The 143,691-nt window shown below is 39.9% G+C and overlaps 1 protein-coding gene across 1 annotated transcript; it reads left to right on the forward strand.

Annotated features, from left to right (window-relative positions):
* Positions 1-453: 453 nt before the first annotated feature.
* Positions 454-83,352, forward strand: LOC124140808 (uncharacterized protein DDB_G0290685-like). Its single transcript, XM_046508583.1, has 3 exons — positions 454-544; positions 8,320-8,670; positions 82,979-83,352. Exons 1-3 carry the CDS (start codon positions 454-456, stop codon positions 83,350-83,352), a joined length of 816 nt encoding a protein of 271 aa, XP_046364539.1.
* Positions 83,353-143,691: the final 60,339 nt, after the last annotated feature.

Consider the following 143,691-nt stretch of genomic DNA (forward strand, 5'->3'; position numbering starts at 1 on the left):
GATATCATGAGCATCGGTCCACGCAATGGGGATCGATGACATGCATCAACAAAGTCAGCGAGCCTGGCTATCATAATGGAAAAACATTGATTCATATTCTATATCCAAATATGATAATAATATTCTGTTCAGCCATTTCGCGGATAACTCACATACATGAGAGTAACTCACTCAGGTTGCAAAATGTCGACAGGTATAATATAGACAAAAGATGCCTGTTTGTATTACAGTCCCCGGCAGCGTGTCAAGGTGGAAGTGTGAAAAACCTGTTGTCCAGCCGTCGAAGGAAATCCGCTGAAGTCGTATCCTCGCACTCTTTTGACTGTGAGTCAAAAACACACGTGAATAGAGAAGGAGTTCTGATTGAGGTCATCAATGTGTAAGTCTTAGTTATTGCCTCATGCAACATTACTTTAAAACGTTCTCCAGAACTACCAGAAAACTCAGGAAGCAATGTCCAAGGCGTCAATGCCTGTCAAGGTCATACAGAAAAAGTCTACGAGCTTTCCCAGCGGTTTCCAATCCATCTTTTGGCAATGCCAAAGTGAGTTATAACAGTGAAGCCTACCATCCCCTGGTGGCTCTTCTTCCAGACTTTCACAGATAGTAATTACCTTTCATACAAACTCATACTCCCAAACACGTCTCAAATGGAGGTTGAAATCGATGAAAGTTCTTCTGTGTACACTGAAACAGCAGCAATTACGTCACGATTTTTCGGTTTGTTGTTTAACGCCGCACCCAGCAATATTCAAGCTACATGACGGCGGTCTGTAAATAATCGAGTCTGGTCCAGACAATGAGCATCGATCCAAGCAATAGGGATACAATTACATGCATCAACCAAGTCAGCGAGCCTGGCCACCCCGATGCCGTTGGTCACCTCTTTCGACAAGCACAGTCGCTATTTACGAGACGCATTGGTTCTTGAAGACCTATTCTAACCCCGAATTTTCCACGGGGCACATCGTAAGTAATATTTAGCATCATAACTTAAGAGTAAAAGTAGGAAAACCCTAACATGATGTTTTTCCGTCCACACATTGCACACAGGTAATTAATGTCATTCATACAAAGTCATCCAATGAAGGTTCTGCATTGAGTTTTAGTACATTATGTTAATCCAAGGTTGTTCGTTCTCGTTAATAAAGAGGTACCTCTTTCAAATATGTGTATGAATAGCAGCATTTTCATCGCATAATATTACATACTTGTTTAAGTCCAGAAGCAGAAACACACATTCTTTTTAAGAACCGCAAAATAAAATGGATTTTTTGTGTCCCCATGTGTGTAAATTTCACCCTCAGAATCCTTTGCTTGAATAATAATGAGCTGGAGCACAAAATGGCCCCAGCTGTATCCATCTATCTGCCTTGTGTTGTTACCTTGTCCGATCAATTTCTGGAAATAAAATAGTACAAAATGTCCGTCATCTTTTATAAATGCATTTACACGTCGTCTTGTACATCTGTATACTGGCCTGCTGATCCCAATTGCCTGGATCGATGCTCATGGTATTAACCACTGGATTGTCTGGTCCAGACTGGATTATTTACAGACCGCCGCCATATAGCTGGAATATTTCTGATTGAGTCGTAAAACAACCAACCAACTAACTGATAATGTACGATGTGAAGAACGTCCTTCTTCTGTAATAGGCAGGGAGGGAGACAACAGAAAATAATTAAACTGAGGTTCAAAATTTGGCACCACGTGAACTTTACTCTACCTTGCGAAGACAGGTTACTTGCACAGAGAGTTCTTTGTGATAGGATACTTGTCAAATAAGGAAACAGTCACATATGCTATCTTCAACTTTACCTCATTAAACCGATGAATCCAGCTGGAAACAGTCACACATTGGCTCGAAATACACTCACACAGACGGATATAAAGGACAAATTGGAGTTTTATGCTAGGTAATTCCCGCTTCATCCAATTAGTTGGATTTATCGAATTCTTCAACTTCGTTAAATGAAGCTACTAGAAGTTTTCCAATTATTACGGCAATATTTTTATACTTGGTTGGACTTTATTACTCAACTGTCATTGGATGCAGATCTTGCAAGCTTGCAGTGTATGAAGCAATCAAACCACATCTGTTTCAGTCTGGAATATTATAACGTGCACTACGTTATCAGTGTGTGAATTGACTTTAATACTGCTATCAATTGTATTTCAGTTGAATAGTGGCGTCAGATTATGTTTGAACGGCCATGTTTACACATTTGTGTAGCATCACCCGGGTTTTGAACTCTGTTTTAATGAAAAAATAATATGAATATCCGTGGGAATTGGCAGTTTTAATTATATACCCTTAAGGTCAGGGTGATGCTATATTTGGCTCAAGATTGATTATTTACACACTGCAATAACATACCTGGAATATTTGTTTTTCGAGTTGACTTACGCTTACACAAGAGAAAATACTATGAATATGCTTCGGAACACAAATAATAATCATCGATTCAATCTCAATTAAAACGTTCATACAATCAGATTACAGCATACATTTCCGGGCAATCAGGCTCAATGTAAGTTGACATGTCTCATTGTAAGTTGACATCGTGGATCATCGCTCACTGGTTTGTATTGTCCAGACTTGATTATTTACAGGCCGCTGTCAGAAAGATGGAATAATGCTGAGTACGGCATTAAACAATACATATAAAGATTGCTACACCTCATGATTTGCCGGAGCTTACTGTCAGATGTTCGAGGAAAATCCTCAGTGTTTCTTCTCATCAGATAAGCTTCTCCTACATGTTACTGTGATGATGTGGATTGAAAACATCGCTCTGCCAAGACAAGGCTTTCACTTCACAGAGTGATTACCTTTTTTGACTAGTTTGCAAAACAGTTTGCTAAATGAAAGCATAATAAGTCATGGCAGACTAAGATCTGTAAAGAGTGACTTTATTATACATCTGGTTTGCATATTTACATTGAGGGCTGTTTACAAGATTATCTTGTGAAGGATTGATAAATGGAGAGTCAGCCGTCAAGAGTACCAAGAAAAAGTACCAGGACGGGGAAGACACCTTTAAGCTCTGGACCTTCCTGCCATGACAACATAAATCTGCCTTTTCCACATTCAGGTAACATGTTGATGGAAAGAACAGAGAGTTAGCCTTCAAAACAGGACAAGATATCTATTAACATTGTTTTGGTTTGGTTTCCTGTTCAACGCCGCACTCCGCAATATTCCAGCTATATGACGGAGGTCTGTAAATAAACGATTCTGGACCAGAAAATTCAGTGATTGACATCATGAGCATCAATCCATGCAATTGGGATCGATGACATGCATCAACCAAGTCAGCGAGCCTGAACACCCGATCCCGTTAGTTGCCTTTTACGACAAGCATAGTCGCCTTTTACAGCAAGCATGGGTTGCTGAAGACCTGTTCTACCCGGATCTTCACGGGTCTGGACCTTCCTGCAATGACAAACTTAACAAAACATAACTCCACCTTTTCCAAATTTAGGTTACATGTTGATGGAAAGATCAGAGAGTTTGCCTACAAAACAGGACCAGATATCTGTTAACATTGTTTATAATTGGATGTGATAATGGTGATGTGTAAATGCCATAACTTGCTATAGGGCTGCAATCATTCCAATGTGGCCTAAAACATCAACTCACTTTCAAAATAACTTTCGACCCGTGAAGGTCCAGGTAGAGAATTGGTCTTCAGTAACCCATGCTTGCCGTAAGAGGCAAATAACGGTATCGAGTGGTCAAGCGCGCTGACTTGGCTGATACATGTCATCGTATCCCAATTGTTTACATCGATACTATCATTGGATTGACTGGTCTAGACTAGATCATTTACAGGCCGCTATCGTGTATCTTGGAAATTGCCAAGTGCGGCGTTGAGAGTGAGTGAGTGAGTGAGTTGGGTTTAACGCCGCTTTAACATTATTCCACTTATATCATGGCGTGTCAGCTTAATGTGGGATGAAAGCCCGAAGTGATGCAGGTCTCAGACGTTTACCACTTCGGTGAAACCCACGAGCACGGGTATGGTGCTGACAAACCTAGAAACATAATCGGGGTGAACCGGGATTTGAGCCCACAATCATAGGTTTCTGGCGTGTCATGGGAGACGCAACTCTACACAGCGAATCGCGGCGCCTTAGACGACTGGGCCACCGGAGCCCCCTGCGGTGTTAAGAAAGCTTCACACAACAAACTCAAGTTTGACGATTTGTGTTTACAAACATGAGTTTGTGTGTGAACATTACAAAAAAAGTTTGCCAACTAGTTTGTTCCCGTTATATAGCTGGAATATTGCTGAGTGTGGCGTTTGAGACCGAACCCAAAAAAATACTTTCGCATTTTAATTTTGGATTCAACACGTAATAATGCATCTTCAAAACAGTTGACTTTATTGGTTTGCACTTTATTGCCAATGTATGTGATTAAGAGGTATTGTTAGTAATAGAATATACATTTAGAAGAGCAACTATTCATACACGTTTTGTCAAATCCCTTTCCAATCTGGTACAGTACAAATGTTACTTGAAATTTCAGTCGTGGATTGGCAAAACAACACCAGCAGTTTCTTGTGGAAGTAACTTTACTCATAGTAAACCACAGGTAAAGTAAATGGCCAGGTTGTCGCAGTGAATGTTGCAGTCGAAGTCGGGGGTATTAATGAGTCCTGCTCACATTTTGCCATGTTTTTGTTATGAAAAAATAAATCTTTATTGGGAGAAGGATGGTTATGGTAGACATTACATGAGCATCTATGCACCTGGATCTATGATATTTTCACATTTCGAAGACTTAATAGAATACATGTACCATGATCGACACAATGAGGGAATATGACCAATGACGCACTATATCCTGATAGGGAAACCAACCATACCGGTGCTCGTGGGTTTCACCAAAGTGGTAAACGTCCTGGACCTGCATCACTCCAGACTTTCTTCTACTGTACTGACACGCAGTGATATAACTGGAATACTGTCAACATCATCAGTTGTAAACCCAACTCCCTCACTCGACAGGAAAACCCAAGTACGAACCAATAAACTTTCTTCGGATTTTAGGAACTCTTCTGTTTTTGCCCTGGACCAAATTGGTAAGTAGTCGCAGTGAGCAAAGTAAACATTGCTTGAACATCATTCTGTCTTGCCACTCATTTTGTGAGACATATTTGGTGAATATTTCACTTGTTGAAATAAGTGTGGCCAGACTTCACTCAAACCATTTCAATGAACAAAAAACCTGCCGTTGTATTCACCAGTTTCCCCAATAAAGTCTGTAAGCATAGTACTCTCTTTCATTGTACTGACAGACCGTAGTTCCTAATTTGGCTTCCATCAAATGTCTAGTCAATAAGTGGGTGTTTTCCATTGAATGTTATCAGACACTCAAAGCCATGTTTTCACCTCTTTCGCACGGAGTAATTACCTCCGAGTTTCGCATGTTAGTTCCAAGCACGTTTGGAGAGCCATTTCAGATTAATGGAGCATCACTTCGGAGAACTGAGCTATTGAAGGATAAACAGATGATAGCCATGTCTGGGAAAACAACGAGATTATTATTTGCTTTATTGTATATGTACTCAGGGCACAGTCGCACGAATTCATGCTTCGATAACCAATGCTGGTGTAATGTGATTGTCTTGACACACAGGTCCATAGCTGTCAAAGATGATTCGCAAAAAAATTTCTCAGCCATTCGCGATTTGCTTAATGAATGTAAAATGTGAGTATTTGATTTCTTGTCTGAAAATTCATTACCACATGGAAACCCCTCAAGTGTTGTTATTTAAATTTAGTAAATTAATAATGGAGTGGAAACTATATTTGTTTGTTTGGCAATATACCAGCTAATTGCATCCAGCCTCTAAATAATCGAAGAAACATCATGATGTGGAAATTAACAGAAGGAGTATTTCAATCGTACAAAGATATCATCCTCCTCGGTTTTTGTCTGTGATTGGTCATTCTCAGGGCAATAGTTATGAAATTTAATATTTGCCTTCAGCAACAGATAACCTATTGAGAACGGACCACACTACGATTGCTAAGTTGGTAGCTACTTCCTGCTTACAAAGACATGTCAGTAAACTGTGAGAAAACCCGTGTGTGTTGTTATCGGTTGTGTGAAGAAGGCTACAACAGCTTGATGTGTCAAATGTCTTGAGGCCTGTTTGCCGTACCAATGTTGAATGCACTTGTTTCATCGATTATTCCACTGTGGGATGCTGAGCCTCTGAGGGACATATTCGTTAAGCTTTTTAATACAAGATGCATGGACTGAACTTCTCGTACGATACATGGTAAGCTTTTTAAGCGTTGTTTTTTTTTTTGGGAACAGCTGTCGGAAATGCTTTAAAAGTTTACTTCCGAACTCCGACCATACCGTCAACACTATCGATCTAATAACAGCATTACAGCTCGGCATTAAGCGGTTTAAACAAGGACTGGTCGGCTCGGAGTCAGTATACTGTGTCTGAGTGGGGTATTCATGTTAAACTGTGGCATGGTATCTCATTTGGCTAGCACTATAAATCGGCATCAGCCGGACTAGTACAAGCAGCATGGAGTGACATGGAGCTGTGTGATGAATGTACCTGATTACCAAAATGAAGTGAGTTTGTTTTTACAGAAAACGTTTAAAATAATATAACACATGTAAAAATTATACTGACATCAGTGTTGTATTACAATCACATGGACGTGATATAAAGACATAAAATGGTACAAAATGTCAAATATCTCGTGTTTTACAACCGGTGTCACTTTGTACAAATACAATCATTCAACAGATACAGATTCTGCTTGTTTGATTTATTTTTCAAAACTGAACATCACTCAAAATATCAAACTAATAGTTCTTGTCAAGAACACGATTCAGTCAAGTAACGTTTCGTGTACAACAATAAATACCCGCACACGGAAATAGATTATGAAGACGTGAAAGTAAAAGTATGGTTGTATTTACTCCTTAATTTCTTTAACACAAACCTGTTTTTGAGAACGTTGAATAATGATATGTGTCTTCTTACAAATTCTAGAAATATGCATCTGCCGCCTGAACGTATCTTTAAATCATATGACTACATGACGATACAATGCATGGTATATGAGTGTGATTAAATTATTTTGTGAAATGCCACGATAATTGTCAGTGACGCATCACTTCTAAAGCTGATCCGGGGTAACATCGGTCTTCAGCAATCCATGCTTGCCGTAAAAGGTGACTATTCTTGTCGTAAGAGGCGACTAACGGGATCGGGTGGCCAGGCTAGCGCTCGCTAACTTGTTTGATGCATACACAATACCAGCAGTGTCTGATGACAGTTAATTTTCAGAAAGTAAACAACAGGCAACGAAAATAGCCACGTCGACTTATGGTAGACACTGCTGACATTTAGCTGAATATCTGACGAAATACCTTTATGTTTATTTTCATGAAAATTAAAGGTCTACTAGTTGTCTTCCACACAGAGGGAAAAAATTGGCAGGTTTAACAAATATTCTTGGGTCATAGGGTGACCTTCATCTCTGATGGTTCTGGAAGACATCACATGCTTATCCATTTTAGGGCACCTGTTCTCTGACACTTTGTGACATTCTATAGACTTAATGAAACACGTTTTAATGCATATATGTGTGTGTGTGTGTGTGTGTGTGTGTGTGTGTGTGTGTGTGATTGGATACACTTGTTCGGTTTCGTGACTTAATTCTTTGCGTGTCATTCAACAGTGTGTCTCTGAACAGTACTTTTGCGGCAAGGCATGGCAACTTGATGTAAGATGAAATCCCGAAGTCATACATGTGTTAAATGCTAACCACTTTTTGTGAAACCAGAACGAGTTCGTCCGGGCCAATGCACCCCTGAAAACACGCTATAATAGCTTACTGTTTTACTTCAACAAAGAAAAATAATATAAAAGTGACACTTGAAACGATCGTGATTTGTTTATTTTCGCAAGGGCTACTTGTTGCGGACAAGACTATTCACAAGGATTCGCTGAAACCAATTCAATGTAAGAATGAAACGCTGCAAATCTCTTCACCTACTTCCCCAATAGAGAAGAAACGCAAAGAACTCTCTCACATCCATACATTGCACTGACAGATCTACCTTCCTAACTGGATTTCGATCATGTGACAAGCTGGATGTAGAAGATAGAAAGTCCAACGTAGAAGATAAAAAGTCCAACGTAGAAGATAGAAAGTCGAACGTAGAAGATAGGAAGTCCAACGTAGAAGATAGAAAGTCCAACATAGAAGATAGAAAGTCCAACGTAGAAGAAAGAAAGTCCTAAGTAGAAGATAGAAAGTCCAACGTAGAAGAAAGAAAGTCCAACGTAGAAGATAGAGAGTGCTACGTAGAAGATAGAAATTCCTACATAGAAGATGGAAATTCCAACGTAGAAGATAGAAAGTCCTACGTAGAAGATGGAAAGTCCAACATAGAAGATAGAAAGTCCTACGTAGAAGATGGAAAGTCCAACGTAGAAGATAGAGAGTGCTACGTAGATGATAGAAAGTCCTACGTAGAAGATGGAAAGTCCAACGTAGAAGATAGAAAGTCCTACGTAGAAGATGGAAAGTCCAACGTAGAAGATAGAAAGTCCTACGTAGAAGATGGAAAGTCCAACATAGAAGATAGAAACTCATACAAGAACTGGCCGCCTCATAGTCAATATAATGTGTCTGGGTGAGGTAAAAAAAAAACGGGCATAACGTTACATTGAACAACCATGCCTTATTCAACATCAGATCTGTAATTTGTAACAAATCAAACAAGGTGATCAGTCTGTGACAATCAGATTATATGATTAATTTTTTTAAAGTTTTACCATGCACAAATACATTAACCGAATGCGCAGTGGGTGTGACACAGCTAACATATTGTGTCTCATTGTATCCTGCTTGCACAGTTTGTTCATGTTTACATCATTCATGCAGCTGAATATCATTGAATGTGGAAACAGTCACTCACGAATAAGTGACAGAGCTGTGACAGTGAAACAGTTGAGGCAGAAAACAATACTCACTCACACATGGTATTTAATATACCTCACAATTTAAAAATGCTATATTGTGACACGTCGCACGTTAGTCAAACAGTCAGTCAGCTGAACTAAAAAGAGGGAGTGAGCAGTTACCGTTGTTTCTAACAATTTTTCAGTGGATTTTATGATAGGACAAAAGTAAAAGAAATTCATGCCAGATATTTACGGAACGGAAAAAGGTGATGACAATCAATAACACCAAACATAATACACGTCGTGAGGGATTCGGCTCTCTTGAATTTTCAAAATTCATATTGACCAATAAATTTAATACAGATGAATTCTTCGGAGCCTCCTGTAATCGCTGTTTGATTGCATGATTTGAACCCCTGAACTTAAGAATGTATTACTTTAAAAGTTGTCACCGCATGGGGAAAACAGTGTGTCTTTTGAAGACAGTAAACATTGTTTTTGCGCAATAGGAGCGCAATATGATACTTGTCAAATACGTGTACAGTCACATACATGTATGTATACTAAAACGATGAATCCGGCACGAAATACAATCGAAACTGAGGTTCAAAATTTGGCACCACGTGAACTTTACTCGATCTTGTGAAGACAGGTAACTTGCACATTGAGTTCTTTGTGATAGGATACTTGTCAAATAAGGAAACAGTCACATATGCTATCTTCAACTTTACCTCATTAAAACGATGAATCCAGCTGGAAACAGTCACACATCGGCTCGAAATACACTCACACAGACGGATATAAAGGACAAATTGGAGTTTTATGCTAGGTAATTCCCGCTTCATCCAATTAGTTGGATTTATCGAATTCTTCAACTTCGTTAAATGAAGCTACTAGAAATTTTCCAATTATTACAGCAGGATATGTTTGTACTTGGTTGGACTTTATTACTCAACTGTCATTGGATGCAGATCTTGCAAGCTTGCAGTGTATGAAGCAATCAAACCACATTTGTTTCAGTCTGGAATGTTATAACGTGCACTACGTTATCCGTGTGTGAATTGACTTTAATACTGCTATCTATTGTATTTCAGTTGAATAGTGGCGTCAGATAATGTTTGAAGGGCCATGTTTACACATTTGTGTAGCATCACCCGGGTTTTGAACTCTGTTTTAATGAGAAAATAATATGAATATCCGTGGGAATTGGCAGTTTTAATTATATACCCTTAAGGTCAAGGTGATTGCTATATTTGGCTCAAGATTGATTATTTACACACTGCAATAATATACCTGGAATATTTGTTTTTCGAGTTGACTTACGCTTACACAAGGGAAAATAATATGAATATCCATGGGAAAACACATAATAATCATCGATTCAATCTTAATTAAAACGTTTCATACAATCAGATTACAGCATACATTTCCGGGCAATCAGACTCGATGATTTGGTTGACTGTCTCATTGTAAGTTGGCATCGTGGATCATCGCTCACTGGTTTGTATGGTCCAGACTTGATTATTTACAGGCCGCTGTCAGAAAGATGAAATATTGCTGAGTACGGCATTAAACCATACATATAAAGATGGCTAAGTGTTCAACACCTACACCTCATATTTAGTCGGAGCTTTCTGTCAGATGTTCGAGGAAAATCCTCAGTGTTTCTTCTTATCAGAAAAGCTTCTCCTACATCTTACAGTGATGATGTAGATTGAAAACATCGCTCTGACAAAACACGGCTTTCACTTCACAGAGTGATTACCTTTTTTGACTAGTTTGCAAAAGAGTTTGCTCAATGAAAGCACAATAAGTCATGGCAGACTAAGAGCTGTAGAGAGTGACTTTATTATACATCTGGTTTGCATATTTACGAGGAGATTATCTTGTGAAGGATTGATAAATGGAGAGTCAGCCTTCAAGAGTATCAAGAAAAAGTACCAGGACGGGGCAGACACCTTTAAGCTCTGGACCTTCCTGCCATGACAAACTCAGCAAATCATAACTCCTCCTTTTCCAAATTTGGTATACATGTTGATGGAATGAAAAGAGAGTTCGCCTACAAAACAGGACCCGATATCTATAAACATTGTTTATAACTTGGATGTGATAATGATAATGTGTAAATGCCATAACTTGCTATAGGGCTGCAATCATTCCAATGTGGCCTTCAACTAGAGAATAGGTCTTCATTAACCCATGCTCGCCGTAAGAGGCAAATAACGGTATCGAGTGGTCGAGCTCGCTGACTTGGCTCATGCATGTCATCGTATCCCAATTGCTTACATCGATGCTATCATTGGATTGACTGGTCTAGACTAGATCATTTACAGACTGCTATCGTGTATCTTGAAAATTGCCAAGTGCGGCGTTAAGAAAGCTTCACACGAGAAACTCATGTTTGACGATTTGTGTTTACAAACATGAGTTTGTGTGTGTGAACATTGGTAAAACAGTTTGCCAACTAGTTTGTTCCCGTTATATAGCTGGAATATTGCTGATTTTGGCGTTTGAGACCGAACAAAACAAATACTTTCGCATTTTAATTTTGGATTCAACACGGAATAATGCATTTTCAAACAGTTGACTTTATTGTTAGGCACTTTATTGCCGATGTATGTGATAAAGAGGTATCGCTAGTAAAAGAATATACATCGCTAGTAGCAACTATTCATATAGATGTTTTGTCAAATTCCTCTTCCAATCAGGTACAGTACAAATCTTACTTGAAATTTCAGTCGTGGATTGGCAAAACAACACCAGCAGTTTCTTGTGAAGGTAACTTTACTCATAGTAAACCACAGGTAAAGTAAATGGCCAGGTTGTCGCTGTGAATGTTTCAGTCTAAGTCGGGGGTATTAATGAGTCCTGCTCACATTTTCCATGTTTTTGTTATGAAAAAATAAATGTATACTGGGAGAGGGATGGTTATGGTAGACATTACATGAGCATCTATGCACCTGACCTATGACATTTTAACATTTCACAGACTTAATAGAATACATGTACCATGATCGACACAATGAGGGAATATGACCAATGATGCACTATATCCTGGTAGGGAAACCAACCATACCGGTGCTCGTGGGTTTCACCAAAGTGGTAAACGTCCTGGAACTGCATCACTCCGGACTTTCTTCCACAGTACATTGACACGCAGTGATATAACTGGAATACTGTCAAAATCATCAGCTGTAAACCCAACTCCCTCACACGACAGGAAAACCCAAGTACGAACAAATAAACCTCCTTCGGATTTTAGGAACTCTTCTGTTCCTCCTGGACCAAATTGGTAAGTAGTCGCAGTGAGCAACGTCAACATTGCTTAAACATCATTCCGTCTTGCCACTCATTTTGTGAGACATATTTGGTGAATATTTTACTTCTGGAAATAAGTGTGGCCAGACTTCACTCAAACCATTTCAATGAACTAAAAACCTGCCGTTGTATTCACAAGTTTCCTCAATAAAGACTGTAAGCATAGTACTCTCTTTCATTGTACTGACAGACCGTGGTTCCTAATTTGGCTTCCATCAAATGTCTCGTCAATAACTTGGTGTTTTCCATTGAATGTTATCAGACACTCAAAGCCATGTTTTCACCCCTTTCGCAGGGAGTAATTACCTCCGAGTTTCGCATGTTAGTTCCAAGCACGTTTGGAGAGCCATTTCAGACTAATGGAGCATCACTTCGGAGAACTGAGCTATTGAAGGATAAACAGATGATAGAAATGTCTGGGAAAACAACGAGATTATTATTTGCTTTATTGTATATGTACTCAGGGCACAGTCGCACGAATTCATGCTTCGATAACCAATGCTGGTGTAATGTGATTGTCTTGACACACAAGGTCCATAGCTGTCAAAGATGATTCGCAAACAAATTTCTCAGCCTCTCGCGATTTCCTTAATGAATGTAAAGTGTGAGTATTTGAATTCTTGTCTGAAAATGCATTACCACACGGAAACCACTTAAGGGTCGTTATTAAAATTTAGTAAATTAATAATAGAGTGGAAACTATTTTTGTTTGTTTGGCAATATACCAGCTAATTGCACCCAGCCTCTAAATAATCGACGAAACATCATGGTGTGGAAATTAATGGAAGGAGCATTTGAATTGTACGAAGATATCATCCTCGGTTTTTGTCTGTGATTGGTCATTCTCAGGGCAATAGTTAAGAAATTGAATATTTTCCTTCAGCAACAGTTAACCTAGTGAGAACGAACCACACTACCATTGCTAAGTTTGTAGCTACTTCTTGCTTACAAAGACATGTCAGTAAACTGTGAAAAAACCCGTTTGTGTTGTTATCGATTGTGTGAAGAAGGCTACAACAGCTTGATGTGTCAAATGTCTTGAGGCCTGTTTGCGGTACCAATGTTGAATGCACCTGTTTCATCGATTATTCCACTGTGGGATGCTGAGCCTCTGAGGGACATATTCGTTTAGCTTTTTAATACAAGATGCATGGACTGAACTTCTCGTACGATACATGGTCAGCTTTTTAAGCGTTTTTTTTGTTTTGTTTGGAGAACAGCTGTCGGAAATGCTTTAAAAGTTTACTTCCGAACTCCGACCATACCGTCAACACTATCGATCGAATTACAGCCATAGCTATTTACTCAGCTCAAATGGGGCAAAAGAATTCGTTGCTTGGTTTGTTGTTTAAAGCTACAAACTATATGAAGGCGGTCTGTAAATAATCGACTCTGGACCAGACAATCCAGTGATTGATATCATGAGCATCAATCCACGCAATTGGGATCGATGACATGCATCAACAAAGGCAGCGAGCCTGACCACCCGATCCCGTTAGTCGCCTCTTACGACAATCATACAGCAAATAAGTAATGAAAGCACAAACTGACATTTGGTTAAACAAGATAGTTTGAATTTACATGAAAAACAGATGTTGAAAACAAAAGTTTGTTGTCATGCTGTGCCTGAGGGAACATTAAAATGCTATGAATAATGAATGTGCTGTCTCTCTTTTCGTTTTTGCCACAGCACCAACGTTTCATGTTGGCATAAGTTGCACACAGTGTATACATCTGTTTATTTCTGATAAAGTATTCAAGGAACACTGATGAATATCTCCAATATCAAAGTCTTCACTTCAATTTGTTCAATGTTAACAACTTCGGACTAATGTTATCTTTCTGTCCACTCTCTCTCTGTTTCCTTTTTAACTGCTGACACGCGATACGATGAAGCTTTTCCTAACAGACAGACAGCTCCATTCTCAGTGTCTGGCAGTAAATTGTTCTGCAGTATATAGTATTTCTTCCCAGAGGAATCTCATAGTTCAAAAGTTATCAGATGTGTGTTGAAGATACGTCAATAGACTTCACATACCCTACACTCTGATGAATGTGTCTACAGGCTGTCCGTAGACCCATGACACTGTGGCTATGTGATAGATGTGTGGGTTCAGATACGTCACACATTCCCCATTATTTCAGCTGCGACTGTTTGCCAGCTTTCTTGTAAAGCCGGGAGGTCGGATAGCCTGGTGGTTAAAGCGTTCGCTCGTCACGCCGGAGACCCGAGTTCGATTCTCGACATGGGTACAATGTGTGAAGCCCATTTCTGGTGTCCCTCGCCGTGATATTGGAATATTGGAATATTGCGGCGTAAAACCATACTCACTCACTCACTCTTGTAAAGCTATTGCCATTAAGACATAGGTTTGTGAATTGTTTCTATCGTATTTCATGTAGTATCCCTGATTGACCTGATGTCCACAGAAGTCTTTGTAGCTTGCTTTATACCATCAACACATCATGAGCATTGTCATTCCTGAAGACATTCGAAATATAAAATACAGATGAATTCTTCAGAGCCTCCTGTAACCGCTGTCTGATTGCATGATTTGAACCACTGAACTTAAGAATTTATTACTTCAAAAGTTGTCACCGCATGGGGAAAACAGTGTGTCTTTTGAAGACAGTAAACATTGTATTTGCGTAATAGGATACTTGTCAAATACGTGTACAGTCACATATATGTATGTTTAGTAAAACGATGAATCCGGCACGAAATACAATCAAAACTGAGGTTCAAAATTTGGCACCATGTGAACTTGACTCTACCTTGTGAAGACAGGTAACTTGCACATTGAGTTCTTTGTGATGGGATACTTATCAAATAAGGAAACAGTCACATATGCTATCTTCAACTTTACCTCATTAAACCGATGAATCCAGCTGGAAACAGTCACACATCGGCTCGAAATACACTCACACAGACGGATATAAAGGACAAATTGGAGTTTTATGCTAGGTAATTCCCGCATTATCCAATTAGTTGGATTTATCGAATTCTTAAACTTTGTTAAATGAAACTACTTGAAAGTTTTCAAATTATTACGTAGGATATTTTTGTACTTGGTTGGACTTTATTACTTAACTTCATTGGATGCAGATCTTGCAAGCTTGCAGTGTATGAAGCAATCAAACCGCATTGGTTTCAGTCTGGAATGTTATAACGTGCACTACGTTATCAGTGTGTGAATTGACTTTAATACTGCTATCTATTGTATTTCAGTTGAATAGTGGCGTCAGATTATGTTTAAAGGGCCATGTTTACACATTTGTGTAGCATCACCCGGGTTTTGAACTCTGTTTTAATGAGAAAATAATATGAATATCCATTGGAATTGGCAGTTTTAATTATATACCCTTAAGGTCAAGGTGATGCTATATTTGGCTCAAGATTGGTTATTTACACACTGCAATAACATACCTGGAATATTTGTTTTTCGAGTTGACTTACGCTTACAAAAGAGAAAATAATATGAATATGCTTCGGAAAACAAATAATAATCATCGATTCAATCTCAATTAAAACGTTCATACAATCAGATTACAGCATACATTTCCGGGCAATCAGGCTCAATGTAAGTTGACATGTCTCATTGTAAGTTGACATCGTGGATCATTGCTCACTGGTTTGTATTGTCCAGACTTGATTATTTACAGGCAGCTGTCAGAAAGATGAAATAATGCTGAGTACGGCATTAAACAATACATATAAAGATGGCTACACCTCATGATTTGCCGGAGCTTACTGTCAGATGTTCGAGGAAAATCCTCAGTGTTTCTTCTCATCAGATAAGCTTCTCCTACATCTTACTGTGATGATGTGGATTGAAAACATCGCTCTGCCAAGACAAGGCTTTCACTTCACAGAGTGTTTACCTTTTTTGACTAGTTTGCAAAACAGTTTCCTCAATGAAAGCATAATAAGTCATGGCAGACTAAGAGCTGTAGAGAGTGACTTTATTATACATCTGGTTTGCATATTTACATGGAGGGCTGTTTACAAGATTATCTTGTGAAGGATTGATAAATGGAGAGTCAGCCGTCAAGAGTACCAAGAAAAAGTACCAGGATGGGGAAGACACCTTTAAGCTCTGGACCTTCCTGCCATGACAAACTTAACAAAACATAAATTCGCCTTTTCCACATTCAGGTAACATGTTGATGGAAAGAACAGAGAGTTAGCCTCCAAAACAGGACAAGCTATCTATTAACATTGTTTTGGTTTGGTTTGTTGTTTAACGCCGCACTCTGCAATATTCCAGCTATATGGCGGCGGTCAGTAAATAAACGAGTCTGGACCAGAGAATCCAGTGATTGACATCATGAGCATCAATCCACGCAATTGGGATCGATGACATGCATCAACCAAGTCAGCGAGCCTGAACACCCGATCTCGTTAGTCGCCTTTTACGACAAGCATAGTCGCCTTTTACGGCAAGCATGGGTTGCTGAAGACCTGTTCTACCCGGATCTTCACGGGTCTGGACCTTCCTGCCATGACAAACTTAACAAAACATAACTCCACCTTTTCCAAATTTAGGTTACATGTTGATGGAAAGATCAGAGAGTTCGCCTACAAAACAGGACAAGATATCTGTTAACATTGTTTATAACTTGGATGTGATAATGATGATGTGTAAATGCCATAACTTGCTACAGGGCTGCAATCATTCCAATGTGGCCTTAAACTTCAACTCACTTTCAAAATAACTTTCGACCCGTGAAGGTCCGGGTAGAGAATAGGTCTTCAGTAACCCATGTTTGCCGCAAGAGGCAAATAACGGTATCGAGTGGTGAAGCTCGCTGACTTGGCTGATACATGTCATCGTATCCCAATTGCTTACATCGATCCTATCATTGGATTGACTGGTCTAGACTAGATCATTTACAGGCCGCTATTGTGTACCTTGAAAATTGCCAAGTGCGGCGTTGAAAGTGAGTGAGTTGGGTTTAAAGCCGCTTTCACATTATTCCACTTATATCACGGCGTGTCATCTTAATGTGGGAGGAAAGCCCGAAGTGATGCAGGTCTCAGACGATTACCACTTCGGTGAAACCCACATGAGTTTGTGTGTGAACATTACAAAAACAGTTTGCCAACTAGTTTGTTCCCGTTATATAGCTGGAATATTGCTGAGTGTGGCGTTTGAGACCAACCAAAAAAAATACTTTCGTATTTTAATTTTGGATTCAACACGTAATAATACATCTTCAAAACAGTTTACTTTATTGTTTTGCACTTTATTGCCAATGTATGTGATAAAGAGGTATTGTTAGTAATAGAATATACATTTCGAGGAGCAACTATTCATACACGTTTTGTCAAATCCCTTTCCAATCTGGTACAGTACAAATGTTACCTGAAATTTCAGTCGTGGATTGGCAAAACAACACCAGCAGTTTCTTGTGGAAGTAACTTTACTCATAGTAAACCACAGGTAAAGTAAATGGCCAGGTTGTCGCAGTGAATGTTTCAGTCGAAAACGGCGGTGTTAATGAGTCCTGCTCACATTTTTCCATGTTTTTGTTATGAAAAAATATATGTATACTGGGAGAAGGACGGTTATGGTAGACATTACATGAGCATCTATGCACCTGGACCTATCATATTTTCACATTTCGAAGACTTAATAGAATACCAGTACCATGATCGACACAATGAGGGAATATGACCAATGATGCACTATATCCTGGTAAGGAAACCAACCATACCGGTGCTCGTGGGTTTCACCAAAATGGTAAACGTCCTGGACCTGCATCACTCCGGACTTTCTTCCACAGTACACTGACACGCAGTGCTATAACTGGTATACTGTCAACATCATCAGTTGTAAACCCAACTCCCTCACTCGACAGGAAAACCCAAGTACGAACCAATAAACTTTCTTCGGATTTTAGGAACTCTTCTGTTTTTGCCCTGGACCAAATTGGTAAGTAGTTGCAGTGAGCAAAGTAAACATTGCTTGAACATCATTCTGTCTTGCCACTCATTTTGTGAGACATATTTGGTGAATATTTTACTTGTTGAAATAAGTGTGGCCAGACTTCACTCAAACCATTTCAATGAACAAAAAACCTGCCGTTGTATTCACAAGTTTCCCCAATAAAGACTGTAAGCATAGTACTCTCTTTCATTGTACTGACAGACCGTGGTTCCTAATTTGGTTTCCATCAAATGTCTCGTCAATAACTTGGTGTTTTCCATTGAATGTTATCAGACACTCAAAGCCATGTTTTCACCTCTTTCGCAGGGAGTAATTACCTCCGAGTTTCGCATGTTAGTTCCAAGCACGTTTGGAGAGCCATTTCAGACTAATGGAGCATCACTTCGGAGAACTGAGCTATTGAAGGATAAACAGATGATAGCCATGTCTGGGAAAACAACGAGATTATTATTTGCTTTATTGTATATGTACTCAGGGCACAGTCGCACGAATTCATGCTTCGATAACCAATGCTGGTGTAATGTGATTGTCTTGACACACAGGTCCATAGCTGTCAAAGATGATTCGCAAACAAATTTCTCAGCCTCTCGCGATTTGCTTAATGAATGTAAAGTGTGAGTATTTTAATTCTTGTCTGAAAATGCATTACCACACGGAAACCACTTAAGGGTTGTTATTAAAATTTAAGAAATTAATAATAGAGTGGAAAGAATTTATTTTTTTTGGGGGGGGGGGTGCAATATGCCAGATAATTGCTTGCAGCCTCTAAATAATCGACGAAACATCATGGTGGGTAAAATAACAGAAGGAGTATTTCAATCGTACAAAGAAGTCATCCTCGTATTTTGTCTGTGATTGGTCATTCTCCGGGAAATAGTAATGAAATTTCATATTTACCTTCAGCAACAGATAACCTTGTGAGAAAGAACCACACAACTATTGTCAAGTTGGTAGCTACTTCTTGCTTACAAAGACATGTCAGTAAACTGTGAAAAAACCCGTTTCTGTTGTTATCGATTGTGTGAAGAAGGCTACAACAGCTTGATGTGTCAGATGTCTTGAGGCCTGTTTGCGGTACCAATGTTGAATGCACCTGTTTCATCGATTATTCCACTGTGGGATGCTGAGCCTCTGAGGGACATATTCGTTTAACTTTTTAATACAAGATGCATGGACTGAACTTCTCGTACGATACATGGTAAGGTTTTTAAGCGGGTTTTTTTGGAGAACAGCTGTCGGAAATGCTTTAAAAGTTTACTTCCGAACTCCGACCATACCGTCAACACTATCGATCTAATTACAGCATTACAGCTCGGCATTAGGGGGCTAAAACAAGGACTGGTCGGCTCGGAGTCAGTATACTGTGTCTTAGTTGGGTATTCATGTTAAACTGTGGCATGGTATCTCAGTGGGCTAGCACTATAAATCGGCATCAATCCGGACTAGTACAAGCAGCCACACACACACACACACACACACACACACATACACATGCATGCACGTCGCTAAATAAGTGCAATAATCTTGGACGCGGCGTTAAACCCCATTTCACCTCACCTCTAATTACAGCCATAGCTATTTACTCAGCTCAAATGGGGCAAAAAAATTCGTTGCTTGATTTGTTGTTTAAAGTCGCACTCAGCAATATTCCAGCTATATGACGACGGTCTGTAAATAATCGAGTCTGGACCAGAGAATCCAGTGATTGACATCATGAGCATCAATCCACGCAATTTGGATACCATGACATGCATCAACCAAGTCAGCGAGCCTGAACACCCGATCCCGTTAGTCGCCTCTTACGACAATCATAGAGCAAATAAGTATTGAAAGCACAAACTGACATTCGGTTAAAGAAGATAGTTATAATTTACATGAAAAACTGATGTTGAAAACAAAAGTTTGTTGTCATGCTGTGCCTGAGGGAACATTAAAATACTATGAATAATGAATGTGCTGTCTCTCTTTTCGTTTTTGCCACAGCATCAACGTTTCATGTTGTCATAAGTTGCACACAGTGTATACATCTGTTTATTTCTGTCTGATTAAGTATTCAAGGAACACTGATGTATATCTCCAATATCAAAGTCTTCACTTCAGTTTGTTCAATGTTAACAACTTCGGACTAATGTTATCTTTCAGATCCACTCTCTCTGTTTCCTTTTTAACTGCTGACACGCGATACGATGAAGCTTTTCCTAACAGACAGACAGCTCCATTATCAGTGTCTGGCAGTAAATTGTCCTGCAGTATATAGTATTTCTTCCCAGAGGAATCTCATAGTTCAAAAGTTATCAGATGTGTGTTGAAGGTACGTCAATAGACTTCACATACCCTACACTCTGATGAATGTGTCTACAGGCTGTCCGTATACCCATGACACTGTGGCTATGTGATGGATGTGTGGGTTCCGAGACGTCACACATTCCCCATTATTTCAGCTGCGACTGTTTGCCAGCTTTCTTGTAAAGCCGGGAGGTCGTATAGCCTGGTGGTTAAAGCGTTCGCTCGTCACGCCGAAGACCCGAGTTCGATTCTCAACATGGGTACAATGTGTGAAGCCCATTTCTGGTGTCCCCCGCCGTGATATTGGAATATTGGAATACTGCGGCGTAAAACCATACTCAATCACTCACTCTTGTAAAGCTATTGCCATTTAGACATAGGTTTTTGAATTGGTTCTATCGTATTTCATGTAGTATCCCTGAGTGACCTGATGTCCGCAGTTGTCTTTGTAACTTGCTTTATGCCATCAACACATCATGAACATTGTCATTCCTGAAGACATTCATTTCTTTAACCCGTGAAGATCCGGGGTAGAATAGGTCTTCAGCAACCCATGCTTGCCGTAAAAGGTGTCTAAGCTTGTTGTAAAAGGCGACTAACGGGATGGGGTGGTCAGGCTCGCTGAATTTGTTGATACATGTCATCTATCCCAAGTGCGTGGATCGATGCTCATGATATTAATCCCTGGAATGTCTGGTCCAGACTCGATTATTTACAGACCGCCGTCATATAGCTGGAATATTGCTTAGTGCGGCGTTAAACAAACAACAAACAACATTTCAGTATATATATTCATCCGCGAGAAAAAGCAATGTCGTTATCACCAGCGCTGAGAATAGTTTCCCCGCGCCGTTATTAAAATAGACTATCTAATATAAGAACATTTTATAATGTTGAATGTGATATTTTCCATACCTATTATGTCTTCAGACAGTCTTTGATGCTATTAGTTATCAGTCATATATACGCATGGAGTAACATGGAGCTGAGTGATATATGTACCTGATTACCAAGATGAAGTTAGTTAGTTTTGTTTTTTCAGAAAACGTTTAAATAATATAACACATGTAAAAATTAAACTGACATCAGTGTTGTATTACAATCACATAGACTTGATATATTAGACATAGAATGGGTCAATTTACTCCCTCAATTTGTCAAATATTTAAAAATACTCCGAACAAATACAGAAACAAAATGTCACATATTCCTGTGTTTTTCATATGAACAATTACTTTTCCTTTGCATGTGTTTGTGGTGGGTACCACCGAGGGAATGGGATACGCCCACCTTTTCACAAACATTTGGTATCAAAGGGTATCATTTGATAGTCATTAATAAGCACATGCTCATGATAAGTCGGAATCGTACAGTAGACTCTGCCTTTAACTGAAATTTCTTATTATTCTGGAAAGAGCTTTGACACTTATAATATACATATATGAAAATATATATTTACATCTGGTGATAATGTGGGGACTTTGTGATGTTATGGGTTTTTCTTTTGAGCATTAACCTCAGAATTGGTGATGATTAAAAGCGATGTTGAGAAAGGAGGTAAATGTAAAAGGATGAAAACGAAACAATGAATTTATTGATAGTGAGTGAATGAATTGGGTTTAACGCCGCTTTTAACAGGATTCCAGGCATATCACAGCGTGTCAGCCCGAAGTGATGCAGGTCTCAGACGTTTACCACTTCGGTGAAACCCACGGGCATGGGTATGGTGCTGACAAACCTAGAAACATAATCGGGGCGAAGCGGGATTCGAACCCACAATCATAGGTTCCTGGGACGCAACTCTGCAGAGCGAATCGCGCGCCTTAGACGACTTGGCCACCCGTGCCCCAAATTTATTGATAGAGCAATTATAAAAATCATGTTCATGAAGCTTACAAATTCATCTGCCGCCTGAACGTATCTTTAAAGCATATGACTACATGACGATACAATGCTGGTATATGAGTGTCATTAATTATTTTGTGAAATGCCACGAAAATTGTCAGTGACGTATCACTTCTAAAGCTGATCCGGGGTAGAATAGGTCTTCAGCAATCCATGCTAGCCGTAAAAGGTGACTATTCTTGTCTTAAGAGGCGACTAACGGGATCGGGTGGTCAGGCTCGCTGACGTGGTTGATGCATACACAATACCAGCAGTGTCTGTTGACAGTTAATTTTCAGAAAGTAAACAACAGGCGACGAAAATAGCCACGTCGACGTATGGTAGACACTGTTGACATTTAGCTGAATATCTATATTGAAGTTTAATTGAATTATGTTTTGGCTGTATGTGATTGAGTGTGTGTGTGTGTGTGTGTGTGTGTGTGTGTGTGTGTGTGTGTGTGTGTGTGTGTGTTTGGATAGGCATGGCAACTGGATGTAAGACGAAAGCCCGAAGTCATACATGTGCTAACCACTTTTAGTGAAATGCACCCCTGAAAACAGCTGTAATAGCTTACTGTTTTACTTCTACAAAGAAAAAGAAAAATTATCTGAAAGTGACACTTGAAAAGATCGTGATGTGTTTATTTTCTGAAAGCCTACTTGTTGTGGACACGACTATTCACAAGGATTCACTGAAACCAATTCAATGTAAGAATGAAACGCTGCAAATTTCTTCACATGTTTCCCAAATAGAGAAGAAACGCAAAGAACTCTCTCACATCCATACATTGCACTGACGGATCTACATTCCTAACTGGATTTCGATCATATGACAAGCTGGATCTTTTCTCATTGAATGTTATGAGCCATGTTGTCACCTCTTTCGCACGGAGTAATTACCTCAAAGTTTCACATGTTAGTTCTAAGCACGTTCGAAGAGCCATTTCAGATTAATAGAGCAGCACTTCGGAGAACTGAGCTTTTGAACAGATGGACAGATAATAGCCATGTCTGGGAAAATAACGAGATTATTATTTGCTTTATTGCATATGTATTCAGGTCACAGTCGTATATATTCAAACTTCGATAACTAATGCTGGTGTAATGTGATTTGCTGGCCACACATGTCCACTGCCTTCGGAGATGACTGACTGAAATCATCCCTTTGGAAAGTTTTGCCAGTTGATTTGTCATTCTCAGGGGAATAGTTAAGCAATTCTCCTACAGCCACAGTAAACCTTGTGAGAAGGAAGCATCACAAAAAGTTAGTTACAGCGTTTCATGTAACATGTATTTTGTTACATGTTAAGCTTTAAGCTATTGTTGACTTCAGGAACAACTATCGGAAATGCTTTACGAATTCATTTCTTATCTCTTGGCGAACTGTCAAAATACTATCAATACCATTACAGCCACAAAACATGTTACACGTAACATTCACAAGCTCAAATGGAGTAAGATCGATCACACAGCAAAAAGTTTGAATCAAGGAGGTGAGGTGATTGACCCTTTGCTATCTCAGAAACGAACCAAGTCTGAGACCTGTGAAATGACTGGAATTCTGTTAAAACATTTTTTTTTACTTTTTCAACTTTGTACACCACTATCCCAAATGACGTACTCTAGTTTAAATAACGGGGCAGTCGTGCAGCCTAGTGGTTAAAGCGTTCGCTCGTCACGCCGAAGACCCGGGTTTGAATCCCGACATGGGTACAATGTGTGAAGCCCATTTCTGGTGTCCCCCGCCATGATATTGCTGGAATATTGCTAAAAGCGGCGTAAAACCAAACTCACTCACAAGTTTAATTAAGGGAAAGTTTCATTCCTTAATCCATGGGGCGTTTTTTTTACAAAAAGTGGTGACCATAAATACAGTTACATATCTGTCTTCAAGAAGATCAGGACAATTTGTAATAAATGAAAGCAAATGTCATCTGAAATGTACTGAGAAAATATGTGAAATGTTGGACTGCCCCTGATAAAATCAATGTAAAGTTTTGGGTAAGACATTTAAGCAAGAAGTAAGCATCCCCATGTGCACCAATTGTGTCACCTTATTGCGGATCAAGGCAATTTGACCAAGAAATTTAACTTAACCTTCAGGTGTATTGATGATCTGATATCGTTCAGTAACTATCAAATAGTCAATTTCCTTCCGCTCATTTACCCACCTGAACAAGAAATAAAAGAGACCAGTGACACTGTCTGATCTGTTTCATTATTAGATCTAAGCATGAATATTCAGAGTGCCCAAACATCTCCACACGACTGTATGGCAAGAGGGATGACCTCAACTTTCCCCTAGTTCCCTTTAAGTCGACCAATATTCCAGCAGTTCCAGCCGTAGTGTCTACATGTCACGACGTTCTGGGCATGATCGAGCATGCTTTTTCTACGAAGATTTCAAATACCGTCAAACGACTCTCGTCCCATAGTTTGTGATCAGGGTTACATGATGCAAGGCTCAATAAAGTTTTCAAAAGGTTTATGGAGGACATCGATAGCAATAGCGGTGCATTTCCCTGTTTGACTCGTACAATAGGCTCCTGTGTTTTTTTGTCCAGGTGAGCAGTTGACTTGCCTTTGCTTGTGTTTATGACGGGTGCCGTCGGTGGGACTTAGACCCCTGGTGTTCATTGCTATTTGATGCTAATTCGTATGCGCATGATCGTGGCGCGGTCGGAGTCGTGCAATCAACTCTGCATTTAGCTGAGATTTCTTGTGGCTATGGAAAGGAAGTTGTCGGTTTTATTTAACATTGTGTTCAAGATTAATGCGCTTATTAAGCGACATGCCGTATATTCTTTACATGGTTTATGGTATTATGTCAAAGCAGCTTTGATAGATAAAGTTTGTTTTATGACAATGATGTCCATTATCTTATTACCATTAGCATTAGAGTGAATGAATGAATGTATGTGGTGATTCGCTTTTCCTTTCTGTCTCAAGATCGTAGCACCATATTTCTCAGCTGACACACAACCTGAGGTTATTGCATTTAATCTTATTAGATATGCCAGTAACAAGAAACGATGTATTTCTCACATTGTGTAGCCTGGGATTTAATTGAAACAGCAATACTGTTTTGTAGTGCTGTGTTGACTTATCATACATCTGAGTCAACAGAACTGTTTTCAAATCTCCCAGCGTCACGTGGGCTACTGAATGCCAATTGTTGTACAGTGGTGTGTCACTTGCCAATATGCCTTGGGTTGGGATGTCTGCTTGTGCTTATTCCTGATCCATACATACAAATAATGAACTGTTAGCGGTGATTGAACAACTTTGAATAGAAAAAGGGAGTCGAGTGATTGAGTTGGTTTACAGCCGCTTTGAACAGTATTCCAGTTACATCACAGTGTGTCAGCTTGATGTGTGTATATGCAGATGTCAAACGGATTAATGGAAAATTTTTTGAGAGAAAACTTATTTTTGCAAAGATTAACGAAAGTTTGTTTGTTTGTTTGTTGTTTAACGTCGCCTTAAGCAATATTCTAGCTATATGTCGGCGGTCTGTAAATAATTGAGTCTGGACCAGACAATCCAGTGATTAAGATCATAAGTATCTATCCACGCAATTGGAATACGGGGACATGCATCAACGAAGTCAGCGAGCCTGACCACACGATCCCGTTAGTTCCCGTTAGTTCCCCCTGACGACAATGGGTTGCTGAAGACCTATTCTACCCCGTTTCTTCACGGGTCTTTCTCCAATGTTTCCGACTGCAATAGTACGTCCTGTTGTTCAAAATACATACACTTAATTCAAGATACGCATTCATTTTCATCTTTACATGTGAGGTGAAATGGGGTTTAAAGTCGCGTCAAAAATTATATAGCGACGTGCATGCTGGTGTGTGTGTGACTGCTTGTACTAGGATGGACTAATGCCGATTTTATAGTGCTAACCCACTGAGTTACATGCCACAGTTTAATATGAATACCATACTCAGACACAGCATGTCACTGCAGACCAATCCTTGTTTCAGCTTCTCAATGCCGAGCGCCAGGCAAGGTAACAACAAGTCCCATATTTTAACTTCTTTTGGTATAGTGCGGACGGGGATCGATCCACAGACTTTCCGCTCCCTGGGCGGACCCTCTCCCACTAGACCACTGAGGCGGTCATCTTTACAGGTAATTCATCTGCTGTTTGGCATATTTGTCAAATAAGAGATTATGACAGAATGGTTCAAATTCCTTTAAACCAAATAATCATATTTGTTATTGGGTAATTCTTTGATTATTGTCGAACCAACCCTGGGAGTCAGAATGGCGATCAATCCCATTCTCCACTAAGCAACCCCTTGCCCCATATGATTAATTTGGTCTCAACGCAAACACACATAACATGTAACATAAGTTACAGCGAGAAATTATGAGACTTGTTAATGCTATCAAAGTTTGTTTTTTTGGTTCGTTGGTTAACGCCGCTCTCAGCAATTCTTCTGCAATATGACGGCGGTCTGGGTATAATCGAGTCTGGACCAGACAATCCAGAGATTGATATCATTAGCATCGGTCCACGCAATGGGGATCGATGACATGCATCAACAAAGTCAGCGAGCCTGGCTATCATAGTGCAAAATCATTGATTCATAATTTATATCAAAATATAATAATAATATTCTGTTCAGCCATTTCGCGGATAACTCACATACATGAGAGTACCTAACTCAGGTTGCAAAATGTCGACAGGTATATAATATAGAGAAAAGATGCCTGTTTGTATTACAGTCCCCGGCATCGTGTCAAGGAGGAAGTGTGAAAAACCTGTTGTCCAGCCGTCGAAGGAAATCCGCTGAAGTCGTATCCTCGCACTCTTTTGACTGTGAGTCAAAAACACACGTGAATAGAGAAGGAGTTCTGATTGAGGTCATCAATGTGTAAGTCTTAGTTATTGCCTCATGCAACATTACTTTAAAACGTTCTCCAGAACTACCAGCAAACTCAGGAAGCAATGTCCAAGGCGTCAATGCCTGTCAAGGTCATACAGAAAAAGTCTACGAGCTTTCCCAGCGGTTTCCAATCCATCTTTTGGCAATGCCAAAGTGTGTTATAACAGTGAAGCCTACCATCCCCTGGTGGCTCTTCTTCCAGACTTTCACAGATAGTAATTACCTTTCATACAAACTGATACTCCCAAACACGTCTCAAATGGAGGTTCTTCTGTGTACACTGAAACAGCAGCAATTAAGTCACGATTTTTGGGGTTGTTTGTTGTTTAACGCCGCACCCAGCAATATTCAAGCTACATGACGGCGGTCTGTAAATAATCGAGTCTGGTCCAGACAATGAGCATCGATCTACGCAATAGGGATACAATTACATGCATCAACCAAGTCAGCGAGCCTGACCACCCCGATCCCGTTGATCACCTCTTTCGACAAGCACAGTCGCTATTTACGAGACGCGTGGGTTCTTGAAGACCTATTCTAACCCCGAATTTTCCACGGGGCACATCGTAAGTAATATTTGGCATCATAACTTAAGAGTAAAAGTAGGAAAACCCTAACATGATGTATTTCCGTCCACACATTGCACACAGGTTATTAATGTCATTCATACAAAGTCATCCAATGAAGGTTCTGCATTGAGTTTTAGTACATTATGTTTATCCAAGGCTGTTCGTTCTCGTTAATAAAGAGGTACCTCTTTCAAATATGTGTATGAATAGCAGCATTTTCATCGCATAATATTACATACTTGTTTAGGTCCAGAATCAGAAACACACATTCTTTTTAAGAACTGCAAAATAAAATGGATTTTTTGTTTCCCCATGTGCGTAAGTTTCACCCTCAGCATCCTTTGCTTGAATAATATTGAGCTGGGGCACAAAATGGCCTCAGCTGTATCCATCTATCTGCCTTGTGTTGTTACCTTGTCTGATCAATTTCTGGAAATAAAATAGTAAAAAATGTCCGTCATCTTTTATAAATGCATTTATATGTCGTCTTGTACATCTGTATACTGGCCTGCTGATCCCAATTGCCTGGATCGATGCTCATGGTATTAATCACTGGATTGTCTGGTCCAGACTTGATTATTTACAGACCGCCGCCATTAAGCTGGAATAATGCTGAGTGCGGCGTTGAAAAACACACCAACCAACCAGTATAAAAGACATAATCTGCTGGTAACGTTTAAGATGATTCTCACTACTACGTTATCCTATGAACTGGCATCTACAGGAACTGTGGGCACGGGTGGCCCAGTCGACTAAGGCCCCGCGATTCGCTCTGCAGAGTTGCGTCCCTTGGGCACGCCAGATTGTGGGTTCGAATCCCGGTTCGCCCCGATTATGTTTCTAGGTTTGTCAGCACCATACCCGTGCTCGTGGGTTTTACCGAAATGGTAAACGTCTAATACCTGCATCTCTTTGGGCTTTCCTCCCACATTAAGCTGACACGCCGTGATATGACTGGAATAGTGTTAAAAGTGGCGTTAAACACAACTCACTCACTCACTCTACAGGAACTATAGTTGACGTGCAAAGGCATGCCTTGATTCTTGGTTAGCAATGAGTATCTAACATTACCTATTTTGGTATGTGTCTAACATGGTTCGGGAGGGTCCCTCGGTCATTTCCTATTTACAATGCTTCCAAGAACCTTGTCCTTCCGAGATATAATCAGATGTTCACCATCCTCTTCAATTATAGAGGCGTCAGAGTGCGCCCTCGACCTTTTTTGTGTCTACTGAGGCAGGTGGAGAGATGACAAAACGATCAATCAGGAATTATTGAGGAAATGATTTCCAGTCTGACTTTTAAACTGTCTGGACAACACATGGATCGTCCCAGGAGTTCATAACCACTTGCTCTAGCCTTTGGTGACCATATTTCACATCTTGTGAGGTACAATCGAGCATGCTCTTTCTACTATGATTTCAAAGAACGTCATTCCACTGCTCAAAGGTTGTTTAAACATAGTTACAATATTCAAGGCTTCAGTAAATCTTTCAAATACAGTAAACTACGGTCATAACGAACACGCTTATAACGAACTGACGGATATAACGAACTTACTTTTAGGTCCCGACTACTTGCTGTAGTCATGCTGTATATGTATTTATAACGAACTACGGTTATAACGAACTAAAATAAGTAGTCCCTTTCTAGTTCGTTATAACCGTAGTTACTGTAGTTGTAAGGTTGACGTGTTGAGGAGTCTGACAAATTTGACATATCAGTGACAATACTTATGTCAATACAATGCCCTATTTTCACTTGGAAGATATGTTCCTGTGTATTTTCAGGTGCACTATTAACTTGCCTTAGCATGTGTTTGTGACCAGATCCCCAGTGGCGCAGGATATGCTCACCTTTTTACGACCACATGGTATCATCACTTTTGATAGTAATTCATAAACACACCATCATGATACAGCCGGAACAGTGCCATGGACTCTGCTTGTAACAGAGGTTGTTTTTATGAGTGAGTGAGTGGGTTGGGTTTAACACCGCTTTTAACAGTATTCCAGTTATATCACGGCGTGTCAGCTTAATGTGGGAGGAAAGCCCGAAGTGATGCAGGTCTCAGACGTTTACCACTTTGGTGAAACCCACGAGCACGGGTATGGTGCTGACAAACTTAGAAACACAATCGGGGCGAACCAACAATCATAGGTTTCTGGCGTGTCCAAGGGACGCAACTCTGCACAGCGAATCGCGGCGCCATAAACGACTGGGCAACCCGTGCCCCCTGTTTTTATGAACATGGAATGGGTTTTGTGGCTTTTTTGAGGGATGTGTCTGCCGATGAACCACTGGGGAAAAAAAGGAAAGGGTAAGAGGAGTCACACTGTCAACATTATTCCACTACTGTAACTTTAACTCATGTACATGTATAATGTCATTTGTCACATAAACTTTAACTCATGTACATGTATTATTGTCATTTGTCACATAAACTTTAACTCATGTACATGTATTATTGTCATTTGTCACATAAACTTTAACTCATATACATGTATTATTGTCATTTTCCACATAAACTTTAACTCATGTACATGTATTATTGCCATCTTCCACATAAACTTTAACTCATGTACATGTATTATTGCCATCTTCCACATAAACTTTAACTCATGTACATGTATTAATGTCATTTTTCACATAAACTTTAACTCATGTACATGTATTATTGTCATTTTCCACCTGGTTTTGTAAATGATTGCTATCATTGTTTATAAAATACTGGCAACAGATAAACTGAGATTCCCTGTTATCTTTTCATTTGAACAATGGCTTACCATATAATTGGTCATATTACTTATATCCACTTATAATGATTAATACAACAAACATGGAAATAACAGCGACATGGATACTTGTTTTGTTATCGGTTAATCAGCGTGGACATTTCATCACACAATGAAAGAACAGTTAAAATATGCATGCGAGATATGATTTATCACTCAAACCTGGTTTCCACAGAAGACTAAGTGAGTGAGTTGGGTTGAACGCCGCTTTAAACAGTATTCCAGTTATATCACGGCGTGTCAGCTTAATGTGGGAGGAAAGCCCGAAGTGATGCAGGTCTCAGACGTTTACCACTTCGGTGAAACCCACGAGCACGGGTATGGTGCTGACAAACCTAGAAACATAATCGGGGCGAACAATCATAGGTTTCTGGCGTGCCCAAGGAACGCAACTCTGCACAGCGAATCGCGGCGCCTTAGACGACTGGGCCACTCGTGCCCCCCAGAAGACCAAGAGATACTTCCCTGGCTATATTCAAATTGCAGACCTTTGTGTCGTAATCGGTTAAAATGACGTCACAATCTATTGAGATCATTACTCTCTCCTGCACTGAAGCTGGTGAGCTGTTCTTTGGACATTCAAGACACTGGTTGTTAGGTTAACAAACCCCAAAAATTGTGAAAAAGATTTAGATAATAACTAAAATCTCGTCGTCCAGTCTTTTGTTATTAAATACCTAAATAAAACATATCTGCAAACAGTGTGTTAATATACAGTAAACTACGTTTATAACGAACACGCCTATAACAAACTGTCGGATATAACGAACCGTTTAATTTCTTGGTGCCGTCCATTTTCTGTATAGATGTTGTACATATGCTTATAACGAACTACGGTTATAACAAATTAAATTTAGTGGTCCCTTTGAGTTTGTTATAACCGTATTTTACTGTATTTGTATAATAAAAGACACCTGTCCGGGTTCTCAGTGTCTTTACTCACCGCTATGTCTTGTTATGGTATGTCATTTAAAACGTCCCACATGCAGCTGTGTACAAAATGCATGTTACTACCAATACTAGGTTAAAGTTTGATTTGATGTGTAAAATGTTTACAAACTTTAAACGTTGCTAACGTAATGACTGAAATACATAAGAAACTATCATGTCAAATATCGTGGATTTACCACAATCTGAATCACATGACACTATTCGATTAAGTGTGATTTATCGGGAGAATCAACCCCATTTTTTTTAAATTCTGTCTTTCAAAACTTGACATATGTATCAGTGGACGTGTTGTTAAGGATACTTTGATGTGTGCAACTACAAATACCGATATATGCACGACATTAGCATACGGATCGTCTGCTATTTTCACAGTACCCGTGAAGATTCGGGGTAGAATAGGTCTTCAGCAACACATGTGTGTCGTAAAAAGTTACTAACGGGATCGGGTGGTCAGGCACGCTGGCTTGGTTGATGCATGTCATTGTATAACAATTGCGTGGATCGATGCTCGTGATGTCAATCACTGGATTGTCTGGTTCAGACTGGTATTTTTACAGCCCGCCGTCATATAGCTGGAATTTGCTGAGTGCGAAACAAACAAACATATTTTGACTAAGAAAGCTAAAGCGCTTGTAAAGTGATTTTTGATTGCATTGCTTTCTATTTGATTGACATTCTAGAAGTCGGTAAGTGAATAGAAAAAGATAAAACTTTATGGATAACAGCTGGTTTATTGCATTAAGCAGTGTAGATTTCTACACTCAAGCTTCTTAATGGTGTAAGAACCCACATCGGTAAAACGCGTTTATCCATAAAGTTGTATTTTCTTATTTCTTCTTATGTTTTCGAGGAGAATGATGGTATAATAGTGCTCTATGGTATATAAAATGTTCATACAAAAGAACTTAATTGGAAAGTGTCGAGATGATCACGAAAGAATATCGATTTCAAATTAGAGTCTAACAGAGTAAGGGACAATGTTTTAGCAAACATGCTGGAAAAACATTTGCAAATTTCCCAAAAGACTTATTTGAAATTACATAGCTGCAAAGAATTATGACAGAATCAATTGTGATTTTTTTTTTTTTGTGGCATGAATCAATTACAGTGTTGCATAAAACAGTAAATGGATAGACGACATGGAGCCAGAGACTACCACAAGTGAGATGTATAGTATTTCTTTTGGTTGTAATTGAAAATAACGTTTTTGAAAGCGGAAAGCATATACGAAGCATTTAACATGTGTTTTCGCCAATATGGCTGTGAATTTACAGACGATTTCCCTGGATACACATGGAAACCTGAAGAAATATAAATTGGCATTCTTTCGGCTTTTGTTAAAGGACATTAGATATTTCACCTAAAGCGGCATCCGCGGTAGAAACTACCACATTCGCTTACAGACCGCCGTCATACAGCTGGAATATTGGAGTGCGGCGTTTAACAATAAACCAACCAACCAATTTAATACTCAATTTTACTAGCAGTTATGACAGTCGCGATCCGTGTATAACTGCGTCTTTGCTGCTGGTGATCTCCACCCAATGTTTATTTGTATTGTTTTGAATAGTCCAATGTTTATGGTTACATGCTAGTTTTAAATCTACATTTTCATAATCTAGTTCTTTACTGTCCTTTGTCGACATGTTCATTAATATATAACTTGATTTAGTCACGTTATGACTAAAGTGAGCGAGTTAAAATTTGACGTCGCATCGGCATTATTTCAGCCATATGGCGATGAGACCAAGAAAATATAATCACAATTTAATTACTTATGCAAAATTTATATTTAAAAACAAGTTATGAAACATATTTGAGCATGACAATATCCTTAATAGAGTTTTAAACAGGGGCTATAGTCCACCGGTTACCAAAGCGAACCAAAGATCTTAACTTGCAGCTTCAGTATTGTCTTAGTAGTCTTCAGTCGTTAAACACACTCAATACACTTCAGAATTTGAACATTCTCTTGACTGGTGACTTTCGTCCATAGCGAAAACTGGGATTCAATCCTGTGACGAACAGATCATCTCGCGTCACATGGACAGAGCTCTGTATCACAGATTGGCCACCATGACTAGGGCTGGGACGGGTAACTCGGGTCGGGTGGTTCCTGATTAGGACCCGGATACTCACAGGACTACCCGGACCCGTGGTTACACTATAAATGTCTAATGTTTGCATTTCTTTCTGACTTCTGTGAATGCATGACCAGATCGTTATATACGAGTATTTAAATACATTTTGCCAAGGCTACGGTCAAACTATTCCCTGATCCCTATTCCCTGTACCTAATTCTTAAGACCAACAACGGGTACCCGGGTAGGGTCGGGTAATATTGGGATGGGTACCCGGATGTAAATTTGGACTCGTCCCAGCACTAGCCAGGACCCTGAGACTTAAACACGATCTTGAACTAATAGATGCCAAGGAACCGATAGTAGTCTCCTCGTGGCAAATGGTAATTCAGAATGGGAGAGCAGGGGCTAGATGTAAGTGATACACACGGGAAGAAAATGGAATCCTTCAGTTGATGTTCCTCTGTGGAAACCCCACATTAGTTTAGAGTTTGTCTGTTATTTGGACGCACAGAAATGATTGGTATTATCGTCCAAGTGGCACAAGGCTTTAAGTTGATACTTCATCGAATTGACTTTGGTCTCGGGACGTGTTAGGGAGTAGCATGACACACTGTAGGTGATCACTCTCTCAAGATGTGTTGGGAATGAGTCCACTGTGTCTGATGGCCTTCGCAATGCAAACACAAATTGATATTGACAGAGCACTTGACTGGACACAGCAGCAAAGTACTGGGGTCGTCGTTCCGTATTGTCATCTCAGTGTCACTGAAACGTTTTTTATGGGCCGGAGGCGGGATATTTTGTCCACTAAATGAAAACAATTACCTGTTATATTCTTCTCACCCTGTCCATCTATGATGACACACACTGTCAACATGACACTTAAATAGGAATCTGTTGACACATTTTATTTTTTCAATAGTCTTTGAGAGTTGTTTGTTTTGTTTCTTGTGTAACGCCGCACCCAGCAATATTCCAGCTATATGACGGCGGTCTGTAAATAAGTGTTACTATTTATGTGTTATTACAGTGTGTCCGCCGTATGTTGGAGGACAGCTTAAGGTTTAATTGCTATGTGTCTCCATTGGATCATGCATATGCCTGGTTATCATATATTATATCATGCATATAACATGATAACCAGGTATACATAATATTTTGTATGCTTTGGCTATTTGCCATTCATGGCATTTTATATACGTTGTATTATCATAATCTATACAGTTCTATAATCTGCACAGTTCACATCACAGTGACGTAAATGTAGTTAAAGCAGCACTCTGATGAATAGACCACAAGGCGGCAGCGTCACAATTTATAGAAACTTATGACTGAGTGTCGAGAGAAGCAATTTGATTACAGTGTACAAATAAGATCACTGTAAAACTTCCTATCAACTTGAATACTGTAGATACCAACTTGAAAATCTCAAATGCCACAAGTAGCTCCATAATCACATATAAGTCATTATTTGTATTAGAACTTTGCTCTTCCCTTCAAACTGCACTAAATAAACAGATTTGGATATGTCTGAAAAGGTTTCTTTCTGATCATATCAATGTGGGTAAGTTTCAAGCGAATGCTTCCATATTTCAGGCAAAGGGGAACATGATAAAATGGGAGTTTGTTCCTAGCAATCGGTTCACTTTATGATCGTCATTTTGACATTGTAAGTGCGTTGGCCAAGGATACTTGTGATGACGCCGTGAATAAGGCTACGTATTACATTGTTGAAATCCAAGAAGAGGAGTAACGTGGCATTGATACGATGATCTACTCTCGTCATGGATGGAGCGAAGATGATGGATGGAGACTGACAGTTTTGCTCTTAGTTACAACATGTTGAGGCTTCTGTTCATACTTTAGTAGTTACATAAGGGGCCCGTGAAGATCCGGGATAGAACAGGTCTTCAGCAACCCATGCTTGCCTTAAAAGGCGACTATGCTTCTCGTAAAAGGTGACTAACGGGATCGGGTGGTCAGGCTTGCTGACTTGGTTGATGCATGTCATCTTATCCCAATTACGTAGATCGATGCTCATGATGTCAATCACTGGATTGTCTGGTCCAGACTCGCTTATTTACAGACCGTCGTTATATACATGTAGCTGGAATATTGCTGAGTGCAGCGTTAAATAACAAACAAACCCTATTTTGAGTCTTCTGGGACACATGTCTTTCTTTATCAATTCATTATTTGCCTATTTACGCTTCGAGTCAACGTCTTGTCCGAGCAAAGTCCAAAGAGACACATGCGAGCGATGTTTACTCTATAGATGAACACAACGAGTACTGGCATAGTTCTTACAGATCAATGATCAAAATCGGGAAAATCGAACTCACGTCCAGCAGTTATGGAGCGCAAGTCTTCACTGTAAATGTCGATGCCTCAGAACTCTGGTTATCTTTTTCACAGAATTCGATGGTTGTAAAATAATTGTGTAACTACAGCGTGTGATCCCATCCTTCAGGCAGGACATATAAGGTTTCTTTAAAATTACCTCTTGATAAATTACCTAACAAAGAGCCAGGTTGATTGTGTGATCTGACAGGTGTTGTTTTTCTCTTTGTAATAGAGGTCTTTGATCCTACGAAAACAAGTGAAACAAATCTTCTTAAATCTGATTAGATCATTAGAATGGACAGGCAATGAGGGGAAATCATATGTTGAGGATAGATTATTACTTCAATACGAAAACAAATTAGATTGAAGAAGGTTCAGACGAATTAAGTTCTTTTATGTATAGGCTTTTGTGTACTGTGTTTATGTTGTTACGGATATATTTTTTGCAGAGGGGTGGGGTGGTGATGTTGCATGGTTGTGTTTTGTGATAGTAACGTGAACAAGTAATACCTGTGAATACAGTTCCATGCTGGCCCAGGTGACCGATCAGAATGTGAGGCAAGTTAGCGAGGCATGTGTGTCTATATAAATTGTGTGGTAGGAACGACCACTTTAAGCAAGAGAGTGAAAGGTTGCAATATTTGTCCTTCCTGAAGGAAGCATAATAACATCCAGTGTCACTTGTTTTTAGTCTATTGTGTCACCTTTGTTAGTTTATGTAATAAGCTTTAACGGGTAATCAAAGTGATAATTCCTCCTACAACGTTTTTCATGGACGGGACCCCCTTTAAATTGTTATAATCAATCGGAATTGCATACATAAACAATGGTTCTTGTTTCAATTTGACGTCGCCATGATATTATCAAGACAATCATTCGTTTGGAATGTTCTTTATAACCCATTCCAAATCCAAAAGAAACGCACACACAAAGTATGGACGTCGGGACCTGAAATCGTGTGTGTTGACACAGGTTGCGCTGGGTTCCAACCGTCTGTCAGACAGTATTTAACTTCCAACCGTCTGTCTGACAGTATTTAAAAGACCCGTGAAGATTCCAGGGCCTTCAGCAACCCATGCTTGCCGTAAAAGGCGAATATGCTTGTCGTAAAAGGCGACTTACGGGATCGAGTGGTCAGGCTCGCTGACTTGGTTGCATGGATCCCAATTGCGAAGATCGATGCTCATGGTGTCAATCACTGGATTGTCTGGTCCAGACTCGATTATTTTACAGACCGCCGTCATATAGCTGGAATATTGCTGAGTGCGGCGTTAAACAACAAAGAAAAAAAACACTACATCGATTTTCGGATTTCCTATATTCGATTATTACCACTGTTATATTCCGGTAGTATATAGGACATGAATTATTCATAGTAAGCAAATTTGTATTTCCTTGAAGACTTGTATAAACATTTAACATTCCAGTTTATAGAATCATTCCTTTAGTGTAGCCTCAGGAAGACTTGTCTGAACGTGTGTTACTATAAAGATTCGCAGCTTAATTGAAACAAAACAACCTTTTTCACAAGGGCTGCTTTCGAAAACTTTGAAAAGCGCTGCAAAGGAGTGAGAACATATTTACATCATTTATTTGACTGTTCCTTGATTTAGGATAGATGGAGATCGAACGCTAGTGTGTATTTTTAACATTTACTTGCTAAATGGCCAAAGTACGAACAGGAAATTATTTGCTTCATTATTTCTTGCTAAACGCCAAGCTGTGCATATAATCTAACTATTTGACGGCGGCCTGTAAATGGTCATATCTGGACCTGACAAACCAATGAATGCCTTTATGTCCTATGGAGCTGTATGTTTGTAGGAATTATCCTAGCTATGGTGTCTCAAAACAGTGCTCACCGACGGTGCAATGATGGTCATATTGAAAATGTCATGTTTGTTCATTTCTGCCTGAGAGGCGATGCATGCTCTCTGACTTGGTAGATGCATGTCATCGTATCCCAATTGTCCTGTAAACGTTCATACTGAGTGACCTTGAACTTCTGTGTTGACCCTTGACGATCCAGGATAGAATAGTTCTTCGGCAACCTATGCTTGCCGTAAAAGGCGACTTAAGAGGCAACCATCGGGATCGGGTGGTCAGCCTCTCTGTCTTGAATTGCGTGGATTGATGCTCATGATATCAATCACTGGATTGTCTTGTCCAGATTCGATTATTTATAATAGACCGCCGTCATATAGCTGGAATATTGCTGAGTGGAGCGTTAAACAACAAATAAACAAATCTATAATTAATGTAATTATGTGTCATGTTATGATGACACAGAGCAAGTACGGCGATCTGGCCTGCTACATAAAGTCCACACGTAATGATAATTATAGAAATATTAATGCCTACTCTAAATGCATTGAGCCTTCTAACAGTACTCCAGTCATATCACAGCGTGACAGTCGAATGTGGCCCAGACGTTTATCACTCAGTTGAAACCCACGAGGATGGTTCTTATAAACAGAGAAACACAATCGGGAAGAACCGGGATTTTAATCATAGCTTTCTGGCGTTTTCAAGGGACTCAACTCTGCACAGGTAAATGCGGCGCCTGAGACAAATGACCCATCCGTACATCCTTTCTTATAACGAGTGAAAGGTGTTGAAATTATCCAATAATATTGCGTTTGTCGGCATACATTGACTTGGCGAGAACAATAAAAAGATGACTGTATTTCCATATCATGGTTGGTTGGTTGGTTGGTTTGTTGTTTAACACCGCACTCAGCAATATTCCAGCTTTATGACGGCGGTCTGTAAATAATCGTCAACAAGCATAGTCGCCTTTACGGCAAGTATGGGTTGCTGAAGACCTATTCTACCCCGGAATCTTCACGGGTCCCATATCATGGAAGGAATATCCGTCTCGGCCTACAAGATGTCATTTCAATTACCCTGCGTGTTGGCAAGACACTGTAACAACCCCAGTAATTCACAGTCGTGGCCAGGCAATTACTCTTGTCAATACCAATGTGTGCTTTCATATTAAATGCTATCATGCACAGCGGATTCATCGCCCTACACTAATCTCCTACACATCTTGACAGAGTGATCGCCTACAGTGTGCAACGCTAGTTCCAAACACGTTCCCAGCCCAACTTCAATTTGTCTAAGTGTCAGCGTTTAACTTTGTGCCAGTGGTTCGTTAATATTAATCATTTCAGTGAACAAAACAACAACAAAAAATACTTAAATAATGTAGCCATTCGGCAAAAAACATCAACTAAAGGATAAACATCAAACAGCGCGTCTAAGTTACAGCCAGGCTTTGCTATTCCAAATTCTAAATTAGGGGCGGTGGGGTAGCCAAGTAGTTAAAGCCTTTGTTGCTGGTGTCCAAGTATGTTGTGGCATTCAAATTTATCTATGGACAGCAACATAAAAAACAACCCTAACGGAGCAAAGAAATAACCTCTTATGAGACTGTCAAAAGATTAGTCATGTTTGGTGTTCATTCGGTAGACGTGTTATGGCCTTGCGTGTGTTCTCTGCATTCCCTTAAGAATACTATTGACGAGAAATGTCTCTACTATATCCGCCTGTCACAAACTGTTGGCCTTGTGTTGTTAACTTAACTGACATCTGTTATCCTTGTCTAAGTAATAGCTGGGGAATAACTACAAAAACTGCCAATTTCCTTTGGTAAGGCTGTGTGCCTCTCTGTGCACTGTCAATGTCGTGAAGCCGTACAAGGACCGGTATCAACGCAACACGAATCTGTCCCGTATATAAGCCATCATAAACCATAACATAAAGACGGAGATGATTCTATCTCTTCCCCTGTTCTATGAGCTGTGATAAACACAACATGAACTGTCGTTAACGTGCAACGCATACCTCTAATTCTCGGTCAGAAATGATTATCTAATACACAGCTATTTTGGTCTATGTATAACAAGGATCAGACGGTCTCCTCGCCCAATTACTATTTACAATGCTTCTTAGAACCTTGTCCTTCCCGAGACGTAATCAGGTGTTCACCATCCTCTTCAATTATGGAAGCTTCCGTGTGGAGCCTCCACTAATGTCCGTCTAACGAGACAGGCGCAGAGATGATAAAAATGACCCTAAAGGATAAATCAGGAATTACTGTGGAAATGATTTCCCGTCTGACTTTGGCCACTTTTATTTCAAACTGTCAGAGCACTACTCGGTATGCCCCGGGAACTCATAACCGCTTCTTACATGTTTTTGATGAAACACTCACAGCGTCACTTCAAAGGGTCAAGCTTGTGACTGCTGTTATTTAAGAGAAGGTTATATCTCTTATTCACTTAAGTATTTTTAAGGTTCTCTGTGCACTTATTCGCCAGCAGCTATCAATTCAAGTGTCATAAAATATAAACCCTAAGAATTGTGTCTAAGAAACATATACATACTTCAGCTGGTCAGAGTCGTTCATAGAAAGTCGTCCATTGCATCTTCGAACTCCTCGCTTGGTTTCGATACAGATTATAAATGCAACATGAATGCGCATATCACTATTTGTTGCTGTAAGAGAAGATGGTGAGACGAACTCGTTACCGACATTCTATCAAAAGTATGCAGATGCGTTCAAATATGTCTGTGAACTCCTACATTAATGTGAAAGAAACTTACAACAGATCTAAGTCTAACATTGCTGATAAAATAACCTGCTTTTTGACAGGCAAAAGACAAGTCATGTTTTAAGCTCAATAAGTAGATGTGAATTTTGCACTCTGCATTCCCTTAAGAATAATATTGAGGGGAAATATCCCAACTGTATCCACCTGTCACCAACAGTCTTCCTCGTGTTGTCATCTTAGCTGACATCTCTTGTCTGAGCAAGGTCTGGAAGTAAAGATACACAAACTATTAACTTTTTTTGACATCGCAGCCTACCTCTCTGTGTGCAGTCAGTGTCAAATAGCTAACGTATCTGTGTCTGTCACAGGGCGCAGAAAATGTAGGTACCAGTTGGTGGTGGTATTAGTAAGTAAGATATTACAGGTATTGCAGTTTTATCCTGCAGTTCCATCTTAATGGTAACATGGAGTATTTCAACCCAGGCCATGTGCAATTTTAGCAAACATTTTTGTTAATACTGATTTTGTAATTTGAGCATTTTTTGGCAACAACCCCTGTATTTCAGTATAAAAGCAATGACATATCCGCATATAAGCCATCATCAACCTTGTAATACATAAAGACAGAGATGATTCTTTCTAGTCCTCTGTTCTATGAGCTCTCATAAACGCTACATGAAATATCGTTAACGTACAAACGCATACCTCTGATTCTCGGTCAGATGTGGTTATCTAACACACAGCTATTTTGGTTTATGTATAACAAGGATCAGACGGTCTCCTTGCCCAATAACTTTTTACAATGCTTTTTAGAACCTTGTCCTTTCCTGGACGCAATCAGGTGTTCACCATCCTCTTCAATTATGGAAGCTTCCGTGTGAACCCTCCACTAAAGTCCGTCTAACGAGGCAGGCGCAGAGATGATAAAAGTTACACCAAAGGATAAATCAGGAATTACTGTGGAAATGATTTCCCTTCTGACTTTGACCACTATTATATCAAACTGTCGGAGCAACACTCGGAATGCCCCGGGGCATCATAACCACTTCTGTCATGTTTCGGATGAAACACCCACAGCGTCATTTCAAAAGGTCAAGCTTGTAGACTCTGTTATTTAAGAGTATGTTTTATCTCCTATTCACTTACATATTTTTCAGGCTCTTTGTGCACTGATTCGCCAGCAGCAATCAATTCACTATAAAATATAAAAAGGAAGGGAATATATGGAAGTCAATTTCTTTATTATGAGTGAGTGAGTGAGTATGGTATTATGGGAAATGGGCTTCACACATTGTACCCATGTCGGGAATCGAACCCAGGTCTTTGGCATGACGAGCGAGCGCTTTAACCACTAGGCTACCCGACCGCCCTTTCTTTATTATGAGGAATAAGCCCTGACAAAGATCAAAGCAATAAGTCCCAAGCACCTATCAGTGCTGATTAGCCCAGTGTCCAATACCAATTACTTACCTATGATAACTTAAGTGTTGGCTTACATTGTCTATTGCTCATTATCTATCAGCGCCAGTCATCTGTTGGCTTCCCTTGTTAGGTTCTACTCTTCGTTATTTTCCACCTTTTGTTATCTTATTAACTTTGAAGTCCTTACATGTACATATATATGCTCTCTGCCTCATTGTATTCACTCACCTGATGAAGGAGTAAGCATATACTCCGAAACGTTGTGTTCCTTATAATAAAGAAGTTGACATCCATATATTCTCTTCCTAATAATTGTGTCTTAGAAATATATACATACTTCAGCTGGATAGTGTGGTGTAGGATACGCTCACATTTTCGCGAACACCTGGTATCATTACTATTTGATAGTAATTCATAAACACCTGCTCATGATATAGTCGGAATTGTACAATCGACTCTACTTTATGCAATTATTTCTATTGGATATGGAAAGGGTTTTGTTACTTTAATTTCATAGAGAGTCGTCCATTCACCCTTCCTCGCTGAGTTTCAATACAGATTCCGCATATCGCTTTTTGCTGCTGCAAGTGAAAATGGTGGGACGAATTCCTTAACGACATTCTAACAAAAGAATGTAGTTGCGTTCAAATATGCCTGTGAGCTCCTATTCACAAACATATTTTTCAGGCTTCTAAGAGACTTCTCACAGCACAACAAACACTGGCATAGTTCTGACAGAACAATTATCAACATCAGGGAAATGAAACTAACCACTATCAGTTAAGGGGCGCAACTCTTCCCTGAACATAGCGATGCCTTAGAACTATGGTTCCCCGTGTCGCCTTTGTCACAGAAATCGATGGTTGTTAATGAATTGTGTAACCACAGCGTGTGATCCCATCCTTTAGACAGGACATATAAGGTTTCATTGAGATCACTTCATGGTAAATTACTTCCATTTAATATCAAAGAGCCAGGTTGATTGCGTGATCAGACAGGTTTTATTTCCTCTTTGATACAAAGTTCTGTGATCTCGAGCAAAGGGGCAGTACAAGAGAACAAGTCTTCTGATAATTACAGAGAGCAAGAATTGAGGAAATGATATTTTTAGGACCGTTAATTTCCTCAATACAAAAATATATTAGACACAATATTGGACACGATCCTTAGTGGATCTAGTAAAAGGAATGTGTCCACGTTGCAGTTGTAATTATATCACTATTTTTAGAGTTCTCATAAATTGTTTAGCTTTCTCGGGACAACTGTGTAACTTCACAATTGGAACAGTTCTTCAGTTTATTATATTATGTAGGTTATGGTCGTATGGCTGGTAGATTAGCCATGCGATTCAAGTGTTTACTTGTCAGGCTAAGAATCCGAGTTTGATTCCCCAAACGTGGTGTAAAACCTTTACTTCCTCTATTTCCATAACAATATACTCACTCTTCATCGCTTCAGCTTCAAGATATCGTATAATTTGAGAAGATATAGACATGAACTATTGAAAGATTTCTCTTTTCCAATTCTTTTTTCTGGCCGTTCCCGCCAAGGTTGTTTTTTCATAACGACCACTATTATATGTGTCACGTGAAACCATACATCAATTAAAACTGGAATTTACAATCAAAATTGTCACTGATCAAAATACATTGGATCTTCTGAAGAGAATACCTAGGGTTACAACTCATTTTGTTCAAATCACATAGTTTTCGATGCTATTTTGCCTTTTTAACCCTAATGGTGTTTTGGAAGATAAACGAGACTGATTTTTCTCTGGTGTTAACTTTTTTTTATCAAATCAGTAAGGTCCTTTCGCGAAGTGTCAGTTGAGTTACCCTAACCTCAGATCTTATGGAAACCAATGTGTTCTTTGAATGTGAATCTCGATGTTTGAGATATGTGTACACATGTAATTATACTTTTATGAGGTGACGTTGATGACAGAAGGTTTGGTTCGACATAGGCATGTCATTCCAAATTGAGGCTACTGTGTGACATTCACAGGTACAACAATCTTATTTTTCAATAATGTAATACATCAATATTATTTGTAACAAAGAGTGAGTAAATGATGCTGACAGATCGAGGCTTATTATCAGAGCACATTTTAGCAATGAAGAAACACCAACGGACCAACATGGATTGCGTTTGCAATTCTGCCCATCTAAAATGTGCAGGCCACTTGCCAACCTGTGTCCCATCAAAGCAGACATGTTACACACACTTGGTTAAAGAAACAACACAATTTGGCAGGATGAACGTGGCTACACATGGTTCTCCCTTGGTATAGGAACTTCCTGGTTGTTTCCAATAGATTTGTCAGCCACAACCATACGGCTTAATCTAATCTGACGTCTGTCTTCTGTCTCCACCGAAGACTTCCAAGCACTTAGGATCTGTTGGTGTCAGGTTAAACTAAATTGAAGTACCAGCACATTTTATTATGATCTCAGCCTTGGAACAGGACATACAAGGATGGATTATGGGTTCGAAAGCTTGAAGATTATTAGCATCAATAGAAAGACCCAGGAAATGCGTGTACCCTTGAATGTTGATGTTACCGGTAACATGTTTGGGAATCATGTGGAGATGTAAACGTTTTATGTATCATATACTGTCACAGTTGTGTAGTAGAGTGATATTTGAAGCTTATGACATATTTTATGGAAGTCTTTGTCATTATAGTTTATTGTTGTCAGAGGGTAATGTAGCTTAACATTGTTTTGTAAAAGTGAAATATAAAGTATAAGGTTTAAAACAGTATCATTACATGTTGTACTTGTGGTTATTATTTTCGGTAATTTTGTGGTTTGGTCATAATTGCAATAATGTTGACAATTAGTTCTATTTTTTCACTATGTATCACTATTCATCATCTTCAGTTGAACTATGCCTTTGCCTAGACCACGGAGGCAGTCGTGATCCAACCACAAATATTTTCAACTAGAAGAGTTATAATTAGCTGTGAACACGCTGGCCAGGATAACACATAATAAATTCATGTTTGGACCTTCTGCAAGAAAGGGAATGCTTGCCGGGATCTTATATGTTGATAAAGGATTCCTGTCAGGCTTCCTTTGTTCGATGTGAAGGTTGACGTTGAACCCTAATGTGGATCACTCAATGTAAATAAGACTACGAACCCATACCTTCTTCCTATGCACTATTATTGGCGTGAGTGTATGTGGTTACTAGGTAGCCAAGGTTGTTCTGATTACGCTTAAACTCACCCTTATTAACAAAAATGCAAACCAGTTGTGATCCAAATCTCAAAGAATATTTTACGTGTCTTTACTGTTTTTCTGTTCCTAAATAATCATGTGCTTTTAACACCTAAAGGGTTCTACATATCATTTCTTTTATGATGAGGTGATTTTAAAATTCGATTTTAGAAATGTTTAGAAACTAGTTGACAAAAGAAAGTATACACCCATGTTTAGTGGTGTAAAAATGAAACAAACACAAGAAAATTATTCGATGGTGATGTATTTGAGACGGGTATCAACCACAGTTGTGTTTTGGACATTATGTTTGCAGTATTTTAGCGACTGTTAAGGTTTTGATAACATTAGTAAATTGTTGGTCAAGCGTATACTTTCGTTTGCCCAGCAGTTTATATTCCAATACAAATGAATTATTTTGCTGATCCGTAGCTGATGCAGTTTCAAAAGAGGGAACACTGGTTTACACAAGAGCAAACCATACTCCACTATTAACGACCACTGGGGCGGTCCGGTTGCCTAGAGATTAAAGCGTTTGCTCGTCACAGCGAAGACCCGGGTTCGATTCCCGACATGGGTACAATGTGTGAAGACCATTTCTGGTGTCCCCTGCCATGATATTGCTGGAATACTGCTAAAAGCGGCATAAACCAAACTCACTCACTCACTCACTAACGACCTCTGTCTACCGAACAAACTGTCAGAGAGCAATGTAATATCACATCTGTTTTCTTTCTACTCTGAAGAATTCAAAGCAACAAGGACCTGTAAGTGTCAAATTTCGAATGAATTTCATTAGCAGCGCCTTTGATCTAAGCCTTGAAACAGGACACATGGATAATGGCCTAAGAGCCTGTAGATGATCAGCGATAACATGTTAGGAGATGAATAGTTGTGTGTTGTGGCCTGTTCTTATTACACGGAAACATCAGTTCTATAGCTGGTGGAGATGTTTAGCTCTCATTTGCAGCGTGTCACGTTTCGTCGTGGTTGGATGCGAGATCAAAGGAACGACGTTGCTTCTAATTCAATGTAGACTAGGCAACAAGGGACGCCCCTTACAGTAACACACTGATGTTTTAACTAGTGCAGTCAGTAACAGGCACATATAGAAAAAAAATTGTTTTAATCTCTTTCAACTGATGACAAAGCAACCCTCATATCTCAAGAAGCAGTATATTTGTCAAGTAGTTTCCTTGCAGGTCTATCTAGATGTTTGTATCGTTTTTTGTGAAGACGGGCAGCCTACTTGGGAAATCATTTGAATGTCACGATTGTCCATGATCGATTCCACAAATGTCTGGTATCCTCGGCCCCGCCATGATGTCAATGGATTATTGCTAAAAGGCTTCACAAGACCATACTCAGTCACTCACTCTGACACAGAATAAAAAGTATTTCAGTTCTACAGCAGATATCTACAAAAGAAAACAGGAAAAGTAGGCATATTGGATGTTTGACCCTTTTTCTCAATCCACCTGTTGTACCAATGACACCACACCTTGGTTTGCTTTTAACAGTGTCGTATGCTTCCAAATCAAGTGTCTTTTTGGAAATTATAGAATTCTGCGAAGACAAAGAAAAACACTTTCCTCATGTGCATTTCCTCACACTAGAACATTGATTATTGGAACGTCTATTCCATGTTGGTACAAAGTAATCAAGCTGCCTGTTCCTTGTCAGCCTGAAACACGTCTCAAGCACCAGTTCAAATTAATCGAGTAACACCTCTGAACTATTCAGCGGCCTAGTCGATAGCACCGATCTGTTTTTGTTCAGGATCATTGGGTCCTTCATGTCTTTAGAACTGTGAGTAGACCATGAATATAACGACATTGTGTTGGCATGACCTCTTCTCTATTGATAATCAAAATAAACGTGCTTAACAAACTCAAGGCCTGTCAAGAAGACTTTTTTAAACGATTCTGTTGAAGTTGGAGCTTTCTTGCAGTTGAAGTATTTTGCTTTTATGTAAATTCTAAAACTTTGTAATGTCAGAAAACACGTTTTAGTATTTATCCATTTATTAACCAAATTGCATTTTTGGAAAATAATATTTTGGTAATGCTTTGTACACAAATCTTCGCCACGTTTACAGCGTATGGTTACTGCCAAAAAAGGTTGCAACTAATCCTATCCATGAACTTTATGTATACCGTATTGATGTATTTCAGTTTATAACTTATTTCAATTGTCTGTCATGGTCAAAAATGGTGTTATCATTTGGTCACTCCAAGTTTCTTGCAGTGGGATAGTGATGGATAGCCTTGTGGTTAAAGCCTTCCTTCGTCACCTGGGTTCATTTCTTTCCTAGGGTCTCCTCAGTGATCTTGCTTGAATAGTGATTAAATATTCAACCCCATCTGAGTAAGTGAGTAATGTTTTACGGTGCTTTAAACAGTTATAACACAGCGTGTTAGCTGGATTGGGGAGCACTGGCATGGAGCAGGCAAACCTAGAAACATAATCAGCGTGAATCTGGAATTCGATCACGATCAGAGGTTTCTGGTACGCCTAAGGGAGGCAACTCTGAGGATGAAATTGGGTCTCCTCAGATGACAGGATCAGAACAAATTGAGTTGGATCTAACGTTATGCTGAACAGTATTCCTGTTATACTACGATGTCTACATGTAAGCTTATTATGAGAGGAAACCCCAGGTCGCTGTGCAGAGTTGCCTCCCTTCAGCAAGCCAGAAACCTATGATTGTGGGTTCAAATCCCGGTTCGCCCTTATTTTTTATAGGTTTGTCAGCGCCATATATGTGCTCCTGGGTTTCACCGAAGTGGTAAACGTCTTGGACCTGTATCACTTCAGGCTTTCCTCCAAAATTAAGCTGACACGCCGCAATATAACTGGAATGCTGTTAAAAGGGGCGTAAACCCATCTCACTCTCTGTAACACAGAGATGATTCTCTCTAATCCTCCGTTCTATGAGCTGTCATAAACACTACATGATCATCGTAAACTTTCAAACGCATAATGACTATCTAATACACACCTATTTTTAAGGATCAGACGGTCCCCTCGCCCAATTACTATTAAGAATGCTTCTTAGAACCTTGTCTTCCCCGCGAGTTAATCAGGTGTTCACCATCCTCTTCAGTTATGGAAACGTCCATGTGAACCCTGCACTACTGTCTGTCTAACGAGCCAGGCGCAGAGATGATAAAAGTTACCCCAAAGGATAAATCAGGAATTACTGTGGAAATGATTTCCCGTCAGACTTTGACCGCTATTATTTCAAACTGTCAGAGCAACACATGGGATGCTCCGGGACATCATAACCAATTCTGACGAGTGTTTGATAAAACAATGACAGCGTCATTTCGAAAGGTCAAGCTTGTAAACTCTGTTATTTAAGAGTAGGTTTTATCTCCTATTCACTTAGGTATTTTTCAGGCTTCTATGAGACTACTTACTATTTGATTCGCAGGCTACAATTTATCAGCTTTGTGTCTGAGGGATTTGCAAAGGGACACATGCGGGTGAAGTTTTCTCCTGAGATGAACGCAACGAACACTGGCATAGTTCTGTCAGATCAATGATCAAAATCGGAGAAATGGAACTAACCACTAGCAGTAAAGGGGCGCAACTCTTCCCTGAAAATAGTGATGCCTTAGAACTATGGTTTCCCGTGTCGCCTTTGTCACAGAAATCGATGGTTGTTAATGAATTGTGTAACCACAGCGTGTGATCCCGTCCTTTAGACAGGACATATAAGGTTTCATTGAGATCACTTCATGGTAAATTACTTCCGTTTAATATCAAAGAGCCTTGTTGATTGCACACAACAAACTCTAGTTTGAGGATTTATGTTTACAAACATGAGTTTGTGTGTGTGAACATTGCAAAAACAGTTTGCCAACTAGTTTGTGTCCGTTATATAGCTGCAATATAGCTGAGTGTGGCGTTTAAGAACGAACAAACAAAATTACTTTCGCATTTAAATTTGGGATTCAAGATGTAAAAATGCACCTACAAAAGAGTTGACTTAATTGTAATACATATTCATGCTAATGTATGTGATAAAGAGGTATTGTTAGTAATAGAATATACATTGCGAGTAGCAACTATTCATACACTTTTTTTTTTCAAATTCCTTTTCCAATCCGTTACAGTACAAATGTTACCTGAAATTTCAGTCGTGGATTGGCAAAACAACACCAGCAGTTTCTTGTGAACGTTACTTTACTCATAGTAAACCACAGGTAAAGTAAATGGCCAGGTTGTCGCAGTGAATGTTTCAGTCGAAGTCGGTGGTATTAATGAGTCCTGCTCACATTTTGCCATAATTTTGTTATGAAAAATTAAATGTATACTGGGAGAGGGATGGTTACGGTAGACATTACATGAGCATCTATACACCTGACCTATGACATTTTCTTATTTCACCGACTTAATAAAATACCAGTACCATGATCGACACAATGAGGGAATATAACCAATGACGCACTATCAACTTCCTTTGGAACTCTTCTGTTCCTTCTGGACCAAATTAGTAAGTAGTCGCAGTGAGCGTAGTAACCATTGCTTGAACATCATTCCGTCTTGCAACTCATTCTGTGAGACATATTTGGTGAATATTTTACTTATGCAAATAAGTGTGGCCAGACTTCACTCAAACCATTTCAATGAACAAAAAACCTGCCATTTTATTTACCAGTTTCTCCAAAAAAGACTGTAAGCATAGTACTCTCTTTCATTGTACTGGCAGACAGTGGTTCCTAATTTGGCTTCCATCAAATGTCTCGTCAATAAGTGGGTGTTTTCCATTGAATGTTATCAGACACTCAAAGCCTTGTTTTCACCTCTTTCCCACGGAGTAATTACCTCCGAGTTTCGCATGTTAGTTCCAAGCACGTTTGGAGAGCCATTTCAGACTAGTGGAGCATCACTTCGGAGAACTGAGCTATTGAAGGATAAACAGATGATAGCCATGTCTGGGAAAACAACAAGATTATTATTTGCTTTATTGTATATGTACTCAGGGCACAGTCGCACGAATTCATGCTTCGATAACCAATGCTGGTGTAATGTGATTGTCTTGACACACAGGTCCATAGCTGTCAAAGATGATTCGCAAACAAATTTCTCAGCCTCTCGCGATTTGCTTAATGAATGAAAAATGTGAGTATTTGAATTCTTGTCTGAAAATCATTACCACACGGAAACCACTTAAGGGTTGTTATTAAAATTTAGTATATTAATAATAGAGTGGAAACTATTTTTGATTGTTTGGCAATATACCAGCTAATTGCTTGCAGCCTCTAAATAATTGACGAAACATCATGGTGGGTAAAATAACAGAAGGAGTATTTCAATCGTACAAAGAAATCATCCTCGGTTTTTGTCTGTGATTGGTCATTCTCCGGGCAGTAGTAATGACATTTAATATTTGCCTTCAGCAACAGATAACCTTGTGAGAAAGAACCACACAGCTATTGTCAAGTTGGTAGCTACTTCTTGCTTACAAAGACATGTCAGTAAACTGTGAAAAAACCCGTTTGTGTTGTTATCGATTGTGTGAAGAAGGCTACAACAGCTTGATGTGTCAAATGTCTTAAGGCCTGTGTGCCGTACCAATGTTGAATGCACCTCTTTCATCGATTATTCCACTGTGGGATGCTGAGCCTCTGAGGGACATATTCGTTTAACTTTTTAATACAAGATGCATGGACTGAACTTCTCGTACGATACATGGTAAGCTTTTTAAGCGTTTTTTTTTTTTCGGGGGGGGGGGGGGGGAGAACAGCTGTCGGAAATGCTGTAAAAGTTTACTTCCGAACTCCGACCATACCGTCAACACTATCGATCTAATTACAGCACTACATCTCGGCATTAAGGGGCTAAAACAAGGACTGGTCGGCTCGGAGTCAGTATACTGTGTCTTAGTGGGGTATTCATGTTAAACTGCGGCATGGTAACTCAGTGGGCTAGCACTATAAATCGGCATCAGCCCGGACTAGTACAAGCAGCCACACACACACACACACACACACACACACACACACACACACACACACACACACACACACATACACAGGCATGCACGTCGCTATATAAGTGTAATAATCTTGGACGCGACGTTAAACCCCATTTCATCTCACCTCTAATTACAGCCATAGCTATTTACTCAGCTCAAATGGGGCAAAAGAAATCGTTGCTTCGTTTGTTGTTTAAAGTCGCACTCAGCAATATTCCAGCTATATGACGACGGTCTGTAAATAATCGGGTCTGGACCAGACAACCCACGGTTTGACATCATGGGCATCAACCCACGCCATTGGAATCGATGACATGCATCAACCAAGTCAGCGAGCCTGACCACCCGATCCCGTTAGTCGCCTCTTACGACAATCATACAGCAAATTAGAAATGAAAGCACAAACTGACATTCGGTAAAACAAGATTGTTTGAATTAACATGAAAAACCGATGTTGAAAACAAAGGTTTGTTGTCATGCTGTGCCTGAGGGAACATTAAAATGCTATGAATAATGAATGTGCTGTCTCTCTTTTCGTTTTTGCCACAGCATCAACGTTTCATGTTGTCATAAGTTGCACACAGTGTATACATCTGTATATTTCTGTCTGATAAAGTATTCAAGGAACACTGATGTATATCTCCTATATCAAAGTCTTCACTTCAATTTGTTCAATGTTAACAACACCGGACTAATGTTATCTCTTAGATCCACTCTCTCTGTTTCCTTTTTAACTGCTGACACGTGATACAATGAAGCTTTTCCTAACAGACAGACAGCTCCATTCTCAGTGTCTGGCAGTAAATTGTCCTACAGTATATACTATTTCTTCCCAAAGGTATCTCAAAGTTCAAAAGTTATTAGATGTGTGTTCAAGATACGTCAACAGACTTCACATACCCTACACTCTGATGAATGTGTCTACAGGCTGTCCGTATACCCATGACACTGTGGCTTTGTGATGGATGTGTGGGTTCAGAGACGTCACACATTCCCCATTATTTCAGCTGCGACTGTTTGCCAGCTTTCTTGTAAAGCGGGGCGGTCGGGTAGCAAAGTGGTTAAAGCGTTCGCTCGTCACGCCGAAGACCCGAGTTCGATTCCCGACATGGGTACAATGTGTGAAGCCCATTTCTGGTGTCCCCCGCCGCGATATTGGAATATTGGAATATTGCGGCGTAAAACCATACTTACTCACTCACTCTTGTAAAGCTATTGCCATTTGAACATAGGTTTGTGAATTGTTTCTATCGTATTTCATGTAGTATCCCTGAGTGACCTGATGTCCGAAGTTCTAATTGTAACTTGCTTTATGCCATCAACACATCATGAACATTGTCATTCCTGAAGACATTCATTTCTTTAACCCGTGAAAATTCCGGGGTAGAATAGATCTTCAGCAACCCATGCTTGTCGTATAAGGCGACTAACGAGATCGGGTGGTCAGGCTCGCTGACTTGTTTGATACATGTCATCGGTCCCAATTGCGTGGATCGATGATCACGATATTAATCACTGGAATGTCTGGTCCAGACTCGATTATTTACAGACCGCCGTCATATAGCTGGAATATTGCTGAGTGCGGCGTTAAACAAACAAACAAATAACATTTCAGTATATATATTCATCCGCGAGAAAAAGCAATGGCGTTATCACCAGCGCTGAGAATAGTTTCCTGGCGCCGTTTTTAAAATGGACTATCTAATATAAGAACATTTTATGATGTTGAATGTGATATTTTCCATACCTATTATGTCTTCAGACAGTCTTTGATGCTATTAGTTATGAGTCATATTTACGCATGGAGTAACATGGAGCTGTGTGATGAATGTACCTGATTACCAAGATGAAGTTAGTTTTGTTTTTTTTATACAGAAAACGTTTAAAATAATATAACACATGTAAAAACTGACATCAGTGTTGTATTACAATCACATAGACGTGATATATAGACATAGAATGGTACAATTTACTCCCTCAATATGTCAGATATTTAAAAATACTCCGAACAAATACAGAAACAAAATGTCAAATATCTCGTGTTTTACAACCGGTGTCACTTTGTACAAATACAATCATTCAACAGATACACAGTCTGCTTGTTTGATTTATTTTTCAAAACTGAACATCACTCAAAATATCAAACTAAAAGTTGTTGTGAAGAACACGATACAGTCAAGTAATTAACGTTTCGTGTACAACGATAAATACCCGCACACTAAAATAGATTACGAAGACGTGAAAGGAAAAGTATGGTTGTATTTATTCTTGACTTTCTTTAACACAAACCTGTTTTTGAGAACGTTGAATAACGATATGTGTCTTCTTTGAATGAAAATGTACCTCGCATTCCTGTGTTTTTCAGATTAACAATTACTTTTCCTTTGCATGTGTTTGTGGTGGGTACCACCGAGGGGACGGGATACGCCCACCTTTTCACAAACTATTTATTCCTTAATTTCTTTAACACAAACCAGTTTTTGAGAACGTTGAATAACGATATGTGTCTTCTTTGTATGAAAATGTACCTCGCATTCCTGTGTTTTTCAGATGAACAATTACTTTTCCTTTGCATGTGTTTGTGGTGGGTACCACCGAGGGGACGGGAAACGCCTACCTTTTCACAAACATTTGGTATCAAAGGGTATCATTTGATAGTCATTTTATAAGCACATGCTTATGATAAGTTGGAATCGTACAGTATCGGAATCGTACAGACTCTGCCTTTAACTGAAATTTCTTATTATTCTGGAAAGAGCTTTGACACTTATAATATAATATATATGAATATATATATTTATATCTGGTGATTATCTGGGAACTTTGTGAAGTAATGGGTTATTGTTTTGAGCATTAACCTCAGAATTGTTGATGATTAAAAGCGATGTTGAGAAAGGAGGTAAATGTAACAGGAAAAAAACGAAACAATGAATTTATTGATAGTGAGTGAGTGAGTTGGGTTTAACGCCGCTTATAACAATATTCCAGTCATATCACGGCGTGTAAGCCCGAAGTAATGCAGGTCTCAGGCGTTTACCACTTCGGCGAAACCCATTGGCACGGGTATGGTGCTAACAAACCTAGAAACATAATCGGGGCGAAGCGGGATTCGAACCCACAATTATAGGTTTCTGGGATGCAACTCTACTCAGCGAATCGCGGCGCCTTAGACGACTGGGCCACCCGTGCCCCCAATGTATTGATAGAGCAATCATAGAAATCATGTTCATGTAGCTTACAAATTCATCTGCCGCCTGAACGTATCTTTAAAGCATATGACTACATGACGATACAATGCATGGTATATGAGTTTGATTAAATTATTTTGTGAAATGCCACGATAATTGTCAGTAACGTATCACTTCTAAAGCTGATCCGGGGTAACATCGGTCTTCAGCAATCCATGCTTGCCGTAAAAGGCGACTATTCTTGTCGTAAGAGGCGATTAACGGGATCGGGTGGTCGGGCTCGTTGACGTGGTTGATGCATACACAATACCAGCAGTGTCTGATGACAGTTTATTTTCAGAAAGTAAACAACAGGCAACGAAAATAGCCACGTCGACTTATGGTAGACACTGCTGACATTTAGCTGAATATCTGACGAAATACCTTTATGTATATTTTCATGAAAATTAAAGTTCTACTTCCACACAGAGAGAAAAACTGGGCAGATTTAACAAATATTCTTGGGTCACACGGTGACCTTCATGTCTTATGGTTCTGGTAGACATTACATACCTATCCATTTTAGGGCACCTGTCCTCTGACATTTTTTGACATTCTGTAGACTTAATGAAACACGTTTTTAATGCATATATGAAAATAAATTGAATAGTTTAATTGAATTACCTTTTGGCTGTGTGTGTGTGTGTGCGTGTGTGTGTGTGTGTGTGTGTGTGTGTAATTGGATACACTTGTTCGGTTTTGTGACTTAATTCTTTGAGTGTCATTCAACAGTTTGTCTCTCAAACAGTACTTTTGCAGCAAGGCATGGCAACTTGATGTAAGACGAAATCCCGAAGTCATACATGTGTTAAATGCTAACCACTTTTTGTGAAACCAGAACGAGTTTGTCCGGGCCAATGCACCCCTGAAAACAGCTATAATAGCTTACTGTTTTACTTCAACAAAGAAACATTATCTAAAAGTGACACTTGAAGAGATCGTGATGTGTTTATTTTCTTAAAGGCTACTTGTGGACAAGACTATTCACAAGGATTCGCTGAAACCAATTCAATGTAAGAATGAAACACTGCAAATTTCTTCACCTGTTTCACCAATAGAGAAGAAACGCAAAGAACTCTCTCACATCCATACATTACACTGGCAGATTCACATTTCTAACTGGATTTCGATCATATGACTAGCTGGATGTTTTCCCATTGAATTTTATGATCCTTGTTATCACCGCTTTCGCACTGAGTAATTACATCACAGTTTCGCATGTTAGTTTCAAGCATGTATTTCAGATAATAGCCATGTCTGGGAAAATAACGAGATTATTATTTGCTTTATTGCATATGTATTCAGGTCACAGTCGTATATATTCAAACTTCTATGAGTAATGCTAGTGTAATGTGATGGCTGGACTCACAGGTCCACTGCTGTCGGAGATGACTGACTGAAATCAGCCCTTTGGAAAGTTTTGCCAGTTGATTCGTCATTCTCAGGGGAATAGTGAAGCAATTCTCCTACAGCCACAGAAAACCTTGTGAGAAGGAAGCATCACAAAAAGTTTGTTTTTTTATCGCAAAGAAGGCCTCCTTGCAGTACAAATGTTGAATGCAGCTTTTCCAGTGTGAGATGCAGCGTTTCATGTTACATGTATTTTGTTACATGTTAAGCTTTGAGCTATTGTTGACTTCAGGAACAACTGTCGGAAATGCTTTACGAATTCATTTCTTATCTCTTTGCGAACTGTCAAAATACTATCAATAACATTACAGACACAAAACATGTTACACGTAACATTCACAAGCTCAAATGGAGTAAGATCGATCAAACAGCAAATAGTTTGAATCAAGGAGGTGAGGTGATTGACCCTTTGCTATCTCAGAAACGAACCAAGTTCAATTCTGTTAAAAAACATTTACTTTTTCAACTTTGTACACCACTATCCCACATTACATAGTTTAGTTTAATTAAAGGGGTGGTCAGGTAGCCTAGTGGTTTAAGCGTTCGCTCGTCACGCCGAAGACCCGGGTTTAAATCCCGACATGGGTACAATGTGTGAAGCCCATTTCTGGTGTCTCCCGCCGTGATATTGCTGGAATATTGCTCAAAGCGGCGTAAAACCAAACTCACTCACCAGTTTAATTAAGGGACAGTTTCATTACTTAATCCATGGGGCGTTTTTTTTTACAAAAAGTGGTGACCATAAATACAGTTACATATCTGTCTTCAAGAAGATCAGGACAATTTGTAAGAAATGAAAGCAAATGTCATCTGAAATGTACTGAGAAAATATGTGAAATGTTGGACTGCCCCTGATAAAATCAATGTAAAGTTTTGGGTAAGACATTTAAGCAGGAAGTAAGCATCCCCATGTGCACCAACTGTGCTCCCTTATTGCGGATCAAGGCAATTTGACCAAGAAATTTAACTTAACCTTCAGGTATATTGATGATCTGATATCGTTCAGTAACTATCAAATAGTCAATTTCCTTCCGCTCATTTACCCACCTGAACAAGAAATAAAAGAGACCAGTGACACTGTCTGATCTGTTTCATTATTAGATCTAAGCATGAATATTCAGAGTGCCCAAACATCTCCACACGACTGTATGGCAAAAGGGATGACCTCAACTTTCCCCTAGTTCCCTTTAAGTCGACCAATATTCCAGCAGTTCCAGCCGTAGTGTCTACATGTCACGACGTTCTGGGCATGATGGAGCATGCTTTTTCTACGAAGATTTCAAATACCGTCAAACGACTCTCGTCCCATAGTTTGTGATCAGGGTTACATGATGCAAGGCTGAATAAAGTTTTCAAAGGTTTATGGTGGACATGTGGAGGACATCGGTAGCAATAGCGGTGCATTTCCCTGTTTGACTCGTACAATAGGCTCCTGTGTTTTTTTGTCCAGGTGAGCAGTTGACTTGCCTTTGCTTGTGTTTATGACGGGTGCCGTCGGTGGGACTTGGACCCCTGGTGTTCGTTGTTGTATTAAGCTAATTCGTAGGCGCATGATCGTGGCGCGGTCGGAGTCGTGCAATCAACTCTGAATTTAGGAGAGATTTCTTTTTTATTCAACGTTGTGTTCAAGATTATTGCGCTTATTAGGGACATGCCGGATATTCTTTACATGGTTTATGGTTTTATGTCAAAGCAGCTTTGATAAATAAAGTTTGTTTTGTGACAATGATAACCATTATCTTATAACCATTAGCATTAGAGTGCCACGTAATGAATAATGGATGTGGTGATTCGCTTTTCCTTTCTGTCTCAAGATCGTAGCACCATATTTCTCAGCTGACACACAACCTGAGGTTATATTAGATATGCCAGTAACAAGAAACGATGTATTTCTCACATTGTGTAGCCTAGGAATTAATTGAACAGTATTCCAGTTACATCACAGTGTGTCAGCTTGATGTGTGTATATGCAGATGTCAAACGGATTAATGGAAAATGTTTGGAGAGAAAACTTATTTTTGCAATGATTAACGTTCGTTTGTTTGTTGTTTAACGCCGCACTCAGCAATATTCCAGCTATATGACGGCGGTCTGTAAAATATCGAGTATGGACCAGACAATCGAATGATTGACTTCATGAGCATCGATCCACGCACTTCGGATACGATGACATGCATCAAACCAAGTCAGCGAGCCTTACCACCCGATCCCGTTAGTCGCCTCTTACCACAGGCATAGTCGACTTTTACGGCAAGCAGGGGTTGCTGAAGACCTATTCTACCCCGGATCTTCACGGGTCTCTCTCCAACGTATCCGACTACAATATTACGTCATGTTGTTCAAAATACATAGTATTACACTTAATGCAAGATTCGCATTCATTTTCATCTTTACATGTGAGGTGAAATGGGGTTTAAAGTCGCGTCTAAAATTATAGGTGTGTGTGTGACTGCTTGTACTAGTCTGGACTAATGCCGATTTTATAGTGCTAGCCCACTGAGATACCAATCCACAGTTTAATATGAATACCATACTCAGATACAGCATGTCACTGCAGACCAATCCTTGTTTCAGCTTTTTAATGTTGAGCGCCAGGCAAGGTTACAACAAGTACCATCTTATAACTTCTTTTGGTATGGTGCGGACGGGATCGATCCCCGGACTTTCTGCTCTCTGGGCGGACCCTCTCCCACTAGACCACGGAGGCGGTTATCTTTACAGGTAATTCATCTGTTGTTTGACATATTTGTGATATAAGAGATTATGACAGAATAGTTCAAATTCCTTTAAACCAAATAATCATATTTGTTATTGGGTAATTCTTTGATTGTTGTCGAACCCACCCTGGGAGTCAGAATGGCGATCAATCCCATTCTCCACTACGCAACCCCTTTGCCCCATATGATTAATTTGGTCTCAACGCAAACAGATATAACATGTAACATAAGTTACAGCGAGAAATTTTGAGACTTGTTAATGCTATCAAAGATTGTTTTTTGGTTGGTTGGTTAACGCCGCACTCAGCAATTCTTCAGCTATATGACGGCGGTCTGTGTATAATCGAGTCTTGACCAGACAATCAAGTGATTGATATCGTGAGCATCGGTCCACGCAATGGGGATCGATGACATGCATCAACAAAGTCAGCGAGCCTGGCTATCATAATGCAAAAACATTGATTCATAATTTATATCAAAATATAACAATAATATTCTGTTTAGCCATTTCGCGGATAACTCACATACATGAGAGTACCTCACTCAGGTTGCAAAATGTCGACAGGTGTATAATATAGAGAAAAGATGCCTGTTTGTATAACAGTCCCCGGCAGCGTGTCAAGGAGGAAGTGTGAAAAACCTGTTGTCCAGCCGTCGAAGGAAATCCGCTGAAGTCGTATCCTCGCGCTCTTTTGACTGTGAGTCAAAAACACACGTGAATAGAGAAGGAGTTCTGATTGAGGTCATCAATGTGTAAGTCTTAGTTATTGCCTCATGCAACATTACTTTAAAAAGTTCTCCGGAACTACCAGAAAACTCAGGAAGCAATGTCCAAGGCGTCAATGCCTGTCAAGGTCATACAGAAAAAGTCTACGAGCTTTCCCAGCGGTTTTCCAATCCATCTTTTGGCAATGCCAAAGTGTGCTATAACAGTGAAGCCTACCATCCCCTGGTGGCTCTTCTTCGAGACTTTCACAGATAGTAATTACCTTTCATACAAACTGATACTCCCAAACACGTCTCAAATGGAGGTTGAAATCGATGAAAGTTCTTCTGTGTACACTGAAACAGCAGCAATTAAGTCACGATTTTTGGGGTTGTTTGTTGTTTACCGCCGCACCCAGCAATATTCAAGCTACATGACGGCGGTCTGTAAATAATCGAGTCTGGTCCAGACAATGAGCATCGATCCCCGCAATAGGGATACAATTACATGCATCAACCAAGTCAGCGAGCCTGACCACCCCGATCCCGTTGGTCACCTCTTTCGACAAGCACAGTCGCCATTAACGAGACGTATTGGTTCTTGAAGACGTATTCTAACCCCGGATCTCCAGGGGGCACATCGTAAGTAATATTTATAGCATCATAACTTAAGAGTAAAAGTATAAAAAAAACCTAACATAATGTTTTTCCGTCCACACATTGCAAACAGGTAATTAATGTCATTCATACAAAGTCATCCAATGAAGGTTCAGCATTGAGTTTAAGTACAGATTTCGATGTTGTAATTATGTTATGTTTATCCAAGGCTGTTCGTTCTCGTTAATAAAGAGGTACCTCTTTCAAATATGTGTATGAAAAGCAACATTTGCATCGCATAATATTACATACTTGTTTAAGTCCAGAATCAGAAACACATATTCTTTTTAAGTACCACAAAATCAAATGGATATTTTGTGTCCCCATGTGCGTCAATTTCACCCTCAGCATCCTTTGCTTGAATAATATTGAGCTGGGGCACAAAATGGCCCCGGCTGTAACCATCTATCTGCCTTGTGATGTTACCTTGTCTGATCAATTTCTGGAAAAAAAAAGTACAAAATGTCCGTCATCTTTTATAAATGCATTTATATGTCGTCTTGTACATCTGTATACTGGCCTGCTCATACCAATTGCGTGGATCGATGCTCATGGTATTAATCACTGGATTGTCTGGTCCAGACTGGATTATTTAGACCGCCGCCATATAGCTGGAATATTGCTGAGTGCGGCGTTGAACAACAAACCAATTGGGACCGATGACATGAATCAACCAAGTAAGCGAGCCTGACCACCCGATCCCGTTAGTCGCCTTTTACGACAAGCATAGTCACCTTTTCCTGGCAAGCATGGGTTGCTAAAGACCTATTCTACCCCGGATCTTCACGGGCCCCTTATGTAACTCTTAAAGGATGAACAGACGCCTCAACATGTTGTAACTAAGAACAGAAAAAAATTATTCATGCTAAAAATGAGTAAGTGAGTTGGATTATCACTACTTTTCAATTATGATATGGCAAACTTTACCTTTGTGCAACCCGTGCAAGGACAATGGCGAAACAAATTATATCAACATAAAATACTTCTTCAGCAACCCATGCTGACTATGCTTGTCGTAAAAGGCGACTAACGGGATCGCTGACTTGGTTGATGCATGTCATCGATCCTAAGTGCGTGGGTGGTTGCGCATAATGTCAGTCACTGTATTGTCTGGTCCAGACAGTCGTTATATCCGTCAGTTCGTTATAAGCGTGTTCGTTATAACCGTAGTTTACTGTATTTGAAAGATTTACTGAAGCCTTGAATATTGTTACTATGTTTAAACAACTTTTGAGCAGTGGAATGACGTTCTTTGAAATCATCGTAGAAAGAGCATGCTCGATTGTACCTCACAAGATGTGAAATATGGTCACCAAAGGCTAGAGCAAGTGGTTAGAACTCCTGGGACGTTCCATCTGTTGTCCAGACAGTTTAAAAGTCAGACTGAAAATCATTTCCTCAATAATTCTTGATTCATCGTTTTATCATCTCTCCACCTGCCTCAGTAGACACAAATAAGTCGTGGGCGCACTCTGGCGCCTCTATAATTGAAGAGGATGGTGAACATCTGATTATGTCTCGGAAGGACAAGGTTCTTGGAAGCATTGTAAATAGGAAATGACAGAGGGACCCGCCCGAACCATGTTAGACACATACCAGAATAGGTAATGTTAGATACTCATTGCTAACCAAGAATCAAGGTATTCCTTTGCATGTCAACTATAGTTCCTGTAGAGTGAGTGAGTGAGTTGGGTTCAACGCCGTTTTTAACAGTATTCCAGTTATATCACGGCGTGTCAGCTTAATGTGGGAGGAAAGCCCGAAGTGATGCAGGTCTCAGACGTTTAGTAAACACTTCGGTGAAACCCACGAGCACGGGTTTAGTGCTGACAAACCTAGAAACATAATCAGGGCGAACCGGGATTCGAACCCCAAATCATAGGTTACTGCCGTGCCCAAGGGACGCAACTCTGCACAGCGAATCGCGGCGCCTTAGACGACTGCCTTAGACGACTGGGCCACCCGTGCCCCCCCAGAAGACTAAGAGATACTTCCCTGGCTATATTCAAATTGCAGACCTTTGTGTCGTAATCGGTTATAATGACGTCACAATCTATTGACATCATTACTCTCTCCTGCACTGAAGCTGGTGAGCTGTTCTTTTGACATTCAAGACACTGGTTGTTAGGTTAACAAACCCAAAAAAATGTGAAAAAGATTTCGATAATAACTAGAATCTCATCGTCCAATCTTTTGTTATTAAATACCTGCAGTAAACACCTCTGCAAACAGTTTGTTGATATACAGTAAACTACGTTTATAACGAACACGCTTATAACAAACTGTTGGATATAACGAACCGTTTTTTGGCGCCGTTCATTTTCTGTATAGATGTTGTACATATGCTTACAACGAACTACGGTTATAACAAATTAAAATAAATGGTCCCTTCGAGTTCGTAATAACCGTATTTTACTGTACTTGTATATTAAAAGACACACTGTCCGGATTCTCAGTGTCTTCACTCACCGCTATGTCTTGTTATGGTATGTCATTTAAAACGTCCCACATGCAGCTGTGTACAAAAGGTATGTAACTACCAATACCAGGTTAGAGTTTGGTTTGTTGTGTAAAATGTTCACAATCTTTAAACGTCGCAAACGTAATGACTGAAATACATAGCCAACTATCGTGTCAAATATCGTGGATTTACCACAATCTGAATCACATGACACTATTCCATTAAGTGTGATTAATCGGGAGAATCAACCCCATTTTTTTAAATTCTGTCTTTCAAACTTGACATATATATCAGTGGACGTGTTGTTAAGGATACTTTGATGTATGCAACTACAAATACCTATATATGAAAGACATAAGCATGCTGATCTTCTGCTATTTTGACTTAGTACCCGTGAAGATTCAGGGTAGAATAGGTCTTCAGCAACCCATGTGTGTCGTAAAAAGTGACTAACGGGATCGGGAGGTCAGGCACGCTGGCTTGGTTGATGCATGTCATTGTATAACAATTGCGTGGATCGATGCTCGTGATGTCAATCACTGGATTGTCTGGTTCAGACTGGTATTTTTACAGCCCGCCGTCATAAAGCTGGAATTTGCTGAGTGCAAACAAACAAATTTTGACTAAGAAAGCTAAAGCGCTTGTACAGTGAAAGCTATGGTGTTATTTGATTGCATTGCTTTCTATTTGGTTGGCATTCTAGAAGTCGGTAAGTGACTTGAAAAAGGTTATGGATAACGGCTGGTTTATTGTATTTAGCACTGTAGATTTCTACACTCCAGCTTCATAACGGTGTAAGAACTCACATCGGTAAAACGCTTTTATCCATAAAGTTGTGTTTTCTTGTACAAACACATTTGTTTGCGAGGAGCATGATGATATAAATAGTTCTCCATGGTATATAAAATGTTCATACAAAAGAACTTAATTGGAAAGTGTCGAGATGATCAAGAAAGAATATCGATTTCATAATAGAGTCTAACAGAGTAAGGCACAGTGTTTAGGAAACATGCTGGAAAAACATTTGCAAATTTCCCAAAAGACTTATTTGAAATAACATAGCTGCAAAGAATTATGACAGAATCATTTGTGATTTTTTGTTGTTTGTGGCATGAATCAATTACAGTGTTGCATTAAACAGTAAATGGATAGACGACATGGAGCCAGAGACTACCACAAGTGAGATGTATAGTATTTCTTTTGGTTGTAATTGAAAATAACGTTTTTGAAAGCGGAAAGCATATACGAAGCATTTAACATATGTTTTCGCCAATATGGCTGTGAATTTACAGACGATTTCCCTGGATACACATGGAAACCTGAAGAAATATAAATTGGCGTTCTTTCGGCTTTTGTTAAAGGACATTAGATATTTCACCTAAAGCGGCATCCACGGTAGAAACTACCACATTCGCTTACAGACCTCCGTCATACAGCTGGAATATTGGAGTGCGGCGTTAAACAATAAACCAACCAATTTTACTAGCAGTTATGACAGTCGCGATCCGTGTATGACTGCGTCTTTGCTGCTGGTGATCTCCACCCAATGTTTATTTGTGGTGAATAGTCCAATGTTTATGGTTACATGCTAGTTTTAAATCTACATTTTCATAATCTAGTTCTTTACTGTCCTTTGTCGACATGTTCATTAATATATAACTTGATTTAGTCACGTTATGACTAAAGTGAGCGAGTTAAAATTTGACGTCGCATCGGCATTATTTCAGCCATATGGCGATGAGACCAAGAAAATATAATCACAATTTAATTACTTATGCAAAATTTATATTTAAAAACAAGTTATGAAACATATTTGAGCATGACAATATCCTTAATAGAGTTTTAAACAGGGGCTATAGTCCACCGGTTACCAAAGCGAACCAAAGATCTTAACTTGCAGCTTCAGTATTGTCTTAGTAGTCTTCAGTCGTAAAATACACTCAATACACTTCAGAATTTGAACATTCTCTTGACTGGTGACTTTCGTCAATAGCGAAAACTGGGATTCAATCCTGTGACGAACAGATCATCTCGCGTCACATGGACAGAGCTCTGTATCACAGATGGGCCACCATGACTAGGGCTGGGACGGGTAACTCGGGTCGGGTGGTTCCTGAGTAGGACCCGGATACTCACAGGACTACCCGGGCCCGTGGTTTCACTATAAATGACTAATGTTTGCATTTCTTTCTGACTTCTGTGAATGCATGACCAGATCGTTATATACGAGTATTTAAATACATTTTGCCAAGGCTACGGTCAAACTATTCCCTGATCCCTATTCCCTGTACCTAATTCTTGAGACCAACAGCGGGTACCCGGGTAGGGTCGGGTAATATTGGGATGGGTACCCGGGGAGTAAATTTGGACTCGTCCCAGCACTAGCCAGGACCCTGAGACTTAAACACGATCTTGAACTAATAGATGCCAAGGAACCGATAGTGGTCTCCTCGTGGCAAATGGTAATTCAGAATGGGAGAGCAGAGGCTAGATGTAAGTGATACACGCGGGAAGAAAATGGAATCCTTCAGTTGATGTTCCTCTGTGGAAACCCCACATTAGTTTAGAGTTTGTCTGTTATTTGGACGCACAGAAATGATTGGTATTATCGTCCAAGTGGCACAAGGCTTTAAGTTGATACTTCATCAAATTGACTTTGGTCTCGGGACGTGTTAGGGAGTAGCATGACACACTGTAGGTGATCACTCTCTCAAGATGTGTTGGGAATGAGTCCACTGTGTCTGATGGCCTTCGCAATGCAAACACAAATTGATATTGACAGAGCACTTGACTGGACACAGCAGCAAAGTACTGGGGTCGTCGTTCTGTATTGTCATCTCAGTGTCACTGAAACGTTTTTTATGGGCCGGAGGCGGGATATTTTGTCCACTAAATGAAAACAATTACCTGTTATATTCTTCTCACCCTGTCCAACTATGATGACACACACTGTCAACATGACACTTAAATAGGAATCTGTTGACACATTTTATTTTTTCAATAGTCTTTGAGAGTTGTTTGTTTTGTTTGTTGTGTAACGCCGCACCCACAATATTCCAGCTATTTGACGGCGGTCTGTAAATAAGTGTTACTATTTATGTGTTATTACAGTGTGTCCGCCGTATGTTGGAGGACAGCTTAAGGTTTAATTGCTATGTGTCTCCATTGGATCATGCATATGCCTGGTTATCATATATTATATCATGCATATACATGGCTATACATGATAACCAGGTATACATAATATTTTGCATGCTTGCGCTATTTGTCTTTCATGGCATTTTATATACATTGTATTATCATAATCTATACAGTTCTATAATCTGCAGAGTTCACATCACAGTGACATAAATGTAGTTAAAACAGCACTCTGATGAATAGACCACAAGGCGGCGGCGTCTCAATTTATAGAAACTTATGACTGAGTGTCGAGAGAAGCAATTTGATTACAGTGTACAAATAAGATCACTGTAAAACTTCCTATCAACTTGAATACTGTAGATACCAACTTGAAAATCTCAAATGCCACAAGTAGCTCCATAATCACATATAAGTCATTATTTGTATCAGAACTTTGCTCTTCCCTTCAAACTGCACTAAATAAACAGATTTGGACATGTCTGAAAAGGTTTCATTCAATTGTCTGATCATATCAAGGTGGGTAAGTTTCAAGCGAGTGCTTCTATATTTCAGGCAAAGGGGAACATGATAAAATGGGAGTTTGTTCCTAGCAATCGGTTCACTTTATGATCGTCATTTTGACATTGTAAGTGCGTTGGCCAAGGATACTTGTGATGACGCCGTGAATAAGGCTACGTATTACATTGTTGAAATCCAAGAAGAGGAGTAACGTGGCATTGATACGATGATCTACTCTCGTCATGGATGGAGCGAAGATGATGGATGGAGACTGACAGTTTTGCTCTTAGTTACAACATGTTGAGGCTTCTGTTCATACTTTAGTAGTTACATAAGGGGCCCGTGAAGATCCGGGATAGAACAGGTCTTCAGCAACCCATGCTTGCCGTAAAAGGCGACTATGCTTCTCGTAAAAGGTGACTAACGGGATCGGGTGGTCAGGCTTGCTGACTTGGTTGATGCATGTCATCTTATCCATGGCATGCTGGCCCAGGTGACCGACCGGTGGCATTGACTCAAGTGAGAACGGACGAATACCATATCTAGGCGTAAGGACGTTACACGTGGTTGCCCGCTGCTTGGGCAATCCTGCGCACTGTTTGTCAATAAGATGATAGATCTCAGTGGCGTGAACCTGTACATATCTCCGGCCTCGTGTTCTCGATATGGCAGCTTCAATCACGACTTACACTCCATGACGATTATTTATGCGTGGTGTATTCCGTGTCAATAAATTGTGAGTGAGTTGGGTTTAACGCCGCTTTTAACAGTATTACAGTTATATCGCGGCGTGTCAGCTTAATGTGGGAGGAAAGCCCGAAGTGATGCAGGTCTCACACGTTTATCACTTCGGTGAAACCCACGAGCACGGGTATGGTGCTGAGAAACCCAGAAACATAATCGGGGCGAATCATAGGTTTCTGGCGTGCCCAAGGGACGCAACTCTGCACAGCGAATCGAGGCGCCTTAGACGACTGGGACACCCGTGCCCCCACCGTGTCAATCAAAGAACTGACAGAACTGATTGGTACCTTCAATCCCAAAAGTCCATGTCGCACATTAAAACATGTATGGGTTGATCTCAGCATGTCATCAGAAAGACGTGTTCTGGCTAACCTGTCTCATGGACATAACGAGTCTATGTGTTCCGCGTATTAGTGCGTGAGAACATGAAAACGACGCACACGTTTTAATGCTGACGAGACCAGGATCAAGACAAGCCCAATCTGTGATTCGACCTCGCGGAGAGCACGATTCATGTTCAGTTGGTCGTCCATGCCCCATGTAAAGCTGAAAGACTTGATAACAGAACACTTAAAACACGTAAAAGGCGACTGTGCTTGTCGTAAAAGGCGACTAAAGGGGTCGGGTGGTCGATCCCAATTGATCCCAATTGTGGGAGTGCGGCGTTAAACAACAAATAAAAAAAGCACTACATCGATTTTCGGATATCCTAAATTCGATTATTACCACTGTTATATTCCGGTAGTATATAAGACATGAATTATTCATAGTAAGCACATTTGTATTTCCTTGAAGACTTGTATAAACATTTAACATTCCAGTTTATAGAACCATTCCTTTAGTGTAGTCTCAGGAAGACTTGTCTGAACGTGTGTTACTATAAAGATTCACAGCTTAATTCAAACAAAACAACCTTTTTCACGAGGGCTGCTTTCGAAAAGTTTGAAAAGCGCTGCAAAGGAGTGAGAACATATTTACATCATTATTACACTGTTCCTCGATGTCTCAAAACAGTGCTCACCGACGGTGCTATGATGGTCATATTGAAAATGTCATGTTTGTTCATTTCTCCCTGAGAGGCGGTGCATGCTCTCTGACTTGGTAGATGCACGTCACCGTATCCCAATTGTCCTGTAAACGTTCACACTGAGTGACCTTGAACTTCAGTGTCGACCCTTGACGATCCGGGATAGAATAGCAACCTATGCTTGCTGTACAAGGCGACTTAAGAGGCGACTAACGGGATCGGGTGGTCAGCCTCTCTGTCTTGAATTGCGTTGATCGATGATATCAATCACTGTATTGTTTGGTCCAGATCGATTATTTACAACAGACCGCCGTCATATAGCTGGAATATTGCTGAGTGGAGCGTTCAACAACAAACAAACAAACATATAATTAATGTTATTATGTGTCATGTTATGATGACACAGAGCAAGTACGGCGATCTGGCCTGCTACATAAAGTCCACACGTTAGATAATTATAGAAATATTAATGCCTGCTCTAAATGCATTGAGCCTTCTAACAGTACTCCAGTCATATCACAGCGTGACAGTGGAATGTGGCTCAGACGTTTATCACTTAGTCGAAACCCACGAGGATGGTTCTTATAAACAGAGAAACACAATCGGGAAGAACCGGGATTTTAATCATAGCTTTCTGGCGTTTTCAAGGGACTTAACTCTGCACAGGTAATTGCGGCGCCTGAGACAAATGACCCATCCGTACATCCTTTTCTTATAACAAGTGAAAGGTGTTGACATAATCCAATAATATTGCGTTTGTCAGCATACATTGACTTGGCGAGAACAATAAAAAGGTGACTGTATTTCCATATCATGGTTGGTCGGTTGGTTGGTTTGTTGTTTAACGCCGCACTCAGCAATATTCCAGCTATATGACGGCGGTCTGTAAATAATCGTCAACAAGCATAGTCGCCTTTTACGGCAAGTATGGGTTGCTGAAGACCTATTCAACCCCGGAATCTTCACGGGTCCCATATCATGGAGGAAATATCCGTCTCGGCCTACAAGATGGCATTTCAATGACCCTGCATGTTGGCAAGACACTATAATAACCCCAGTAATTCACAGTCGTGTCCAGGCAATTACTCTTGTCAATACAAATGTGTGCTTTCATATTAAATGCTATCATGCACAGCGGATTCATCGCCTACACTAATCTCCTACACATCTTGACAGAGTGATCGCCAACAGTGTGCAACGCTAGTCCCTAACACGTTCCAAGCCCAACTTCAATTTGTCTAAGTGTCAGCGTTAAGCTTTGGGCCAGTGGTTCGTTAATATTAATCATTTCAGTTCGACAAAACAAAAACAAAAAAAACAAAAAAATAATGTAGGCATTCGACAAAAAACATCCACTGAAGGATAAACATCAAACAGCGCGTCTCAGTTACAGCTAGGCTTTGCTATTCCAAATTCTATATTAGGGGCGGTGGGGTAGCCTAGTGGTTAAAGCGTTTGTTGCTGGTGTCCAAGTATGTTGTGGCATTCAAATATATCTATTGAGGGCAACATAAAAAACAACCCTAACAGAGATAAAAAATAACCTCTTATGAGACTGTCAAAAGATTAGTCATGTTTGGTGTTCATTCGGTAGACGTGTTATGGCCTTGCGTGTGTTCTCTGCATTCCCTTAAGAATACTATTGACGAGAAATGTCTCTACTATATCCGCCTGTCACAAACAGTTGGCCTTGTGTTGTTAACTTAACTGACATCTGTTGTTCTTGTCTAAGTAATAGCTGGGGAATAACTACAAAAACTGCCAATTTCCTTTGGTAAGGCTGCGTGCCTCTCTGTGCACTGTCAATGTCGTGAAGCCGTACAAGGACCGTTATTAACGCAACACGAATCTGGCCCGTATATATGCCATCATAAACCATAACATAAAGACGGAGATGATTCTATCTCTTCCCCTGTTCTATGAGCTGTGATAAACACAACATGAACTGTCGTTAACGTGCAACGCATACCTCTGATTCTCGGTCAGAAATGATTATCTAATACACAGCTATTTTGGTATATGTATAACAAGGATCAGACGGTCTCCTCGCCCAATTACTATTTACAATGCTTCTTAGAACCTTGTCCTTCCCGAGACGTAATCAGGTGTTCACCATCCTCTTCAATTATGGAAGCTTCCGTGTGAAGCCTCCACTAATGTCCGTCTAACGAGACAGGCACAGAGATGATAAAAATGACCCTAAAGGATAAATCAGGAATTACTGTGGAAATGGTTTCCCGTCTGACTTTGGCCACTATTATTTCAAACTGTTGGAGCACTACTCGAGATGCCCCGGGAACTCATAACCGCTTCTTACATGTTTTTGATGAAACACTCACAGCGTCACTTCAAAAGGTCAAGCTTGTGACTGCTGTTATTTAAGAGAAGGTTATATCTCTTATTCACTTACGTATTTTTCAGGTTCTCTGTGCACTGATTCGCCAGCAGCTATCAATTCAAGTGTCATAAAATATAAACCCTAAGAATTGTGTCTAAGAAACATATACATACTTCAGCTGGTCAGAGTCGTTCATAGAAAGTCGTCCATTGCACCTTCCTCGCTGGGTTTCGATACAGATTATAAACGCAACATGTATGCCCATATCCCTATTTGTTGCTGTAAGAGAAGATGGTGAGACGAACTCGTTACCGACATTCTAACAAAAGTATGCAGATGCGTTCAAATATGTCTTTGAACTCCTACATTACCATGAAAGAAACTTACAACAGATCTAAGTCTAACATTGCTGACAAATAACCTGCTTTTGACAGGCAAAAGACAAGTCATGATTTAGGTTCAATAAGTAGATGTGAATTTCGCACTCTGCATTCCCTTAAGAATAATATTGAGGGGAAATATCCCGACTGTACCCAACTGTCACCAACAGTCTTCCTCGTGTTGTCAACTTAGCTGACATCTCTTGTCTGAGCAAGGTCGGGAAGTAAAGATACACAAACTATTAACTTTTTTTGACATCGCAGCCTACCTCTCTGTGTGCAGTCAGTGTCAAATAGCTAATGTATCTGTGTCTGTCACAGGGCGCAGAAAATGTAGGTACCAGTTGATGGTGGTATTAGTAAGTAAGATATTACAGGTATTGCAGTTATATCCTGCAGTTCCATCTTAATGGTAACATGGAGTATTTCAACCCAGGCCATGTGCAATTTTAGCATACATTTTTGTTAATACTGATTTTGTAATTTTAACGACATTTTTTGGCAACAACCCCTGTACTTTCCGTATAAAAGCAATGACATATCCGCATATAAGCCATCATCAACCTTGTAATACATAAAGACAGAGATGATTCTTTCTAGTCCCCTGTTCTATGAGCTCTCATAAACGCTACATGAACTATCGTTGGTCTATGTATAACAAGGATAAGACGGTCTCCTCGCCCAATTACTATTTACAATGCTTCTTAGAAACTTGTCCTTCCCTGGACGCAATCAGGTGTTCACCATCCTCTTCAATTATGGAAGCTTCCGTGTGAACCCTCCAAAAGTCCGTCTAACGAGGCAGGCGCAGAGATGATAAAAGTTACACCAAAGGATAAATCAGGAATTACTGTGGAAATGATTTCCCTTCTGACTTTGGCCGCTATTATTTCCAACTGTCGGAGCAACCCTCGGAATGCCCCGGGGCATCATAACCACTTCTCACATGTTTTGGATGAAACACCCACAGCGTCATTTCAAAAGGTCAAGCTTGTAGACTCTGTTATTTAAGAGTATGTTTTATCTCCTATTCACTTTCATATTTTTCAGGCTCTTTGTGCACTGAATCGCCAGCAGTAATCAATTCACTATAAAATATAAAGAGGAAGAGAATATATGGAAGTCAATTTCTTTATTATGGGGAATTAGCCCCGACAAAGATCAAAGCAATAAGTCCCAAGCACCTATCATTGCTGATTAGCCCAGTGTCCAATACCAATTACTTACCTATGATAACTTAAGTGTTGGCTTACATTGTCTATTGCTAATCATCTATCAGCGCCAGTCATCTGTTGGCTTCCCTTGTTAGGTTCTACCCTTCGTTATTTTCCACCTTTTGTTATCTTATTAACTTTGTTGTCCTTACATGTACATATATATGCTCTCTGCCTCATGGCATTCATTCACCCGATGAAGGAGCAAGCATATACTCCGAAACGTTGTGTTCCTCATAATAAAGAAGTTGACATCCATATATTCTCTTCCTAATAATTGTGACTTAAAAATATATACATACTTCAGCTAGATAGTGTGGTGTAGGATACGCTCACATTTTCGCGAACACCTGGTATCATTACTATTTGATAGTAATTCATAAACACCTGCTCATGATATAGTCGGAATTGTACAATCGACTCTACTTTATGCAATTATTTCTATTGGATATGGAAAGGCTTTTGTTACTTTAATTTCATTGAGAGTCGTCCATTGACCCTTCCTCGCTGAGTTTCGATACAGATGTCACATATCGCTATTTGCTGCTGTAAGTGAAAATGATGAGACGAATTCCTTAACGACATTCTAACAAAAGAATGTAGTTGCGTTCAAATATGCCTGTGAGCTCCTATTCACAAACATATTTTTCAGGCTTCTAAGAGACTACTCACAGCACAACAAACACTGGCATAGTTCTGACAGACCAATTATCAACATCGGGGAAATGAAACAAACCGCTATCAGTTAAGGGGCGCAACTCTTCCCTGAACATAGCGATGCCTTAGAACTATGGTTCCCCGTGTCGCCTTTGTCACAGAAATCGATGGTTGTTAATGAATTGTGTAACCACAGCGTGTGATCCCATCCTTTAGACAGGACATATAAGGTTTCATTGAGATCACTTCATGGTAAATTACTTCCATTTAATATCAAAGAGCCAGGTTGATTGCGTGATCAGACAGGTTATATTTCCTCTTTGATACAAAGTTCTGTGATCTCGAGCAAAGGGGCAGTACAAGAGAGCAAGTCTTCTGATAATTACAGTGGGCAAGAATTGAGGAAATGATATTTTTAGGACCGTTAATTTCCTCAATACAAAAATATATTAGACACAATATTGGACACGATCCTTAGAGCATCTAGTAAGAGGAATGTGTCCACGTTGCAGTTGTAATTATATCACTATTTTTAGAGTTCTCATAAATTGTTTAGCTTTTTCAGGACAACTGTGTAACTTCACAATTGGAACAGTTCTTCAGTTTATTATATTATGTAGGTTATGGTTGTATGGCTGGTAGATTAGCCATGCGATTCAAGTGTTTACTTGTCAGGCTTAGAATCCGAGTTAGATTCCCCAAACGTGGTGTAAAACCTTTACTTCCTCTATTTCCATAACAATATACTCACTCTTCATCGCTTCAGCTTCGAGATATCGTATAATTTGAGAAGATATAGACATGAACGATTGAAAGATTTCTCTTTTCCAATTCTTTTTTCTGGCCGTTCCCGCCAAGGTTGTTTTTTCATAATGATCACCATTATATGTCTCACGTGAAACCATACATCAATTAAAACTGGAATTTACAATCGAAATTGTCACTGATCAAAATACATTGGAACTTCTGAAGAGAATACCTAGGGTTACAACTCATTTTGTTCAAATCACATAGTTTTCGACGCTATTTTGCCTTTTAAGCCAAATGGTGTTTTGGAAGATAAACAAGACTGATTTTTCTCTGGTGTTAACTTTTTTTTATCAAATCAGTAAGGTCCTTTCGCGAAGTGTCAGTTGAGTTACCCTAACCTCAGATCTTATGGAAACCAATGTGTTCTTTGAATGTGAATCTCGATGTTTGAGATATGTGTACACATGTAATTATACTTTTATGAGGTGACGTTGATGACAGAAGGTTTGGTTCGAGATAGGCATGTCATTCCAAATTGAGGCTACTGTGTGACATTCACAGGTACAACAATCTTATTTTTCAATGATGTAATACATCAATATTATTTGTAACAAAGAGTGAGTAAATGACGCTGACAGATCGAGGCTTATTATCAGAGCACATTTTAGCAATGAAGAAACACCAACGGACCAACATGGATTGCGTTTGCAATTCTGCCCATCTAAAATGTGCAGGCCACTTGCCAACCTTGTCCCATCAAAGCAGACATGTTACACACACTTGGTTAAAGAAACAACACAATTTGGCAGGATGAACGTGGCTACACATGGTTCACCCTTGGTATAGGAACTTCCTGGTTGTTTCCAATAGATTTGTCAGCCACAACCATACGGCTTAATCTAATCTGACGTCTGTCTTCTGTTTCCACCGAAGACTTCCAAGCACTTAGGATCTGTTGGTGTCAGGTTAAACTAAATTGAAGTACCAGCACATTTTATTATGATCTCAGCCTTGGAACAGGACATACAAGGATGGATTATGGGTTCGAAAGCTTGAAGATTATTAGCATCAATAGAAAGACCCAGGAAATGCGTGTACCCTTGAATGTTGATGTTACCGGAAACATGTTTGGGAATCATGTGGAGATGTAAACGTTTTATGTATCATATACTGTCACAGTTGTGTAGTAGAGTGATATTTGAAGCTTATGACATATTTAATGGAAGTCTTTGTCATTATAGTTATTGTTGTCAGAGGGTAATGTAGCTTAACATTGTTTTGTAAAAGTGAAATATAAAGTATAAGGTTTAAAACAGTATCATTACATGTTGTACTTGTGGTTATTATTTTCGGTAATTTTGTGGTTTGGTCATAATTGCAATAATGTTGACAATTAGTTATATTTTTTCACTATGTATCACTATTCATCATCTTCAGTTGAACTATGCCTTTGCCTAGACCACGGAGGCAGTCATTGTTGTCAGAGGGTAATGTAGCTTAACATTGTTTTGTAAAAGTGAAATATAAAGTATAAGGTTTAAAACAGTATCATTACATGTTGTACTTGTGGTTATTATTTTCGGTAATTTTGTGGTTTGGTCATAATTGCAATAATGTTGACAATTAGTTATATTTTTTCACTATGTATCACTATTCATCATCTTCAGTTGAACTATGCCTTTGCCTAGACCACGGAGGCAGTCGTGATCCAACCACAAATATTTTCAACTAGAAGAGTTATAATTAGCTGTGAACACGCTGGCTAGGATAACACATAATAAATTCATGTTTGGACCTTGTGCAAGAAAGGGAATGCTTGCCGGGATCTTATATGTTGATAAAGGATTCCTGTCAGGCTTCCTTTGTTCGATGTGAAGGTGACCTTGAACCCTAATGTGGATCACTCAATGTAAATAAGACTACGAACCCATACCTTCTTCCTATGCACTATTATTGGCGTGAGTGTATGTGGTTACTAGGTAGCCAAGGTTGTTCTGATTACACTTAAACTCACCCTTATTAACAAAAATGCAAACCAGTTGTGATCCAAATCTCAAAGAATATTTTACGTGTCTTTACTGTTTTTCTGTTCCTAAATAATCATGTGCTTTTAACACCTAAAGGGTTCTACATATCATTTCTTTTATGATGTGATTTTAAAATTCGATTTTAGAAATGTTTATAAACTAGTTGACAAAAGAAAGTATACACCCATATTTGGTGGTGTAAAAATGAAACAAACACAAGAAAATTATTCGATGGTGATGTATTTGAGACGGGTATCAACCACAGTTGTGTTTTGGACATTATGTTTGCAGTATTTTAGCGACTGTTAAGGTTTTGATAACATTAGTAAATTGTTGGTCAAGCGTATACTTTCGTTTGCCCAGCAGTTTATATTCCAATACAAATGAATTATTTTGCTGATCCTTAGCTGATGCAGTTTCAAAAGTGGGAACACTGGTTTACACAAGAGCAAACCATACTCCACTATTAACGACCACTGGGGCGGTCCGGTAGCCTAGAGATTAAAGCGTTTGCTCGTCACAGCGAAGAACCGGGTTCGATTCCCGACATGGGTACAATGTGTGAAGACCATTTCTGGTGTCCCCTGCCATGATATTGCTGGAATATTGCTAAAAGCGGCATAAACCAAACTCACTCACTCACTCACTAACGACTTCTGGCTACCGAACAAACTGTCAGTTAGCAATGTAATCTCACATCTGTTTTCTTTCTACCCTGAAGAATTCAAAGCAACAAGGACCTGTAAGTGTCAAATTTCGAATGAATTTCATTAGCAGCGCCTTTGATCTAAGCCTTGAAACAGGACACATGGATAATGGCCTAAGAGCCTGTAGATGATCAGCGATAACATGTTAGGAGATGAATAGTTGTGTGTTGTGGCCTGTTCTTATTACACGGAAACATCAGTTCTATAGCTGGTGGAGATGTTTAGCTCTCATTTGCAGCGTGTCACGTTTCGTCGTGGTTGGATGCGAGATCAAAGGAACGACGTTGCTTCTAATTCAATGTAGACTAGGCAACAAGGGACGCCCCTTACAGTTACACACTGATGTTTTAACTAGTGCAGTCAGTAACAGGCACATATAGAAAAAAATGTTTTAATCTCTTTCAACTGATGACAAAGCAACCCTCATATCTCAAGAAGCAGTATATTTGTCAAGTAGTTTCCTTGCAGGTCTATCTAGATGTTTGTATCGTTTTTTTGTGAAGACGGGCAGCCTACTTGGGAAATCATTTGAATGTCACGATTGTCCATGATCGATTCCACAAATGTCTGGTATCCTCGGCCCCGCCATGATGTTAATGGATTATTGCTAAAAGGCTTCATAAGACCATACTCAGTCACTCACTCTGACACAGAATAAAAAGTATTTCAGTTCTACAGCAGATATCTACAAAAAGAAAACAGGAAAAGTAGGCATATTGGATGTTTGACCCTTTTTCTCAATCCACCTGTTGTACCAATGACACCACACCTTGGTTTGCCTTTTAACAGTGTCGTATGCTTCCAAATCAAGTGTCTTTTTGGAAATTATAGAATTCTGCAAACAAAGAAAAACACTTTCCTCACACTAGAACATTGATTATTGGAACGTCTATTCCATGTTGGTACAAAGTAATCAAGCTGCCTGTTCCTTGTCAGCCTGAAACACGTCTCAAGCACCAGTTCAAATTAATCGAGTAACACCTCTGAACAATTCAGCGGCCTAGTCGATAGCACCGTCTGTTTTTGTTGCTGGGTCCTTCATGTCTTTAGAACTGTGAGTAGACCATGAATATAACGACATGGTGTTGGCATGACTTCTTCTCTATTGATAATCAAAATAAACATGCTTAACAAACTCAACGCCTGTCAAGAAGACTTTTTTAAACGATTCTGTTGAAGTTGGAGCTTTCTTGCAGTTGAAGTATTTTGCTTTTTTTTATGTAAATTCTAAAACTTTGTAATGTCAGAAAACACGTTTTAGTAATTATCCATTTATTAACCAAATTGCATTTTTGGAAAATAATATTTTGGTAATGCTTTGTACACAAATCTTCGCCACGTTTGCAGCGTATGGTTACTGCCAAAAAAGGTTGCAACTAATCCTATCCATGAACTTTATGTATACCGTATGGATGTATATCAGTTTATAACTTATTTCAATTGTCTGTCATGGTCAAAGATGGTGTTATCATTTGGTCACTCCAAGTTTCTTGCAGTGGGATAGTGATGGATAGCCTTGTGGTTAAAGCCTTCCTTCGTCACCTGGGTTCATTTCTTTCCTAGGGTCTCCTCAGTGATCTTGCTTGAATAGTGATTAAATATTCAACCCCATCTGAGTAAGTGAGTAATGTTTTACGGTGCTTTAAACAGTTATAACACAGCGTGTTAGCTGGATTGGGGAGGAAAGCCTGAAGTGATTCAGGTCTTAAACATTTACCACATTGGTGAAACCCGCGAGCACTGGCATGGAGCAGGCAAACCTAGAAACATTATCAGCATGAATCTGGAATTCGATCACGATCAGAGGTTTCTGGTACGCCTAAGGGAGGCAACTCTGAGGATGAAATTGGGTCTCCTCAGATGACAGGATCAGAACAAATTGAGTTGGATCTAACGTTATGCTGAACAGTATTCCTGTTATACTACGATGTCTACATGTAAGCTTATTATGAGAGGAAACCCCAGGTCGCTGTGCAGAGTTGCCTCCCTTCAGCAAGCCAGAAACCTATGATTGTGGGTTCAAATCCCGGTTCGCCCTTATTTTTTATAGGTTTGTCAGCACCATATATGTGCTCCTGGGTTTCACCGAAGTGGTAAACGTCTTGGACCTGTATCACTTCGGGCTTTCCTCCAAAATTAAGCTGACACGCCGCAATATAACTGGAATGCTGTTAAAAGGGGCGTAAACCCATCTCACTCTCTGTAACACAGAGATGATTCTCTCTTATCCTCCGTTCTATGAGCTGTCATAAACACTACATGATCATCGTAAACTTTCAAACGCATAATGACTATCTAATACACACCTATTTTTAAGGATCAGACGGTCCCCTCGCCCAATTACTATTAAGAATGCTTCTTAGAACCTTGTCTTCCCCGCGAGTTAATCAGGTGTTCACCATCCTCTTCAGTTATGGAAACGTCCATGTGAACCCTGCACTACTGTCTGTCTAACGAGGCAGGCGCAGAGATGATAAAAGTTACCCCAAAGGATAAATCAGGAATTACTGTGGAAATGATTTCCCGTCAGACTTTGACCGCTATTATTTCAAACTGTCAGAGCAACACATGGGATGCTCCGGGGCATCATAACCAATTCTGACGAGTGTTTGATAAAACAATAACAGCGTCATTTCGAAAGGTCAAGCTTGTAAACTCTGTTATTTAAGAGTAGGTTTTATCTCCTATTCACTAAGGTATTTTTCAGGCTTCTATGAGACTACTTACTATTTGATTCACAGGCTACAATTTATCAGCTTTGTGTCTGACGGATGTGCAAAGAGACACATGCGGGTGAAGTTTTCTCCTGAGATGAACACAACGAACACTGGCATAGTTCTGACAGATCAATGATTAAAATCGGAGAAATGGAACTAACCACTAGCAGTAAAGGGGCGCAACTCTTCCCTGAAAATAGTGATGCCTTAGAACTATGGTTTCCCGTGTCGCCTTTGTCACAGAAATCGATGGTTGTTAATGAATTGTGTAACAACAGCGTGTGATCCCATCCTTTAGACAGGACATATAAGGTTTCATTGAGATCACTTCATGGTAAATTACTTCCGTTTAATATCAAAGAGCATTGTTGATTGCACACAACAAACTCTAGTTTGAGGATTTGTGTTTACAAAAATGAGTTTGTGTGTGTGTGAACATTGCAAAAACAGTTTGCCAACTAGTTTGTGTCCGTTATATAGCTGCAATATAGCTGAGTGTGGCGTTTAAGAACGAACAAACAAATTTACTTTTGCATTTAAATTTGGGATTCAACATGTAAAAATGCACCTACAAAAGAGTTGACTTAATTGTAATACATATTAATGCTAATGTATGTGATAAAGAGGTATTGTTAGTAATAGAATATACATTGCGAGTAGCAACTATTCATACACATGTTTTTGTCAAATTTCTTTTCCAATCCGGTACAGTACAAATGTTACCTGAAATTTCAGTCGTGGATTGGCAAAACAACACCAGCAGTTTCTTGTGAAAGTTACTTTACTCATAGTAAACCACAGGTAAAGTAAATGGCCAGGTTGTCGCAGTGAATGTTTCAGTCGAAGTCGGTGGTATTAATGAGTCCTGCTCACATTTTGCCATAATTTTGTTATGAAAAATTAAATGTATACTGGGAGAGGGATGGTTATGGTAGACATTACATGAGCATCTATACACCTGATCTATGACATCTTCTTATTTCACCGACTTAATAAAATACCAGTACCATGATCGACACAATGAGGGAATATAACCAATGACGCACTATAAACTTCCTTCGGATTTTAGGAACTCTTCTGTTGCTCCTGGACCAAATTAGTAAGTAGTCGCAGTGAGCGTAGTAACCATTGCTTGAACATCATTCCGTCTTGCAACTCATTCTGTGAGACATATTTGGTGAATATTTTACTTATGCAAATAAGTGTGGCCAGAATTCACTCAAACCATTTCAATGAACAAAAAACCTGCCATTTTATTCACCAGTTTCTCCAAAAAAGACTGAAAGCATAGTACTCTCTTTCATTGTACTGACAGACAGTGGTTCCTAATTTTGCTTCCATCAAATGTCTAGTCAATAAGTGGGTGTTTTCCATTGAATGTTATCAGACACTCAAAGCCATGTTTTCACCTCTTTCGCACGGAGTAATTACCTCCGAGTTTCGCATGTTAGTTCCAAGCACGTTTGGAGAGCCATTTCAGATTAATGGAGCATCACTTCGGAGAACTGAGCTATTGAAGGATAAACAGATGATAGCCATGTCTGGGAAAACAACGAGATTATTATTTGCTTTATTGTATATGTGCTCAGGGCACAGTCGCACGAATTCATGCTTCGATAACCAATGCTGGTGTAATGTGATTGTCTTGACACACAGGTCCATAGCTGTCAAAGATGATTCGCAAACAAATTTCTCAGCCATTCGCGATTTGCTTAATGAATGTAAAATGTGAGTATTTGAATTCTTGTCTGAAATTCATTACCACACGGAAACCCCTCAAGTGTTGTTATTAAAATTTAGTAAATTAATAATGGAGTGGAAACTATATTTGTTTGTTTGGCAATATACCAGCTAATTGCATCCAGCCTCTAAATAATCGACGAAACATCATGATGTGGAAATTAACGGAAGGAGTATTTCAATCGTATAAAGATATCATCCTTGGTTTTTGTCTGTGATTGGTCATTCTCAGGGCAATAGTTATGAAATTTAATATTTGCCTTCAGCAACAGATAACCTATTGAGAACGGACCACACTACGATTGCTAAGTTGGTAGCTACTTCCTGCTTACAAAGACATGTCAGTAAACTGTGAAAAAACCCGTGTGTGTTGTTATCGGTTGTGTGAAGAAGGCTACAACAGCTTGATGTGTCAAATGTCTTGAGGCCTGTTTGCCGTACCGATGTTGAATGCACTTGTTTCATCGATTATTCCACTGTGGGATGCTGAGCCTCTGAGGGACATATTCGTTTAACTTTTTAATACAAGATGCATGGACTGAACTTCTCGTACGATACATGGTAGGCTTTTTAAGCGTTTTTTTTTTTTTTTTTCGAGAACAGCTGTCGGAAATGCTTTAAAAGTTTACTTCCGAACTCCGACCATACCGTCAACACTATCGATCTAATAACAGCATTACAGCTCGGCATTAAGCGGTTTAAACAAGGACTGGTCGGCTCGGAGTCAGTATACTGTGTCTGAGTGGGGTATTTATGTTAAACTGTGGCATGGTATCTCATTTGGCTAGCACTATAAATCGGCATCAGCCGGACTAGTACAAGCAGCATGGAGTAACATGGAGCTGTGTGATGAATGTACCTGATTACCAAGATGAAGTGAGTTTGTTTTTACAGAAAACGTTTAAAATAATATAACACATGTAAAAATTATACTGACATCAGTGTTGTATTACAATCACATAGACGTGATATAAAGACATAGAATGGTACAATTTACTCCCTCAATATGTCAAATATTTAAAGATACTCCAAACAAATACAGAAACAAAATGTCAAATATCTCGTGTTTTACAACCGGTGTCACTTTGTACAAATACAATCATTCAACAGATACACATTCTGCTTGTTTGATTTATTTTTCAAAACTGAACATCACTCAAAATATCAAACTAATAGTTCTTGTCAAGAACACGATTCAGTCAAGTAACGTTTCGTGTACAACAATAAATACCCGCACACGGAAATAGATTATGAAGACGTGAAAGTAAAAGTATGGTTGTATTTACTCCTTAATTTCTTTAACACAAACCTGTTTTTGAGAACGTTGAATAATGATATGTGTCTTCTTACAAATTCTAGAAATATGCATCTGCCGCCTGAACGTATCTTTAAATCATATGACTACATGACGATACAATGCATGGTATATGAGTGTGATTAAATTATTTTGTGAAATGCCATGATAATTGTCAGTGACGCATCACTTCTAAAGCTGATCCGGGGTAACATCGGTCTTCAGCAATCCATACTTGCCGTAAAAGGCGACTATTCTTGTCGTAAGAGGCGACTAACGGGATCGGGTGGCCAGGCTAGCGCTCACTAACTTGTTTGATGCATACACAATACCAGCAGTGTCTGATGACAGTTACTTTTCAGAAAGTAAACAACAGGCAACGAAAATAGCCACGTCGACTTATGGTAGACACTGCTGACATTTAGCTGAATATCTGACGAAATACCTTTATGTTTATTTTCATGAAAATTAAAGGTCTACTAGTTGTCTTCCACACAGAGGGAAAAAATTGGCAGGTTTAACAAATATTCTTGGGTCATACGGTGACCTTCATCTCTGATGGTTCTGGAAGACATTACATGCTTATCCATTTTAGGGCACCTGTTCTCTGACACTTTGTGACATTCTATAGACTTAATGAAACACGTTTTAATGCATATATGTGTGTGTGTGTGTGTGTGTGTGTGTGTGTGTGTGTGTGTGTGTGTGTGTGTGTGTGTGTGAGTGATTGGATACACTTGTTCGGTTTCGTGACTTAATTCTTTGCGTGTCATTCAACAGTGTGTCTCTGAACAGTACTTTTGCGGCAAGGCATGGCAACGAAATCCCGAAGTCATACATGTGTTAAATGCTAACCACTTTTTGTGAATCTAGAAGGAGTTCGTCCTGGCCAATGCACCCCTGAAAACCTGCTATAATAACTTACTGGTTTACTTCAACAAAGAAAAATAATATAAAAGTGACACTTGAAACGATCGTGATTTGTTTATTTTTGAAAGGGCTACTTGTTGCGGACAAGACTATTCACAAGGATTCGCTGAAACCAATTCAATGTAAGAATGAAACGCTGCAAATCTCTTCACCTACTTCCCCAATAGAGAAGAAACGCAAAGAACTCTCTCACATCCATACATTGCACTGACAGATCTACCTTCCTAACTGGATTTCGATCATGTGACAAGCTGGATGTAGAAGATAGAAAGTCCAACGTAGAAAATAGAAAGTCCAACGAAGAAGATGGGAAGTCCAACGTAGAAGATAGAAAGTCCAACATAGAAGATAGAAAGTCCAACGTAGAAGAAAGAAAGTCCTAAGTAGAAGATAGAAAGTCCAACGTAGAAGAAAGAAAGTCCAACGTAGAAGATAGAGAGTGCTACGTAGAAGATAGAAATTCCTACATAGAAGATGGAAATTCCAACGTAGAAGATAGTAAGTCCTACGTAGAAGATGGAAAGTCCAACATAGAAGATAGAAAGTCCTACGTAGAAGATGGAAAGTCCAACGTAGAAGATAGAGAGTGCTACGTAGAAGATAGAAAGTCCTGCGTAGAAGATGGAAAGTCCAACGTAGAAGAAAGAAAGTCCTACGTAGAAGATGGAAAGTCCAACGTAGAAGATAGAAAGTCCTACGTAGAAGATGGAAAGTCCAACGTAGAAGATAGAAAGTCATACAAGAACTGGCCGCCTCATAGTCAATATAATGTGTCTGGGTGAGGTAAAAAAAAAACGGGCATAATTTTACATTGAACAACCATGCCTTATTCAACATCAGGTCTGTAATTTGTAACAAATCAAACAAGGTGATCAGTCTGTGACAATCAGATTATATGATAAAAAAAAATTTAAGTTTCACCATGCACAAATACATTAACCGAATGCGCAGTGGGTGTGACACAGCTAACATATTGTGTCTCATTGTATCCTGCTTGCACAGTTTGTTCATGTTTACATCATTCATGCAGCTGAATATCATTGAATGTGGAAACAGTCACTCACGAATAAGTGACAGAGCTGTGACAGTGAAACAGTTGAGGCAGAAAACAATACTCACTCACACATGGTATTTAACATACCTCACAATTGAAACATGCTATATCGTGACACGTCACAAGTTAGTCAAACAGTCAGTCAGCTGAACTAAAAAGAGGGAGTGAGCAGTTACCGTTGTTTCTAACACTTTTTCAGTGGATTTTATGATTGGACAAAAGTAAAAGAAATTCATGCCAGTATTTACCAAACGGAAAAAAGTGATGACAATCAATAACACCAAACATGATACACGTCGTGAGGGATTCGGCTCTCTTGAATTTTCAAAATTCATATTGACCAATAAATTTAATACAGATGAATTCTTCGGAGCCTCCTGTAATCGCTGTTTGATTGCATGATTTGAACCCCTGAACTTAAGAATTTATTACTTTAAAAGTTGTCACCGCATGGGGAAAACAGTGTGTCTTTTGAAGACAGTAAACATTGTTTTTGCGCAATAGGAGCGCAATATGATACTTGTCAAATACGTGTACAGTCACATACATGTATGTATACTAAAACGATGAATCCGGCACGAAATACAATCGAAACTGAGGTTCAAAATTTGGCACCACGTGAACTTTACTCGACCTTGTGAAGACAGGTAACTTGCACATTGAGTTCTTTGTGATAGGATACTTGTCAAATAAGGAAACAGTCACATATGCTATCTTCAACTTTACCTCATTAAAACGATGAATCCAGCTGGAAACAGTCACACATCGGCTCGAAATACACTCACACAGACGGATATAAAGGACAAATTGGAGTTTTATGCTAGGTAATTCCCGCTTCATCCAATTAGTTGGATTTATCGAATTCTTCAACTTCGTTAAATGAAGCTACTAGAAGTTTTCCAATTATTACAGCAGGATATGTTTGTACTTGGTTGGACTTTATTACTCAACTGTCATTGGATGCAGATCTTGCAAGCTTGCAGTGTATGAAGCAATCAAACCACATTTGTTTCAGTCTGGAATGTTATAACGTGCACTACGTTATCAGTGTGTGAATTGACTTTAATACTGCTATCCATTGTATTTCAGTTGAATAGTGGCGTCAGATTATGTTTGAAGGGCCATGTTTACACATTTGTGTAGCATCACCCGGGTTTTGAACTCTGTTTTAATGAGAAAATAATATGAATATCCGTGGGAATTGGTAGTTTTAATTATATACCCTTAAGGTCAAGGTGATTGCTATATTTGGCTCAAGATTGATTATTTACACACTGCAATAATATACCGGGAATATTTGTTTTTCAAGTTGACTTACGCTTACACAAGGGAAAATAATATGAATATCCATGGGAAAACACATAATAATCATCGATTCAATCTTAATTAAAACGTTTCATACAATCAGATTACAGCATACATTTCCGGGCAATCAGACTCGATGATTTGGTTGACTGTCTCATTGTAAGTTGGCATCGTGGATCATCGCTCACTGGTTTGTATGGTCCAGACTTGATTATTTACAGGCCGCTGTCAGAAAGATGAAATATTGCTGAGTACGGCATTAAACAATACATATAAAGATGGCTAAGTGTTCAACACCTACACCTCATATTTAGTCGGAGCTTTCTGTCAGATGTTCGAGGAAAATCCTCAGTGTTTCTTCTCATCAGAAAAGCTTCTCCTACATCTTACAGTGATGATGTAGATTGAAAACATCGCTCTGACAAAACACAGCTTTCACTTCACAGAGTGATTACCTTTTTTGACTAGTTTGCAAAAGAGTTTGCTCAATGAAAGCACAATAAGTCATGGCAGACTAAGAGCTGTAGAGAGTGACTTTATTATACATCTGGTTTGCATATTTACGAGGAGATTATCTTGTGAAGGATTGATAAATGGAGAGTCAGCCGTCAAGAGTATCAAGAAAAAGTACCAGGACGGGGCAGACACCTTTAAGCTCTGGACCTTCCTGCCATGACAAACTCAGCAAATCATAACTTCTCCTTTTCCAAATTTGGTATACATGTTGATGGAATGAAAAGAGAGTTCGCCTACAAAACAGGACCCGATATCCATAAACATTGTTTATAACTTGGATGTGATAATGATAATGTGTAAATGCCATAACTTGCTATAGGGCTGCAATCATTCCAATGTGGCCTTAAACTAGAGAATAGGTCTTCATTAACCCATGCTCGCCGTAAGAGGCAAATAACGGTATCGAGTGGTCGAGCTCGCTGACTTGGCTCATGCATGTCATCGTATCCCAATTGCTTACATCGATGCTATCATTGGATTGACTGGTCTAGACTAGATGATTTACAGACCGCTATCGTGTATCTTGAAAATTGCCAAGTGCGGCGTTAAGAAAGCTTCACACAGGAAATTCATGTTTGACGATTTGTGTTTACAAACATGAGTTTCTGTGTGTGAACATTGGTAAAACAGTTTGCCAACTAGTTTGTTCCCGTTATATAGCTGGAATATTGCTGATTTTGGCGTTTGAGACCGAACAGAAAAAATACTTTCGCATTTTAATTTTGGATTCAACACGAAATAATGCATTTTCAAAACAGTTGACTTTATTGTTAGGCACTTTGTTGCCGATGTATGTGATAAAGAGGTATCGTTAGTAATAGAATATACATCGCGAGTAGCAACTATTCATACAGATGTTTTGTCAAATTCCTCTTCCAATCAGGTACAGTACAAATGTTACTTGAAATTTCAGTCGTGGATTGGCAAAACAACACCAGCAGTTTCTTGTAAAAAGTTACTTTACTCATAGTAAACCACAGGTAAAGTAAATGGCCATGTTGTCGCAGTGAATGTTTCAGTCGAAGTCGGGGATGTTAATGAGTCCTGCTCACATTTTCCATGTTTTTGTTATGAAAAAATAAATGTATACTGGGAGAGGGATGGTTATGGTAGACATTACATGAGCATCTATGCACCTGACCTATCATATTTTCACATTTCGAAGACTTAATAGAATACACGTACCATGATCGACACAATGAGGGAATATGACCAATGACTCACCATATCCCGATAGGGAAACCAACCATACCGGTGCTCGTTGGTTTCACCAAAGTGGTTAACGTCCTGGACCTGCATCACTCCGGACTTTCTTCCACAGTACACTGACATGCCGTGATATAACTGGAATACTGTCAACATCATCAGTTGTAAACCCAACTCCCTCACTCGACAGGAAAACCCAAGTACGAACCAATAAACTTTCTTCGGATTTTAGGAACTCTTCTGTTTCGCCCTGGACCAAATTGGTAAGTAGTCGCAGTGAGCAAAGTAAACATTGCTTGAACATCATTCCGTCTTACCACTCATTCGGTGAGACATATTTGGTGAATATTTTACTTATGCAAATAAGTGTGGCCAGAATTCACTCAAACCATTTCAATGAACAAAAAACCTGCCATTTTATTTACCAGTTTCTCCAAAAAAGACTGTAAGCATAGTACTCTCTTTCATTGTACTGGCAGACAGTGGTTCCTAATTTGGCTTCCATCAAATGTCTAGTCAATAACTTGGTGTTTTCCATTGAATGTTATCAGACACTCAAAGCCATGTTTTCACCTCTTTCGCACGGAGTAATTACCTCCGAGTTTCGCATGTTAGTTCCAAGCACGTTTGGAGAGCCATTTCAGATTAATGGAGCATCACTTCGGAGAACTGAGCTATTGAAGGATAAACAGATGATAGCCATGTCTGGGAAAACAACGAGATTATTATTTGCTTTATTGTATATGTACTCAGGGCACAGTCGCACGAATTCATGCTTCGATAACCAATGCTGGTGTAATGTGATTGTCTTGACACACAGGTCCATAGCTGTCAAAGATGATTCGCAAACAAATTTCTCAGCCTCTCGCGATTTGCTTAATGAATGTAAAGTGTGAGTATTTGAATTCTTGTCTGAAAATGCATTACCACACGGAAACCACTTAAGGGTTGTTATTAAAATTGACGAAATTAATAATAGAGTGGAAACTATTTTTGTTTCTTTGGCAATATACCAGCTAATTGCATCCAGCCTCAAAATAATCGTTGAAACATCATGGTGGGTATATTAACGGAAGGAGTATTTCAATCGTACAAAGAAATCATACTCTGTCTGTGTCTGTGATTGGTCATTCTCTGGGCAATAGTAATGAAATTTAATATTTGCTTTCAGCAACAGTTAACCTAGTGAGAACGAACCACACTTCTATTGCTAAGTTGGTAGCTACTTCTTGCTTACAAAGACATGTCAGTAAACTGTGAAAAAACTCGTTTGTGTTGTTATCGATTGTGTGAAGAAGGCTACAACAGCTTGATGTGTCAAATGTCTTGAGGCCTGTTTGCCGTACCAATGTTGAATGCACCTGTTTCATCGATTATTCCACTGTGGGATGCTGAGCCTCTGAGGGACATATTCGTTTAGCTTTTTAATACAAGATGCATGGACTGAACTTCTAATACGATACATGGTAAGCTTTTCAACTTTTTAAGGGAGGAACAGCTGTCGGAAATGCTTTAAAAGTTTACTTCCGAACTCCGACCATACCGTCAACACTATCGATCTAATTACAGCATTACAGCTCGGCATTAAGGGGCTAAAACAAGGACTGGTCGGTTCGAGGTCAGTATATTGTTTCTGAGTGGGGTATTCATGTTAAACTGCGGCATGGTATCTCAGTGGGCTAGCACTAAAAAACGGCTTCAGTCCGGACTAGTACAAGCAGCCTCACACACACGAGCATGTACGTCGCTATATAAGTGCAATAAATTTGGACGCGACTTTAAACCCCATTTCACCTCACCTCACCATCTAAAATGGCACATACCTTCTCTCGCTCGTGAGAATACAATGCCACTCTTCGTAATCGAGTCTCGACCAGACAACCCAGTGATTGATATCATGAGCATCAATCCACGCAATTGGGATCGATGACATGCATCAACCAAGTCAGCGAGCCTGACCACCCGATAACGTTAGTCGCCTCTTACGACAATCATAGAGCAAATAAGTAATGAAAGCACAAACTGACATTCGGTGAAACAAGATAGTTTGACTTTATATGAAAAACCGATGTTGGTAACAAAAGTTTGTTGTCATGCTGTGCCTGAGGGAACATTAAAATACTATGAATAATGAATGTGCTGTCTCTCTTTTCGTTTTTGCCACAGCATCAACGTTTCATGTTGTCATAAGTTGCACACAGTGTATACATCTGTATATTTCTGTCTGATAAAGTATTCAAGGAACACTGATGTATATCTCCTATATCAAAGTCTTCACTTCAATTTGTTCAATGTTAACAACACCGGACTAATGTTATCTCTCAGATCCACTCTCTCTGTTTCCTTTTTAACTGCTGACACGTGATACAATGAAGCTTTTCCTAACAGATAGACAGCTCCATTCTCAGTGTCTGGCAGTAAATTGTCCTACAGTATATACTATTTCTTCCCAAAGGAATCTCATAGTTCAAAAGTTATTAGATGTGTGTTCAAGATACGTCAATAGACTTCACATACCCTACTCTCTGATGAATGTGTCTACAGGCTGTCCGTATACCCATGACACTGTGGCTTTGTGATGGATGCGTGGGTTCAGAGACGTCACACATTCCCCATTATTTCAGCTGCGACTGTTTGCCAGCTTTCTTGTAAAGCGGGGCGGTCGGGTAGCCAAGTGGTTAAAGCGTTCGCTCGTCACGCCGAAGACCCGAGTTCGATTCCCGACATGGGTACAATGTGTGAAGCCCATTTCTGGTGTCCCCCGCCGCGATATTGGAATATTGGAATATTGCGGCGTAAAACTATACTTACTCACTCACTCTTGTAAAGCTATTGCCATTTGGACATAGGTTTGTGAATTGTTTCTATCGTATTTCATGTAGTATCCCTGAGTGACCTGATGTCCGAAGTTCTAATTGTAACTTGCTTTATGCCATCAACACATCATGAACATTGTCATTCCTGAAGACATTCATTTCTTTAACCCGTGAAAATTCCGGGGTAGAATAGATCTTCAGCAACCCATGCTTGTCGTATAAGGCGACTAACGAGATCGGGTGGTCAGGCTCGCTGACTTGTTTGATACATGTCATCGGTCCCAATTGCGTGGATCGATGATCACGATATTAATCACTGGAATGTCTGGTCCAGACTCGATTATTTACAGACCGCCGTCATATAGCTGGAATATTGCTGAGGGCGGCGTTAAACAAACAAACAAATAACATTTCAGTATATATATTCATCCGCGAGAAAAAGCAATGGCGTTATCAACAGCGCTGAGAATAGTTTCCTGGCGCCGTTTTTAAAATGGACTATCTAATATAAGAACATTTTATGATGTTGAATGTGATATTTTCCATACCTATTATTTCTTCAGACAGTCTTTGATGCTATTAGTTATGAGTCATATTTACGCATGGAGTAACATGGAGCTGTGTGATGAATGTACCTGATTACCAAGATGAAGTTAGTTTTGTTTTTTTTATACAGAAAACGTTTAAAATAATATAACACATGTAAAAACTGACATCAGTGTTGTATTACAATCACATAGACGTGATATATAGACATAGAATGGTACAATTTACTCCCTCAATATGTCAGATATTTAAAAATACTCCGAACAAATACAGAAACAAAATGTCAAATATCTCGTGTTTTACAACCGGTGTCACTTTGTACAAATACAATCATTCAACAGATACACAGTCTGCTTGTTTGATTTATTTTTCAAAACTGAACATCACTCAAAATATCAAACTAATAGTTGTTGTGAAGAACACGATACAGTCAAGTAATTAACGTTTCGTGTACAACGATAAATACCCGCACACTAAAATAGATTATGAAGACGTGAAAGGAAAAGTATGGTTGTATTTATTCCTGAATTTCTTTAACACAAACCTGTTTTTGAGAACGTTGAATAATGATATGTGTCTTCTTTGAATGAAAATGTACCTCGCATTCCTGTGTTTTTCAGATGAACAATTACTTTTCCTTTGCATGTGTTTGTGGTGGGTACCACCGAGGGGACGGGATACGCCCACCTTTTCACAAACTATTTATTCCTTAATTTCTTTAACACAAACCAGTTTTTGAGAACGTTGAATAACGATATGTGTCTTCTTTGTATGAAAATGTACCTCGCATTCCTGTGTTTTTCAGATGAACAATTACTTTTCCTTTGCATGTGTTTGTGGTGGGTACCACCGAGGGGACGGGAAACGCCTACCTTTTCACAAACATTTGGTATCAAAGGGTATCATTTGATAGTCATTCATAAGCACATGCTTATGATAAGTTGGAATCGTACAGTATCGGAATCGTACAGACTCTGCCTTTAACTGAAATTTCTTATTATTCTGGAAAGAGCTTTGACACTTATAATATAATATATATGAATATATATATTTATATCTGGTGATTATCTGGGAACTTTGTGAAGTAATGGGTTATTGTTTTGAGCATTAACCTCAGAATTGTTGATGATTAAAAGCGATGTTGAGAAAGGAGGTAAATGTAACAGGAAAAAAACGAAACAATGAATTTATTGATAGTGAGTGAGTGAGTTGGGTTTAACGCCGCTTATAACAATATTCCAGTCATATCACGGCGTGTAAGCCCGAAGTAATGCAGGTCTCAGGCGTTTACCACTTCGGCGAAACCCATTGGCACGGGTATGGTGCTAACAAACCTAGAAACATAATCGGGGCGGAGCGGGATTCGAACCCACAATTATAGGTTTCTGGGATGCAACTCTACTCAGCGAATCGCGGCGCCTTAGACGACTGGGCCACCCGTGCCCCCAATTCATTGATAGAGCAATCATAGAAATCATGTTCATGTAGCTTACAAATTCATCTGCCGCCTGAAGGTATCTTTAAAGCATATGACTACATGACGATACAATGCATGGTATATGAGTTTGATTAAATTATTTTGTGAAATGCCACGATAATTGTCAGTAACGTATCACTTCTAAAGCTGATCCGGGGTAACATCGGTCTTCAGCAATCCATGCTTGCCGTAAAAGGCGACTATTCTTGTCGTAAGAGGCGATTAACGGGATCGGGTGGTCGGGCTCGTTGACGTGGTTGATGCATACACAATACCAGCATTGTCTGATGACAGTTTATTTTCAGAAAGTAAACAACAGGCAACGAAAATAGCCACGTCGACTTATGGTAGACACTGCTGACATTTAGCTGAATATCTGACGAAATACCTTTATGTATATTTTCATGAAAATTAAAGTTCTACTTCCACACAGAGAGAAAAACTGGGCAGATTTAACAAATATTCTTGGGTCACACGGTTACCTTCATGTCTTATGGTTCTGGTAGACATTACATACCTATCCATTTTAGGGCACCTGTCCTCTGACATTTTTTGACATTCTGTAGACTTAATGAAACACGTTTTTAATGCATATATGAAAATAAATTGAATAGTTTAATTGAATTACCTTTTGGCTGTGTGTGTGTGTGTGTGTGTGTGTGTGTGTGTGTGTGTGTGTGTGTGTGTGTGTGTAATTGGATACACTTGTTCGGTTTTGTGACTTAATTCTTTGAGTGTCATTCAACAGTTTGTCTCTCAAACAGTACTTTTGCAGCAAGGCATGGCAACTTGATGTAAGACGAAATCCCGAAGTCATACATGTGTTAAATGCTAACCACTTTTTGTGAAACCAGAACGAGTTTGTCCGGGCCAATGCACCCCTGAAAACAGCTATAATAGCTTACTGTTTTACTTCAACAAAGAAACATTATCTAAAAGTGACACTTGAAGAGATCGTGATGTGTTTATTTTCTTAAAGGCTACTTGTGGACAAGACTATTCACAAGGATTCGCTGAAACCAATTCAATGTAAGAATGAACACTGCAAATTTCTTCACCTGTTTCACCAATAAAGAAGAAACGCAAAGAACTCTCTCACATCCATACATTACACTGGCAGATCCACATTTCTAACTGGATTTCGATCATATGACTAGCTGGATGTTTTCCCATTGAATTTTATGAGCCTTGTTATCACCGCTTTCGCACTGAGTAATTACATCACAGTTTCGCATGTTAGTTTCAAGCATGTATTTCAGATAATAGCCATGTCTGGGAAAATAACGAGATTATTATTTGCTTTATTGCATATGTATTCAGGTCACAGTCGTATATATTCAAACTTCTATGAGAAATGCTGGTGTAATGTGATGGCTGGACACACAGGTCCACTGCTGTCGGAGATGACTGACTGAAATCAGCCCTTTGGAAAGTTTTGCCAGTTGATTCGTCATTCTCAGGGGAATAGTGAAGCAATTCTCCTACAGCCACAGAAAACCTTGTGAGAAGGAAGCATCACAAAAAGTTTGTTTTTTTATCGCAAAGAAGGCCTCCTTGCAGTACAAATGTTGAATGCAGCTTTTCCAGTGTGAGATGCAGCGTTTCATGTTACATGTATTTTGTTACATGTTAAGCTTTGAGCTATTGTTGACTTCAGGAACAACTGTCGGAAATGCTTTACGAATTCATTTCTTATCTCTTGGCGAACTGTCAAAATACTATCAATAACATTACAGACACAAAACATGTTACACGTAACATTCACAAGCTCAAATGGAGTAAGATCGATCAAACAGCAAATAGTTTGAATCAAGGAGGTGAGGTGATTGACCCTTTGCTATCTCAGAAACGAACCAAGTTCAATTCTGTTAAAAAACATTTACTTTTTCAACTTTGTACACCACTATCCCACATGACATAGTTTAGTTTAATTAAAGGGGCGGTCAGGTAGCCTAGTGGTTAAAGCGTTCGCTTGTCACGCCGAAGACCCGGGTTCGAATCCCGACATGGGTACAATGTGTGAAGCCCATTTCTGGTGTCTCCCGCCGTGATATTGCTGGAATATTGCTCAAAGCGGCGTAAAACCAAACTCACTCACCAGTTTAATTAAGGGAAAGTTTCATTACTTAATCCATGGGGCGTTTTTTTTTACAAAAAGTGGTGACCATAAATACAGTTACATATCTGTCTTCAAGAAGATCAGGACAATTTGTAAGAAATGAAAGCAAATGTCATCTGAAATGTACTGAGAAAGTATGTGAAATGTTGGACTGCCCCTGATAAAATCAATGTAAAGTTTTGGGTAAGACATTTAAGCAGGAAGTAAGCATCCCCATGTGCACCAACTGTGCTCCCTTATTGCGGATCAAGGCAATTTGACCAAGAAATTTAACTTAACCTTCAGGTATATTGATGATCTGATATTGTTCAATAACTATCAAATAGTCAATTTCCTTCCGCTCGTTTACCCACCCGAACAACAAATAAAGGAGGCCAGTGACGCTGTCTGATCTGTTTCATTATTAGATCTAAGCATGAAGATTCAGAGTGCCAAAACATCTCCACACGACTGTATGGCAAGAGGGATGACCTCAACTTTCCCCTAGTTCCCTTTAAGTCGACCAATATTCCAGCAGTTCCAGCCGTAGTGTCTACATGTCACGACGTTCTGGGCATGATGGAGCATGCTTTTTCTACGAAGATTTCAAATACCGTCAAACGACTCTCGTCCCATAGTTTGTGATCAGGGTTACGTGATGCAAGGCTCAATAAAGTTTTCAAAAGGTTTATGGAGGACATCGATAGCAATAGCGGTGCATTTCCCTGTTTGACTCGTACAATAGGCTCCTGTGTTTTTTTGTCCAGGTGAGCAGTTGACTTGCCTTTGCTTGTGTTTATGACGGGTGCCGTCGGTGGGACTTGGACCCCTGGTGTTCGTTGTTGTATTAAGCTAATTCGTAGGCGCATGATCGTGGCGCGGTCGGAGTCGTGCAATCAACTCTGAATTTAGGAGAGATTTCTTTTTTATTCAACGTTGTGTTCAAGATTATTGCGCTTATTAGGGACATGCCGGATATTCTTTACATGGTTTATGGTTTTATGTCAAAGCAGCTTTGATAAATAAAGTTTGTTTTGTGACAATGATAACCATTATCTTATAACCATTAGCATTAGAGTGCCACGTAATGAATAATGGATGTGGTGATTCGCTTTTCCTTTCTGTCTCAAGATCGTAGCACCATATTTCTCAGCTGACACACAACCTGAGGTTATATTAGATATGCCAGTAACAAGAAACGATGTATTTCTCACATTGTGTAGCCTGGGAATTAATTGAAACAGCAATGCTTATATACCTTCTGCTGAAGTCCCTGTTTTGTAGTGCTGTGTTGACTTATCATACATCTGAGTCAACAGAACTGGTTTCAAATCTCCCAGCGTCACATGGGCTACTGAATGCCAATTGTTGTACAGTGGTGTGTCACTTGCCAATATGCCTTGGGTTGGGATGTCTGCTTGTGCCTATTCCTGATCCATACATACAAATAATGAACTGTTAGCGGTGACTGAACAATTATGAATAGAAAGCGTAAATTGGATATGTCTCCATCACTTTGAGATATTATTGTCATTTAGATACATCCCAATACCTGAAGGGAGTCGAGTGAGTGAGTTGGTTTACAGCCGCTTTGAACAGTATTCCAGTTACATCACAGTGTGTCAGCTTGATGTGTGTATATGCAGATGTCAAACGGATTAATGGAAAATGTTTGGAGAGAAAACTTATTTTTGCAATGATTAACGTTCGTTTGTTTGTTGTTTAACGCCGCACTCAGCAATATTCCAGCTATATGACGGCGGTCTGTAAAATATCGAGTATGGACCAGACAATCGAGTGATTGACTTCATGAGCATCGATCCACGCACTTGGGATACGATGACATGCATCAAACCAAGTCAGCGAGCCTTACCACCCGATCCCGTTAGTCGCCTCTTACCACAGGCATAGTCGCCTTTTACGGCAAGCAGGGGTTGCTGAAGACCTATTCTACCCCGGATCTTCACGGGTCTCTCTCCAATGTATCCGACTACAATATTACGTCATGTTGTTCAAAATACATAGTATTACACTTAATGCAAGATTCGCATTCATTTTCATCTTTACATGTGAGGTGAAATGGGGTTTAAAGTCGCGTCTAAAATTATAGGTGTGTGTGTGACTGCTTGTACTAGTCTGGACTAATGCCGATTTTATAGTGCTAACCCACTGAGATACCAATCCACAGTTTAATATGAATACCATACTCAGATACAGCATGTCACTGCAGACCAATCCTTGTTTCAGCTTTTTAATGTTGAGCGCCAGGCAAGGTTACAACAAGTACCATCTTATAACTTCTTTTGGTATGGTGCGGACGGGGATCGATCCCCGGACTTTCCGCTCCCTGGGCGGACCCTCTCCCACTAGACCACGGAGGCGGTCATCTTTACAGGTAATTCATCTGTTGTTGACATATTTGTGATATAAGAGATTATGACAGAATAGTTCAAATTCCTTTAAACCAAATAATCATATTTGTTATTGGGTAATTCTTTGATTGTTGTCGAACCCACCCTGGGAGTCAGAATGGCGATCAATCCCATTCTCCACTACGCAACTCCTTTGCCCCATATGATTAAAAGGGCTCAACGCAAACACACATGACATGTAACATAAGTTACAGCCAGAAATTATGAGACTTGTTAATGCTATCAAAGTTAGTTTTTGGGTTGGTATGTTAACGCTGCACTCAGTAATATTTCAACTATATGACGGCGGTCTGTGTAAATAATCGAATCTGGATTAGACAATCCAGTGATTGATATTATGAGCATCGGTCCACGCAATGGGGATCGATGACATGCACCAACAAAGTCAGCGAGCCTGGCTATCATAGTGCAAAAACGTTGATTCATAATTTATATCAAAATATAACAATAATATTCTGTTTAGCCATTTCGCGGATAACTCACATACATGAGAGTACCTCACTCAGGTTGCAAAATGTCGACAGGTATATAATATATAGAAAAGATGCCTGTTTGTATTACAGTCCCCGGCAGCGTGTCAAGGAGGAAGTGTGAAAAACCTGTTGTCCAGCCGTCGAAGGAAATCCGCTGAAGTCGTATCCTCGCACTCTTTTGACCGTGAGTCAAAAACACACGTGAATAGAGAAGGAGTTCTGATTGAGGTCATCAATGTGTAAGTCTTAGTTATTGCCTCATGCAACATTACTTTAAAACGTTCTCCAGAACTACCAGAAAACTCAGGAAGCAATGTTCAAGGCGTCAATGCCTGTCAAGGTCATACAGAAAAAGTCTACGAGCTTTCCCAGCGGTTTCCAATCCATCTTTTGGCAATGCCAAAGTGTGTTATAACAGTGAAGCCTACCATCCCCTGGTGGCTCTTCTTCCAGACTTTCACAGATAGTAATTACCTTTCATACAAACTGATACTCCCAAACACGTCTCAAATGGAGGTTGAAATCGATGAAAGTTCTTCTGTGTACACTGAAACAGCAGCAATTAAGTCACGATTTTTGGGGTTGTTTGTTGTTTACCGCCGCACCCAGCAATATTCAAGCTACATGACGGCGGTCTGTAAATAATCGAGTCTGGTCCAGACAATGAGCATCGATCTACGCAATAGGGATACAATTACATGCATCAACCAAGTCAGCGAGCCTAACCACCCCGATCCCGTTGGTCACCTCTTTCGACAAGCACAGTCGCTATTTACGAGACGCATGGGTTCTTGAAGACCTATTCTAACCCCGAATTTTCCACGGGGCACATCGTAAGTAATATTTGGCATCATAACTTAAGAGTAAAAGTAGGAAAACCCTAACATGATGTTTTTCCGTCCACACATTGCACACAGGTTATTAATGTCATTCATACAAAGTCATCCAATGAAAGTTCCGCAATTGAGTTTTAGTACATTATGTTTATCCAAGGCTGTTCGTTCTCGTTAATAAAGAGGAACCTCTTTCAAATATGTGTATGAATAGCAGCATTTTCATCGCATAATATTACATACTTGTTTAAGTCCAAAATCAGAAACACACATTCTTTTCAAGAACCGCAAAATAAAATGGATTTTTTGTTTCCCCATGTGCGTAAGTTTCACCCTCAGCATCCTTTGCTTGAATAATATTGAGCTGGGGCACAAAATGGCCTCAGCTGTATCCATCTATCTGCCTTGTGTTGTTACCTTGTCTGATCAATTTCTGGAAATAAAATAGTACAAAATGTCCGTCATCTTTTATAAATACATTTATATGTCGTCTTGTACATCTGTATACTGGCCTGCTGATCCCAATTGCCTGGATCGATGCTCATGGTATTAATCACTGGATTGTCTGGTCCAGACTTGATTATTTACAGACCGCCGCCATTAAGCTGGAATAATGCTGAGTGCGGCGTTGAAAAACACACCAACCAACCAGTATAAAAGACATAATCTGCTGGTAACGTTTAAGATGATTCTCACTACTACGTTATCCTATGAACTGGCATCTACAGGAACTGTGGGCACGGGTGGCCCAGTCGTCTAAGGCCCCGCGATTCGCTCTGCAGAGTTGCGTCCCTTGGGCACGCCAGATTGTGGGTTCGAATCCCGGTTCGCCCCGATTATGTTTCTAGGTTTGTCAGCACCATACCCGTGCTCGTGGGTTTTACCGAAATGGTAAACGTCTAATACCTGCATCTCTTTGGGCTTTCCTCCCACATTAAGCTGACACGCCGTGATATGACTGGAATAGTGTTAAAAGTGGCGTTAAACACAACTCACTCACTCACTCTACAGGAACTATAGTTGACATGCAAAGGCATGCCTTGATTCTTGGTTAGCAATGAGTATCTAACATTACCTATTTTGGTATGTGTCTAACATGGTTCGGGAGGGTCCCTCGGTCATTTCCTATTTACAATGCTTCCAAGAACCTTGTCCTTCCGAGATATAATCAGATGTTCACCATCCTCTTCAATTATAGAGGCGTCAGAGTGCGCCCTCGACCTTTTTTGTGTCTACTGAGGCAGGTGGAGAGATGACAAAACGATCAATCAGGAATTATTGAGGAAATGATTTCCAGTCTGACTTTTAAACTGTCTGGACAACACATGGATCGTCCCAGGAGTTCATAACCACTTGCTCTAGCCTTTGGTGACCATATTTCACATCTTGTGAGGTACAATCGAGCATGCTCTTTCTACTATGATTTCAAAGAACGTCATTCCACTGCTCAAAGGTTGTTTAAACATAGTTACAATATTCAAGGCTTCAGTAAATCTTTCAAATACAGTAAACTACGGTCATAACGAACACGCTTATAACGAACTGACGGATTACTTTTAGGTCTCGACTACTTGCTGTAGTCATGCTGTATATGTACTTATAACGAACTACGGTTATAACGAACTAAAATAAGTAGTCCCTTTGAGTTCGTTATAACCGTAGTTACTGTAGTTGTAAGGTTGACGTGTCAAGGAGTCTGACAAATTTGACATATCAGTGACAATACTTATGTCAATACAATGCCCTATTTTCACTTGGAAGATATGTTACTGTGTATTTTCAGGTGCACAATTAACTTGCCTTAGCATGTGTTTGTGACCAGATCTCCAGTGGCGCAGGATACGCTCAACTTTTCACGACCACATGGTATCATCACTTTTGATAGTAATTCATAAACACACCATCATGATACAGCCGGAACAGTGCCATGGACTCTGCTTGTAACAGAGTGAGTGCGTGAGTTGGGTTTAACACCGCTTTAAACAGTATTCCAGTTATATCACGGCGTGTCAGCTTAATGTGGGAGGAAAGCCCGAAGTGATGCAGGTCTCAGACGTTTACCACTTCGGTGAAACCCACGAGCACGGGTATGGTGCTGACAAACCGAGAAACATAATCGGGGCGAACAATCCAAGGTTTCTGGCGTGCCCAAGGAACGCAACCCCGCACAGCGAATCGCGGCGCCTTAGACGACATGGCCACTCGTGCCCCCCAGAAGACCAAGAGATACTTCCCTTGCTATATTCAAATTGCAGACCTTTGTGTCGTAATCGGTTATAATGACGTCACAATCTATTGACATCATTACTCTCTCCTGCACTGAAGCTGGTGAGCTGTTCTTTTGACATTCAAGACACTGGTTGTTAGGTTAACAAACCCCAAAAATTGTGAAAAAGATTTAGATAATAACTAAAATCTCGTCGTCCAGTCTTTTGTTATTAAATACCTGCATAAAACATATCTGCAAACAGTTTGTTGATATACAGTAAACTACGTTTATAACGAACACGCCTATATAACGAACTGTCGGATATAACGAACCGTTTAATTTCTTGGTGCCGTCCATTTTCTGTATAGATGTTGTACATATGCTGATAACGAACTACGGTTATAACGAATTAAATTTAGTGGTCCCTTCGAGTTCGTTAAAACCGTATTTTACTGTATTTGTATAATAAAAGACACACTGTCCGGATTCTCAGTGCCTTCACTCACTGCTATGTCTTGTTATGGTATGTCATTTGAAACGTCCCACATGCAGCTGTGTACAAAATGCATTTAACTACCAATACTAGGTTAAAGTTTGATTTGATGTGTAAAATGTTTACAATCTTTAAACGTCGCTAACGTAATGACTGAAATACATAACAAACTGTCATGTCAAATATCGTTGATTTACCTCAATCTGAATCACATGACACTATTCGATTAAGTATGATTTATTGAGAGAATCAACCCCATTTTTTTTAAATTCTGTCTTTCAAAAATTGACATATGTATCAGTGGACGTGTTGTTAAGGATACTTTGATGGGTGCAACTACAAATACCGATATATGCACGACCTTAGCATACGGATCGTCTCCTATTTTCACAGTACCCCTGAAGATTCAGGGTAGAATAGGTCTTCAGCAACCCATGTGTGTCGTAAAAAGTGACTAACGGGATCGGGAGGTCAGGCACGCTGGCTTGGTTGATGCATGTCATTGTATAACAATTGCGTGGATCGATGCTCGTGATGTCAATCACTGGATTGTCTGGTTCAGACTGGTATTTTTACAGCCCGCCGTCATATAGCTGGAATTTGCTGAGTGCGAAACAAACAAACAGATTTTGACTAAGAAAGCTAAAGCGCTTATACAGTGTTATTTGACTGCATTGCTTTCTATTTGATTGACATTCTAGAAGTCGGTAAGTGAATAGAAAAAGATAAAACTTTATGGATAACAGTTGGTTTATTGCATTAAGCAGTGTAGCTTTCTACACTCAAGCTTCTTAATGGTGTAAGAAGAACCCACATCGGTATAACGCGTTTATCCATAAAGTTGTGTTTTCTTATTTCTTCTTATGTTTTCGAGGAGAATGATGATATAATAGTGCTCTATGGTATATAAAATGTTCATACAAAAGAACTTAATTGGAAAGTGTCGAGATGATCACGAAAGAATATCGATTTCATATTAGAGTCTAACGGAGTAAGGCACAGTCTTTTAGCAAACATGCTGGAAAAACATTTGCAAATTTCCCAAAAGACTTATTTGTAATTACATAGCTGCAAAGAATTATGACAGAATCATTTGTGATTTTTTGTTGTTTGTGGCATGAATCAATTACAGTGTTGCATAAAACAGTAAATGGATAGACGACATGGAGCCAGAGACTACCACAAGTGAGATGTATAGTATTTCTTCTAGTTGTAATTGAAAATAATGTTTTTGAAAGCGGAAAGCATATACGAAGCATTTAACATATGTTTTCGCCAATATGGCTGTGAATTTACAGACGATTTCCCTGGATACACATGGAAACCTGAAGAAATATAAATTGGCGTTCTTTCAGCTTTTATTAAAGGACATTAGATATTTCACCTAAAGCGGCATCCGCGGTAGAAACTACCACATTCGCTTACAGACCGCCGTCATACAGCTGGAATATTGGAGTGCGGCGTTAAACAATAAACCAACCAACCAATTTAATACTCAATTTTACTAGCAGTTATGACAGTCGCGATCCGTGCATGACTGCGTCTTTGCTGCTGGTGATCTCCACCCAATGTTTATTTGTTGTGAATAGTCCAATGTTTATGGTTACATGCTAGTTTTAAATCTACATTTTCATAATCTAGTTCTTAACTGTCCTTTGTCGACATGTTCATTAATATATAACTTGATTTACTCACGTTATGACTAAAGTGAGCGAGTTAAAATTTGACGTCGCATCGGCATTATTTCAGCCATATGGCGATGAGACCAAGAAAATATAATCACAATTTAATTACTTATGCAAAATTTATATTTAAAAACAAGTTATGAAACATATTTGAGCATGACAATATCCTTAATAGAGTTTTAAACAGGGGCTATAGTCCACCGGTTACCAAAGCGAACCAAAGATCTTAACTTGCAGCTTCAGTATTGTCTTAGTAGTCTTCAGTCGTTAAACACACTCAATACACTTCAGAATTTGAACATTCTCTTGACTGGTGACTTTCGTCCATAGCGAAAACTGGGATTCAATCCTGTGACGAACAGATCATCTCGCGTCACATGGACAGAGCTCTGTATCACAGATGGGCCTCCATGACTAGGGCTGGGACGGGTAACTCGGGTCGGGTGGTTCCTGAGTAGGACCCGGATACTCACAGGACTACCCGGACCCGTGGTTACACTATAAATGACTAATGTTTGCATTTCTTTCTGACTTCTGTGAATGCATGACCAGATCGTTATATACGAGTATTTAAATACATTTTGCCAAGGCTACGGTCAAACTATTCCCTGATCCTTATTCCCTGTACCTAATTCTTGAGACCAACAGCGGGTACCGAGGTAGGGTCGGGTAATATCGGCATGGGTACCCGGGTAGTAAATTTGGACTCGTCCCAGCACTAGCCAGGACCCTGAGACTTAAACACGATCTTGAACTAATAGATGCCAAGGAACCGATAGTGGTCTCCTCGTGGCAAATGGTAATTCAGAATGGGAGAGCAGAGGCTAGATGTAAGTGACACACGCGGGAAGAAAATGGAATCCTTCAGTTGATGTTCCTTGGTGGAAACCCCACATTAGTTTAGAGTTTGTCTGTTATTTGGACGCACAGAAATGATTGGTATTATCGTCCAAGTGGCACAAGGCTTTAAGTTGATACTTCATCAAATTGACTTTGGTCTCGGGACGTGTTAGGGAGTAGCATGACACACTGTAGGTGATCACTCTCTCAAGATGTGTTGGGAATGAGTCCACTGTGTCTGATGGCCTTCGCAATGCAAACACAAATTGATATTGACAGAGCACTTGACTGGACACAGCAGCAAAGTACTGGGGTCGTCGTTCTGTATTGTCATCTCAGTGTGACTGAAACGTTTTTATGGGCCGGAGGCGGGATATTTTGTCAACTAAATGAAAACAATTACCTGTTATATTCTTCTCACCCTGTCCATCTATGATGACACACACTGTCAACATGACACTTAAATAGGAATCTGTTGACACATTTTATTTTTTCAATAGTCTGTGAGAGTTGTTTGTTTTGTTTGTTGTGTAACGCCGCACCCAGCAATATTCCAGCTATATGACGGCGGTCTGTAAATGAGTGTTACTATTTATGTGTTATTACAGTGTGTCCGCCGTATGTTGGAGGACAACTTCAGGTTTAATTGCTATGTGTCTCCATTGCATCATGCATATGCCTGGTTATCATATATTATATCATGCATATACATGGCTATACATGATAACCAGGTATACATAATATTTTGCATGCTTTGGCTATTTGCCATTCATGGCATTTTATATACATTGTATTATCATAATCTATACAGTTCTATAATCTGCAGAGTTCACATCACAGTGACGTTAATGTAGTTAAAACAGCACTCTGATGAATAGACCACAAGGCGGCGGCGTCACAATTTATAGAAACTTATGACTGAGTGTCGAGAGAAGCAATTTGATTACAGTGTAAAAATAAGATCACTGTAAAACTTCCTATCAACTTGAATACTGTAGATACCAACTTGAAAATCTCAAATGCCACAAGTAGCTCCATAATCACATATAAGTCATTATTTGTATTAGAACTTTGCTCTTCCCTTCAAACTGCACTAAATAAACAGATTTGGATATGTCTGAAAAGGTTTCATTCTGATCATATCAATGTGGGTAAGTTTCAAGCGAATGTTTCCATATTTCAGGCAAAGGGGAACATGATAAATGGGAGTTTGTTCCTAGCAATCGGTTCACTTTATGATCGTCATTTTGACATTGTAAGTGCGTTGGCCAAGGATACTTGTGATGACGCCGTGAATAAGGCTACGTATTACATTGTTGAAATCCAAGAAGAGGAGTAACGTGGCATTGATACGATGATCTACTCTCGTCATGGATGAGGGAAAATGATGGATGTAGACTGACAGTTTTGCTCTTAGTTACAACATGTTGAGGCTTCTGTTCATACTTTAGTAGTTACATAAGGGGCCCGTGAAGATCCGGGATAGAACAGGTCTTCAGCAACCCATGCTTTCCGTAAAAGGCGACTATGCTTTTCGTGAAAGGTGACTAACGGGATCGGGTGGTCAGGCTCGCTGACTTGGTTGATGCATTTCATCTTATCCCAATTACGTAGATCGATGCTCATGATGTCAATCACTGGATTGTCTGGTCCAGACTCGCTTATTTACAGACCGTCGTTATATACATGTAGCTGGAAAATAGCTGAGTGCAGCGTTAAATAACAAACAAACCCTATTTTGAGTCTTCTGGGAAACATGTCTTTCTTTATCAATTCATTATTTGCCTATTTACGCTTCGAGTCAACGTCTTTTCCGAGCAAAGTCCAAAGAGACACATGCGAGCGATGTTTACTCTATAGATGAACACAACGAGTACTGGCATAGTTCTTACAGATCAATGATCAAAATCGGGAAAATCGAACTCACGTCCAGCAGTTATGGAGCGCAAGTCTTCACTGTAAATGTCGATGCCTCAGAACTCTGGTTACCTTTTTCACAGAATTCGATGGTTGTAAAATAATTGTGTAACTACAGCGTGTGATCCCATCCTTCAGGACGGACATATAAGGTTTCTTTAAAATTACCTCTTGATAAATTACCTAACAAAGAGCCATGTTGATTGTGTGATCTGACAGGTGTTGTTTTTCTCTTTGTAATAGAGGTCTTTGATCCTACGAAAACAAGTGAAACAAATCTTCTTAAATCTGATTAGATCATTAGAATGGACAGGCAATGAGGGGAAATCATATGTTGAGGATAGATTATTACTTCAATACGAAAACAAATTAGATTGAAGAAGGTTAAGTTCTTTTATGTATAGGCTTTTGTGTACTGTGTTTATGTTGTTACGGATATATTTTTAGCAGAGGGGTGGGGTGGTGATGTTGCATGGTTGTGTTTTGTGATAGTCACGTGAACAAGTAATACCTGTGAATACAGTTCCATGCTGGCCCAGGTGACCGATCAGAATGTGAGGCAAGTTAGCGAGGCATGTGTGTCTATATAAATTGTGTGGTAGGAACGACCACTTTAAGCAAGAGAGTGAAAGGTTGCAATATTTGTCCTTCCTGAAGGAAGCATAATAACATCCAGTGTCACTTGTTTTTAGTCTATTGTGTCACCTTTGTTAGTTTATGTATTAAGCTTTAACGGGTAATCAAAGTGATAATTCCTCCTACAACGTTTTTCATGGACGGGACCCCCTTTAAATTGTTATAATCAATCAGAATTGCATACATAAACAATGGTTCTTGTTTCAATTTGACGTCGCCATGATATTATCAAGACAATCATTCGTTTGGAATGTTCTTTATAACCCATTCCAAATCCAAAAGAAACGCACACACAAAGTATGGACGTCGGGACCTGAAATCGTGTGTGTTGACACAGGTTGCGCTGGGTTCCAACCGTCTGTCTGACAGTATTTAACTTCCAACCGTCTGTCTGACAGTATTTAAAAGACCCGTGAAGATTCCAGGGCCTTCAGCAACCCATGCTTGCCGTAAAAGGCGAATATGCTTGTCGTAAAAGGCGACTTACGGGATCGAGTGGTCAGGCTCGCTGACTTGGTTGCATCGATACCAATTGCGAAGATCGATGCTCATGGTGTCAATCACTGGATTGTCTGGTCCAGACTCGATTATTTTACAGACCGCCGTCATATTGCTGGAATATTGCTGAGTGCGGCGTTAAACAACAAAGAAAAAAAACACTACATCGATTTTCGGATTTCCTATATTCGATTATTACCACTATTATATTCAGGTAGTATATAGGACATGAATTATTCATAGTAAGCAAATTTGTATTTCCTTGAAGACTTGTATAAACATTTAACATTCCAGTTTATAGAATCATTCCTTTAGTGTAGTCTCAGGAAGACTTGTCTGAACGTGTGTTACTATAAAGATTCACAGCTTAATTGAAACAAAACAACCTTTTTCACAAGGGCTGCTTTCGAAAACTTTGAAAAGCGCTGCAAAGGAGTGAGAACATATTTACATCATTTATTTCACTGTTCCTCGATTTAGGATAGATGGAGATCGAACGCTAGTGTGTATTTTTAACATTTACTTGCTAAATGGCCAAAGTACGAACAGGAAATTATTTGCTTCATTATTTCTTGCTAAACGCCAAGCTGTGCATATAATCTAACTATTTGACGGCGGCCTGTAAATGGTCATATCTGGACCTGACAAACTAATGAATGCCTTTATGTCCTATGGAGCTGTATGTTTGTAGGAATTATCCTAGCTATGGTGTCTCAAAACAGTGCTCACCGACGGTGCAATGATGGTCATATTGAAAATGTCATGTTTGTTCATTTCTGCCTGAGAGGCGATGCATGCTCTCTGACTTGGTAGATGCATGTCATCGTATCCCAATTGTCCTGTAAACGTTCATACTGAGTGACCTTGAACTTCTGTGTTGACCCTTGACGATCCAGGATAGAATAGTTCTTCGGCAACCTATGCTTGCCGTAAAAGGCGACTTAAGAGTCAACCATCGGGATCGGGTGGTCAGCCTCTCTGTCTTGAATTGCGTGGAATGATGCTCATGATATCAATCACTGGATTGTCTTGTCCAGATTCGATTATTTATAATAGACCGCCGTCATATAGCTGGAATATTGCTGAGTGGAGCGTTAAACAACAAATAAACAAATCTATAATTAATGTAATTATGTGTCATGTTATGATGACACAGAGCAAGTACGGTGATCTGGCCTGCTACATAAAGTCCACACGTTATGATAATTATAGAAATATTAATGCCTACTCTAAATGCATAGAGCCTTCTAACAGTACTCCAGTCATATCACAGCGTGACAGTCGAATGTGGTCCAAACGTTTATCACTCAGTTGAAACCCACGAGGATGGTTCTTATAAACAGAGAAACACAAACGGGAAGAACCAGGATTTTAATCATAGCTTTCTGGCGTTTTCAAGGGACTCAACTCTGCACAGGTAAATGCGGCGCCTGAGACAAATGACCCATCCGTACATCCTTTCTTATAGTCCATGAGCCAGAGAAAATTTGACTACCAAACGGAGGGACAAATTACCAATATGATTTTCAGCTAGCTTGATGTCTCAACTGTATAATTTCATGTGATGGACATTTCAGATGCCCAGCTAAATACGATTTTGGCGGCCATTTTCCAAGATGGCGGCCATTTTTTAACTTTTTCTACAGATTTCAGAAATAAGCTTATAACACAGAATTTATTAATTTCAGACAACTTTTATTTACTGATATTGTTTCAGCACTACATTGCACACATTCTGTTATGCTTTTTTGTATATCATTGAGTTATAAATTTTGAGTTAATGTTGAAATTATATAAGAAATGACCCTTTTTTAACATTTTACTTACATCTTTTCTTTCCAATGCAACGTTGTTGAGTAATAATTGACAACTTATGATAGATAAAAATTGTCTAATGTATTTTCATATATAAAATACCATTTGGCAGTTAAAACACGCTAGTGCATAAACATAAGCAGCCATTTTTAAATATAGTGCACTTTTTCACAGATAATTAAAAAATTAAGAAAGTCGTACATATTGCAACCAAAACTTATTTTTATATTTCCTAGCTAAATTTCCAAGAATCTTAAGTGTTTAAAGTTAAAATGTACACATTGTGATATTACATTTATATGTGTTTAATAATATCAAATGTATACATATAAACAAAATTCCACTTTCATTCCCACATGACCCTTCTGCAATTAAATATAACTTGTTCATAATTCAAAAGCCACCACTGTCCTTCTACTTCACAAATCTTCTACTTCTTAAAAATCAGCATCTAATAATATCAACTCACCATATTAAAGAGGAGACTGTTTGCTGGAGTTTTATGCCATTGACATTAACATTGTGGCCAGTACTTGTAACAGTTTCAAGAAAATGTCTATAAATATAATAGACATTTCAACAATGAGGATGTCTTATATTCTGTCCCAAAACCTGCTGTGTGATACACATCCAACTGTCAATTCTGTCATCTTCATCGCTTGAGTCTTCTGCATCTTGATCTCTTCATCATTGTCATCCATGTTGGAGCAGGGTGACAACTTGCAGGCAGAGGTACATTTAAGACCATTTAATGTACATGTGCACTCACGTGGTCGACAAGTACGAGAACATCTGCATGACATCAAACCAAGGACCACTTCTGGATTGCCAGATTTCCTGTGTCGTTTATTTCCCAACCATGGCCTGCAGAGGGATCTGGTAAGTGTGGAGAATTTTCAAGGCTCCTCCTCCAAACTGCTGACTGGTAATTAGCACGGAGGGTGTGCTGGAGAAGCGCATCTTTACATGGTGGGAGCTGTCCAGATTCAACATCCCCGCCTCTACCTCGAAATATCTGGTAACGCAGCTCATTGACCTTGTTTACCTTTGTGTTGCTGCAACATAGCTGACAGGTAAAGGAGTGGATGATCTTAAACACTTCAGGAGAAAGATGCCACTCAGTACCAAGATCTCCAAAAGCCTTTCTGAAAGTTTCATCTCTTAGAAGCAGTTTTAGAGCCCTCAGCTTGCCATGGCCAGCCAATGCACTCAGAGAGTCACATTCAGTCCATGCATGTAGCCCCAATAATGCTGTGCAAGCTTCACTCCCTAAAGCTTCAGCATGTTTTGTTATGTCCACAAGCCTCAAACGAGCTTTTGTACCTCGTCTGATAATGATTCTGCTGTTGATCTTTGTGCTGAGGACAAGACAGATAACTAGCACATCTGAGTCATCTGTGACAAGAACCAGGTCTGAATGCACATATTTCCATGTGTAACAAACATAGTTTTGTTACCGAGCTGTCCACATCGCCTTAGCTCTTTCCAACTCTGTGCCAGAAATCTAGTGAGGTTGTTCTTACTCTCGGTACATGCAAGAAGTCGTCTCCAGTTTTTCAGTTTGTGTCCTTCTCTTATCTGCGTGAAGATAATGCCTTCAGTTGAACCTCGATTCAGATGCTCAGCTGACTTTATTGACTGTTCCCTGTACATGGAACACTGCTTCAATGGATATGCAAACAAAATCTGAGTCTTCAGAAAGCGGGTTTGTCCAGTTCTCTAATGTATCAACTAATGATCTGATGTCAGATTCATCTCTACGAATGCGTGGCCTGTCCAGGTCTGAATGGCTAAGGGAAGGTGACTGCACTGAAATTTGTTCACGTAGTTGTCTCAATGCAGCTGCTCTGTGTTCAGCAGTGAGATAGTAGCGTGACACGGTCCCTGGCTTGAGACTGAACCCTCGTGTCCCACCAGCAGTTTGGGTGTCTTTGTTTACAGTTTCTTCTGTGGTCTGATCAACTGCAATACTGCCAAAGGGATTCATTTTCCTCAGTTGAACAGAGAAACACTTGTTGCGAAAGTGCTCATACATCCAGGGCTTGTCTCCTTTAACCGAGTATCTGAGCAAAGTACACAGGAAGTAACCATGCATAGTTGTTTTTGTTCATTGCAAAGCACCAAGGTATGACATTTCTGATGCAAGCAAGATGAAGATGCCAGTCTTCTTCTCTGTCAGCACGAAGTAGGCGAAGCAGAACATCCACCATGTCAACGTAAGTCATCCAAAAGGCTGAGAGTTGACCTCTTTCATGGCACAAGACATTTAGGTGACTGTTGAACATTTCAGAAATTTTCTTGTATGATTCATCCCTCAATACATCATCATGTGATTCATGACAAATGGTCTGATGAAGCTGGCCTATTTGGATTTTCGCATCACACAGCTTTGCTAGGCTTTCAGGACGATGGATGTCAAGCCATTCCATAAATCCATTCCATGCTAGCCTCATCAATGCTTCATATACCAGCTTATGCAAACGGACTGCTCGATTATACTGTTTTCCCCCCAGTACCTAACTGATAGATCCTTCAGCAATGACTCCGGATTCTACTGCAAGGTCACAAAGTCCCGCATCACCAAACCTTTTTCCAATTGCTGACATGAAATTGCAAATTGTGTGAAAGTTTCCCATCATCAATACAATACCTTTAAACTTGTCAGGATCTTTCCACACGATTTCTGTAGCTTTTGAATACAGTGCCTGGTCGAAAACAACAGCAATATTCTGAAGCTGTAGATATGATTGTGCAGCAAGAGATTGATGCAGAGTTTCTTGGACAGTTGCCATTTCTGTTGCTGGAGCATTAATTGTGTGCAAGTAACCAACTGTATCAGCAAATACCTCCATGTCATCTCTTAACAGTATGTTATATCCTGTCCAAGAACTTATTGTCTGATTTGATGGATCATGCATTCTGACAAGAATCCAGAGTGAGTGTTGCTGGTGTGCACTTGCTTTTGCGACTTCAAATTCAGTAGAAAGGTCAGCTGGCACAATTGGGGGTGGACCTTCCCTTTTCCCCACAGTGTAGATAGGAAATAGTTGACCAGAAGGCTCAATTGTGGCATACATGTCAGAGAAGTTGGCTGAACTATTATGCCATTGACACAATGTGATGTCCCTGATCCACTTAGTACTTCCTCTTGTCTGTCAATGTTGTCAAAAGCAAGTACAGTTGGAACAGACTGATGGATGCTTGCTGGAAGAGGTACTTCATCAATGTTTACATGTTCCATCTTGTCAATATCCAGCGCAGCATCAACCTCCCCCAAGGTTGAGTATGAACAAGAGTGTCCCAAGTGATTTAAAGTTTTGATCAGCTCAACATTACCTGTCAGAGTTTTTATTACCCATGGAAGAAGAATGTGCTTTGGCGTTATTACTTTGCCAACAGTAACAGCAGCAACAATGTCCTGGGCAATGGACCATGAAAGTCTGCTAATGCGAGTTGAGGGTGTCTCTTTGCCACCAAGTAAGAGATTCAGAAACCTTATGACACTACTGGGTAAAGAAGAATATGTGGAATTCAATTCTTCAGGATGTGGAGGCCAAGGCTGTTCTTTGATTCACTCTTTTTTTGTCCACGTAAGAACATCGCTGTATCACTGACTAATGTTTCATATTTATCATCTGACTTTGCATTCAGTTTGTCCTTCAATGAAACATAATCAGCAGCTATAGTTTCAAGCAACAAGTTGTCAGGTCTGATGTATACCCTCCGTCCAACAGTGAAAAAATGCAAAGATTCTTTAAATTCAGCCTCAAGTTTCCCACGAGGATGATATCGAAAGGACAAGTCATTGCATCAATTTTATTTAAACACAGATGCATTGTATTTATCCATTAACTGACAACAGACAGTAGTTTTAGATGTTATCGGGGAATTATATTTTTCGTTACACAATTTTAGGTCTCATTGTGAGTAATTAAACTTCATATGAAAGAAAATATTTTTTTTTTTTTCTTGCAGGGTTTTAAATAGATAATGTTTATTTTAACTATGGTAATATCTGCAAAATTTATTTGTTTTTTTGTATTAAACTGAAATGCAGAGATTTCATCAAACACGGGGTTAGCACTCGGGCATTTGTGTGTAAATTTGGAGAACATTTTGAGCAAGGAAAACAAGCTTTGCAGTGCAAGAAAACAATGTAATTTCTGTGATCACTTATTATTACAAATACAACAAATAGCTGTTATCAATCACAAAAGTTTAATGCTATGTAAAGTCATAACACTGAAGTATACAATTCTTAATGTCTTTGCATTATGAAAAATAATTTTTTTTATAGATTTTTTAATATAATTTGATAACAGAGAAACATTTATTGCACAAAACCATACAAACTGTATATCAAAATGTGTGGAATTTAGTGCCTGACACATTTCATTACACAAACGTTGCCTAGGAATTGTAAATTCTGTTTTTCATGCTTATTTCTGAAATTTGGAGCAAATTTGAAAAAAATGGCGGCTATCTTGAAAATGGCGGCCAAAATGATATTTAGCTGGACATGTGAGATGTCCATCATGTGATTTCATGAAGTGTGGACATCAGGCTATCTGAAAACCACAATGGAAATTTGTCCCTCCATTTGGTAGTCAAACATAAAAATCAGGGGTCTGGCTCATGGACTATTATAACGAGTGAAAGGTGTTGAAATTATCCAATAATATTGCGTTTGTCAGCATACAATGACTTGGCGAGAACAATAAAAAGATGACTGTATTTCCATATCATGGTTGGTTGGTTGGTTGGTTTGTTGTTTAACACCGCACTCAGCAATATTCCAGCTATATGACGACGGTCTGTAAATAATCGTCAACAAGCATAGTCGCCTTTACGGCAAGTATGGGTTGCTGAAGACCTATTCTACCCCGGAATCTTCACGGGTCCCATATCATGGAAGGAATATCCGTCTCGGCCTACAAGATGTCATTTCAATTACCCTGCGTGTTGGCAAGACACTGTAACAACCCCAGTAATTCACAGTCGTGGCCAGGCAATTACTCTTGTCAATACCAATGTGTGCTTTCATATTAAATGCTATCATGCACAGCGGATTCATCGCCCTGCACTAATCTCCTACACATCTTGACAGAGTGATCGCCTACAGTGTGCAACGCTAGTTCCAAACACGTTCCAAGCCCAACTTCAATTTGTCTAAGTGTCAGCGTTTAACTTTGTGCCAGTGGTTCGTTAATATTAATCATTTCAGTGAACAAAACAACAACAAAAAATACTTAAATAATGTAGCCATTCGGCAAAAAACATCAACTAAAGGATAAACATCAAACAGCGCGTCTCAGTTACAGCCAGGCTTTGCTATTCCAAATTCTAAATTAGGGGCGGTGGGGTAGCCAAGTAGTTAAAGCCTTTGTTGCTGGTGTCCAAGTATGTTGTGGCATTCAAATTTATCTATGGACAGCAACATAAAAAACAACCCTAACGGAGCAAAGAAATAACCTCTTATGAGACTGTCAAAAGATTAGTCATGTTTGGTGTTCATTCGGTAGACGTGTTATGGCCTTGCGTGTGTTCTCTGCATTCCCTTAAGAATACTATTGACGAGAAATGTCTCTACTATATCCGCCTGTCCAAACAGTTGGCCTTGTGTTGTTAACTTAACTGACATCTGTTATCCTTGTCTAAGTAATAGCTGGGGAATAACTACAAAAACTGCCAATTTCCTTTGGTAAGGCTGCGTGCCTCTCTGTGCACTGTCAATGTCGTGAAGCCGTACAAGGACCGGTATCAACGCAACACGAATCTGTCCCGTATATAAGCCATCATAAACCATAACATAAAGACGGAGATGATTCTATCTCTTCCCCTGTTCTATGAGCTGTGATAAACACAACATGAACTGTCGTTAACGTGCAACGCATACCTCTAATTCTCGGTCAGAAATGATTATCTAATACACAGCTATTTTGGTCTATGTATAACAAGGATCAGACGGTCTCCTCGCCCAATTACTATTTACAATGCTTCTTAGAACCTTGTCCTTCCCGAGACGTAATCAGGTGTTCACCATCCTCTTCAATTATGGAAGCTTCCGTGTGGAGCCTCCACTAATGTCCGTCTAACGAGACAGGCGCAGAGATGATAAAAATGACCCTAAAGGATAAATCAGGAATTACTGTGGAAATGATTTCCCGTCTGACTTTGGCCACTTTTATTTCAAACTGTCAGAGCACTACTCGGTATGCCCCGGGAACTCATAACCGCTTCTTACATGTTTTTGATGAAACACTCACAGCGTCACTTCAAAGGGTCAAGCTTGTGACTGCTGTTATTTAAGAGAAGGTTATATCTCTTATTCACTTAAGTATTTTTAAGGTTCTCTGTGCACTTATTCGCCAGCAGCTATCAATTCAAGTGTCATAAAATATAAACCCTAAGAATTGTGTCTAAGAAACATATACATACTTCAGCTGGTCAGAGTCGTTCATAGAAAGTCGTCCATTGCATCTTCGAACTCCTCGCTTGGTTTCGATACAGATTATAAATGCAACATGAATGCGCATATCACTATTTGTTGCTGTAAGAGAAGATGGTGAGACGAACTCGTTACCGACATTCTAACAAAAGTATGCAGATGCGTTCAAATATGTCTGTGAACTCCTACATTAATGTGAAAGAAACTTACAACAGATCTAAGTCTAACATTGCTGATAAATAACCTGCTTTTTGACAGGCAAAAGACAAGTCATGTTTTAAGCTCAATAAGTAGATGTGAATTTCGCACTCTGCATTCCCTTAAGAATAATATTGAGGGGAAATATCCCAACTGTATCCACCTGTCACCAACAGTCTTCCTCGTGTTGTCATCTTAGCTGACATCACTTGTCTGAGCAAGGTCTGGAAGTAAAGATACACAAACTATTAACTTTTTTTGACATCGCAGCCTACCTCTCTGTGTGCAGTCAGTGTCAAATAGCTAACGTATCTGTGTCTGTCACAGGGCGCAGAAAATGTAAGTACCAGTTGGTGGTGGTATTAGTAAGTAAGATAATACAGGTATTGCAGTTATATCCTGCAGTTCCATCTTAATGGTAACATGGAGTATTTCAACCCAGGCCATGTGCAATTTTAGCATACATTTTTGTTAATACTGATTTTGTAATTTTAACGACATTTTTTGGCAACAACCCCTGTACTTTCGGTATAAAAGCAATGACATATCCGCATATAAGCCATCATCAACCTTGTAATACATAAAGACAGAGATGATTCTTTCTAGTCCTCTGTTCTATGAGCTCTAATAAACGCTACATGAACTATCGTTAACGTACAAACGCATACCTCTGATCCTCGGTCAGAAATGATTATCTAACACACAGCTATTTTGGTCTATGTATAACAAGGATAAGACGGTCTCCTCGCCCAATTACTATTTACAATGCTTCTTAGAAACATGTCCTTCCCTGGACGCAATCAGGTGTTCACCATCCTCTTCAATTATGGAAGCTTCCGTGTGAACCCTCCACTAAAGTCCGTCTAACGAGGCAGGCGCAGAGATGATAAAAGTTACACCAAAGGATAAATCAGGAATTACTGTGGAAATGATTTCCCTTCTGACTTTGGCCGCTATTATTTCCAACTGTCGGAGCAACCCTCGGAATGCCCCGGGGCATCATAACCACTTCTCACATGTTTCGGATGAAACACCCACAGCGTCATTTCAAAAGGTCAAGCTTGTAGACTCTGTTATTTAAGAGTATGTTTTATCTCCTATTCACTTTCATATTTGTCAGGCTCTTTGTGCACTGAATCGCCAGCAGTAATCAATTCACTATAAAATATAAAGAGGAAGAGAATATGTGGAAGTCAATTTCTTTATTATGGGGAATTAGCCCCGACAAAGATCAAAGCAATAAGTCCCAAGCACCTATCAATGCTGATTAGCCCAGTGTCCAATACCAATTACTTACCTATGATAACTTAAGTGTTGGCTTACATTGTCTATTGCTCATTATCTATCAGCGCCAGTCATCTGTTGGCTTCCCTTGTTAGGTTCTACTCTTCGTTATTTTCCACCTTTTGTTATCTTATTAACTTTGAAGTCCTTACATGTACATATATATGCTCTCTGCCTCATTGTATTCACTCACCTGATGAAGGAGTACGCATATACTCCGAAACGTTGTGTTCCTCATAATAAAGAAGTTGACATCCATATATTCTCTTCCTAATAATTGTGTCTTAAAAATATATACATACTTCAGCTAGATAGTGTGGTGTAGGATACGCTCATATTTTCGCGAACACCTGGTATCATTACTATTTGATAGTAATTCATAAACACATGCTCATGATATAGTCGGAATTGTACAATCGACTCTACTTTATGCAATTATTTCTATTGGATATGGAAAGGGTTTTGTTACTTTAATTTCATAGAGAGTCGTCCATTGACCCTTCCTCGCTGAGTTTCGATACAGATGTCGCATATTACTATTTGCTGCTGTAAGTGAAAATGGTGAGACGAATTCCTTAACGACATTCTAACAAAAGAATGTAGTTGCGTTCAAATATGCCTGTGAGCTCCTATTCACAAACATATTTTTCAGGCTTCTAAGAGACTACTCACAGCACAACAAACACTGGCATAGTTCTGACAGACCAATTATCAACATCGGGGAAATGAAACAAACCACTATCAGTTAAGGGGCGGAACTCATCCCTGAACATAGCGATGCCTTAGAACTATGGTTCCCCGTGTCGCCTTTGTCACAGAAATCGATAGTTGTTAATGAATTGTGTAACCACAGCGTGTGATCCCATCCTTTAGACAGGACATATAAGGTTTCATTGAGATCACTTCATGGTAAATTACTTCCATTTAATATCAAAGAGCCAGGTTGATTGCGTGATCAGACAGGTTTTATTTCCTCTTTGATACAAAGTTCTGTGATCTCGAGCAAAGGGGCAGTACAAGAGAGCAAGTCTTCTGAGGGCAGAGGGCAAGATTTGAGGAAATGATATTTTTAGGACCGTTAATTTCCTCAATACAAAAATATATTAGACACAATATTGGACACGATCCTTAGTGGATCTAGTAAGAGGAATGTGTCCACGTTGCAGTTGTAATTATATCACTATTTTTAGAGTTCTCATAAATAGTTTAGCTTTCTCAGGACAACTGTGTAACTTCACAATTGGAACAGTTCTTCAGTTTATTATATTATGTAGGTTATGGTCGTATGGCTGGTAGATTAGCCATGCGATTCAAGTGTTTACTTGTCAGGCTTAGAATTCGAGTTTGATTCCTTTACTTCCTCTATTTCCATAACAATAAACTCACTCTTCATAGCTTCAGCTTCGAGATATCGTATAATTTGAGAAGATATAGACATGAACTATTGAAAGATTTTTCTTTTCCAATTCTTTATTCTGGCCGTTCCCGCCAACGTTGTGTTTTCATAACGACCACCATTATATGTGTCACGTGAAACCATACATCAATTAAAACTGGAATTAACAAACGAAATCGTCATTGATCAAAATACATTGGGATCTTCGGAAGAGAATACCTAGAGTTATAACTTATTTTGTTCAATTCCTATATTTTACGACGATATTTTGCCTTTTAAATCAAACGGTGTTTTGGCAGATAAACGAGACTGATTATTCTCTGGTGATTACATTTTAAGTATCCAATCAGTGAGGTCCTTTCGCAAAGTGTCAGTTGAGTTACCCTAACCTCAGATCTTATGGAAACCAATGTGTTCATTGAATGTGAATCTCGATGTTTGAGATATGTGTACACATGTAATTATACTTTTATGAGGTGACGTTGATGACAGAAGGTTTGGTTCGAGATAGGCATGTCATTCCAAATTTGAGGCTACTGTGTGACATTCACAGGTAAAACAATCTTATTTTACAATAATGTAATATGTCTTTATTATTTGTAACAAAGAGTGAGTAAATGACGCTGACAGATCGAGGCTTATTATCAGAGCACATTTTAGCAATGAAGAAACACCAACGGACCAACATGGATTGCGTTTGCAATTCTGCCCATCTAAAATGTGCAGGCCACTTGCCAACCTGTGTCCCATCAAAGCAGACATGTTACACACACTTGGTTAAAGAAACAACACAATTTGGCAGGATGAACGTGGCTACACATGGTTCTCGCGTGGTATAGGAACTTCCTGGTTGTTTCCAATAGATTTGTCAGCCACAACCATACGGCTTAATCTAATCTGACTTCTGTCTTCTGTCTCCACTGAAGACTTCCAAGCACTTAGGATCTGTTGGTGTCAGGTTAAACTAAATTGAAGTACCAGCACATTAATTTCATCTCAGTCTTGGAACAGGACATACAAAGATGCATTATGGGTTCGAAAGCTTGAAGAATATTAGGATTAATAGAAAATCCCAGGAAATGCGTGTACCCTTGAATGTTTATGTTACCTGAAACATGTTTGTGAATCATGTGGAGATGTAAACGTTTTATGTATCATATGCTGTCATTGTTGCGTAGTAGAGTGATATTTGAAGCTTATGCCCTATTTTATGGAAGTCTTTGTCATTATAGTTTATTGTTGTCAGAGGGTAATGTAGCTTAACATTGTTTTGTAAAAGTGAAATATAAAGTATAAGGTTTAAAACAGTATCATTACATGTTGTACTTGTGGTTATTATTTACGGTAATTTTGTGGTTTGGTCATAATTGCAAAAAGGTTGACAATTAGTTCTATTTTTTCGCTTTTTTTCACTATTCATCATCGTTAGTTGAACTATGCCTGTGCCTAGACCACGGAGGCAGTCTTTATCAAACCGTAAAATATCTTCAATTAGAAGAATTATAAGCTGTTAACACGCTGGCCAGGATAACGCATAAAGAATTCATGTTTGGACCTTGCGCAAGAAAGGGAATGCTTGCCGGGATCTTATGTTGATAAAGGATTCCTGTCAGGTTTCCTTTGTATGTTGTGAAGGTGACCTCGAACCCTTACATGGATCACTCAATGTAAATAAGCCTACGTACCCCTATATACCTTCTTCCTATGCACTATAATTGACGTCAGTGTATGTGGTTACTAGGTAGCCAAGGTTGTTCTGATTACACTTAAACCCACCCTTATTAACAAAAATGCAAACCAGTTGTTATCAAAATCTCAAAGAATATTTTACATGTCTTTAATGTTTTTCTGTTCCTAAATTATCTTTTAACACCTAAAGGGTTCTCGATATCATTTCTTGTAGCACGGGTTGCGAGCGGTACCTTTGATCTTACCCGTGCTGTATCATGGTAGTAAGAGCACGGTTTGTTAAAGATTATTACCATTGGCTGATGCCAAGATCAGCAAGCCCCGCCTAAGAAATTTCAAACTTACAATGTTTCTTTAGTGTTGTACACAGTGTTCAAGAGTAATAACGTAAATAAACAACAAAAAACAATAGAAATGTTCATAACTTAATTAAAAGATTACAATGTAACTGTCAAAAATAAAAACAACTGGACACAGAACGCATTTTGCTAAATTCGGAAAATTAATAGTTGACATTTCTAATGTGCCTTTGAAAATTCCAAAGTTTACACTTGATATAACAATTAGATCAAAAGTTAAACGTTAACGTCATATTATACGTCACTAAATTTTACACAAACTCGCGCAATTTTGGAATGACTGTCGCAACCCGTGCTACAAGTCACTTACAACACACCCACCTACTCGTTGATTGGGCAGTAAGAGCACGGTTTGGCTTGGCATTTGATTGACAGACAAAAGGATCCTTTTGTCTGTCAATCAAATGCCAAGCCAAACCGTGCTCTTACTGCCCAAACAACTCGCCTTGGTGTGTTGTAACTATAACTTATATGATGAGGTGATTTCAAAATTCGCTTTTAGAAATGTTAATCAACTGGTTGACAAAAGAAAGTATACCCCCATGTTTGGTTGTGTAAAAATTAAACAAACACAAGAAAATTATTCGACGGTGATGTATTTGAGACGGGTTTCAACCACAGTTGTGTTTTGGACATTATGTTTGCAGTATTTCAGCGACTGTTTCAGCCTGGTAAGGTTTTGATAACATTTGTAAATTGTTGGTCAAGTGTATACTTTCGTTTGCCGGCAGTTTATATTCCAATACGAATGAATTACTTTGCTGATCCGTAGCTGATCCGATTTCAAAAATGGGAACACTGGTTTACACAAGAGCAAAACATACTCATCTACTAACGACCTCTGGCTACCGAACAAGCTGTCAGTGAGCAATGTAATCTCACATCTGTTTTCTTTCCACCCTGAAGAATTCAAAGCAACAAGGACCTGTAAGTGTCAAATTTCGAATTAATTTCATTAGCAGCGCCTTTGATCTAAGCCTTGAAACAGGACACATGGATTAAGGCTGAAGAGCCTGTAGATGATCAGCGATAACATGTTAGGAGCTGAATAGTTGTGTGTTGTGGCCTGTTCTTATTACATGGAAACATCAGTTCTATAGCTGGCGGAGATGTACAGCTCTCATTTGCAGCGTGTCACGTTTCGTCGTAGTTGGATGTGAGATCAAAGGAACGACGTTGCTTCTAATTCAATGTAGACTAGGCAACAAGGGACGCCCCTTACAGTAACACATTGCTGTTTTAACTAGTGCAGTCAGTAATAGGCACATATGGAGAAAAAAAATGTTTTAATCTCTTTCAACTGATTACAAAGCAACCCTCATATCTCAAGAAGCAGTGTATTTGTCAAGTAGTTTCCTTGCAGTTCTATCAAGATGTTTGTATCGTTTTGTGTGCAGACGGGCAGCCTACTGGTGAAATCATTTGAATGTCACGATTGCCCATGATCGATTCCACAAATGTCTGGTATCCTCGGCCCGGCCATGATATTAATGGATTATTGCTAAAAGGCTTCAGAAGACCATACTCAGTCACTCTGAGTATTTCAGTTCTACAGCAGATATCTACAAAAAGAAAACAGGAAAAGTAGGCATATTGGATGTTTGACCCTTTTTCTCAATCCACCTGTTGTACCAATGACACCACACCTTGGTATGCTTTTAAAAGTGTCGTATGCTTCCAGATCAAGTGTCTTTGTGGAAATTATAGAATTCTGCGAAGACAAAGAAAAACACTTTCCTCGTGTGCATTTCCTCACACTAGAACATTGATTATTGGAACGTCTATTCCATGTTGGTACAAAGTAATCAAGCTGCCTGTTCCTTGTCAGCCCGAAACACGTCTCAAGCACCAGTTCAAATTAATCGAGTAACACCTCTGAACTATTCAGCGGCCTAGTCGATAGCACCGATCTGTTTTTGTTGAGGATCATTGGGTTCTTCATGTCTTTAGAACTGTGAGAAGACCATGAATATAACGACATTGTGTTGGCATGACCTCTTCTCTATTGATAATCAAAATAAACGTGCTTAAAAAACACAAGGCCTGTCAAGATGACTTTTTTTAAACGATTCTATTGAAGCTGGAGCTTCCTTGCATTTGAAGTGTTTTGCTTTAATGTAAATTCTAAAACTTTGTAATGTCAGAAAACACGTTTTAGTATTTATCCATTTATTAACCAAATTGCTTTTTTGGAAAATAACATTTTGGTAATGCTTTGTACACAAATCTTCGCCACGTTTGCAGCATAGGGTTACTGCCAAAAAAGGTTGCAACTTATCCTTTCCATGAACTTTATGTATACCGTATAGATGTATATCAGTTTATAACTTATTTCAATTGTCTGTCATGGTCAAAGATGGTGTTATCATTTGGTCACTCCAAGTTTCTTGCAGTGTGAGAGCGATGGACAGCCTTGTGGTTAAAGCCTTCCCTTGTCTGCTGGGTTCAGTTCCTCCCTTCCTTCCTAGGGTGAGTGAGTGAGTATGTTTTTACGCCGCTTTTAGCAATATTCCAGCAATATCACGGCGGGGGACACCAGAAATGGGCTTCACACATTGTACCCATGTCGGGAATCGAACCCGGGTCTCGGCGTGACGAGCGAACGCTTTAACCACCAGGCTACTCGACCGCCCCCTTCCTAGGGTCTTTTCAGTGATCTTGCATGAATATTGATTAAATACTGAACCCAATCTGAGTAAGTGAGTAATGTTTTACGGTGCTTTAAACAGTTATAACACAGCGTGTTAGCTGGATTGGGGAGGAAAGCCTGAAGTGATTCAGCTCTTAAACATTTACCACATTGGTGAAACCCACGAGCAGTGGTGCAAGCAAACCTAGAAACATAATCAGCATGAATCTGGAATTAGATCACAATCAGAGGTTTCTGGCCTAGTCGATAGCACCGATCTGTTTTTGTTGAGGATCATTGGGTTCTTCATGTCTTTAGAACTGTGAGAAGACCATGAATATAACGACATTGTGTTGGCATGACCTCTTCTCTATTGATAATCAAAATAAACGTGCTTAAAAAACACAAGGCCTGTCAAGATGACTTTTTTTAAACGATTCTATTGAAGCTGGAGCTTCCTTGCATTTGAAGTGTTTTGCTTTAATGTAAATTCTAAAACTTTGTAATGTCAGAAAACACGTTTTAGTATTTATCCATTTATTAACCAAATTGCTTTTTTGGAAAATAACATTTTGGTAATGCTTTGTACACAAATCTTCGCCACGTTTGCAGCATAGGGTTACTGCCAAAAAAGGTTGCAACTTATCCTTTCCATGAACTTTATGTATACCGTATAGATGTATATCAGTTTATAACTTATTTCAATTGTCTGTCATGGTCAAAGATGGTGTTATCATTTGGTCACTCCAAGTTTCTTGCAGTGTGAGAGCGATGGACAGCCTTGTGGTTAAAGCCTTCCCTTGTCTGCTGGGTTCAGTTCCTCCCTTCCTTCCTAGGGTGAGTGAGTGAGTATGTTTTTACGCCGCTTTTAGCAATATTCCAGCAATATCACGGCGGGGGACACCAGAAATGGGCTTCACACATTGTACCCATGTCGGGAATCGAACCCGGGTCTCGGCGTGACGAGCGAACGCTTTAACCACCAGGCTACTCGACCGCCCCCTTCCTAGGGTCTTTTCAGTGATCTTGCATGAATATTGATTAAATACTGAACCCAATCTGAGTAAGTGAGTAATGTTTTACGGTGCTTTAAACAGTTATAACACAGCGTGTTAGCTGGATTGGGGAGGAAAGCCTGAAGTGATTCAGCTCTTAAACATTTACCACATTGGTGAAACCCACGAGCAGTGGTGCAAGCAAACCTAGAAACATAATCAGCATGAATCTGGAATTAGATCACAATCAGAGGTTTCTGGTACGCCTAAGGGAGGCAACTCTGAGGATGAAATTGGATCTCCTCAGATGACAGGATCACAACAAATTGAGTTGGATCTAACGTTATGCAGAACAGTACACCTGTTATACTACGAAGTCTACATGTAAGCTTATTATGAGAGGACACCCCCCGGTCCCGTAGGTCATACATGTTATTAAGCACGACATCAGTAAAGTTTCTAAACCCAACCATCATCATCAGGATCAATAGGATATTCGCATACATGACCAGCCCTTGTGGTTTAAAGATTTTGATAGAAATTGCCTCATGATTGAGTGTGTTCAGTTATACGAAAACCTAATTGTGCTCCTTGGTAGCATAATATATTTTCAAAATTTCAATTTCTTCTTTTTTCAATTAGTTGCTTGTATTTTTCGAAATTTCGAGTTTTTTTCGTGCTACTTCGATTATATTTAGTTTGGCTCTGCTTCCAATTCACAATTACTACTTGCACTGAAGTTTGTTTTAGTTGTTTGTTTTTTAACGCCGCACTCAGCAATATTCCAGCTATATGACGGCGGTCTGTAAATAATCGAGTCTGGACCAGACAACCCAGTGATTGAAATCATAAGCATCGACCCACGCAATTGGGATACGATGACATGCATCAACCAAGTCAGCGAGCATGACCACCTGATCCCGTTAATCGCATTTTACCACAATCATAGTTGCCTTTTACTGCAAGCATGGGTTGCTGAAGACCTATTCTACTCCGGATCTTCACGGGTCTTGCACTGAAGTATCTGATGACCACGACCCTCGTATTCTTGAAGTATTAATTGATGGTTTTGTTTAAATGTTTTTTTCATGGTGGCCCAGTTTAGTAACAGTTTATTTACAGATTTGCATCCATTTGACGTGTCATGTTTCGTTCACACTTGGTTCGAATCAAATATATATTTCCTAGGTGTGTCTCTACTGGGGGCGGTCGGGTAGCCTAGTGGTTAAAGCGTTGGCTCGTCACGCCGAAGACCCGGGTTCGATTCCCGACATGGGTACAATGTGTGAAGCCCATTTCTGGTGTCCCCCGCCGTGATATTGCTGGAATATTGCTAAAAGCGGCATAAAACCATACTCACTCACTCACTCTACTGTAGCTGCCTTCTAGAGACGACAATCACACTGATGAGTCACTAGACTGGATAATGTTTAAATATCCGACACTACCCACGTTGCATGGATATAGCCTGTATTCTCTCTCCATCGTGTTAATCACTTTGTCAATACCAATGTGTGTTTTAACATTGAAGCACAGAGGCTCATATTCTAGGCTTTCGCAGATCCTTATTAGCTACAATGCCAAATGATAGTCCTAAACACCTCTCGAATGCAAGTTGAAATCGATGAATGTCCTTTGAGTGGCAACGTGTGCACTGAATCGTCAGAAGCAATCAATACACGTGTCATTAAATATAAACCCTAATAATTGTGTCTTAGAAACATATACATACTAAACCTTCCTCGCTGAGTTTTGATACAACTTTCAACGCTATGTGTATGTGGATATCGCGATTTGCTGCTGTAAGTGAAGATGGTTAGACAAACTCGTTACCGGCATTCTAACAAAAGTATGCAGTTGCTTTCAAACATATCTGTGAACTCCTACATTAACATGAAAGAAACTTACACAAGATCTAAGTCTAACATAGCTCACAAACAAGTCATATTTGGGCTTCATGCCATAGATGTGAATTTCGCCCCCCTGAATTCCCTTAAGAATAATATTGAGGGGAAATGCCCCGATTGTATTCACCTGTCACCAACAGTCTGCCGCCTGTTGTAAACTTAGCTGACATCTCTTGTTTGAGCAATATCTGGAAGTAAAGGTACAATAACTTCCTTTGGCATGGCAGCGTATCTTTCTGTGCACTGACAGTTTCAAATGGCTAATTATAACGAATCTGTGTCTGTTACAGGTTGCAGAAAATGTAGATTCTAATATTAGAAAGTATTGTACAGGTATTGCAGATATATTATGCAGTTTCATCTCAATGATGACGAAGAGTATTCTATTTCAACCCAGGCCATGTCGTGCAATTAGAATACAGATAAGTTAAAACTTTCTTTTTTGTAAATTAACTTCATCTTTGTGCAACAACCCTGTTATCATGGTGTAAAAGCATATGTCCGTATAGACCCCATCATCAACCTTGTAATACATAAGGGGGCACAGGTGATCATGATCATCGTAAACGTACAAACGCATAATGATTATCTAACACACATATTTTTATATATGTACAACAAGGATCAGACGGTCCCCTTGCCCAATTACTATTAACAATGCTTCTTAGAACCTTGTCTTCCCCGCAGCTTAATCAGGTGTTCACCATCCTCATCAGTTATGGAAACGTCCGTGTGAACCCTGCACTGATGTCTGTCTAACGAGCCAGGCGCAGAGATGATAAAAGTTACCCCAAAGGATAAATCAGGAATTACTGTGGAAATGATTTCCCGTCAGACTTTGACCGCTATTATTTCAAACTGTCAGAGCAACACATGGGATGCCCCTGGGCATCATAACCAATTCTGACGAGTGTTTGATGAAACAACGGCAGCGTCATTTCAAAAGGTCAAGCTTGTAAACTCTGTTATTTAAGAGTGGGTTTTATCTTCTATTCACTAAGGTATTTTTCAGGCTTCTATGAGACTACTTAATATTTGATTCGCAGGCTACCATTTATCAGCTTTGTGTCTGACGGATGTGCAAAGAGACACATGCGGGTGAAGTTTTCTCCTGAGATGAACACAACGAACACTGGCATAGTTCTGACAGATCAATGATCAAAATCGGAGAAATGGAACTAACCACTAGCAGTAAAGGGGTGCAACTCTTTCCTGAAAATAGTGATGCCTTAGAACTATGGTTCCCCGTGTCGCCTTTGTCACAGAAATCGAATTCGAATGAATTGTGTAACCACAGCGCGTGAACCCATCTTTGAGACAGGACATATAAGGTTTCATTGAGATCACTTCATGGTAAATTACTTCCGTTTAATATCAAAGAGCCAGGTTGATTGCATGATCAGACAGGTTTTATTTCCTCTTTGATACCAAGTTCTTTGAACTCGAGCAAAGGGGCAGCACAAGGGAACACGTCTTCTGATATTTGACTAGAGAATTAGAGGGCATGAATTGAGGGAACCTGATATTTTAGCAACGTTAATTCCCTCAATACAAAAACAAATTAGACACTTTATTGGACACAAGCCTGGGTTGAGGCAATAAGTGTAGTGTGTTTATGTTGCAGTTGTAATTATTTCGCTAATTTACTTTTACATGTTCTCTTATAGTATTTAAGTTTCTCGGGACAATTTCTCAGGTTTAACATCAATGTTTGGAACAGTTTTTGGTTTTATTATAAAATGTAAATTATAGTCTTAGGGGTGATAGGGTAACCAAACGGTTCAAGAATTTTCTTGTCAGGCTTACAAATACGAGTTCCGGTTCCCGGAATAAAAACTATGTATACATTATTGCAGTCCCCTTCTATGATATGGCAGAATTATTTCTAACAGCGTGGTAAAAGCATACTCCCTCTATCCCCATAACATCAGACTCACTCTATCTTGAACCTGAACCTGAACGATTTTATGTGTCATGTGGTAAATTTCATCAATCAAAACTAGAATTTACAAACGAAAACATCACTGATCAAAATCCACAAGCATCTGAAACGAACACTTATTTTCCATTCTTATACTTTTGAACACTATTTCTTTGGGCGGCCATTCGGTCTATAAATACAAAGTTGAAATAAACGCAATAATAGTCAAATGTTACGAATAAAGTACTAAATGTTACTTGTAAAGGTCAAAATACAAAACAAACGGACGCTGGTTAAAAAAATACAAAGTTGCAATGCAGGTCAAAAGTACGCAATATTATAGTCAAATGTTACGTAAAGACGCCATTAACCGGCGTCTGTTTGTTTTGTATTTTGACCCTTATCAGTATCATTTAATACTTTATTCGTAACATTTGACTATTATTGCTGACTTTTGTCCTTTATTTCAACTTTGTATTTTTTGACCGAATGGCCGCAAATATATTTCGCCTTTTACGACCAATGGTATCTGTTTCAGTACATAATCAAGACTGATTATTTTCTGGCCTTGACGTTTCATGTATTCAATCGGCAATGTCAGTTGGCAAAGTGTCTGCTTTTTACCCTTAAATTTACAACCGCCTCCGTGGTCTAGTGGTAGAGCGTCCGCCCGGAGAGCGGAAGGTCCGGGTTCGATCCCCGGCCGCGTCATACCAAAAGACGTTAAAAGATGGTACTTGTTGTTACCCTGTCTGGCGCTCGGCTTAAAGGGGCTAAAACAAGGACTTGTCGGCTCGGAGTCAGTATACTGTGTCTGAGTGGGGTATTCATGTTAAACTGCGGCATGGTATCTCAGTGTGCTAGCACTATAAATCGGCATCAGTCCTGTTTCAATAACGTTTCAGACTGTCTGGTCCAGACTCGATTATTTACAAACCGCAGTCTTATAGCTGGAATATTGCTGAGTGCGGTGTTAAACAACAAACATACGATAACGTTTCAAAACTGTTGTTCAAAATCCAATTTTCAAGCGCATACTTTCTTGTGGCCAGCAGTTCATATTTCAGTGCAAATGAATCACGTTGCTGATCCGTTGCCGATGCCGGTTCATTAGTGGGAACAGAGGTTTATAATTATTTTACACAGCAAACCATTTCCCACTACGAACGACTTCTTGCTTACGAAGAAGCTGACAGTGCGTAATGTTCCCTCACATCTGCTTTCTTTCTCCCCTAAAGAATTGAAAGCAATAAGGAGCTCTAAGCGTCACGTTTCGAATGAATTTAATTACCAACGCGTTTGATCTCAGCCGTGAAACAGGACACTTTAAGAGGGATTATGACTTCAAAAGCCTGTAGATAATCAGCGTTAATATGTGAGGACCTGAATACTGTTGTGTGATCTGGCCTGTTCATGGCACACGAAACACCTTTTGGGGATAATAGAACAACATATATATCTGGAGGAGATGTACGTGTCTCATTTGCAGCGTGTCAGTTTTCGTCGTGGTTGGAGGCGAGATCAAAGGAACATCTTTGCATCTACTTCACCGGAGACTAGGCAACAAGGGACGCCCCTTACAATAACATAGTGCTGTTTTTATTACTAAAGTGAGTAATGAACACGCATCTGAAAACAACACTTTTTAATCCCTTTCAACAAAACCACCATTGTATCTATAGAAGCAGTTTATTTGTCTCCAGGCGATCTTACTTACAGTACAAGTATTTTCCTTGCAGGACACATTTAATGCCGTAAAAGGCGACGATGCTTGTCGTGAGAGGCGACTGACGGGATCGGGTGGTCAGGCTCGCTGACTTGGTTGATGCATGTCATCGTATCCAAATTACGTGAATCGATGCCAATGATGTCAATGACTAGATTGTTTGTTCTTGACTCGATTATTTACAGACTACCGTCATATAGCTGGAATATTGCTGAGTGTGGCGTTAAACAACAAACAAACAAACACTGGGTTCAGAAACAGAACAGTATATTTCAGTTCTAAAGCAGATGTCTACAAAATGAATACAGGAAAACTAGTCATATAGGATGCTGAACCCTTTTTCCGTCCACGTGTAAGTAACCAGTAACATAACAGCTCCATTTTCGTGTAACCAGTCACATGACAGCTCCATTTTTAACAGTGTCATATGCTCTCCAATTCAAGTGTCTTAGCGGAAATTATAGAATTCTGCGAAGACGAAGAAAAACACTTTCCCCATGTATTTTTTCCTCACCCTAGAACATTGATTATCAGAACGTCTACTCCATGTTCTTACAAAGTAATCAAGCTGCCTGTTCCTTGTCAGCCCCAAACACGTCTCAAGCACCAGTTCAAATTAATCGAGTAACACCTCTGCACTACTCAGCGGCCTAGTCGATAACACCGATCTGTTTCTGTCGAGGGTCATTGGGTCCTTCATGTCTTTACAACTGTGAGTAGACCATGAATATGACAACCTCTTCTCTATTGATAATCCAAATTCACGTACTTACACTCTAGACAAATGATTCATTTGGAGTTTGCATGCTCGCAATTGAGCATGGAGTTCTTTGTAATTACGTAAATGCCACAACTTTGTTATGTCAGAAAACATGTTTTCGTATTTATCCATTTGTTGGGCAAATTGCATATATGCAAAACGAAATTAAGTAATGCTTTTTACACAAATCTTCGCCACGATTGCAGCCTATGGTTACTGCAAGAACGTTGCAACTAATCGTGTCCACAAACTTTTTTATAAAGCGATGAATATTTATCAGTTTATAACGTGTTTCTATTGTCTGCCATGGTAAAAGTTTGTTTGTTTGTTGTTAAGACCGCACTCGATTATTTATAGACCGCCGTCATGCAGCTGAATGCGGGGTTAAACAACAAACAAACAAACATTTCAAGTTGAGTTGACCAGCAGTTCATTAAAGACTTGAGTAAAACAAGCAGCCCCATGGGGAGGACAATACGTTCCAGTGACTTCAAAATCCATTCTCGAGATTCATAAGCTTTTCCTGTAGTCTATCCAACACACAGAGGTTACGATGGTAAGATTTAGCCCCCAGAAGGATCATTCCTGTGCCAGCAATTGATCTTTACAACCCCAACATCCCTTTCTGGCTCCTTTCTGCTCTTATGTTAACGATATCATTGGAAGCGCAGTATGATTACACAACATCTGTAAGTCACCCTGTAAATATTTTGTACTGTGTATTCAGACATGTAATAGGGCGGACGTTTATAGGGTCAGTCACATCACCTTTCTTTGGGAGACGTATTGTATGACCTTTGCCCAACCGAGGCGGATTTGTTTGTTTGTTTGTTGTTTAACGCCGCACCCAGCAATATTCCAGCTATATGACGGCGGTCTGTAAATAAATCGAGTCGGGACCAGACAATCCAGTGATTTACATCATGAACATCGATCCACGCAATTGTTTTGTTTGTTTGTTTGTTGTTTAACGCCGCACTCAGCAATACTCCAGCTATATGACGGCGGTCTGTAAAATAAATCGAGTCTGGACAAGATAAACCAGTGATTGACATCATGAGCATCGATCTACACAATTTAGATCGATGACATGCATCGACCAAGTCAGCGAGCCTGACCACCCGATCCCGTTAGTCGCCTTTTACGACAAGCATAGTCGCCTTTTACGGCAAGCATCGGTTGTTGAAGACATATTCTACCCCGGATCTTCACGGGTCTGGAACATTCCCTGTATCCACAAGAGAATTTAAAGTTAGAAGTAATGGTGTTCGGACGCATGGGAATAGTTTCAAATACCGGTTCCGATTACCATCAGGCCCTGGCGCCGTGTTAGATATGGACTTTTTAAATACTTTTTTAGGACAATCAGGTGTAATGAAACACAACCATGGGGACTTTATTTTGTCATTTAAATTTTTGTAATCCTCTACCCATGGTTCCTCGAGGTTGCAGTTGCAGGTTATCGACCACAACTGTTTTCAAAACCTTTCACTGGAATCCACTGTGGGGTCTCTTCTCATCTCTGCCATTGGTTGCTCTAATTGCCTGTAAAACTGTTTTCATCAGTATTGAACAGCTTATTTTGTTTTATAAAATTATTTTTCTTGTCCCACTTTCTCTTCCTTTCCGGTTTTTCTGTTTCCAAATTTATTTTTTGACGTTTTGACATTGATTGCCCAGAGACATTTCAAGCAAAGTTCTAACCTTTCCTTGTTTCATTTGGAACCGTGTTTTCTTTGGTTTATTCCTCTTTTTGGTTTATTGTCTTTGGAAACTGTATGGAATTCCTCCGGTGTTTGTGTTCCAGCATACACGCGACAGTTAATGTTATGCCAGGAACAGTCCGTATTGAGAGTGACAGAAATCATGTCATTTATTTTTTCAAGTTGATATTGTGGAACTGATTGGTTAAATTGTTTAATTAGCTTCACTTTCTTAATCGATAACTTAACGATTTTATTATAAAATGGCATAAACAAAATATACAACGGATTAACAGAACCATTGACAGACCAGGGGTCGGAATCAGGAGATAACTCTAAATCTTTGCGGCCGACATCAAGGATATTTTGTGAACCGACCCGTGAAGATTCCGAGGTAGAACAGGTCTTCAGCAACCCATATATAGTATTGCCGTAAAAGGCGACTATGCTTGTCGTAAAAGGCGACTAACGGGGCCGGGTGGTCAGGCTCGCTGACTTGGTTGATACATCTCATCGATCCCAAATGCGTGGATCGATGCTCATGATGTCAATCACTGGATTATCTGGTCCAGACTCGATTAGTTTACAGACCGCAGTCATATAGCTGGAATATTGCTGAGTGCGGCGTTAAACAACAAACAAACAAACAAAACAAATATTTTGTGAACCAATAAGTGACAACTGAATCAGGTAATTTGGGAAGAATATTCCGAACGCTCATTTGCAATTTCCGGTCTGCTGCTGTTGGAACTGAGGGTTTCATGGAAAGCTGCTAGAGGAGTGTTTGCATTTACCTCACCACGTTCACAGCGCATGTACAACTAGAGTCGCCGGAGCTGTCACGGATATTCTGCTCTGCCAGGTATGCATACATTGGAATGCCTATGTCCCAGTGCTGCTTCTGTAATTTGCCATTTATTCGTGGTATTTCTGGCCACCCTGTTGCTTTCGCACAATCCAGAAGTGACCCGTGAATATTCCGGGGTAGAATAGGTCTTCAGCAACCCATGCTTGCCGTAAAAGGTGACTATGCTTGTCGTAAAAGGCGACTATAACGGGATCGGGTGGTCAGGCTCGCTGACTTGGTTGATGCAGGTCATCGATCCCAATTGCTTGGATTGATGCGCATGATATCAATCACTGGATTGCCTGGTCCAGACTCGATTTTTTTACAGACCGCCGTCATATAGCTGGAATATTGCTGAGTGCGGCGTTAAACAACAAACAAACCAACCAACCAATCCAGAAGTGTTGACCTTAGCTGGTGTGTCCAACATAAGTTTGGGTGTGTGCTCCCCCTGGGACAAATCCTATCTCCAGTTTAATTGGTTTGTATGCGGGAAGGAGGCTGACTGGGCTGCGGAGTTGAAGTATAATCTTTTTCATATCGTGCTGTATCCCAGTTTTAACCAGCTTCATGGGGGTTAGCTCTAGCTGGGTTGGTTATGTACGTTTGGTTCAGGGGATTGAATCCTTCCTACTTAGTACCACCACGGGAAGGCGTTCAACATCGGGACATTATTATTTAAAGTTTAAATTAAAAATGCAGCAAAGAGGGTATGGGTGATCCTGGCACAGTCAGGCTGGTTAGGCTTATCATCAGCTCGGGGCCCTTACCCCCTCTACACGTAGTCCAGACAGCGAATGGGACTTCTCCCAGGAAGCGCTGCCTAGTCAAAACCCACCGAGAACTTTTCGGAGAATGTGAAGACTCCCCAACACTGCAACTTACTGCATTACCCAGATTGCCAGGAGGGCTGTACACTTTTGAGGTACCAAACCTAAGACACCGAGAACAATGTGGAGTGGGACAACTTGGTATTTGGGACGAAAGCGAGGTCGGCATATTTCCTTTGTTTTTCCTAAATTTTGTCAATCATATTAGTGTCAAAAGGGACAGAAAAGTGAATGATATAAATGATTTCATTCAATTTATAAACAAGAACCAGATCAGGTTTGTTGGCCTGGATACGTTTGAGGCTGTGTACGGGCCCATTCGAAAGAGTTTGGTACTTATCATTTTCCATGACGCACTCTACATATTTTGGGTCGTAGCATGGATGGACCTCTGTGTCAAAACCACAAGCATGGCGACTACGGTAATAAAATGATCGAGCTACACCATCATGTCGATTATAATTATTGTTGTTTTTGTAGTGTCTGTATTGGAATTTATCGTCAACAGTTCTTCGTTGATTATAACCTGCAGAAGTGATTCATGAACCATCCTCAATTAAGCGTATCAACTCTTCAAGCTATGACAGATACCCTGCACCCAAATGCCATCGCAACTTCGTTTCGGAAGCGACCTCACCATCCTCATTGCTCCTTTGTCTAAAATAGGGCGGCCGCATCAGTGGTCTAGTGGTAGAGCGTCCTCCCGGATAGCGGAAGGTCCGAGGTTCGATCCCCGGTCGCGTCTTACCAAAAGACGTTTAAATATGGTACCCTGTCTTCGCTCTGCATTAAGGGGCTGAAACAAGGACTGGTCGGCTCGGAGTCAGTATACTGTGTCTGAGTGGTGTATTCATGTTAAACTGCGGCATGGTATCTCAGTGGGCGAGCACTATAAATCGGCATCAGTCCGGACTAGTACAAGCAGCCTCATACAAACGTGCATGCACGTCGCTATATAAGTGCAATAAATTTGGACGCGACTTTAAACCCCATTTCACCTCACCATCTAACATGGCACATACCTTCTCTCGCTCGTGAGAATTCAATAGCACTCTTCGTAAAGATCTAAGAACACTTATTTTCATTGAATGTCTGCAAGACAATGGTAGTATCCCCGAGGAAATAGAATATATGTATCTTCTTGTGTGTTTGTTTTCACTGCAATTCAATTAGAAAAATACCCCATTGTCCAGGAATATATCTGCAAAGCACCTGTCCTCCCGCAGGACATGTCTCTTGTAAGCTACACTTATACAATCTTGCAACAGTGAGGTGAAATGGGGTTTGACGTCGCGTTCAAGATTAGTTTTCAGTTATATCAGCTCTGTCCACTAAACTACGGTGGCGGTCGCAAAGGTTAAGGACAAATATTTATGCTTTTTGCATTCAGCATTGTTTGTTTGTTTGTTTGTTTGTTGTTTAACGCCGCACTCAGCAATATTCCAGTTATATGACAACAACACATAATGGTTTTGAACATTGCTGGTATACATTCCTTACAAAGCATCGTCATGGCACGTCGTAGATTTTCTGAAGCGTAAGGTGGCAGATTATTGGAATTAAAATGCAGGAATTGTATAGAGGGGAATTGGACGTCAACTTTGACGTCACCATACTGTAATTTCAAGATTAGTCCAGAAATACCGAAGAAATTAAGTTAAGGCCTCGCCCAGGTCAGCACCGCAAGCCACCCAGGAGAGACGATGCAGCATTATTAAGGCTCGTTAGACGACAGGTCAGTTTTATAGGGACATTGTCTACCAGGCAGAGCGATTTGAACCAGAACCATCAGAAATCGTGTCAAAACAGGTGGATTGAGAGTCAGGAGACCAATCAAACGCCTCTTCTTAATTCAGGCGCAAGTAGCGCCAGTTTGGTCCGGTCTAATCAACGTCAATGGTGTCTGGAACATTGCATCCATATTTCTGATGAAAGTCGTTTTCTGTTACACATAGGGGTGCACGGGTGGCCCAGTCGTCTAAGGCGCCGCGATTCGCTGTGCAGGGTTGCGTCCCTTGGGCACGCCACCCCCTATGATTGTGGGTTCGATTCCCGGTTCGCCCCGATTATGTTTCTAGGTTTGTCAGCACCATACCCGTGCTCGTGGGGTTCACCGAAGTGGTAAACGTCTGAGACATGCATCACTTCGGGCTTTCCTTCCACATTTGGCTGACACGCCGTAATATAACTGGAATACTGTTAAAAGCGGCGTTCAACCTAACTCACTCACTCACTCTGTTACAGAAAGTAGACGTCCGTACACGTGGTAGGAATGGCTGTACACAACATTTTTAAGATCCATTCATTTGATGGGGGATCGGTCATGGTAACGAGATGTGTTTCATTGAATTGTAGACTTGACTTTGTTACTGTGTAGGGTAATCTGAACTGACCTCGATATCAGCATGACATCCTAGAGACGGCAGTTATCCCCCATTGCGACAATTATGCGTTGGCCACTTGACCTGTCTTCATGTATATAATGCTAGACATCACAGATCACGTGCTGTTCTCGAATGCTTACGTCAGAATGCCATAATGAATCCAGATCTTAAACCAACTGAAAATCTGTGGGATAGTTTAGACCGTCATGTTCAACAGAGCGACCCACCTGTCCAAAACTAAAATGAACATGCTGCTGCTTTGTCGGCGGAATTGGCTAGAATACCTCAACGTCAACCCGTAAAGATCCGGGTCTTCAGAATAGGTCTTCAGCAAACCATGCATGCCGTAAAAGGCGACTATGCTTGTCGTAAGAGGCGACTAACGGGATCAGGTGGTCAGGCTCGCTGACTTGGTTGATGCATGTCATCGATCCCAATTGCGTGGATCGATGCTCATGATATTAATCACTGGAATGTCTGGTCCAGATTCGATTATTTACAGACCGCCGTCATATAGCTGGAATATTGCTAAGTGCGGCGTTAAACAACAAACCAACCCCCCCCCCCCAATTGCAGAGATCCCAATTGCGTGGATCGATGCTCATGATGTCAATCACTGGATTGTCTGGTCCAGACTCGATTATTGACAGACCGCCGTCACATACCTTGAATATTGCTGAGTGCTGCGTTAAACAACAAACAAACAAAGAAAAACCTCAACGTCAAGTGCAACGTCTGATTCATGGTATGAGGCGGCGTCTGGCGGCAGTCGTTCGTGTGCAGGGTTGTTACACCAAGTATTGACGAGAACGGTGTTTCTACTGACACTGGTTTAGTATTCCGTTGATACTAACTGGTTGGAAGATTTTCAGTATTTATTGTGTGACAACATCAATTTCCACTTTGTTTTAGGTGAATGTGATGTCTTTCTTCAAAATGCCAATTCAGATTAAGCTCTTGATTTTTTCATGAAGATTCCGGGATAGAACAGGTCTTCAGCAACCCATGCTTGTCGTAAAAGGCGACTAACGGGATCGGGTGGTCAGACTAGCTGACGTGATCGATGCATGTCATCGTATCCCAATTGCGTGGATCGATGCTCATGATATAAGTCACTGGATTGTCTGATCCAGACTCGATTATTTACATTCAGACCGCCGTCGTATAGCTGGAATGTTGCTGAGTGCGGTGTTAAACAACAGCACTGTGAACTTCTGTCCGTAACTTCACTTATTTTAACACCAGACATGGTTCAAGAATACCCATTACTTTTCATTGAGTCGCTGTATATTAACTGTGACCTTTTTTCATTCTGAGTTAAAGAACACCTGATGTTTTCAAAAGACTATAATATAATCTGTCATGACATGACGTCACTATGAAAAAATCGGCATGACAGATTAACAATCGTTTTTGAAAAAATCAGATGTTCTGAAGCTTCGTTTGAGTAGTACATAGATCATCCAAAACTGGTGGGGGGCACGCCTGGCCCGGTCGTCTAAGGCGCCGCTATTCGCTGTGCAGAGTCGCGTCCCTTGGGCACGCCAGAAACCTATGATTGTGGGTTCGAATCCCGGTTAGCCCCGATTATGTTTCTAGGTTTGTCAGCACCATAACCGTGCTCGTGGGTTTCACCGAAGTGGTAAACGTCTGAGACCTGCATCACTTCGGGCTTTCCTCCCACATTAAGCTGGCACGCCGCGATATAACTGGAATACTGTTAAAAGCGGCGTTAAACCCAACTCACTCACTCACTCCAAAACTGGCTCCCAAAGGAGATATGCTTGGGTGAGGTCAAGCATTAGCAAGCGAGATCAAGCGATCTCTACATTGTGACGTCATTGGTAACCATGACATCACAATCAAATGACATCACTAATGGCTCCGCAACTGAAGCTGTTGGCAATTCGTTTTACTGCTTATTACAGTCTACTGAAAAAAAGTTGGAAGAATGATGTTGGATGATAAATAAAATCTCACCTTCGTGTCTTTTTATATCAAATATATCAACCCTCGTTGTGAGATTCTCTACATGTACATCGCTGCTTAGATGTTGACTATCGATATACCGATTTCGTCATTTTCCTGCTCTCGGGCCTGAGACAAGTGGGATTTATCACAAGTTCGATCTGTTGTTGCACTTTACCATTCAAGAGTAGTTCCTCCGGCTAGCGTATTGAAGAACCCTCTGACAACTGATTAGTTCCATGTAACGCAAGCAGTGATGTATTGGTAATCCATGAGTGACAAGACAAAAATGAATTGTGTTAATACATCGTTTGATCTCACCCTTTATCCGGGGCATATCACAGCGTTCCTATTTACATCCGATTAATCTCACGACTTTATATGAAAGAACAGGGGCGAAGGCGTTATTGGAATTTTTTTATATTTTTTTATCGAACTGAATTGGAGTGGAAGCATATGAGATGAAAGTCTTTTAGGGTTAATGAAGCATTCGGCAATTGTGGCGACTATGGCCAGGTGCTTGAGTGATTCACGCCACTATAACATTATTTAATTATATCGTGACTGTGAGATGAAACCTAAAAGCGTACGTTTGTTCCTTAACGCCCAATTCAGCAACAGTGATGCAATGTCACAGTGGCCTGTGTAAATAATCGAGTCTGGACCAGACAATCCAGTGATTGACATCGTGAGTGAGTGAGTTAAAATTTAAAGGCACATCGGCAGTATTTTAGCCATATCGTGACTATCTAATGTTATACAAAAGAAATACATTTAAATTATGAAATCCTGTCAACAAAAGACAGTAAAATAATTAGAATATCACAGATTATATAGCGTTTCGTCCGTCCTTCCGTCCGAGCTTTGTACGGCACATAACTTTTTAACCATGCTCCCTAGCTTCACCAAACTTGCTACACACATTAACCACAATCAGTACTTGTGTCTTTTCCTAGTTGTAAGATTCTGAACTTTTATTTTTTGCCGTTTCCATGGAAACATTAAGAAACTTAAACTTTTAGGGTGGGTGTTTTGTACAGCCCATAACGTTTTAACCATGCACCCTAGCTTCACCAAACTTGCTACACACATTTACCACAAGGAGGACTTGTGCCTTTTGCTAGTTTGAAGATTCTGAATTTTTTAATCTTTGCCGTTTCCATGGAAACATTAAGAAACTTAAACTTTTAGGGTGGGTGTTTTGTACAGCCCATAACGTTTTAACCATGCACCCTAGCTTCACCAAACTTGCTACACACATTTACCACAATGAGTACTTGTGCCTTTTGCTAGTTTGATGATTCTGATTTTTTTTATTTTTGCCGTTTCCATGGAATCATGGTGAAATATATATTTTAGGTAGAGTTTTTGTACGATCCATGTTTACAATATTATATGTATCCTAGCTTCAGCAAACTTGCTACATTAACCACTAAGATTGTTTTTTTTTATCTTTTATAAGATTCTGAAAGTTTTCTGTTTTGCTGTTTTCATGGAAACATGATGGAATGTAGAAATTTTGATGACTGGTTTTGTATAGCTAATATATTTTCCAAAATTGTATCCACACATGTAGATCATCTTAAGTATCTGTGCTTCGTGTTAATTTAAGTTTATATCTGTTAAGGCTAGATGGAAATTATTAATTTATTGAATTTCTTATATGATATTGTTCCATTTTTTATGTGTTTTTATATCAACAATTTTTGGTCCTTTTGATAATTCTTCTTATATAACTCCTCAATCAATTTTTTATTCAAAGGTGTTCATGGTGATCTACCTCCTCGTAGTGAACACTGGTAACATGAGAGATTTGGGGGGAGGGGGGGGGGTCAATTGTCACTGGAACTCAATCTTAGTTCTTAAAACATTGAAGTTAAAATCAGTTAGAAATATGTAATATTTCATTAATTAACAAACTGTTTACTATTTGTTGTTGACCAGCGGGGATAACGGGGGTATGTGAGCTTTGCTCACTTCTTTCTTGTTTAAAACTAGCATGTAACCTAAAAATCATATCACTATACATAACAATACATAATACAAAAAGGCTATACATCGCCAACAACTGAAGGTAATCACCATACTGGGGACCATGTGGACTAACAGTACTTTTGTACCCATGATTGCCTTAAAAGGCGATTATGCTTGTCATAAGAGGCGACTAACGGGATCGGGCTGTCAAGCTTGCTGACTTGGTTGATGCATGTCATCGTATCCCAATTGCGTGGATCGATGCGCATGATGTCAATCACTGGATTGTCTGGTCTAGACTCGACTGTTTACATACAGACCGCCGTCATATAGCTGAGAACGGCGTTAAACAACAAACTGACCAACACAGGGTTAGAATAATGTAATTATGAGGAGGGATTATGTAATCACGAGTAAAGATGTTTCGCTCCAAAAAGACACAGCAAGCACCTGAACGTCACAGCGGTCCCGGGGGCACGGGTGGCCCGGTCGTCTAAGGCGCCGCGATTCGCTGTGCAGAGTTGCGTCCCTTGGGCACGCCAGAAACCTATGATTGTGGGTTCGAATCCCGGTTCGCCCCGATTATGTTTCTAGGTTTGTCAGCACCATACCCGTGCTCGTGGGTTTCACCGAAGTGGTAAACGTCTGAGACCTGCATCACATCGGGCTTTCCTCCCACATTTGGCTGACACGCCGTGATATAACTGGAATACTGTTAAATCGGCGTTAAACTTAACTCACTCACTCACTCACTCACAGCGGTCCCTTTTATGTGTTACAGTCAATGTGTAAACTGATTAAAAGTTTCGCTTAGGCAGTTTCCATAACGCCAAAATATTTCTGTCATTTTACAATTATTATTTCATTTGACTTAAAAGCTGTTGAGAAGTTCAAAAGGTCTTAAAACATCACAATAGACCAATTGTGTCAGGATTAGAAGCCTATTGGGTTTTTATAAAAATATACATTGATTTTCTTTTTCTTTTAATCCTAACATTTTCAGTCACTCGGTGATGAAATGAAGCATAAAACTCTATGGAAATCGTTATTATGTAGATGAAGTGGCTTAACAATTGTAGAATGAGTTTACACGCTGACTGATTTCACACATTGATTGTAACATACATAAGAATGTCCTTACGTTCTGTCTCTCTGACTATACCTGGAGGTTTCTATGCCATAACGACAACATACACAGACCTTCATCACGACATTAGCAGGCAATCAATACTTAGAGTAGTGTCTCGCACAGCGATTTCCCCAAAGGCCAAGTAACAGAACGTCTTGAATGATGTACCTTGCGGGTCGAATGCGGTACATTAAGAGATGTAGGCAAATTCATTGTAACACGTGAGAGATAATCGATACTTATCAAATATCAGCGGAACATATTGAGGGGCTGAGAGCCTGTACCAGAAATATCCTTTTGTCAGATCAACCTCCGTGCACGGATTCCTGGGCCATCGATTGTCCGGAACAGCACGTGGCCAGTGCTGCAAGGATCGGCTTTTGATGTCTCAAGTGAAAACCGATAACCCAACAAGGCTTATTTCATTTAAAAACCTACAACATGTTCAATCGATAGTGTGATTTGGTACTTGAAGAGGTTTTTCTTTGTAGCCTTGTAGCCACAAGAATCACTTGACATATATACATAAGATTTAGATCTGTTTTCTGATGTTTGTAAGTCTGTCGCCCAGTAACCCAGCAGCTTGTACTGGTTGGTTGGTTAGTTTGTTGTTTAACGCCGCACTCAGCAATATTCCAGCTATATGACGGCGGTCTGTAAATAATCGAGTCTGGACCAGACAATCCAGTGATTAATATCATGAGCATCGATCCACGCAATTGGGATCGATGACATGTATCAACCAAGTCAGCGAGCCTGACCACCCGATCCCGTTAGTCGCCTTTTACGACAAGCATAGTCACCTTTTACGGCAAGCATGGGTTGCTGAAGACCTATTCTACCCCGGAATCTTCACGGGGAGCAGCTTGTACTGGAATGATGTTGACAATATGACGGCAGCGATTCTGGGATTTTAATCCAACCTCTTGGTATAATTTTTGTATCAGATCATATTTATATTAACATTTGTAGACACGATTACGTAAAATTAGTTTTGACGGAGGTAGGTTAATGAAGGAATATTTTTAACGCCGCAGTTAGCAACTTCAGTCTGTGCCAAGCGGACCAGTGTCAGGTATCATAAATTAACCACCCTTATCAAACCTTTTCGTTATTGTCTGTTTGGTAACGCTGCAGATATATGATTTGTTTGTTTGTTGTTTAACGCCGCACTCAGAAATAGTCCAGCTATTTATGACGGCGGTCTGTAAATAATCGAGTCTGGACAAGACGATTCAGTGATTGATATCATGAGCATCGATCCATGCAATTGCGATACGATGACATGCATCAACCAAGTCAGCGAGCCTGGCCACCCTATCCCGTTTGTCGCCTCTTACGACAAGCATAGTCGCCTTTTACAGCAAGCATGGGTTACTGAAGACCTATTCTACCCCGGATCTTCACGGGTCCGCAGATATATGACGCCAGAAAGCTATGATCGAGGGTTCGAATCCCTATTCGCACCGATTATGTTTCTGGGTTTGTCAGCACCATGCCCGTGCTCGTGGGTTTCACCGAAGAAATAAACGTCCGAGACCGGCATCACTTCGGGCTTTCCTCCCACATTAAGCTGACCTGCCGTAATATAACTGGAACATTGCTCAAAGCAGCGTAAACTGCTCACTCACTCACTAATTTTAAACTAGTCTCACTAGTACCATGGACTTAGTCTTTGTACTTCACCAGTGAGTTTGAACCGTGAAGATCCGGCCGCGGGGTAGAATAGGTCTTCAGCAAAGAATTTACAGTAAAGTTAACTACGTTTATAACGAACGCGCTTATAACGAACTGACGGATACAACGAACTGACTTATTTGTCCCGACTATCTGCTGTAGTTATGCTGCAGCTTATAACGTACCAAAATTAGTGGTCCCTTTGAGTTCGTTATAACCGTAGTTTACTGTTCTTTAACCTCCCTCGAGGATACAGCTATTACTCTCGGATATTCATTCATTCTACCAATTTTAAAAAAGCCATTTATGATGGTGTGCTGGAAGTCGGAATTCCAACGGGCCGAAATGCTGTTACACATTGAATTTACACCAAGTACATCGCATCGAGGATTAAATCATTGGATAAAACGAAATCCAAATTGTGTTTATATATCGCCCGTCTACCTTATGATGGCATCAGCCCAAGACGGCTCCAGCGTGGGGCAGTGGCTACAGCGTTTGCCCGATGGTTCGAACCCAGGCCGCGTCGTACCAAAAGACTTTAAAAGCTGGTATTGGTTGTTGTCTTGCTTAGCGTTCATCTCACGAGGGGTAACAAAAGAATGATCCGCTCGAGTCACGTCGCTGCAGAAGTGCAATAATCTTAAACGCGACGTTAAACCCCATTTCCCATCACCTCACCCATTCAACCAAATCTCATTTAAGAGAGAAAGAGGGAGGACATGGTGTTCTACGCCGTTCAACGTCACAGCAAGCAGCGGAAAGCTATCGAAACGTTTAACTATAAAGTGATTAAGTGGGGTTTTGCGTCGCTTTATATTACACTCAGTTATAACACGGAGAATCAGCGTAATGTGGGAGGACAGCCATATGTCCCGCAGGTCTTAGATATGTACCGATTGGATGAAACGCAATAACATGGGTATTGTGCTGACACACCAATGACCTAAATCTTGGTGAGTTTAGGATTCGAGCCCACGATCACTGTATTATTACACGCACAGCGGCGCTTTACACTCAGATGCCCCCCCCCCCCCCCCCCCCCCACCACCACCACCACTGCCACACACACCCCGTGTGCCTGTAAATATTAGAGACTGGACCAGACACTCCTATGATTGAGATTATGAGCAACGACCCAAGCCGTCCATTGGATAAGATGCATGGTGAACCGAATGTGGCCGAGCTCTGACCACCCGCTCAATTTAGCTCTTTAGGTCTTACGATCAGCATAGGAAACCGGAGACGTTTTTGTCGCGGAATCCCTACGGAGTTTGAAGTGAGCGATTGAGTATGGTTTACGCCGCCAGAAATATCACGTCGGAGAACACCTGAAATGGGGTTCACACTTTGCATCCATGTGAAGAATAGAACAATAGAACGCTTTAACCACACGGCTGCCCCAGCGGGGCTTGGAGGACATCGAAAAGTGACTGAGGACAGTCCACTTTGATAAAACGCACGAGCATACACTTGGTGCCGACAAACCCAGTATCATAATACCTTAGGGAAAATCCGGGATTCAAACCAACGAACAAAGATATATTGCTGAATAGAGCAACAACTACATGTCAACAACAACATGTTTATATTAGATAAGTCAATTTATTAATGAAATATATCATATACTTCGTAAAACACGCCCCATTACGACAGTCGACCTCCATAGCAAAACCAATACTGCATAATAAATAGAAGCTATTGAGAAGAGTGAGTGAGTTGGGTTTAACGCCGCTTTTAACAGTATTCCAGTTATATCACGGCGTGTCAGCTTAATGTGGGAGGAAAGCCCCAAGTGATGCAGGTCTCAGACGTTTACCACTTCGGTGAAACCCACGAGCACGGGTATGGTGCTGACAAACCTAGAAACATAATCGGGGCGAACCGGGATTCGAACCCACAATCATAGGTTTCTGGCGTGCCCAAGGGACGCAACTCTGCACAGCGAATCGCGGCGCCTTAGACGGCTGGGCCACCCGTGCCCCCTCTATTGAGAAGAAACACCTCTTAAAGATATCTTGCCGATTCCAAAATCAACAAAAAAACAATGACTTCATTTTTCGACATAATGTTGCAAGGGTAGTGAAAGGTTCATATTTTATACATGCTACATGTGTTCACCGCAAGGGTCATAATTCGGGTGAAGTTACGCTGCGTTGACCTCGGAGAGTAGGTGGATGGGTGACGTGTTCGCCGGCGTGGCGCCGGGGAGGTTCTAGGACTTCTGTCCTGCCTCACACTGAATCACATGTAGCACATGTGGTGTCTCCTTGGGCAAGTGACTGTGTTCGAAATATGCTTCAGTCCAACCAGTAATGAATGGGTATCCGGTAAGATGGAAAGGTTATGTGACTGTTAACATCGCAACCACTCACAGGCAACTTGGGTGTGTATTCCCCACGGAGCTGAGAATGAAAAGAATATAGTGCCTACTGATCCATTGACCGG

This window comes from Haliotis rufescens, unplaced genomic scaffold (genome assembly GCF_023055435.1).
Source record: "Haliotis rufescens isolate VD_foot unplaced genomic scaffold, xgHalRufe1.0.p SCAF_141, whole genome shotgun sequence".
In the NCBI taxonomy this organism is placed as follows: domain Eukaryota; kingdom Metazoa; phylum Mollusca; class Gastropoda; order Lepetellida; family Haliotidae; genus Haliotis; species Haliotis rufescens.

Coding starts and splice junctions, on each gene's coding strand:
- LOC124140808 (XM_046508583.1), top strand. CDS start 454: ATGTCCAAGGCGTCAATGCCTGTCAAGGTCATACAGAAAAAGTCTACG. Junction 545..8,319: donor CATCTTTTGGCAATGCCAAA/GTGAGTTATAAC, acceptor AGTCCAACGTAG/AAGAAAGAAAGTCCAACGTA. Junction 8,671..82,978: donor CAAGAACTGGCCGCCTCATA/GTCAATATAATG, acceptor AGTCCAACGTAG/AAGAAAGAAAGTCCAACGTA.